Raw genomic sequence first — 114,443 nt, forward strand, 5'->3', positions numbered from 1 at the left:
TATAAAGCTAGATAGACTTCCAGTATATATTCCTATTCATATCCCATTTATTCTCTATTATGGTCAATTGTATTAGCTTCCTAAAAACATGTAGCATTGTTTTTCCTAGTCCTGACTGTAAGTGGGCCCACTGACCTACCATTACCATTCTTCCAACTATGGCCTGGGTTTTTGCACTTACTTTCAAATATAAACAAACACATTCTGACCTCATTGTGACAGCTACAATGACCAAAAAAAAAATGTATTTGGATAATACATGTTAAAAGTGTAAAGGTTGGCTGCTGAATCTGGTGGATTCCAGGACCCAGGGATCTCTCCAGGCTGACTGGTGCAGCCCAGCTGTGGGCACAGAAGGACTCTCCACCCCAGTCTGTTGGACACAGCTCCTGTCCTTGTGTGCAGGTTTGTCCAGCAGCAAAGCTAAGCATCTGTCCAAGAGAAGTGCACAGAGAACAACTGTGCACACGGAGATTACCCAACAGACCACTGCCTTCAGCCACACTCACATAAACACCAACAACCCTCACCCTCTTCCTCTCCACATGACAAGGATTTAAATCCTCTATGAGAACATGTCCTCACTTTCTAGATTCACAAGTGCAGTTACATTCACAGATCCTTGAATATCAGCCCAGCTTGTAAAGCCCTCTAATACCCATGCCTAGGCTCCCTTACCCAGTAAGTGGGTCTCCTCCTACTCTCCAGACAGTCCAGCTTGAAGTTTTCTAGCAAGAAAATGTGTGGACCACACATTTGTGTCACAAACCTCTCCACATTCAAGGATTCCTTGAATATTAGCACAGCTTCTCTGTCCACCCATGCCCAGACCCTGTGCCCCCTTATCCAGCATGACCTCAGACCTTGAGTTCTTCCAGATTCAGACTTCTTCCTGCTCATAAATTAGTCCAGCTTAAAATTTGTCATACAATTACACATACCTGTGCATACAGGATTAAATTAACTGTGGGAAAAATAAGCACATTTTGGTATTTACAGGTGCTAATATTTAGAGCTCTCCCACATAAATATACACCCTGGTCCCTCCAGTTGCTGACAACTTGACCTATCCACTGTCCCTCCAACTGGGACAACCCTTGTGTCTAGCAGAAAATAATTTCATCCCAGATTATGACTGTTCCCTTTTAGAATGATAGAATCATTTCAGATAGAAAAGATCTTTAAGATCATCTAATCTAACCATTAACCCAGCCCTGCCAAGTCCACTACTTAATCACGTCCCTAAGTGTCACATTTAGGCATCTTTTAAATACCTCCAGGGCTGGTGACTCCACCACTCTCTGGGCAGCCTGTTCCAACCCTTTAACCACTTAACAACCCTTTCTGTGAAGAAATGTTTCCTAGTATTCAATCTAAACCTCCCCTGCTGCAACTTAAGGCCACTACCTCATGTCCTATCACCTGTTTCTTGGGAGAAGAGACAGACCCCCACCTGGCTACAACCTCAATTTAGGTAGTTGTAGAGACTGATAAGGTCTGCCCTGACCTTATCATGCTGGTCTCTGGCATATTAATCTCTCTAGTTGCTGTCACCAAGATCTATGGGTCCCATCTGCAGTTGCTAGCACTCAGGCCTTGCAGCACTCACACATGGGATACAAAGTTTTGCCCACTCCCCAAACACCCATGGCACCGAGAGCAGCCTCATTCCCCCTTCCCATCGCTTAGGAAGCCCAGGATGCCCCCCCCGCCGCGGTGCCCGAGGGCCAGCCCTAATGGCCCATCAACCAGTGGCTGAAGAAGTCTGGTCTCTGTCTTCTTGTTTCCTTTACCACCTGCTGATAAGTTTGTTTATCTGCGTGCTTACCCTATCCCTTGTCATGTGTTGCTATTTCTAAACTGAAAAGTTAGAGCCAGGTAACTTAAAGAGGCAGATGCTGCCCCATTCCACACAGCCTCACAATACACACTTTGCGAGCTCTTGGTGCCTGAGGTCGCCTGAGGGGGAAGGGGGATCCATGAGTTGAGGAGCTCACAACTAAAAGGCTTGGTACAAGCAAGAGGGGAAAAGCTGCTGAAAAAACGCCAGGCATCCTAGCAGGACACAGGGCTAGAGCATGTTTGGTTTTGGTTTTTTTTTTAAAGCATGGATTTCACTCTAATTGGTACTTCTATGGTTTTACAATGCGAAATATGGAAGTTGATTCAGAAGTTACAAACAAAAGTTTATTTTGCTGCTATTGTGGGCAGCACAAGCATAGTACTCCATACTGCCGGAGGAGATCACTTGAGTAAGATGTCATTCAAGAAGGTTGGCAACACAAAAAGGCACCTCACTCCTGCAAGCAAACTTCAGGAAATGTGTTTCCCCGCTCTCCCTTTCAGTCCTGTCAAAGGTAAGAAAAAATTCAGTACCATTCCCATTCTCGAAGGTAATCATGCTGCAGCTTCAAATCACTCCTCTCTCATTGCCCAGGAATCCCAGGTAGGACCTGTCTTTCCTGCAAAAGTAGCCACATCAATCACGTTTAATAAAACTGTACAGCAGCTTGGAATTGTGAGTCAGCTACAGCAGCTGCTTGACATGTATTCCCATAATGTTTTGAGTGATGATCCAGAATGAGAAATTAGACTTCTCATCCTGAAAACCTATGCTGCTGGTGTTACTAAACTAATCCTAAAAGACCACCCTAGTGAACTTTCTCTCCTCTGACCAAAAGTAACGTGGAAACAAATGAGACTTAGATAAAACACTAAGGGAAAAGCTTTCCAGAAAATTGAAATTTTCCAGCGCAGTAAGAACAGTGAAGCAACGAAATCAGTCTCCTTGGCAGATTCGGTTTTTTTCAAGACCAAGTCAGGCAAAATATCTCCCAGGAACCGCACGGAGAAGTTAGGACATAGGAGGGAGTTAAGGCATGGAGATCAGGCTAGTAAGGTTTACTGAACATACACTGAATACTGGCTTCTCTAAGAACCTCATCTCCTCCACATATGAAAAGTCTTTTCTTCTCCACAAAGCCCCATGATTGTATTCTTAGAAAACAACACTGAATTTGCACTCCAAGAGGCAGAAGGGTGGGTGATAATTAGAAGCCGAAGAAGAGTTAAACGACCATTAGAAGCCGATCTTTAGCTCCTCAAGTGCCCCATCACAACTTAGCTCTGGGGACCCGACTCAACTACTTCAGTCATTTGGCATCGGCACAGGTATCAGCCACGGCCATGTCCCGGGACAGACCAGCCACGTTCACAGCTTCACTCCTGTAAGTCTTCCCTATCCCCATTGGAATCCCTTGCTGCTATCCTCACAGCTTCTACTGCAGGAAAATCCCCCACAAATACATCTGAGGCTTTTTGAGTCAGCACATTTAAACCCTTGTAGCCAGTGACCGTAGCAAGGATGAAGTTATCACCCCAAAAATTAGGATGAAGAGCAAGGGAATGCATTCACTTCAGTTCCCATGGGCAGGCTTCAGACCTGCAAGCACTTCCCCCAGAGACCCCAATGCAACCCACTACAACTGAACAAGTTTTTGATACTAATGTCAGGTGTTATAAGTACGTGTTCTGTGGTCCTCTTCTCACCTAACACATTCCCGACTTTCCATTTGTATACATTGGTCTAGCACAAGGCATTTGGGAATTACTAAAGCCCTATGCCTTCCTGAAGACAAACAAAAGGTAAGCAGCTTAAACAGCTAATACTGTTGTATGACTTCTCTATTCCACCATTGCTACATGAAAATGTACAAAAATTCTTTATAATGTTTGATTTTGCATCATTTGCCTATCTACATGGGAGGAGATTAAATTCAGAGAAAAATAAAAGATGGCACAGAAAGACAGAGTACTGTGCATAGATGATACACTGCTATACTTTCTGCCCATAAGGTAAAATAAAAATGGAAGAGAAGCAGGAGAAACAATATGTTGCATCTTAAAAAATCTGATCACTAAGAGAATAAGGGGAAAATAATTCTTGTTCTGTTCAGCTTCCCATCCCTCCCTTCCTTCTTCCCTCTCTCTCCCATAAAAAAAACCTAGAAATTTTAATTGCATCAGAATCTTTATTTGTCTGTTAAGCTAATAAATCACCATTTTTCCTCAATAAACACTGATGATTTAACTGACAGTTTATTTTAAAAATAGATCGAGTGTTTGGTCATGCAAGTGCTGTATTTTATCCGTAATGGAAATAATTAAACTTACTTAAATGCATGAAGAAGCAAAGAGGAAATAAAATAGCCATCTATCTTATCCAAAGGTCTACCCAGTGTCTTTACCAGAAAACATAAGGTTTTACACTGTGGCGCTATAAAAGCAGAAAAACAAATGTTCCATTCACCGTTGTCCTTGATCATTAACAAAGGGACAGGCTTTAGGATTTATGATAGTAGCAGGTACTGCAGTGACAATCTGTATGGTTCTCTATCTTCACATTGTCCTTAAGGGTAATCTTAAAAAAAGAAAGCACACACATATAACAAATAATTAGGATTAGCTGCACAGTAAAAACAGCATTGTCAAGTAAAATATGTCTGAAAACTTTTTCTTAACCACAAAGTACACAGGCCCTTTGGGGTACATGTACTAGAATGACCTCAACACCAACCTATGAAGCTGCATCATCGCTCTTTTTGGAGCTGTAAAGTGAAGGTTTTCAGTAGTGACATGCATAGTGACATAATTTGCTGTTCTTTAATTTGGACACTTCTTAAAGTGTCTAATTTTCCAAAAGTGTCAAGCAACCAATCTATGGAAAATCAGAAAGTGTCCTTAAAATACATCACATGGGAATTACAAAAACAAAGGCCACAAACACAATGAGTCACCTTTATACTTAACCTCAACCAAATTCTAGCTGCTGCCTATAGGCAAGTATAGCACTGTCAATGTAGAATAAGATCTATGTTCTCCTCAGGTGAAGAGTCAGGATGGGTTCAGCATAGTTTAAAGGCAGGTATCTGGCTTTCATCACAGCCAATGGAGCCCCAGTGCTCTCTTCAGCTGCACCCACTGAGCTGTCAATTGCCATTCGAGGGGTCATTGGGGATCTCACCAAGCCTCCAGCTGTCACTCTAGAAGCTCTTTCATGGGTTCTGTGTCTGCCAGCCACAGGCATATGACTTCAGTACCCTGAGGTATTTCAAATGCACCAAATCTGTGAGTGGGTAACTCAGCTGAACCTCTAGTTGACACATTTAATAAGCCTGATTCAGGTCACCTTAGGATAGACACCTTAGCTTGTTTCAACTAGTTCAACATTTATAACGTAACACCTGAGGTTTCTTTACTTGGAGCAGAATCATTCCCAAAACAACCAGATTTAGAAGAATCTCTCTTTAAAAGAAACTTCCAGATGAATGTTAAGTTCTCACAGTACTTGCACACTTTTATAGTTCCCTCTTGGTTATACTATTAAAAGTAAAACACAATCCCAATTAATCTAACAAGCACAGATGGTTTTGGTCCCTCATTCCCATATATGTAATTGATAGTATTGACCAGACACCTTCCCAGAGAACTCCTGTCTGTGCAGGAAAGAAACAAGGCAATTTACTTATTAAAATCAAATACACACTGCACAGCACTTAAGGGGAGGGTGCACATCCAGGAGACTGAAAATACTGGGCCAAGTCAACCACCAGAGCTGCAAGTATCATGAGACAAAGTAGTATCATAGAATTCAGTGGCACTGCACCAATTTCCTCATCCCAGCTGAATATCAGACTTGCTACTCATTGATGCTTTAATTTCCTCTTTAGAAAAAAGAAAGAACCAAAGCACAAAGGAAATAAATGCCAAGGATACTTCCCTCAAATTGTTCTCCAGTGTTCTCCAGCAAAACCGTATTCTTTATTATTCACTGCTTCAGCTTAATATTGCATCCTAAATGAAGCTTAAGCAGATCTCATTCTCACCCTCACCTTGGTAAAAGCCTTCGCTACACAGCACGTTGCTTCTGATGTAATGTCTTTTGGAACAAGCATGGTCTTCTTAGACCTCACTGGAGTGGGATAGGCACGGGAGAAACAGCACCCAGTGCACTGGTAAATGGGTGCTCCTGGCTTGGAAAAGAATCTGTTCTCCCCTAGTTTGCACTCTGGACAACCTGCCATAAAAATATAAGGAAGAGAATTTTACTTGGTTTCCAGCTGTATTTTCATTTTCAAAAAGAAAGGGAAAGTACAGGCCATAAGAGGAAGCAAAAGTCACACTCTGCTGCTTGATGTCTGCAGAACAGAAAAGCACAGCCACCAAAGCTCTCCTCTTTAGGTTTTTTCAACTGCAACACGCACCAGCTGTAAAACTAGGCTGTGGCTTTCCATATAAACCACAAGCACTACTGTATCTCTTCTGGTTTTCTTTTCAGTTTTGTTGTTAATTCTGAAGGTTTGTTTCTATGTCTACAGCATTAGCTATCCCTAGAAAACTTCCTACTAGCTGTACATAGTTAAAAGCACCAACAGGATTTGTAGTGATTCTTAAACATTGCCTATTTTCAGGTAAGATGTTATTGAGAGTTTTTTAAATGTTTGATGATACCAAGATTTTTCTAGATCACATTTTTCTATATTTTATTTGAGGCTAAACAAAAACCCCTGCAACCTCCAAAATACCCTTAAAATCTAACATGCTTCTTTTATAGAATGCTACACCACCAGCATCCCATATTTGGGGCTCTACAGAGGAAAAGCCTTCCGCATGTTATGAAGAGAAAGTGTGGTTCTGCTGTTCCTAATGTTACATTGTCATAGATATTGCAGTAGTAGAAGAAACCAAATGTTTCTATTCGATAGTGTTTCAAGGATTAAGGTTACCCACAACAACTTGAGGGCATGGTCATCTGGGACATCCTTGGCTTGGAGAAATTACGTTTAGGGAAGAAATAGGAAGCATGCTCATAGTGAAATTATCTTGATTTATTACACCCTCCTTGTCAATAAATGCAACTGAATGATAAAATTTATGACCACATTTATAAAACTTGGAAATTTAATTAATAGTCTTTATAATAGTTCTATTTCTGAATGCTGAAAGCAGCTTACCCTGCATGAGAAACTCTTCATCTGGGAAAGTATGAAGAAGATGTAGAAATACAGAAAAAATGGTCAATGTGACAGCTGCATACTTCCCATAGCAATCCATGATCTGTCTGGAAACACAAATACACATATTTTTGAAGGCTGAGGCCAAAGCCAGGATGAAAAGAACATGGCCCCTGCCTCACAGCAGTTACTAAAGTGGAAAGAAACAAAGTTTATGAGCAAGACTCATATGCAATGCTTTCCAGTGCAATGAACGAAGGCAATGGAAAAACAAGCATCTTCCTAATTACGACAGAAAAAGAAACAGAGGAAAGAGAATGATCTGAAAGCCAGCTAAGCAGAATGGCTAAGAGGTTGATATGGTGGCAGTTACCAGGTGGTAAGGCTGGGTGCTGGGTACAAGCAACTTCACCTCCTCCCTCCCACCTGTCCAGTGAGTCAGTTCACCCGGGCAGAAAACAGAGGATAAAGGAATTAAAAGTGGCCAATAATGATCAGGAAGAAAAAACAATGGCAACAATTTTGGAAGCACTGGAAATAAGCACTCAGAAGAGGTATCCAAAAGCCAGTTCAATGTATGTATGCAGGTATGCATACAGGCTCTATGCAGCCTGTGGTTATCCGTCTCTGCTTGGACTTTTACTGAAAGCTTCGGAAGCATTGAACATGGCTGTCAGGTTCCTGAGAAGCAGGTGCCAGCCTTCTGTGACCTGTTCCTTCAACAAGAGTAAGCTGTGTCTGCAGGAGAAAGGTGGTCCTTCACACTATTTAGATCCACAACCTCTTGTGGTCCTGCCAAACATTTTGGGAACTGAACTGAGCTCACAGCATCTACGGAGCCACACTGAGTGGATTGGCTGGATCCCTCCCTCCAGAAAATAAAGCGCTCTTTAAAAGATTGTCTTCTGTATATCCTCTTTGCAATCCCTTAGAGGGGGTGTGACTGCTGGCAGACTTTCCTGCACTGAAACAGACTTTTCCAAATGATCTGTTTCTACATCATCCCAAGCCTTTTGGTAGCCTAAATGCTCCAGTGGCTGCAATAAAAGAAGCCAGCCACAGGAATAACACCCAACCCTAGACAGATTGTTTCATGTTTTTTGCTGAAGGCACTGTGGCATCCTTCATCCTAATTCTTCCAAGAAGACATAATGCTATAATTCGGTACACTGCAAGGTCTCAAGGGAATCCCAGAGGGAAGTTTTTTACATTACATTAACAAAAAGGCAAATTGAAATTGCAGTTTTGCACTTCCTCTATTGAGTCAGATTGTCAGGCTCATACCAAAACCACCAAAGAGGCCTGCCAACAAACCGCAGATGTGATCTCTTCTTTTCCAAGGCAACAGCTGTTTTGTCTGATGGTCTTACTTAAATTTTCTGACTGTGGCCATGCTGTTAATCCAGTTAATGTTCTCACCACTCATCTCACCATCAACTCCAAGGAAGCTTCTACTTTGTTCTATTAAATATTATCTTTCTTAAGCTACTGGAACAATATATAATGCCTGAATTTCAGGAGTTCTTTGGAAAGATAGTAATTTTAAATCTTTCTCGTGAAGTAAAATCTCACCTCATTATTTACAATATCTTGTCTTTTTGTGTTAAGGACTCCAAGAGATGTGCTAATACCACAGGTTGTGTAATGTTTGATATTTGACAGCAATTGCCACCATTGAGCAGGAGAAAAACACAAAGTTACGAATTAAGAAGTTTGGGACCCAATCAGAAATCAAAAATTATCAACGTTTAGCTGCAATCTATTTCTAGACCCTCATTTTCTCTTACTTACAAAGTTAGCTTAACCCTAAGCACTGATGTTTTAGTTCCAAAGCAACTTTTAAATTAATGTTCAAAGCAAAAACTTCGACAGAATGGAAGGAGAAGAAAACTTTTTGAAAGAAGGAAAAGAGAACATATGCAATTGTCCCTCTGTAACAGTAATGAAAAAATAAAAATATATTACCTTCCTTGTTCGACAAGAACAAATCAGAGAAACTGCAGGACGATGTTTGAATATGAGCTGTCCTTGATGCTTGGATGTAAGTTCCCAAAACTGATGTATGAAAAAGTTGCATCTTTCTTTTATACCAGTAAAAGCTAGATCATATTCCTCACCCACATCTAAGCCGTTGGATCAACTGTACATTTCCTCTAATGACTGAACATCACTTTATGTAATTACCAGCCCACCATGCTGATCTTATCTTCAACCTGACTTTCATAAGGATTATTTTTTTGTCTTATATAATGAAAGAAAGGTCAGATTGAGAGCACAAAGTCAGTGATGTATGAGTTTCCTGGGGAACTCAAACACTGAACATCCATTTTTTTGCTGCAGTTTTCAGTGAACAGAAGCTCATTTTCAAAAAAGAACAAAATACTAATGTTTTCTAACACTTCTTTTTAAACTGGGGAATATTATTGTGTAAGTTTAACACAACCTGGACTTCTAGTGTGGACGGAGGAAGACACGGAGGCTGCTTCTGACAGAAAAGCTCCCCAAAACTTCTACTGTGTCCAGCAGAGGCACTCCCTGAAACCTATGGCGATGGACATACTGTCTGCCCAATTAGACAAGTGGGTAACCCCTCTGTGATGACATAGCAGAGAAAGGAAAAACCGCGGGAAGTTTCCTTTTTTTTCTCCCAAGGGGTGGTGGGGCGGCTGCCGGGGCCCATCCTGGCAGGGGCTGCCGGGGGGCCGCGCAGCCGGAGCCCTCCCGGGGCCGGGGACCACGTGGCCAGCGACAAAAACACAGCGTCAAACCCCGACAATTAGTTTAAAAACCGTCATAAAACACTACTATAGAAACGGCGTTGTTTTAGCAGAGAATACAAAGTAAAGAGCAACAGTGACACATGCAAACATTTAGAAGAAATGTTAGTTCGTGAATCCTCAACTTGAATTTAATGCCCAGAAAATGAATGCATGGATAAGCATAGAAATATAGAAGAATCACATTTATAAAGTTAAGATTTCTGGGAGGATCTTATCTTGTTTTTAGAATAAAGCTAATGCAATGGAGGTGCTTCTGAAAACTGCATCAGAGCGCAGCTTTCAAGGCATAGAGACTTCTAAGTCCTCAGGTTCAAGTGACAGAGTCTCTGTTGATGCTGGCTAAATAAGACGGGTGTTACTCTGCCTTCTGGCACTGAGGCCAAGCAGTCCAGCAGGGCTTCCCTTCCTCTTCTCAAAGGGGAGGACAACATTCATTCCCACCCTCTTGGGAACAGCCCCTGGAAATGCAGACAGCCTTGGGTTGGTGCTCAAGATCCTGCTCTGTTTCCAAGTGTGGGAGACTTGAGAGAGGTTCACTTCAGATGTCAGAAGTTAACTGCCTAAACCCTAGTCACTCACTCTGGATTGCCCTTACCAACAGTGGAGAGAAATAGCCCTAAACATCTATTTCAGTACAAGATTATGCCACTTTTACCGTGTGCCTATTTTTCATCATTGAGAGCCCGGGGTAGCTACCTTAGACTGTTCACTGTCCTACCCAGAGAGATTTACAAATGTTTTATAGCTTCAAAAAATTCCAAAACATCCAAAGGCTTAAAATTACCTTTTAAGCACCTCCTTTGCGTCACACATCGAAGATGGGATACTGAAAGAGACCCCCTGCAGCTTCTCATGTTCCTATGAAAATGAGGCTTTTATTTGCAAAACAATCGGTCTCTTACAAAATGTTTATTGTATAGTTGGATTTGGTGAATTGCACCTCTGTAGATTTCTGCTGTTTTCTTCTCCTTTGCCCTGACTCTCTTTTTAATAACAGCAACACCCCCAGACTCCATTTGCTATTTCAGACACATTTATCGCAAACCTTTATCACCTCTGCCTTCACTAACAACCTCATCTGCTTCAAGGCGTCAGACACCTTTTTCTCTTCCATTTGTTCAACTCATCACTGTAACAAAGTTAAACTCAAGACAATTGTCCCCAGCCTACACTTGGCTTGAAATTGGCTTTTGTTTTGCAATTGAAGACAGATTTCTGCACCTGTAAGCTTGTCTGGCTTTTTTCAACAATGTGCGCTGGCCTAATAAAAGATAAATAAAAAAAAAAAAGGTCTCTCTCCCTACAATTTTTGCTTCATTTAATAACAAAAGCATACAGCTGAAATTTGAGAGCTATTGGTAAACACAGTTTATTGAGAAGTGCTTCCCTGGAAGACAGAAGCTTAATATTTCTTGTCATTCAAAGCAAATTGATGAAAATTGCTGAAGTTCATAGAATGTCTCTGTCCTGCCCATTTCATACTCACCTCAGCTTGCAGTCCTATGGGAAATCCAGGATGACTTGTAATGCTTCACAAAAGCTAGAAAACTGTCTTCATAATCAGGAAAATAAGTAAACCTCATATTGTATATTTAATACTCACCTATGTATTGTAGCAAATCATCTACTAGTAAAAAGCAAAAGCTACGCAAAATGTTTATTTCATTAGAAGGATTCAAGCACAGTGACAACATTATCCCCACAGTGAAAAAGAAAAATAAAAGTGCCTGCAACCTGGTACTCTTTCCCTATCAGAATGTATTAGGAATAAATCTTGTGAAGTCGATGGAATTACACTGGTATAAAAGATAGTTTAAAAAAAGCTCCTATATTTATTAAGAGGATTTCTTACTTTAGCCGCTCCAAATCTCCAACTAAAAATACTTGGTCAAATCTGTCTTAATGTGTGAGTGAATGAGAAATGAGGGAATGTGGCTCACTGTTTTGGAGGGGGATAGGGCACCCTCTAGTTCATTAAATCACTTGGCGATACTCTGAAGTATTTTTGCCACACTGATATAATGACTTTATGGTCTATACAAGCATATGGATAAAAATAGGGGTAAATATGTACCCCAGACTGGACCATCGAATATGCTTTGCCAAGATCAGTATTTTGCCATTCTGTGTTGGAAAAATGCAACAAATTGCTAAAATTTTCAAGTTTCTTCGAGGCCAGTATGTTCCTAAATTGAACTGAGACTCTATTAAGGAACATATGTGACACTAAATATAGTGCTTGTTAAGGCTGAAATCAGTGTGAGCTCAGAACTTAAATCCTATGGAATTTCAGAACTTCTGGCTCCTTTCTAGGAGCTGGGTCCCTACAGCTCCTCCTCTGGCTTTCTCTGGAAAGGAGAGTTTATGTCTCTTCCCTTGCTCTGCCAGATGCTGTCTCAGGGTATCTGTCCTACTTCCCTACTTAGCGATATCTGCTTATCTGCCGGCTGCTTCCTGATGCTGCCTCTTCCTTGCTAGAGGAAAGCTTTTCTACTTTGCCACTCAGCACTGACACCCAGTACTGTCTGTAAAAGACTGGGGAAGGGCTCCTTTGCTTCAGAAAACAAATGCTTCTATTCAAAAATAAGTCCACTCTATCAATAAACAGAAACACACCCTCCCAGTGTGGTTACATATTAGCACTATTAAACAGAATCTGCCTAATTTTAATAAGGTTAATACAAGGTTTACTATACCATACCCCAGCAGAAAAGACTGTAGAGAGCACACCTAACTTTTGTTTTTTAATTACTGCTGTGTTCATCCCTGCCTTCTTTATTGGTCTTCCTAATCCCTGCAGACAAGCAAACGAGAAGAAAAAACCTTTAAAATGAAGTTTTGATAACATTTTTAGCTTGGATGGACAAGCAGGTTGTGTTTTGGAGGATTTTTTTTCAGTAATAAAATTACATTTCAGAACTTCCTCCAAATGCAGCCAAAATCCACCCTTCATCATTTGTGCAAAATTAGAAAAGAGCAGTCCTTCATCTGAGAGAATGGAATGCTCACCAAATGCCAGAAACTCCTCTTTCCTTCTCCCTTGCAATCTTTAAATACCTCCTTGACATCTTTGTCCAGCCCTGCCCTACAGGCTGACACAGCACCCACAAGTGCAAGCCTGCACCAGACCTTGCACCAGAAGGCATCCTGAAGCACTGGCACTATCTTATGCATTTTGGGTGTCACTTCCTTCATTTCTTATGCTATCTTCCAGATGTTGGGAGAGAGGATCCCACATACCACAAGTCGCTCTGCACTGACCTAAGCAAATTATCAGCGTTGTTGAAGAGAGAGAACAACCAGAAGGAGTGAAAGCATTTCCTGGAGAGAAAAAATTTGCTGGGGATTCAAGGAACAAAAGAAGTAACTTGAGTGTTATTTAAAAAGATGGGCAGTTATTTCAGTATTTCACTGAGTCTCCCTACTCCTCAGTTTGATCCTAATTTTTTCAGCTGCCATCTGTTTATTCCTAGAGACAGTAACATCAGCTCAGTGCATATATATGTGTGTGTAAATACACACACACACACATACACATATATATGTAAAAAAGGCCCCCCAAGGCAACAGAAAATACAGATACATACCATTAGGAGCTCCTCTCTGCTAAAATACTTCATACTGTATTATGCAGGAGTGAAAGTCAAATTTTCTGCTCTTTTACAGATGCTTTCAACTGATTATCTAAAATTATCTCTCAAAGCAATACTTCTTGGCCTCAGCCTCCTTTGTTTAAAATTGATGGGAGTTCTGCCATTATTTCAAATTACACTGGATCGAGACTTTTAAGATTAGCTATTAGTGTTCTCAAGCTTCAGCCAAACATTGATTATTCTGAGATAATAAGTCTTTCAGTACTTATTGCACATAAATAATTGACTGAAAAGCCTCTCCTGTTCTAAAACCGTAGTGTAAAGCAGGTCCACTAATACATATTTTTTTCTGGTTTTTAATGGAATTAATATTACAGACTATGGCACTTCAGAAATATGTGCAATAAACATTACTTCATGCAAGCTAAGTAAAAACTGTGCCACTGAAGAAAATCAGAAAGATTATAAGGAATAGATATATTTTTTTCCCCTTTCTTACTGCAATTTTCAAGGTCAAAATGTTTAATCATTGCTTGTTATTAGGCAACTTACAGTACTAATAGGATGATGACTCCTGTTTCACTCTGTTTTCATGCTTCTTTTATGAATAGGCTTATTTGAAATCCAATTCCTTTGAGCAAATTTAGAATAGATAATATTACAATTCTCACAGCATTGTGGGACAGCAAACAAAATGTCATTAACATGTAGGTTAACTTCAAGGGCTTTAGAGATTGCATTTCAATATTCTTTTTCTCTACTTTTACTAAATAAAAGTAAGTCCACCTCATATGATGACTAACGAGATCACAAGGTCAGGAAGGTCCGCTCCAGTGATGTATAACACTGCTGAGTTGAAGTAACCAGGTTTGTTAGACTCCTGAAACAGTAATTACTAATAATTTATTTATTATCAGAGGTAAACCACTGGACTACATAGACTGCTGATCAAACTGATTATGTCAATGAATATGTTCCTGCACCACAAGGGTAGCCCCATAAGGGTAGCCCATGAGAGATGGGTAATGCTGCCTTACTTTAAACATATTTCAACATTTATGTCTTTTTCTTGAAAAAAACCCACACAAAACACACCCCTACACACCCCAAACCATATGAGTGGATCATTGCATGTGAGGTTTAGACTTGATAAATAGCCATCTAAAAGTGAAATGTATACCTCCAGCGCATCTAAAACAAAGATGCCTGATCAATAATGCAGGATGTCTCATTTATACAACTAGCTATTTCAGCAACTCTCATTATCTTATACAGTAATAATTGTTCAGACAATTAGCTATTATCCTTTTCTAGCTGCAAATCGGAATGCTTTCATATGCTCACTGTATCACCTCTTCTATTAGTAGAGGTTTATATTATTAATTACTTTCACATTTTGCAGAACTGTATTTCTTGCCTTTTACAAATGAAAGCAGAAAAAATGCCCAAATTCCTCAAATTCCAATCAAACTGCAGCAAGCAAGATGTAGCCTACAGTGCTGATAAGAAAAAAAAAAAAGCATTGACATAGAAACTTAGCTGGAAAAAGGTTTCTAAAGAAAACAGGTTATTTCTATCACATTACCAAGAGGATTGTTACCAGGTTGCTGTTACCCTCTCTGCTGTCCCTGCACAGAGAAAACTGGCTGCCAGGTAATCTGGCTGAATAAAAAATTCACCATACTTAGGTTTGATATTGCAGCAGCACCTAAGAAACCCACACAGAGAACAAGCAGGTAATGGTCCCCTGCCCTGGAGATCTCACCATCGCATAGTGGCTTTGGGGGAATAAAGACATTCCCCTAAACTCTTTCTGTTCAGCCCACTTGGGCATTTTGCTTAAGACATCAGATGTCAAACTGATGTTCTGGGCTTCACCAAAATTTTCAGATGAGGCCTTAGGTCTACATAGTGCAGCAGGTCATTTCCCACACTTGCAGTGGTCTCTTCTGATTATGTCTAAGCAATCCCTTCATACCCAGCCACCTGCCCTTTGGAGGAACTGTGGACAGCATTTGTTTCATATTTGCCAGAGATTATCAGAGCAACTAATAAAGGAAATTATACACAGTATTTGGCTATTGGTGTGACTCAGCACATGGAAAATGGGCTAGAGCGTTATAATTAATGCCACATTGGAAAGCAGGCCAGTGTTGCCCACCTCCGTACAGTTGTCTATCAGAAATAAAAAGGGCTTACATTTACATAATAACACTTCAAAATAGAACTTACAGTGCTTTGAAGGCTGGATATTTGGAGTTGCTTTCCCACATTGTTGAAATTTAGCCATTCTCACAAGGCAGAACAGTAGCCATTTGCTGCCAGCAATATTACATGGCTGTCCTCAGGGACCAGCAATCCATTAAATTTACATCTCAAATTTAGGCTAAATGTCTATCTAAGTCTATCTATATCTATATCTATATCTACATCTACATCTATATCTATATCTATCTATAAAGGTCTAAGCTGTAAATTTGGGAGGAGGGAAAAGGCAGGGAAGGCAGTCTGAAAGCGAGTAAAAATTTAAAAGCTGCTATTTTATACTATTTTGTGATCCACACTATTTCTTAAGGTAAGTTTAGAACACAAAATAAAAGAGCTGAGAAATGACTGAACAAAGTCTCCTGTTCAGATGGTGTAGATGGTGTATGTGTCCTCTTTTCAGACATGAGAAATACAGTAGGAAATGCTTCAGGGGATCACTCCCTGCTTCAGCGTTCAGGAGTTACTTTGTTCATGCAACATTCTGTGTGCTCTTCAGTAGTAAGCTGTCAAGAAGCATAGATTATTGATATTTTACCCTTGCATGAGTGCACAGAAGGAGAAAGCTACCACAGTGGGATTCAAATCCCCTCAACTTTAGACATCTGCAGTACATATGGCCAATGTCCATGCTGGTTGCTCTGGCAGTCAGTTGAAGGACACAGGCATTTTCAGGGTGCCATTCAACTATTCTGTCCTAGCTCTCACCTTAGAATAAAATGCCCTACAATTGCTTCTTTCTCTCCACTGGTTATACACAGGTCAAGAAAGCTGGCTTAGATAGTCATATCTGTTTTTTAAGATATTCACAATGGACTAGATGAATCCAGTCCAAAGCATCTGTAATGTTTTGTCTAATACGCTGGAATGGATATAATCACGCTTTTTCTTTTGCAGTTAGACAATCTGAGAGACATGCTGTAAGTAGAAGTTCTCTGTAACTTCCCACAGCATATCCAGGAGGTTAGAAAGGGGAGGAAAGTGAGGATTGATTTTATCTGCTAATTGCCTCCTAGATTCTTTCTCTTTGTCTGTCTCTTTGTAATCTCCTGTTTTTGTGGTATTTAGCTTAAAATTCTCTGAAGCAAAGGCTATCCTTCTATGCAAATTATTTTTATCCATGATGTGGGCTCCTAGACATAGTATAACAACTACAGACAAACACTCTGCTTGCTTGATACTGAGAAGGGAATGCTCTGCATCATTTGAAAGGATGGTGCTGCAAGTGCAGCAGACTTTCAGGAACATAATCACCTTCCCAGGGTTATTCACAGGTAGAAGTAACTTCACCGGGACTTAGAGTCTGATAGGCGTAGAGAAGTCCACAGACTAACACAAAATGCATTTAAACAATATTGGGTTTGAATTCGCAGAAATATGTATTGAGGTCCTTCAGCTTGTAGAGTCTTTGGTAGAGGCAGATACAGACTGGCAAAAAATCATGCTGGCAAGTGCCACACACAATCTTTAAAGCAAACCTTCAGCTCCAGCTTCACGATGTTTATATCTGAGAGTGCACTACATGCTACTCTAAGAAGGCAGTCAGACCTTCTGGCTATCAAGCTAATAAAAACATTTGAATGTCACCACTTGTTAATTGACTGTAATTTTTTTTCCTGCTAATATCCTTTACAGTTGTTTTGGTAGTTTTTTTAAAAACATTTAAAAACGCGTATCTAAATATTAGGGGGGAAATTCAGAGATAGTAGAGCTTTGCTACTTCTACTGGCTAGGACAAAATACTACCAAGCAAAGTATGACTAAGGAACAAATGTTAACATTTGATATGCCTTGTCAAGCTGAAACATACAATTTTAATTTAAACAGAGCTTCACTGCAGCACTGAACCAGGCAGAGTGCACTGGCCAGTGAAACCAGATTTGCTGCTGTTTGATATGCTGCAGAACATGGCAATACAAGTGATTCATTACAGCAGATAAGGTCACAAGTTTACCATTGATTTATTGGTTTAAAGGGTCGTGTGTGTGAAATCAGCTCATTCTGACAGGGAACAGTAAAGCTCAGTGCCAATACCTTTGCGTTTTGACAGCTTCCTGGCGTTTGCTTTAGGTCTTCCACCAGTGCTGCTTTAATGTGCAGTGAAAACAGAGGAAGAAACATTCTTGGGAACTTTTTCAGACTGACATTCTTAGCAGTACGCTTTAAAAAGCTATATTAAGCAAATCATGAATTAGTACTCACAAACATACGATTAGTATTCCTCAGAGCGCAACTTGCAGAATTGCTCGGTGCAAACAGGCAGGACAGGGAATGTAGTGAGTGGTGGGTTCAGTTTCCTGGGGTGTACAAAAGGGTCCTCTGTGATTACCATCAGTTTATGCTGGAGTTACTCATCCTGCTGTCTGTGAACCAGTAGTGGGGTCACAAGCATCTGGGTGGTGGTCTAGCACATGTTTCCAAGAAGAAATATGAATCCCATGCACATGCTTTCCCTCCCACTCAACCAAATCCTACATACAAAGTTGTGATCAGTGCCAGCTACAAACGAGGAATGAGCAAGCGCTAACCATGGAGAAAGTGATTCATCAGTCTAGCAAATTAAAGTCTAACAAAATAAAATTGAATGCAGAGGAAAGAGTGGGGAAGGAAATGAGGGGGGGAAAAAAGCGTGCATGGATATGAACTGATACTTTCATTATTTACCATATTTGGAATGTATCTTTGAAGGTATGGCTACATATAATCTTCAAAGTTTACCTGAATGAGCCTGAGATTTGTCTCATCAGACACAGGCAACTGCAATGTCAGACAGACAGCTGAAATGTCTTTCTAGATTCCCTCAGAATCAAAAGAGGGGAAAAAAGGCACACTTAGACCTATTTTTGACAACTGTCTCAGGCCAAGATAAATTGGCCACTCTCCTTGGTTATAAGGGGAACCTAGATGTTATCTCAGATGTAAACATGTACATCAGCATTTCAGATTCTTACATTTGGCCAAATAAGGCTCAAAACAAGCCCTAAATTACCAAAACCTCACCTTTTAGCAGCTCACCTAAATTTACTCTATTTCCTATTTCAACCACTAGTTTTGTCAGAGCATCACTACAGACACCAAGGTTCTGAAAGCAGGTTTAAAAAGGCTAAGGCAGGTATCAACAGAGGATCTAGAGGCATTCTGCAGGCACCAGACGGCACCGGGATACCCACCGCAGTGATACGGCCCCATATCAACACACCAGTTCAGTCACAAAAGAAGTAGAGACACGGCAGCGTGCTGCCACATCTGAATTACTGTGTTCAGCTGATAAGCAAGGCTTGTCATCAGAGTCACAGCAACATCCCGGTGCCACTGGATTGCTGCTGTACTCAGGATCAGCACATTTTAGGCGCCTCTGCACATGCTTCCCTGCTCGGGGTGGAGCTCACACGACCGATCCGCCGGCGGCCAAGGACAGGACTCGGTGCTTGAGGCAAGGCTGGCACACGCCCTGGGTTCAACACCTCGCCACACCCAGCCGTGACTCCGTTCACCTCTGCGCTCCCGCCCTACCAACACGCCCTTCCCAACCATCCCGGCGTGCAGAAAGAGAGATAATATCCAACAGCCAGTAGATATTCAAACACATTTCAGGGCAGGGGATCGCACTAGATCCCCAAGCGAGCAGTCTGCAGTTGTTTGCAGAGCAGCCGCGGTGTGAAGTCTCATTAACTTGGGTAATGTCGCAAGTCCCAGCGATTTCAGAGGCATTTAATCATGTACTTACACGTTGGCTGAGCGGAGTGTACGTAAGCACACACGCTTTGTTGATTACAACAATTTTTTTGACACTAAGCACACATGTTGCAGAATGGTATTGCTATTGTCAAGTACAAGCTTAACGAGTCCAAACCTTGATCCCACGATACTTAGGGGGGAAAAAAGTTAGAGGTGGTTAAATTAGTGGGCTGTGACAAAATTAACCATGAATGTTCAGAGAACTAACTGAAGTAATGTTTGAATCATTAATGATGATTTTCAAGAAGTTAACAGCAAGCAAGGAAGGTTCAAACCCTAGAAAAGTATAAATGCAATACTTATTTTTAAAAGAGAGAACAGAACATTTAGAGCATTTTATATTGACAACCTTTTATCCCCTGAAATGGAACAAATTATTAAATATAAAATTTGTAAATACCTGGAAGATTATGATAATTACCAAAAAACAGTTGAAATGGGTTAGTCATGAGAAGAATTGTATCAATTAATGCTAATATCATTCTCGGACAGGATAATTGCTTTAACAAATAAGTGCAAATAGCAGATATGATGCATCATGACAATGACAAGCTTCTGACATTGTTCCACACAGCATTTTACTACGTAAGCCACGTCAGTGCATTCCAGAGGTAAGTAGCAATCCTGTAGGTGCACAACATTTGTAAAATTTTTCTCAAAGTGCAGTAATTGATGGTTTGTTGTCATTCTGGGAAGCTTTCTCAAGAGGAGTGCCACACTACATCATCCTGGGAACAGTTTTATACCCCACATCCATTAACAGCCTGGGCGATGGCATGTGAGTGCACTGACATGGTTTGGCAGTGACATCAGCTTGGGTAAAGTGGCAAAGTGCTTTGAAGGATGGAAACAGCACTAAAAATGGGCGTTGAAGAATCAGCCTAAATCAATCAGACAAAATACAAACCAGACAACACTTTGGAAAGAGAAATATAATGAGGGCAGAAAGTTAAATATAGAATAGGAAACGACTGTGTAGGCAGGAAACAATGGGGGAGATCACAAACTAGAGCCAACAATGTAGCAGATGACACAAAGAAAATCATTCCACTTAAGTCAGCTCTGGCAAAGTCCCAGCAAGTGCAGAACTGGGTTGGGCACCGGACACTGTGCTCCAAGAAATAAAAATTGCAGTCCATCGCTGAGGGTGAGGGACACATATGACAGCAAGGAAAGTAGGAAATACCAGCTGTGAGGGAAGCTGAAGGAATGAGGTTTATGTGGCTTAGAAATAGGGCAGTAAATTGAGAAATAAAGAGCTCAAGGAGAGATATTATAGTAGCACTCAAAAATGTAGTAAGCTGCCATAAAAGATTTGGTGGCTATTGTTCCACTGTGACAACTAGAGGAAGAACAAAGATCAGATGAATTTCCAGCAGGGATTTAAGTCGAGTATTATGAATCCAATCAAACAGTTCAGATTGTGAAGCATTTAAATAGGCTATTTTAGAGGCTGTGAAATCTTCCTTCCAGAAGTCCTGAGCCTGCTTCTTTTGAAATGCCGCACAACAAATTTGTTTGTAAGATTAATAAGAATACTAAAGGTGTACATGGTCATCAGAGAGTCTGAAAGTCTATTTGGTCTCTGTAAGCCAGAAGTTAGTAAGTCAGCGTTGCTACATCATTGCAAGTCCACATCACAATGATTCGCTGTGTCTATAAGGATGGGCTTGAACTGCAACGCGATCAGACCTACATTTTTCCTTGCACAATGGTGCCTAAGGAATGGCATGAACGTCTCAGATCTTTTAATGTAACATAATTTAATGCAGGTTTTGTATTTGAATAGTATGCATAAATCACTGCAAAAGAATTATCTCACTATAAGAAAGGAGCTACTAAACTGTGTATCCTAGACAAAGGAAATATTTTTCAAGAGGTTTGCCTGAGGGGGGATTTAACAGAGGAAGTTAATGCATTCCAGCAAGAATCTCCATCACTATACCAGTGGATTAATTGTAAGTAAATCTAAGGCTCTGAGTGAGGAAAACTTGTAGCATAAGGAATGTAGATGAAAAGTGTGGGATGGCTGTTGAAGATAAATACATAGTTTGAAACAAATTTTAAACTGGTTATATTTTTTCAGCATTTTGTTATTCCCATGACTAACTCTCAGCTATAAGAATGAGGTTTTGATTTAATTCCAAAAAATCATTTTTAAATCAAGAATTCATTAAATTTCCATCTTTTCATTTTCACTGCAGTGGTTTCTTCTTTTGTGCAATGATTTTATCATCTGATTGCAATCAATATTACTGTAACAGGCAGTATATGTAGTTCTTCATCAGTCAGAGAATGGTAAGGGATTACAGAACATTTACACTACCCATTCTTAAAGTCCACTCCTCTAACTCCCCCTCCTGCCTTTTGCAGGTTGAACCATTTTTTCCATCTATTGACACAGGGATCTATATTTTACCAAAGGTTTTCAATATTAATTTGCTGAAAAATTCAACAAAACTTTTTTTTTTAAATAAATGTGTTGCTGCAAAACATGTTCTTGAGAAGCAGTTTTACACTTTATCACTGCAAAGAGCTGGGTGTCACTACTAGGTAAGAAACTGGTTCTAAAACAGCTAAATCATGAAGAGTCAGGAATGCAGAATGCAGATCAACATGAAAAACAAAACCTTCTTTTAACTGACCTTACACCTACGTAAGTTCTTCCTTTACCTAATAGCAGGATATTCAGTTTTATTTTAAATATACTCTCTCTTCTCCTTCCCCAACTTGTTCACAAGAACTGCCCTATCCTGATGCCCAATCCCTTTCTTCCACACTCATCAAAAAGATTCAGTTCTTAGACACAAAATTAAAGTAACCACAAAAAAAAAAAAACAACCCCCAAAACCAAACCAAAAACGTTTCAGTGGAATCCTCCTAATTGAAAAGCCAAATCTTGCCCAATGGGGAAGGGAATGAAGAAGAGTTCAATGACAGGAAAATACACCCATCTCCAGAACACCCTTTCTTTCTCTTAATAATTTTTTAAAGTATAGCTAGAACTCTGCTAGATTCTCTCAATGAGAATAAAACCATTGAGGATTCAGGCAGTGCGCACTGGGAAGCGAACAAAGGAAAATGATAAACAGGAAACACAATTGGAAAGGTAGAAAGGCACCATTAATTACAGGTATTAGCACTGTGGTTTGTATTAAATTATGTAAAATGAGAACATATCCACTCCCTTGCTTTTAAGGTAGCTCCAAAAATATTTTGTAAGATTTCCTTCTGAAAAAACAGCTCAAGCCATAACCCAGGCTGTATTTTCAAATGTGCTGTCCTCCCTCATCGTTAATTTGCTCCTTTCTGCAACCTGAAAATAGATATTGCGAAAACTTTCTCCATTTCTCCCCCCAGTCTATGCAAAGACAACCTACAGACCAGGCTCTGCTCAGTTGTTTCTTTTCTTGCTGTCAGACATATAGGTCATGTTGATTACTGAGCAATATACAGACCTACATCAATGATTTTGAATATAGGTGAATGTGGCCCCAGCCTTGACAGAAGCCATCAGTATAATTAAGGAAGATGTGACCACACAAGATTCATTTTCTTGCCTCTTTTGGAGTTTATGTTTTATTTGCAATTAATTTTCATTATCAGATCCCTTTGTGCAAATCTAGTATTTTACCATTTTTATGAAGTTTCTTTTGTAACCTTGTGAAGGAACACTTACGTGCCTCAGAAACAGCACTATTTATTTTCTAACATGGTAGCTATATCTGTTTCAACATACCCAATAATCAGTTAACCCGTTTTTCTTCTCACACTACCATCCTTCAGCTTGAAAAGCTTTTGTCCTAACTAATGTTCACTTTTACTGTTTCCAGACTGAAATGATACTTCTTTTCACCTTTTGTTTCACTAAGCTAAATGAACCATTTTTATTCTCCTCTCACAAAATAGATTCTCCATATTACTGATCCTTCTTTGAGTCCTTCTCTGTACCTCCTGCAGTGCGATTTCATCTTTCCTGAATAATAGTGACCAGAATCGCATAAATTGTTTCAGATGAGATGAGACCAGTGTTTTTATCTGCAATATCTAATGGAAATAGCTGACCTGGCATGACACGTGATTTTAGTAACTTTTTTTGCAGCTGGAATATATTTATGAGTTGGCCATCCTCAACTAACACAATGAGCACTTCCTACCCACTGTTACTTCCAACTAATGAGGTTCTCCCCCAGCAGAAAGTACTGCTGTTAGTCTTCTTGCATGTTGTATTATTAAAATCAATCCAATCTGTTATTAAGGTTCTGAAGGTCGTCTAGTCTTGATCCTTCTTATATGGAAATTGTCTCACTATTTGTATCATCAGCACATCCATTATTATAGCTCATTTTTTTCCCCTACATCATTAATGGAAATTTCTGGATGAATAAAGATCTTCTGATGTTTCAGATGGGTATGTGATAGGTTTTTTGCTTTCATCTCAAATATGGAAACATTCGTTTTCATATCTTCTTTCTCATTAGCCCCTGCTTTAACTTCCTTTGTAAAGGAAGCTGAGCTTCTCAAAATTCTCACTTTATTCTTACCCTTCTTAATATTTTTCAAGTAATCATTTTGTTCCATTCCTTTCAAGCTTTTGATTGTTCCCAACAACCCTTTTGAAGTGGCTATTTATCAAGCTGGGACTGACTGTCACTCTTGTTTGATATTTGAATTACAGATATGTTTTTTCAGAGAGATTTGGCAGCTGCCAAACTTTTTCTAAATGCAAGTCCTCAACCACCTAGATGCATTTGTCATCACCAGCTCATTCCCTTAATTTTTTGAAGTTTGACCTTTGAAATTAAGAACCTTAGTTATCAACCTACTTTTGTTCCAAGTAGTATTCTTCCTACTTAATCTTCCAAAAACTATTTCTCCCCAGACTTGAAGCCAAACATCTCCATCACATCTTCATTCTCTCTAACAGAAGCTCTTTGACACATCTTCCCAACATGGACTCAAACCAGTTCTGCTTTATCTGTCCCGTCGCTGTTTGTTACTTTAATATCTATCACACTGCAAATTCTAATCCTCCATTAATCCCCTTTGCTTCCCAAACACCATGAGTGTTCTAGTATTTGTGTGATTCCATCCTAATTTTTATTCTGTCATATCTTCTGTTATCCCTAAGAGATCTAGTTTTCTTGCCAGGACTCCAATGATATACAAATATCACAGCTGTTTCTTGCTAACATGACATTCTCCCAGGAAGAGTCAGTCCTCCTCCCAATTATCAGCTACATACAGTCTAAGCTACACTGTCATCACTATTCCAACTCTCTCTCTTTGCTGTCATCATCCTAACCTCTGATACTTTTCTTGCTATTTGCTCAACTTCCCTCTTCCAGTACCCAAAACCAAACAGTGGGTGACTAAATTAAATTTTTTCTATTTTCAAAGCTATTTCAAACAACTGATAGGTAAATAACCCACATACAGGGGAGTTTAGGTCACAAAGACTCCTTTCTCTCTTACGCATTTCTAACCAGGTCCTTCATCCCAAAACATACAGAGTATCTGATGTGCCTCCTCTAAATGACAGCTTTATTTGAGACATGAGAATTGAAGCATGGAGCTAGGAAAACACCACACTGTGGAAATAATGAATCAGTCAAGGAAGCAGCAAGAATAAGAGAACAGGGAAGAGGGTAATTGAACCCCAAAGAAATTCCTGATGGTGATGAAACCTTACTGCCACAAGCCCTTATCTTAAATCTTTATTTTGAGCACATCCAAGTAATAAGTCTTTCAGCTTCTCTTAACAAAAAATTCTGTCCTTGAACTGGTGTAAAAGTCAGGTCCTTTCCCTTCCAGTCTTCCATCTTTGTTCCTTGGACTGTTTTGATTGGGTTAATTCTTTTCACCCTTCATGGGATTTATTGTCCTTCCCCATACACACATCTTCCTCATCTGCTTCTTTCTTCTCTGTATTTTCCATTTTAACAGCAAGTGGGTTACTTGACTATATTTACACTGCAATGTAAGCCTCCTCTCTCTTATATTCACATACTTCCACTGCCACATAGTCTGCCCCACATCATGTCCATGAAGAAATCAGGTATCTGAACCTCTTCTGTGCACAATCTCTTTTTCCTGTCACCATCAAGCACCACCTCTTCTCTTCCATGAGCTCTATGTACCACAGTGTATCTTCTGTCAGGAGTCAAATACAGGATGAATAATACAGCCTTGTAGTTACTCTTTATTCTTTTCCTCTCTCTCAGGCCATTGCCATGCTTGACTCAGTTGCTGTCATCATATTCTCACTGTTGTCAAATAAGAAAAATGTAACTCCTTAGTTATTCACCACTGTTTGTGGTCATTCCTTCTATGTAATAATTCCTTCCTTGGTCTCTTAGATATAAGCTTAGCAATTAACTGCCTGTGAGTCATGATTAAAGACAGGATTCCTCCCCTGCACAAGGCCCCTGGAGGCTTAAGTCCAAGTCCTCTTCAGGGTAGCACAACTGAAGGATGGGCTGCTTTCTGCTTGACCCTGAGGAGAACAAAACAAACAACACTTACTCTACCCTCTCCAAGTGCTAACCTTTGGCATGAGCAAGAAACCCATATTCCCTTTCTCCTTCCTTCCTGGCCTGGGCTCAATTCAGAACACTCTCTGGTCAAGGCAGAAACAATACAGCAAGCTAAAACAAGGATGGACCATCAGTTGGGCTATTGTGGTTTACCCTTAAGTGAAAATAATTGGAAACAGCACAGTACAGGACAGAGTTAACCAGAGATAACCAGAGAAGGTATTTTAGTTCCTGCAGATATATTAAGTGATTGAGAAAGAATAAATAGGTCTTCATGCCATTGTTTTTAGCATTTGCAAGACTGATTGGTACTGGTGTTATAGGCAGTTTGGTAGCGACGGATACACGCAAACAAAATAGATTTTCCTGGTACTACATTAAGCCTTAAATGGAAAAGCTGAAAGTTTTCTCTTTTTCTGCTTGCAACAGAATGGATTTCCTGTGCAGTAAGAGTCAAGAAACTGAAAAGGTTTCTGGCTTACAAGTCGCAAATAAGATATCTACTTGGATGCTTGTATGGAAAACTAGAAACACACCACTTTGGGTTCACTGCTATGACCCAAATGTGGTCATTTTTGGACCAGATTCCCAGGCCTGCCTCCAAAATGTTGCATATTCGGTGCTATCACTGTGAACGTCTACACTTGCAGACTAACATTTCTGCAGTCTTGAAGGAACCTCTTTTCTTCCCAGCTCTGATTTAGCGTTCTTTTCACCATATGCCTCAGTTTTCAGCTGTATGCAAGAAGTAAGTAGCATCATTTGCCCTTTGTGACCAAAAAAAAAAAAGAGAACATGAACATCAAATCAATCCAATGGTCAAACAAGATAAGGTCAAGGGTACAGGATATTGAGTTAAACCTGGGTCAGAGCAACACTGAAAGGCATATTTAGGGGCCTGATGGTAGTCTTTTCCATCCAAAAGACTGTTACACTCATTTTAAGTTCATGCAAAGTACCAGTGTTCCTCGTTTTTCAGATTATGTGAAATGCCCAGTTTAAGACAGTGCTGGCTGTCTATGAGAAATGATTCAGTTCAGTTCAGGCAGGGCTCTCGCTGCTGTAACACATTTCCTCCTCACTTCCTCAATGAGCACTGGTAATGTGCAGAGTGTGAAGCCATCAACCCACATCAACCCATGCAGCCTAGAAGACTGCAAAACATGTATCCATGCCAGTTCAGTGTCCATCAGATCCATATTTTTCTTCTCATCAGAATCAATGCCTCAAGCCCATCTCCACTATTTCCAACACCGGTGACAGATGAAAGAGACTCCTCGGCTTTTTTAGTAGATGCAGGGAAGGACAGCGTCCATCACTGGAGCTTTGCACTGTTGTGAGAACATCACCATTGTGTGAGAGGGTGCTTGGCCCAGCAACAGGACTGCAAGGGCAACAAAGCCCTCTAGAACCTCCAGATCTCAACTGCTTCGTTTGAAGAGCCAAGCTGCACTTTCCATCTCCAATTATAATAAAAGCAGGACCATCTAGGTATGAAGAAGACAACTCAGTGGCATCCTTGAGGCTAACACACTTTCTGCAGAGGAAGAAAGGTGAGGTAATCAACACTTCACAAAACTCCAGTGGTGTCATTCCTGGCTGGCCCAGCAGTGGTTCGTGCCACATGGTGCTCTCAGGTGGGAGGTGAGACTGGATGAGGCCCTTAGTGCCATGGTCTAGTTGATGTGGTGGTGTTCGGTCATAGGTTGGACTCGATGATCTGAAAGGTCTTTTCCAACCCAACTGACTCCGTGATTCTGAACTCGAGGGACAGCGGCAAAAACTGACCAGCCCAGCCCGTCCTCACTGCCCCCGAGGCCGCCGCCATTTGCGGCCGTTTTGCCGCCAAAACGCGTCGCCGCGCGGGCGGGGGAGGGCCCCGTCACGTGGCCGCGCGGGGGCGCGCCCCGGCGCGCGTGGCGTCGCGTCACGTGAGGCGTGGAGGCCCCGCCCCCTCCCCGGCCCCAGTCCTTTGCGCCGCGGGGGGACGGCGGGCGGTGCGCGCGCGCGCGCGCCGCGCGCTCTCGCGCGTCTCCATCTCCTCCGCACGTGACCCCCCGTCCCTGGAACGTGGCATTGTGTAATCACGTGACCCGGGAGCGGAGCGGGGGGAGCCGAGGGAGGCAGGGAGGGAGGAAAGGGGGGCGGGGGGGCTGCGTACGCGACGGAGCGGGGTGCGAAGATGGCGGACGAGGAGGCCGAGCGGGAGAGCGGCGGCCCGGGCGGCGACCTCCTGGAGCTGCGGCGCCTACGGGAGCGGCTGCTGGAGCTGGAGACGGGGCTGCGGGAGAGCCGCGAGCCGGCCGTGCAGGCGGCCACCGAGTACTGCAAGCAGCTCTGCCAGGTCAGGCCGCCTCTTCCCTTTTCCCTTCCCTTCCTCCCGTGCCCTGCCCCCGCCCGCTCCCTCCCCTCCCCCGCGGGGTGTGGGGGTGTGTGTGTGTGTGTGTGAGCTCGGCCGGGCCGGAGCGCGGGGGCCGGGCGGGACCAGCGCCGCCCCCGCCGCGGGGAACCCGCAGCCGGCGGCCCGATGCGGCGGCTGGCCCGGGAGGGGGGGAGCGGGGACTCGGTGCTCGGGACCGGGCTGGGCAATCGACGCCGCCGCCGCTCGCTGTGGGCTGAGGTGGAGCGGCCCCCGCGCCCGCTGCCGCTCCGGCCCGGCCCGTAATCCCCATCCCCCGCTTCGCCTCCCCCCGCCTCGGTTCTCGCGGTCTCCAGGCCCCTTTGTTGTGCTCTGCGGCTCGGCTTATCGAAGGGCCCTTTGTTCCTGGCGGTGGCGGACCGGGGGCCCCCCCGTCCCCATCCCTCTGACACCCCTCCTCCCCTGGGGGCGAAGGGAGGGAGGCGGTGGTCCGGGAGGTGGGGGCTCCGCTGCTCCGCCGAGGGGCCGGGCAGGAGCTGGAAGTCCGTCTCTGCTCCCTCGACGCGGGGCTCCTGCTCTATGCCCCCTTCCTCCCCCCGCTCCCTTCCCTATCTCGTACCCTGGAGGGATAGCGGAGTTTCTGCCATCCTGGGAAGGAGAAGGTGGTGAAGGTGGTGGTGGACTATACAAAGTCGCCGCTGGTGGTGGCAGGTCTGTAGGTCAGTGGTGCTGCTCCCCGTTTTCTCGCCCTGTCAAGGGAGTGCAATCCCACCTCGGGAGTGGGCTCCCGAGCCGGCACTGTTTGAAGCACCATTGTGTGTAATTACTGTGCCGTCGGGAAAAGGCCTGCTTCCCGGAGCTTGGGCTGGCCCTAACGCGGGGTTTGTTTGCAGGTGTTTCTTCTGAGCTGGTGACCCTGCTGAGTATCCCTTCCTAAACAAACTTTATGGTGCTAGCTCCACAGACTGCTAAAAAAGCAGATTGCTCCATTTTAGTCATGTCCGTGTCTATACATGGCCCTGATTTCTCTTGGGTATCCTTTCTTGGATGGCATTAGTTGTGTCCCAATGTATAAAACAAATTCTCAAATATTCTAGGCCACAGAAACCACTACTTCTGTAGCTTTATTGTGTTTAATAGTCTGTCTGATAAAAGTGATAGTGTTTGTTTACACATTACTGTCACCCATTCATGGACCGTCAGGCAAATTGTTAAAAGGTGCATTGGATAAGAGTGAATTCACATGGTTGGTTTGAAATGTGTTTTATTTATGATTTTGTATCTGGTTTCTTAAAGAGTTGATTCTTGGTAGCCACTGTAGCATGCTAATTTCACATCTGTCCCTTCTGGATGAAACTGGGCTCTACTTTCTACTAACCAGGAAGATTTGCTACTAAGTATTTTAAGTGTATTTTTATTTTATTTTGTATATACAGGATTCATATGTCAAGTTCTTTTTTCTCTGGTCCAAATTGATCATAATGTTCCTGGTTAGAATGTCCATGTAGATGTACAGAAAGATTGGTTTATATTGGTTCAGATCAGTGTGTTCTCGGTCTATTTTGCCTTTGTGCCTGCTTTCCTAACTTCATACTCTGAGAGGTGTAAATCTGCCTTTCCTGGCTCCGGCTCGACTTGTGAATGAGCTGTTCATTGAACTGAAGTAGTGTTGGGTAGGTGGGAATGAAGGCACCATCCTTGACATGTACAGAGTAGATTACTGATGTCTAAAGCAGATTTATCACTGAAATTATGGTTGCGTGTTCTTAGTGAGTGGCTTCAAGAGCAGATTGATTGATTTAAAGTTTAACAAGTATGAATATTCTTCTTATTACTTTAATGACTGTTACAAAAGTCTGTTGTAAGGCCCAAGTGTACTAGTTTTCTTAACCATGCACCTTTTAAAAACAAGCCTCACTGAACAAATCAGTTGTGTAGAAACTGACTTAGAAGCCGTGCTGGTTTGAAATGAGTTACTGTTGCTTTCATACCAAGATTTATAGTACAGCCGTATCTGTTTTTGCAGGCTGAAGGCTGATGTGTAAAACTGAGAGTTGAGACATGCCATTCAATGTTGAAAGATCCTGCTTTTCAAATTTTGGACAGGGGTCTAAACAGATGCTTAATGTATTAAAAAGTGTTGTTAGGCAAGTATTTTTGTACTGGTTCAGCAGGTATTCTTTAAAATCTGTTCACCTGTGCTTCCAGAATACTTACCCAGCCTCTTCTACAGTTTTAATCCTTCATTTGGGCTAACAAGAAACAGTATTAATGATTCAGAGAGTAGACTGAGCTAGTTAGTTTAGACTGCATGACACAGGTTGTAGAAAAACCATGTAATATAAAAGCCATCTCAGAAATCTCTTTTAAATAACAGTAAATCTCTTTTAAATAACAGTTTAAAGGTATTGGCCATGATTTCTAGAATAAAGTCCTTGAAAATATATGCATGAAAAAATGATTGGTCAAATACACAAAACTCAGAGTTGTTATTATTATTATATTATATATACAAATTGAATATATGTCACTTATTTGTATCTTGGGTCTAGAAGCTCAGTTATGAAGAAATATTTTAGTATTTCAGTATGATTTTGCCTGCTTTTTTTTTTTTTCTTCATGCTTAGTTTCTAGGCATGTAATAACTGCACAGATCTTGGAAGGTCTGGTGCCCTTGTTTTGTTTTGCCAACTAGTCACTCTGAAGCCCAGCAACCACCTAGGTTGTGGCCATAAGTAAACTTTTATCTTTTTTAATGAAGTGGGTAACAGTGTTCAAGAAATAAGCTAAAGAATGTGCAGTAAACCATGGAAAGATCCTTAGGTTCAAAGGCAAATAAAGGATTTAAGTATTCTGTGCTTATTAAATGAAGTGGGAGCTGTACAGCCAAGTCCTTTATCTGGTTTTGAAATACCTCAGTTTGAAATATGTTATTGTTTATAATCCAACAGTGTAGAACAACTATTAAAAACACAGAAAAACAAGATGGACAGAGAATGTTATAGAACTGTTTTCTTCTCTTGTAAGAATAAAGCTTACTTTGATCTATTTTATATGTGGCATTTCATTAGCTATAAATACGTTTGTGTGTTGCTGCTGATCGCTCTGTGAAATGGTGCAATTATTCTTAAATTTTAAGGGGATTATAGACTGGACCTTAATCCTGTACCAGATCTGTGTGATTGTAGTTCAGTTCTCCATTGTCAGCATGCAATAGAGAGCATTATTTTTATTGTTAACAAGTGGAATTCCCATCCAAATGGATATATGTAAAATGATATTTTAATTGTGATTTGTGCTCTTCCATTGCAATTTGATAATGAGCAAATCCTTGACAAATGGTTGTGTTTTCACAAACTATATGTGTACAGGCTGTGGCAGACAAAGCAAGTTATCTTCAGCTTGTAGTGACTAAAAATTGCAAGTGTAAATATTGCAAGAATTCAGAATGGTCCAAAGAAGATTGCTGTTGTTGTCACCATGTGGTGGCTGATTAGACTACTTTCCAACTTGGCTCTTAAAGGTGACGAGTTGTTTATATTCATTTGTAGAAGACCAAAATGTATGTTTGGGTTTTTTTGCTTGAAGGCTAGGTGAATGTGCTGCTGGTGGTTATATCAGAGCTCCTCACTATGGGCTGTGTACCCTTCCAGTTGTCATTACCCAGTATACCCCTTTTTTTTTTTCCTACACCAGATTGCAGGCTTGTAACAAATTTTCTTTTGTCACTTGCTAGTTGTGAAATCTTTGTGGTGCTTCTACCTCTTCTGACTGTTTTTCTGTAGTTGACGTGTTTTATCTTTTAGTCTTCCCTCCTTTGTTATTTTGACACTTCATCTCTTTCCTGAATCTGCTTCTAAGGGTTGGGTTTTTTTCTCTCCTGCTGTAGTTTGTGGTACAAATTCTCCAAAACTGTGAGGTGGTTAGGTTTGTTCTACTAATGTACAAGTTGTCAACATGAAGTGGCCTATATTATAAGCATAAGATACTATGTGGATTGTTGTGTAGCCTTTCCTCAATAACTTTGCCTGCGCTTTTTGTTCATTTCTTGGTTGTCTTGTCATGCCTGCCTGTTAGGAGAAAGATTGTGTTAAAATGTGTTAAAAGCGCGCTTGGCTGTTAGTAGACACATTAATATCCTTCTAATGTAGGCAGTTTACCCAGCAGTAACCTAGAATCTGCTTAATACTAGCAGAAAAGGTATAATGATGATAGAAAAATTTGGTGGGGGGGGTGGGTAATGAAAATTTTTGGGCATTTCAAAAGAAACCCCAAAATTTCTTTCAAAGAAACCTTGTTTTTAACTGCTCTGGTTGCATAGTTTGTTCCTACTGTTTTAAGCTGGTTTTTGCTGTGTGTTGAGGTTCTAGTGAAGTATTAGGACTTTAAGGTCCTACCCTATTTTTTTGGGGTGTGCTGTCATGCTAGAGTAGATCTTGATAATATTGGGGGATACATAATCTAAGAGGTCCCTCGTAAAAGCAGGCCTGCATATCTCTACATAAAAACCTCTATTATTATTATTATTATTATTATTATTATTATTACATATTTGTAAGCACTGTATAGTACAAGTTTTCGCTAGTTACTTGTTTCTATTGGAGGTTAGTCTTATGTTTTCTCTTATAAATTCCCCTATTAATCTTACTATAATTGGCATTCAGTTTTTATATCTTACAGACTTGACAACTTTCTGGTGCTGTCATCCTCTTCAGCTGTCATTGCCTTCTTCACTTTTAGTCTCAACTTCCTCTTCAGACCCAAGATTACAGAAATGATCTTCAGTTCGATCCATAAAATTTGAAATAAAGCCTTTCTTAAACCTTTTACTTATATTTTCTGGATTTATCCAAACACAGAGTCTGTCTTAATCTAATGACAAGGAAGTGTTTCAGTAGGCTGCTTTATTTTTTCCTGCAGGAGTTAGAGTATGATCCCTTGCCAGGAGTAATTCTGTTTATAAAGACCTCAATAACCTTTGAAGGATGTTTTTTTGCTATTTTGTTGAACACCTGCAGTTGTGATGTGACCATAAGATTAGTGTTCACTGATGATGAGAAACACCACCAGGGAAACATCAGGTGTCCTTTTAATACAAGTAGAAGATGTTTCCTCTTTTTCTTAATATCACATCTGATTTCTTACTCCAGACAACTTTCATCAAACTCCTTGCTGAGTGTACAGGTAGATGTCCGCCTTAGATTTTGTTTGGCTCAACAGCGATGTTACATAATATAGGCACAAACTGGTGGAATGTAACTGTTGGTAAGGTGGATACTTTTTGAGCTTTCAGTTCAATTATTCCCTGTCTAACAAAGACTTTGTCTCTTCTTTTGAGTATGCGTGAATTCCATGGCTTCTACTTCTTTAAGTAAAAGGTGTTTTCTCTTGAGTCCAGTGAGTGATTTTTACACTGAGGTAACACTTAATAGTTTCTGTTAGCTGTTTCTGTCTTTACACATTTGCCTCTACCATTCTGTGTTGCTTCTGGTCTCACAGTTCCTCTTTCTTTCGAAATACATTACCATGAGTGCAAGATTCCCATCATAACTTCTAATACTTCTAATTTTGCTTTCATATCGGTGACCTCCAGATGTTCTGCTGTTCAGGGAGATGTACAGCTGCCAGAAATCGCAAGGAATCTGCTAAAATAGAGTACACCTCACAGATTCCCAAGTGCATGGCATGAAGAGAAACACCTGTCACCACTGTGTCAAGTCATGCAGACTTTCAGCTGCCTCAGGCATTTTTGTGCTACTTCATCACTGTAAGACCTGCCATGTCAAACGTTATCCCTTTGACTGGGGAGGGGGATAGAAGCGAAACCCCCTGTTTTGTTTTGGGTTTTTTTTAAGCTAAACTATATGGAGTTAGGGAAATTGTCTTGCTTTCAAATGAAACAGTGGACGTGTACATATCCGGATAAAATGTGTATGAAAAACATTTCAAAGAAAACACCATCCCTGTTTTGGGTAAATCTAATCAATGAGCATAAATGTTCTAATCCTTGTCCTCAATAATAGCATCAAGCCCAGCATTATGCTAGATTGGAGCTGGTCTTTGTTAGAACTTCTGAGATCTGTACTATAGGGTTTTATTAATAAATTTCCTGTATTGAAATAAGCCAGGTAGACCAGGGTTCCAGACCAACACTGATTATTGGTAAGCCATAGCTACGAGTGTTTGTTTAATCTGTCCTTAAAAATACCCATTAAAAAAGATGCAAAAGAAGTCCCTGCATAATACATTTCAGTTCCATGTTCTTTGCCTTCAATAACTTCTTCCCCCCACCCTTGCAGTATAACTTAATATCTTGTTGGAGCTTAAGACTACTGTGATTTATTATATCCCATGTAGATATGAAAAGTAGCATATTCCCTTTCTGTTGGAAGCACCTCTTATATTTTCAGTGCTATTTTCAGTTCTTTTCTGCTTTTTCCTTTTGAGAACAGTTTTTGCACTTCTTGATGTTAAATTTTTCTTATTTTGCCCTTTCCTTTTGCTTTGTTGCTATATCCTTGGAATGTATGGGATTTTTGAAGTCCTTATCTGCCGGGCAGGTAGCAATCTACTAAGAATTTGGTAGGGAGGTGACAGTCTATCTAAGTATTAAGTTAAAACATTTCTCTTTTCAAGTACAAATATTCAAGAGAAGAGTGATAGTTTTCTGAAGCATAAGAAATTAAGGTAGTTAAGAAGATAAAAATGTAGATGGAGGGATAAAAATTAACAAAACTTCAGCATGTTGACAAAACCTCATCTTTCCATGTGAGTTCAGCAAATAGATACTTAGTTTCATAGTTACCCTGATGCACGTTTTGCTGAGTTAAAGTTACTTGACGCTTTTACCGAACTTAGGGAGAAAAGCCCTTCTACCAGCAAACCACCATTTCTCTAAGAAACACTTCTAGTGAAAAGTTAATACTTACAGGTTATGACATGTGGATACAGTTCTGCATAATATCCTTGAGTCTTGTTGCCCATTCAAAGATTAAGAGGCATTCTGCTTTACATAGTCCTTCATCCCTTTAAAAAACCCTCTAAAGACCTCCCTGTAGATTCCTGTTTACTTGGAGTAGTTGGCTGTAAGCAGTAGCTGCACATCTATGCTGGCATAACTAAATGTATTGGGTACTTTCTGTACTGACACATACGTTCCTGCCTTTACCTTTTCCCACAAATCCAAACTTTATTCCCCACTTTTGAACACTGTATATAAATAAAGTTCAGGTTGCTTTCTAAAACTGCAATTATTGAAGAGTCACTGTTTAAAAAGCATGGCATATTGACTATAGAAAGCATTGTGCAGGGCTGTACAAGGAGTGTATGTATGTTAACATTAACGTCCAGTAAGGCATCTCATTCTATCAAAATATCTACATTGTATGTCTCACTTTCATAATAATGACCTTAGATATCTATCTAAATGTTCAGTCCATTTTCTATATATTTTAAATTTTTTAAAATTATTATTTTGATAGAGAAGGAATGCTTCATAAACCGCAGGTCTTGAGGGAAGGAAGCAAAAAAAAGAAAAAGTGCTCTTCTGGGGGATCTTTGAATGACTTAAGAATTAGGGAGTTTCATTGAGCCTTTTCCATTTACTCTGCCATTTAAATATCATCATTTTCTTGTACTCTAGGCTTATTGCAGACATACTTTGTTGTACGTTGTTTCCACATAAGACTTCTTTAAGTTATGGATCAAACTAGAACAGTTACGAGACATCAGCCTGTTGTTTCTTCTGTGTGGTACATTACCTAAACTGACATACAAGGCAAAGAAGCTATTTAAAATTCACGTATGTTGGGAGCATATCTTCAAGAAATAGTGCTCCAGGCATTGATTTATACCTATCAAAAATTTTTCATTAGTGTTTTTTAAAGGCCTCCATGAGCAGTTGTAATATAGTGTGTATAGTTACATAGTTTTCATGAAGGAAACTAGCATGACATTCTTAGGCCACCAGATTCTTTACAATGATGGTGTACAACAGTTTGCAAATTTAACAGGTAAACAGTATGGCTTGAAACTATCTTTTGAGATAGCATTTCCCATTTTATTAGGCCTGTGCTTTTGCATAGGTTAAGAACTTAATGTCTCGTGTTTTAGGGAGTATGCAAGTCTTTTTTTTTTGAGGTATGAAATATTTTTTTCTGTTTATCTTTTCAAATATGTGTTAAAGACAACTCCATGGTATTATTTCTCAGATCTTTCATCTCTAAGGATGAACAGCACTGCTTTCATTTGTGAAGAGTTAATCTAATAACACCTAGTACTTGACAGAACAAAGACTTTCAGAAAGAAGGTATATGTAACATCAAAAAGACAGTGGAGCTTTATAAAATTGTTCTCTGAAAATAGACCTGATCCAGTAGGAAGTTGGACTAAACTTGCAAAAACATGTGCCTTTTTTTGGTAAAAATAGTTTGATCAAATGTCTTCTCCCTGTAACTGTTATACAGTCTTCTGGCATACAGTATTTCTAGCTTTATGATTTCCTGTATGAAGGTAAAGTAAATTGATGTTTCATCAGAGAAACAGGAAAATCCTGTGCTAACTAATGTAGCTCTCACTTGATTGCTACTCATTCTGACCTAGTCATACAGTTCTTTGTCCTTATAGGAACTCATGTACCGTGGACAACTACCAAAGCTCCATCCATCTTCAAACACTGACTCCTAGTGTTCATTCTCTCCTAACTGCTGTATGCGTGCATTTGTTGCTTTGAGAACCTTAACTCCATGAAGTAAAATTCTTTAGGATAAAGACCAGTCTTTATTTTGTAACTCTCTGCTGTCTTTTGGGGTGAATAGAACAGATTTCGTTTGACCTGGTAGTGAGTATGGTGTAGCATTTTCAGTGTCCTGTATATCAAAAAACACAGAATTTAGAAGGATTTCTCTTCTGTTTTTCAGAATGATTGAGAGAATGGGTTCTGTTGCATAGACAAATCCTGTTTGGTATTCGTGTATCTAACAGACCAAATATTGTTTTGGTGTATTGGTAAAGTATTTTCAGTGATCAGGCATTAAATCAAATAATGAATAAGGAGTTCCTCAGTATTGTGATTCATAGAATCATAGAATGTTAAGGGGTTAGAATGAAACTTAAAGTTTATCTAGTCCTAAGCCTCCTTGCTGTGGACAGGGACACCTCCTACTATACCAGGTTGCTCACGGCCTTATTCAACTTGGCTTTGAACACTGCCAGGTTTGGGGTGTCCTGCCTGGGCAACCTGTTCCAGTGTCTCATCACCCTCACAGTAAAGAATTTCTTCCTAATATTTAACCTAAACTTCCCCTCTTTCAACTTGTACCCATTACTCCTTGTGCTATCACAACTGTTCCTGATGATGAGTCTCTCTGGCTTCCCTGTAGGCCCCCTTCAGATACTGGGAGTTTGCTGTGAGGTCTCCACACAACCTTGTCTTCTCCAGGCTGAACAGCCCCAACTTTCTCAGCCTGTCATCATAGAGAACGTGCTCCAGTCCTCTTGTCTTCATGGCCATGCTCTGAACTTGCAGAGAACCCAGAACTGGATGAAGCACTGTAGATAGGGTCCCACAAGAACAGAGTAAAGGGGAAGAATCACCTCCGTCGACCTGCTGGCCATGCTTCTTTTGATGCAGCCCAGGATTCCATCTGGCTTTCTGGGCTGCGAGCACACACTGCCGGCTCATGTTGAGTTTTATTTCAACCCTCACTCCCAAGTCTTTCTCTGCAGGGCTGCTCGCAGTCACTTCTCTGCCCAGCCTGTAGGTGTGTGTGGGATTGCCCCGACCCAGGCGTGGAACCTTGCACCTCTTTGTTGAACTCCATGAGGTTTGCACAGTCCACATCTCCAGCCTGTCAGGGTCCATTTGGGTGGCGTCCCTTCCCTCCAGCATGTTGGCTGCACCACACAGCTTGGTGTGGTCAGCAAATTTGCTGAGGGTGCGCTTGGTCCCACTCTCCATGTCACCAGCAGAGATGTTGAAGCAGCCCCCGTACTGACCGCTGAGGGGCACCACTGGTCATTGTGGACAATGAGCTGTCGACCACAACTCTTTGCATGCAGCCATCCAGCCCGTTCTTTATCCGCAGCGTGGTCCGTCCTTCAAATCCATGCCTCTCCAATTTGGAGACAAGCATGTCAGTGCAGGATCTTGTCAAACACTACGTAAGTCCAGGTTGCTCTGCCCCTATCCACCAATGCTGTAGTCCTGTCTTAGAGTGCTTGTTTCAGAAGCCTGTGATAATACACTGTTTTATAACACAATGAACGCAAGCAAGGATGGGTACAAGAAGAGATTAATGTTCAGAATCACAAAAGACACAATCTGAACTTCATTTTTTCTTTAATCATTGGAGGGTTGCTCTTATGAAGAGACTTGCAGGGATAAAAGGTAACTTCTGTTTATGAATCTGTAATAGTGAAGATGGTAAAACTTCATTATTCCCATTCTACAGACTGGGAACTTGCATAATGTTTTCGTTGAAACTTGTGTAGCGACTGAACCTGCTTTTGGGTACCCAGCCAGACTTGGTCACCATGTCAGTGTGATTGTAGGAACTCAAGAGTTCTGCTCAGGTTTGCCAACATATTCAGGAGAAGGTATGGCCTCGGCTCCTCTCCTTTCCCACATGTGGACACAGTGGCATTACTTTGACAGTGGTAAAAGGACACCAGTGGTTATTAGACACAGTGTGGTAGATGTTGCCTTGTTTTCACCGGAAATACCGATCAGAGGGAAGGCATCCTTTGGGATGCCAATTTGACTGCACTGAGTAGACAAGTTTAAAATGGCAATTGAGTAACCTTTCTACTGAGGATGAAGATTATCAATTAAGTTATCATCAGAATTAAAAAGCTTTGAAGTTACAGTGGGAGAAGTTACATTCACCTGATAAAGACAGCTAATACAAAAATGTAATGCAGTTGAACTATAGAAATACTGTAATGTCTCATTTCACTTGATGAGAGAGCAGGTTCAAGTCACCAATGCTGCAGGAAATGTACACATTTCCAGATTAGACATAGTTATTTCTGGCTGTCTTCCTATTTTTAATCTGCCCATGTGCCAGTCTGATAATTAAAAGAATAGGTAAATTAGATTTCCTGGCAGTGGATGAAAGTTTACTGTAATGAACATCCCGCCACATTCATGAAATGGTTGTTTAATAGCCAACTGCTGAATGCTGTTTTTAACTAAACAGATGAAAATATGAATGTTGGGATGACAACATTGAATTGAGACATTATTGAAAATCTGAATAGAGAGAAATGTAGCCTAGAACTATAGCAAGTTCACTTCTTATATTAGGATGCAAGAGAGAAGTTAGATACTAATGACCTGATCAGAAAGAGCCTGTTAAATGCAAAATGTTGAAAGATTAAAGGCAATCCTAAAGAAAGGTAATTTCTATTACTGTATGTGACAAAGCATGAGACTTAATGAAGTTATTTACTGGTGTTTTAAGTAACTTATTTGTTCTGAAAAAGTTCATGGATGTAACCAGAGGCTCTCCATTAATTTTCTGGGTTTTTCTAGGTCTTTTTCTAAAACTAGCTGGGTTTTGAATTCTAAGCAAAATAGTGCCTAAAAAATAATGGGACGAATAGCGCCAAGGTAATTTCTCTTTTGTTTTGCCTCTTTCAGTTTAATAATTAGCAAACTGAGCTCTTCAGTACGTTCAGCATGCCCAGATGAAAAACATGCAAATTGCTTGTGCCTTTTAACTTACATTTGGGGAGAGAAACATCTCTCTATCAATTAAGAGAAGATTCTGTGTTTGGTAATTAACTTTCAGTAGTCTCCTCTTCCTGTGGGTTTTTTTAAAAAACTTTCTGGTGATGGTAGATGACATAATTACTATGAGAGTTGTAGTGGAGCCCCACAAGCTATTCTTCTATTTCTGCTTCTGCATCTGCTGAGGTGCTTTTTTTCAAACCTTCCTCCAACATAGACTTTGCCTTAAAAATAGAAATACATTTTCCAACAGCATAGTTATGTCTCTTGGTTTCATATCTGTAAATTGTGGGCAGTTGTACTTCCCTGCTACTCAGTTATATGCATTAGAGAACAAACTTGAGATGTAGTTGTTGTTACTTTATCTGCCTAGTGAAGTAGAAATAGTTAGATTAGAGGCATGGTTAACTTTTTATGTTTGTGTGCCAAAGAGTCAGGGTGCCAATTTTCTTAAAAATTGAATTGTAACAGTAGTTTAAAAAAATCCTCAAAAAGTTGATAAAGAAACTCACCCGTAAGATTATCACATGGATTCTTCCCACAATTAGTCTTAATTCTGCTAGAGATGTACAACCATGAGAGTCACAGCAAGTAGTTGTAAGAAGTCATCAAGGTCATTAACGCCTTAGGTGGTGTAAATGTATGTAGGGAGAGGAGGGGGGAGTTCAAATACTCAGTGCCCTCTTGAATTTTCAGAATCATTGAAATCTGTTTAGTAATTGCATATTAATGATAACTAGAGCTGCAATGAGTTTTATTAAAAAAAAAAATCCACAACAGAGATCTGAATAGATGTGGTTATTTGAGGAGAATCTTTTTAGGCAAGAGTTAAAAAGTAATGGTAATTCTTACTAACTTTCTATCTTTGTTCAAGTTTAATATTTTCTAATTTTTGTGGAATGATATTCAACTTATTTTGCATAATAAACTACATAATATGTAGTTAGGATATAAGCTACTGAATGTGTAGTGGTTGAACAGACTGAGAAGATGAATCATTCATTGCAGGGTAGTTGGTTATGTTTACTGGATTGCAAAAGTATTCTCATTCTTTCTAACAAATCAAAATTAGTCAGCAAGTAGTATCAGTTCTTTAACAATTACCTTTTCTCTCTGTGTGTTCTGAACTTAACTGTTGTCTCTACAAAGTCTCCAGGGAGGATAGCTTTCCTTAAATATGAACAGAGGCATGACTTACTGCATATCTTGATTTTTGCTGTTTCTATGCAGCTCCTTTTCCTTTTCTGGTGGAGCTTGAGCATAAAACCTAGATGTGTATGGTTAATTTTTCCAGTTTTGCCACCAAAAAAAAAAAAAAAAAGTGCAGTTATAGATCAGTTATTCCCTTGTATTCTGGTCTGATAAGCAATATTTTAGATTTACGTGGTTGTTCTGAGAATAAAAAATATAAAGAGGATGGTGAGGGGAGAATGTTTATTAAAAAAAGGCTTGTAGGTGGAGAGACTTTTGCAGCATTTTTGTGGATTTCCTTTAAAACTGTTCAGAAAACTAGTACTTGAAGGTATTTGAGCTCATGGGTTTTTTTGTTTAGATAACACCAAAAAACATCAGTTCTTATTAAGTGATGGTTGTGTATATCATGGAGGGCATACCTGTGTATCTGGGTACTGAAGGTACCAGTAATAAAAATCAGTGCTACCTTGTAGGTGGTACTTCAAATACATGGGTGAGCAGAACATGGGTGGGCTTTTTTTGCCCGTGGAAGGAGAAACACTGTAATACAGACAGGAGTATGAAAACATACCTGCTCATACAGTCTACCAAAACTTGCTTTAGTGTTCTGGAATTTTCTTTTCAGTAGATGAATGAGACAGTGTTTGAAAGAAGAGTTTTTGAAGATACATGTGAACTAAAAGAGTGAGTTCCTATATGCTAATACTCTGGGTCAGACATGGGTTTGCTTTGAAAGTGATCTGATCATCCCTGTTACCACACTTCTTTTTACATTGTAGAAATTTTAATGTCTTTTGGATGTAAACCAGAAGCTGTGCTCCAGAAGCTGTTGCAGACAGTCTATTTCAGCTGCTAATGGGTATCCAGTTAATGGAACCAGCTAAATGCCAGTCTGAAATATGACCACCTGTGATGGGTTCTCTAGAGACTTGGGTTCTCAGAACCTCCTTTTTTGCTGTGTTACCCACTCCCTGTTGCACTGGCGTGGTATAGTCATCGTGAGCTTTTTGTAGACCAGAACCTAACTGGCAAATTCGAATTCTGGTTTTGAACTTCATCTCTGAATGAGTCTCTTGACTCACTGATTCAGTGCTCGCTGATCTTGACATGACTTTCCCTTACTTTCAGCTGCAGGGTAGAGAAGCCAGTGATGTTAGGATGGCCTTGCAAAGTGTGAAAGCAACTGGAGTTTTCTGTTTGAAGGGAGAGGAAAAAAACAGCAAAGACTGAAACTGCAGCCTGTCAGTGGAGGAGTAGTAATGGGGAAAAAAAATTGGATAGCTCTGCACCATGCCTGCAGAAATTGAGAATGAAAACAATTGCTTAAATACAATCTTGTACTAAGTGATGGAATTAAGAGTCTGGCTTGAGTCCTCTCTTCTGGGCACAAGTCAATATCTCCATTAGAATTCCAGCGTCATCATCTGATTCTTCAGCCAAGGGCGTCTTGGCTTTCTAGAGCTATACTTTGCTTAACAACTTTATTGTGAAACAATTCAGAAGACACATTCAAGTAAAAATAGGATATCAACAACTTAAAATCTTGATAGGTTTTAAAAGTGAAAATTGAGATTGATGTTCTTTGATCATAACCATAATTTAAATAGTACTTGTCCTGTAGAAAATACAATTGCATTAGATTATCATCCACAGTTTTGTATATGCAGTCTGATACTATGTACCTGCTGGAGTTTTGCTGTTTGGATTGTTTTGTATTGTAATTACAAACATGTAAGAGCTAATATTCTTGCAGCGCTTGTGTAGCTACAAAATCAAGGTAACAGTGCTAAGCCTTGGTGAACAAATACTGAATCAGCTAAGTAGTGCCAGTTTTAATTTGCATCATTAAACTGCTTTGGAAATTATTTGGAAGTACAGTGCTGTGTTGTTTTGATGTAAAATTACCTCTCTGTGTACAGTTCTAAATAAATAAAACCTGATTTTGTTGATTTTATTATGGCAAATCTGTGATAACAGCAGTATTTCAGATGGGTGCTGTTCTCTCTGATCCTTGTGGACAAGTTCGAAATATCTGTGTTTTTCTGTGTAAGTTTTGTCCTAACCTAAAAATCTGTAAAATTGCCTGTAGGGTATCCCAGTTGAAAAACAAAACGGAAACAGGTCATTTGTGTTTGAGTTTTTCTGTTGGGGACAAAGGTGAAAGGAAAATAAAGATGAATTATGATCATGGTGATGTGGGAGAATGTCTTGATCAGAAGGTTGTCTTACCTCAGTGAAAGCAGTAGATACTCATATTTTTTCCTTCCCTCCTTTTCCCCTGTACTTTTTTAAATGGGCAAGAGATGAGGTTTCTATTGAAAAAGGTTCTGTTTACTCTTAAATGCTTTAAAAATCCTCTGTTACAGTATTTGTTTCTAATGCCTTAAGTGGTAAAGTCTCATGGGCAATCTGAGGTAGATTGGTTTAAATTAGACATAGTAGAAGTAAGGAGTTTTTGACATGCAGAACTAGTTCAAGAACTGTTCAAGTTTTTACTTGAATATTCTGTTCGTTTGACATCTTAGTTGGGTAGTTTGTCCTTGTACAAAGTGAACATAAATGCTGGTTGCATCCGAGCAATTCCTTAGCTGCCTCTAGTTTCCTCAAATTAAGGTGGGAACCTTTCATGGGAACCTTAACCTCAGAGTTTTTAAAAAAAAAAAGTTGCTGCAGTTGGCTTTTTATGTGATGAAAGGCTTGTTCTCCATCTTCTGGTAAAACACTGAACAACAAGGAGGAGAGAAAGCAAGGAGAGAAATCACAAAAGTAAAAGATAGTTTTCGTCTCTAGAAGCTGTAGATCATCAAGGCTGAGAATAATTGTAGATTAACACTGTAAAGATTTTTTTTTTTTGTGTCCCTTTAGGATGTAACTTTGCTGAGGGACTTCTCAAAGATATCATGTGGTACTAATGCATTGGTATGAAAGCTTTTTGACTGCAGATATGTCTAAATTTGGATTTCTAATATATTTTTAGTATTTCAAATACTTAGGTAAAAAGAACACTTGCTATTAAGGTATTCTGAACCACTCTCTTCATTTTCCTTACAGGATAGAGGCATCACAGGCAATGTTGCTGTGTTTACTTAAGTTCTGGTGGTCTGGAAATGCTTCCTGAACCAACTCCTTTTTAGATGCTTTGAGGACATGACTGCCCAGTGCATTGGTCATGTGTGCTATCCTCCTAGTCATATTCTAATTGAGTTCTTTTGCATCGAGTTGTTGGGGCAGGGATGATTTTACAATTGCAAACCAGGACTACTGTTCTATGTGGGAGTGTTCACTTACTTGCAGGTTTATTTCTATTTTACCCGTTCAGTTAGTGACTTTTCGTTTGATTCGGTAATGATATTGGCACAGGGCTGGAATTGCACAAAAACCTCAAGGCCAGAGGCCCAACTTAGTTTCTAAACTAACATAAATTGACCTTGAAAGTAGACTATTATCAGCTTTCCAGGAATTTGAACAATGCTACCTTTATCACGTACTCAGTTCTCTAATGGCTGTAGTAGTTAGTGAGATTATGCTTCAGGCTCACAGTTTTACTCTGAAAAATACAGCTTTCAAAAATGAACTTGTCTTGAATGAGATGGATGTTTAGCCCCAGCCAGAAACAGCATAAAAGGTGTGTTTCCCAGAAAAAAACACCAAACAAACCAACACTTTTTATTCTGCTGTTGTTGAATCAGAAGATAGCATCAACATCGTGACTATACCCAGCTACTTGATTGAGAATCCGCATCAAGTCATCATATTCCTTGTGTTTCATCTCTTACGATTCCGGCTCTTTGCAGGAACTAAGCTGACCTGCAATTTCTAGCACTTGCTCTCTCTCCAGTACCCATGCTCTGTTGCCATTCAAGGGCTTGTCACCTCTGCATGCAATTGGAGAGATTTCTTCCTGGCTATCCTAAAAATACTAGAGGGCATTTCATTCTGTTGTCTTTATTCCTGGAAAGCAGTGTCTGAGTGGCCATTCAGCACTTTTTGACTCCTTTTTATAAAGGTGTTTTATTTCTCACTCTATTGTTCTGTTCTTGATCTGAGGAATTTATGCATGTACAATAAATTTATTTAGAACAGCTTTATTTTTACATTGCAGTTAGAATATAATTCACAGACTTTTTAAAAAAACCTTTTTGTTCATATGTATCTCATGTAAGTATTTCAGCAGTGAATTAATTGATATTAAAAAGCACCAGTGTATTCATTTTTTAAAGAAACGTGTTCATCTCAGATATCTCAAAGCAACTGCATAAACCTATATATGAAATATTTTTAGAAGTTTCTGTATCTGATGGCCTAGCTGCCAAAATTTTAGAGAGATCTCAAAATACTTGGTTTCCCTAGGATAAGGATGTGTGCGCACCCTTAGTGTGATACCATCTGGGAACTGTGCTTGTGCACAGTTGCTGTGCGTGCTTCTGCGATGGAGTGCTGCACATACGCGATTCCTCAATATTTTCCCTAAGATACTGGTCCCAGATGCAGGAGTTGTCAGCGAGCTTACCTACTGGCAAGATGTAACTGGTGGAGATTTCTCAAGTTCAAGCAGAGAGTGGTGTCTGTGTGCATGTTCCAGTACTGAACAGCAGTCCTTGTGGAACCATGAATACTGCAAGAACTTTGCTGAATATTTCATGGTGCTCTTAACTCCCCTGGTAAAGGAAAGCTTAACCAGCAGTTTCAAATCTTGTTCTGTTTTCTTTTGAGTAATACTTAAATGTAAGCAGTTAGTTGTAGCTCGTGACTACCATACCTAAAAGGTCAACAGTGTGAAGTGTATGCATGGAAAATACTATTTCAGGGAGAAGCAGTTCCAGTTTTGGAAGTGAAAACTGATTTAGGATTATAGACCCTTGGAATTAGTATGGGGGTGGGGTGTCTTAAACCTTACGAATATGGTTATTTTGGTAATTGAATAGTAGACAGCTCCTTTGTTGGAGAAGGAATACAGCAGAGAGAAATTATCTGGGCCTACTAGTCAGACTTCTAAGTCCATGTCTTCATTCAGTGATTATCTGCAAGGTGTGGAGATCAGTGCAAAAGGCGACAAAAACAGAGTCCAGAATCATGACGGGGAAAACATTTTTTACGAGAGATATAGTAAATCTCACTTGTCTAAGCTTCAGTAAAATTACTTTTAAAGTGTCAAAAGCAGAAAGATGGCAGTTCAGAAACGAGTAATTGTGTAGGGTACAGGATATTGGGATACATTTCCATTTTAATTTCAGTTTAAGTTTAAATGGTTAGAGTCTTATAGCTTACCTTCAGGGCTACACTTCAGTTTTGTAATACAAAGAGAGGATTGTGCTGGTAATACAAAACCAGGAGGCATCTGTTCTGTTTTCTTCACGGGTCAGCCTGACTGCATTGTCAGTGTGCTTCACATTCAGCAGCAGTCAGATAGCCCAGGAAGACTTTCAATAGACATGATCAGTATTTTCATACCCTTACTGCTGCAGTGTCTGGCTTTGCCTACTTCTCATGGCTCATCATTGCATGTGTTAGTAACTTGGGCATTGACAAGCAGGAGTGAGACTGTTATTGTGCATTACACTCTTAAAATACAACTGTGTGTATTTGAAAGGTAGTTCTTGCTCATCTGAAGTATTACACAAGAAATTTGAGGAAGCAAGGGTTGAAATAATTGCAAGCAGATAGTAACGTGGAGCTTTTAAAGGTCAATATTAGAATTACCATTCTCTTTTTGTGCTGTTCTTTAGCTGACCACAGACAATATATTTCATAACCTGAGGGAAATACCTACTGCCTTGTTTTTCCTCAGTTTGCCTGGAAAAATAAAACGTCTTATAGATGATGAGTAGTACTTGAGCAGTACATATGTGGGAGAAACAGTAGGTGGTAGTACAAAATGCTTCCTTTCACTTTTGTTGTATGTTTTTAAAAGGCAATGTCTGGCACTAGATCTGAGTTTCTAACATGATCTAATGTAGAAGACAACTGTTCACAAAAAACATCTGTTTAAATCATATCTCGGTCCCCATGTCTTATTGTCAGATAATAGTATTGCCATGGCAAAGTGATTTATTCCTTCAAAAAGTGTAGGTCCCTGTCTTTCAGGTTGTGGACTGACCATTGACTTAATTCATTGTGATGTGTGGATCTCTGTTGTTACAAGCTAAATTAAGAGAATTGTCTGCTTTTCAAAGTGTCTGAAAAATGATGTATGATTTTGACAAGAAACACTTTTTTGTGTACTTTTTGGAAAAGGGAAACAAAAGGTTTTGGCAGTTAAATGTTTTTGAACTAACTTTGGCAAGAATAATTGTTTGAGATTTTTCCTTAATAGTCTAGTAAACTTGCAGGCTTAAATAGACAAACTTCAGATATTCAAATACTGAAAGAAGTCATGGTTATATCTCTTCCCCTGCTTTTTAATTTTTCTAGGTTATAATCTTGTAGGGAGGAAGAAGATACCACAGATCATTTTCATGTATTGTCTCACCATAAGACAGGTATGGGGAGATCAAAATCGTTCTTAAGTGAAAATCAGGTTCATGACACCTGAGGAACCTGATTGTACATAAGTCATTGAATAAGTCATAGAATGGTTTGGTTTGGAAGGGACCTTAAAGATCTTTTAGTTTCAGGCTATGGACAGGAATGCCATTCACTAGATCAGGCTGCCCACGATCCATCCAGCCCACCCTTGAGCAGTACTTGGGATGAGACATCTCTCTTCACCACCTTCTGAGTAAAGAATTTCTTTCTAACATCTAATCTAAACTTGCCTACTTTCAGTTAAAACCATTGCCCCTTGTCCTGTCACTATCTGCCCATATGAAATTTCCCACCCCCTCCTTTTAATGAGGCCCCTAAAGATACTGGGAAGGCCACTGTGAGGTCTCTCCAAAGTCTTTTTTTCTCTATGCTGATCAACCTGAGCTCTCTCAGCCTTTATTCGTAGCAGTGGTGCTCCATTCCTCTGATCATCTATGTGGCCTCCTCTGGACCTGCTCAAACAGGTCCATGTCTCTCTTGTGCTGAGGACTCCAGAGCTGGATGCAGAACTCCAGCTTGGGTCTCATGAAGACAGAGTAGAGGGGGAGAATCCCTTCCCTTGACCGGCTGGCCACCCATCTTTTGATGCAGCCCATGATGCAGACAGCTCTCTGGGCTGTGAGCACACCTTACTGTCTTATGTTCGGCTTTTTATCCATGAGAACAACCAAGTCTTTTCCTCAGTGCTGCTCTCAGTGAGTTCTCCCAGTTTGTTCTCACATCTGGGGTTACCCTGATCCAGGTGCAGCACCTTGCACTTGGACTTGTTGGACTTCATGATGTTCTTGTAGACAAGTTCTCAAGCTTGTCCAAGTCCCTCTGGATAGTATCCTTTCCTTCTGTTGTGTTAACTACACCGTTCAGCTTTGTATCGTCTGCGAACTTATGGAGGGTGCACTTGATCTCAGTGTCTGGGTCACTGATGAAGATACTGGAAAGCACTGGTCCCAAGATAAAATCCTGAGGGACGCTTATTCTGGATCAAATTATGGTACATGTCTTCATCCTTTCAGTTCCGTTAATCCTAAGCATCCAATTCTAAACCAGTCCAGAGTAGTCAGTGGAACTTGATCTGAATCAAGTGGTTATGTTTGCCGGGTTCATTAGGGTGTATGGCATCTCTCTGCATCTTCCTCTGTATGATGGTACCAAACTCAGGATCTCCAATTCATTTTAATTTCTTTATGATCCATCTAATGATACGATTTGTTGAGTGGCTCTGGTTATTAGAACATGCCTGTTGCCTTTACAGGAGAGAATCTTAAGCCAAGAAAAATGTTTTTAAATCATGTGTGTGGTTCATATGGGAGACTTGCTTCACTGATTTTCTTCAGTTACCCTCTTTCTTGACTGGAACCCTCACTTTCCTTTGAAACTTCTGTTGGTGATAGCAGAGCTGTAGCCATTCTTTACCAGCTTTGAAAAAAGCTTGACCTGTTTGCTTGAATCAGACCATTGATGGTTCCTCTGAAAGCAGTTGCTCTTTTGTATCAGTTGTTGACAGGTACTGGAGGAATGAAGGGCGTTGTTGTGTCAAGGGAAGCCCTGCCTCTGTGGGAATGCTCCATGTGAACAGCAAGTGGCAGAGGGATCTCACTGAGAAGTGCTACCTGCCTGGGTGCGTGGAGCTCGGTCATTGCTTTGCTACCTCTGCACTGTGGAGTTTATTTCATGGAGGGAGCTCCTTCCACCACTCTTTGTGTGCAGCTCCCTAAGGCTCATCTCCAGATAATATGATTGTATCAAGCTTGTTGTTTGGACTTTTCTCCTGTGTGGATGTGCTCCAAAGAAAGTCACTGAAATAAAGGTTTTGCTACTTACTGGAGTAGTTTGAGAGGTGCAGCTTACTTATGTGACCACTGTCTGTCACTTTTCCAGCCTCTTAGTCCCTTGGGTGTGGCAGGGAATGAAAATGACAGTCCCAGGCATGTCCTTACATAAATTTAAGTAAGCTTACCCTTATTCAGGTGTGTTCAGGGTAGGAATCTGTTCTTCAGAGCTGAAGAAACATGTAGGTGTGGACCATACATGTGTAACTCCTATTAACAGTAAATAATGGTGCCTTTTAATATAAAACATATTTTAGCATTGCTTTGTTGTTGTAGGGCTAGTTTTAGCAAAGGAAATTGTTCAGTAAAGCATCCTCTGGTGGGTGGGTTGCTACAGCAACATTCTTGTAAGGGTTCTGATAAAGATTGAAAATTATCTGAATGTTACTTGTGGCTATACATTTTCCAGAGTTTAAATCACAGATATAATATTTATTTTTATTGTACAGATCAAGATTATTCCACTTTTGGAGGATTCTTGATTGTATAAGCTGCTGCTAAAATAAAATGCCCATTTCAGTCTCACAGAGGAACAAAACTCGCGGCTGTGCTCTGAATACAGTACTTGGCTTGATTAACAAGCATGTCCCAACTAGGGAGATAAATAACTTAATGAGGCCCAGGGCTGGGGGTAAAATTCTTTCTTTTTATGGTTGTAAGCAGAGCACAACACTGTTTCATTAAGCAAAGCAGAATGAATTTAATTTTCTTTGTATAATGGCAGTGCCGTATAGTCTAGAGACATCCAGACAAGGAAATGTGTCGTTCTAACAAATATTTTTGAAGGGTTTGGTGGGTGTAAATGCTTAATATAGTTCATGTAATGGCTTGGAAGTGGCTGATCTATATATATGAGATAAAAATAGTACTATTTAATGCTGAAATTAGTGCCGGTATGTTATAGTGCAAACTTCTCTTCTTGCTTTATACAGTGTGTTTGCTGCTTTTAAAAGATCGTAGTAACAGGTCACCAACACACCAAATACTTTTTGTTAGATGGTGTATTCTGAGAATTTGCCAATCTGCTGATTATTTTGACTAACTGCTACTAAACTTCATATCTTAAAAATGAGATTTTATTTGATTCAGTTTATTCTTAATAATCTGAATGTGGATCATAGTGGTCTTCATATGACTGTCATAGTTTCTGCCAGAGCTTTTATAATTCTCTCATCAAATTTTCTGTTAGTAATGACTACATGGTATTTCTGCAAAGTTCCTGTTTATCTGGGAGAATTCCGGCTGGGTTCTGTCATAATGGGTCAGCAGTCTTCAGTATCCTCCCATGTGCAGATTGGATGGTGGTACTGCCTAGCTGGAGGTTCTTTAGCATGCTGACCACCTACCATGAAACTTGAGATCTGCTAATCTGGTTGTGACAGGTCTCAGTGGTCACTTGTCATGTTATGAAGCAGTGTCTCTTAAGATCTTGAGGCTGTCCGTTTCTTCTTTAGGTTCTCATCTTTGCAATGACAGGTGAGAATATTCTTGATACTCTTCAGTCAGGCTTTTCAGATGACCAATTGTTTAGTTATATCTTCCTGCCTCCTTCTCTTTTCTTACCCCTTCTTCTTCCTTCTTGTCCTCAACACTTTGAGACACTTCCAGGATATGTTGTCCTGGCTTGGTAGCTAAGTTTGAAATGTCCTTCATTTGCCAAAGCTTGCATTAATCTTGTTTGCTGTGGTGCTTTGAAGAGGAGATGAGTAAAAGTAGGTGGGCTGTATTGAAAATGAAATTTACGTCAAGTAACCTGGTGTTTCAAATATTAAACAGGATTCATGACTTCACAGATCAACTTCCTAAATATCAGCTTACCTTACTGACAGAAGTTACTTGGCCAGATTTAGCTGTTTGGCTTCCAGGCCAGTTGTAGCAAGTCTGGACAATCTGGATAAAAGCTGGGTAAAACTGTCTTGGTCTGATACGTTAGCTACCACTTGGGAGGTTGGTTATTGTTGTGGTTTGGTTTGGGGTTTTTTTTAAAATATATTCAGTCTAAACAGAGAAGTATGGTTTTTCAAATTAATCAGAAAGGAAAGTAATTCTGGGTGACAGTGTTAGTTTTAACTATTTATCTCCAATTACAAAGCTGACTGTGTGAACTAGGTAGCATTCCAAACTAATGCAAAGAATTTTCCCAGTATATCTATGAATCAATATGAACAGTAAGCTATGCTGAATTTCAGATTACCATGTTTGTCCCTCTTTTATTCAGTCTCACCAGCAACTTGTTTTCACATTTTCCCTTTACAGGGAAATTGTCTTTTAAGCAAGTGTGAAATTGGTTAAGCTGTAATACTCTTTTAACAAAAAGCAGTTGAGTGGTGTTTTCTCCAGTACAAAAATGCAAGTCATTCCAAAGCACTTAAAAGAAGAAAAAGTTTATTCCATAAGGAAAAAGGATTATATCACCATGCTTTTTATTTTAAATTTTCTGCAGTACTATACTGTGGAAGGTGCAGTATTGATTGCTCTAGTGAATTCTTAACAAGAAACAAGATCAGTTTGAGGAGAGCGTCTCTTCTGCAAGTCTGTGGCATTCACATAAAGGGAAGCTTATGCTATTCACTCTTTTAATGTGAGTACTTATATAGCTAGACAAAGGGAAGAAGTTACTAGGTTTTCCATCCAAAACATTGCTTCAAGACCCAAAGAGTGAAGAATATAAAGTATACTTTCCTGGGCTGTTTTTTGTTCAATTTTACTGTTTTGCCACTAGCATCCTTAAACTTGTCACGTGTGACAAGTCAGTAATGGAAATCATAGTACTTCTGGTTATGAGAGTATTAGGACAAAGGGAGGCTTTTCAGTGGAGTTTCTTTCAAGATTCTTTGAAGGTTAGTGCTTTGTTCTGATCTCATTGTTCTAGTGCGTTGAGCAAAATTGCCAAGTGGTATTGAAACAGTGTTTGCTAATATGGTTACCTTGTTTATCCAGTCCTCCTCTGTTGCTTCTTTCATGCTTCAGCTCTGTTTCACTCTTCCTTGATTTCTCTGCCATGATCTGTGGTGCTTTTTTGCTGCTCTTAGGAGGGCATCAAATTGGGTGTTACAGTAAAACAGACAATATTCCACTCAGGCTCAAGGTTCCAGTGGAAAGCACTAGATGGCTCAGAAGCATCTTCTGCTGCAGGAGAGAGATAGAGTATGTAACTTCTTTTAAGGTGCATTTAAAACCAAACCAGGCTTTAATGCAGCAGTTTGACAAAACCTGCATGTTTCTTACCTGTTGTGTCCTTGAATGAGATACCTTTTGGTTTGTGTTTTGTGTGAACAATGTATAGCCTGGTGATGGTATTGTAACTGCAAATGACCACACAAAACAGATTTCTGATTCAGTTTAGTATAGTTGACATTTTTTATTGAGAGGGTTTATTTGGACATTGCCAAATATAAGAATTTTAAGTATATTCTTAATACTACCACTGGCTAACTCAGTACAGACAGCTAACATAGATAGACTGCTGAATTTAACTTAAGCTTAGCTTAGCAGATTTGAAGGCAGGCGTGAACCCAGTTTTGTTTTGTCTTGTTGCTTTGTAATATGATTGACTTGCCTTTCCAGAACAGCTAACATTTGGTTTTCCTACTTTATAATACATAAACTTGCACCAAGTCCCATTTTATCATTTGAGTTGCATTGTATCCCAGACATAGCAAGTTCTTTTAGATAGTTGTACTTACATATTAAAAATAAAATTTCAACATTTGATGTTAGTTGAGAACCACTTTGTTCTGTTTCTTATTCTCCAGGTATGTGAGGGACTCTGTAGCAGAAGAGCTTTGTTGCTCAGAGGGCTCTGATTTGCCTTACCAGAACAAACCTTGTCAGAATTGAGCCAATGTTGTCAAAATTGGTTTAATTACAGCTGACCTTAATAAAAAGGAGAACTGTGACTTTTGCTAAATGTCCTTGATGGTATGAGCTCTGTAGCATGCTTTCACACTGACAAACTTGATTTTCTTCTGTGATGAAGTAGGTGGTTCTGCAGACAAGGGGGATAGCAGCAGATATTTTTCTGCCAGACATCAGCAGGTCCTAGTATTTCATTTCCCATCATATTCTTATAAACAAATCTCTGAAGTAGTCCACTGGCTGAAGTATGGGTCCCAAAGACTTAGTAGTACAAAGTCCAGATGGCAGCCAGCTACTTGTGGCCTCCTATCAAAGCTCAATACTGGAGCAAATATTCTCTTAACTTCTTTATTAGTAACTGAATGAGGGGACAGAGCACATTTTCAGCACTTTAGCGAATCATAGTGATTTGATGGGAGCAAGCAAGGTAAGGGAGGTCAGAGAGACTGTTGGGAGGGTGCTCAGCATCCAGGGGGAATGCACTGATACGTAGTTCAGCTAAGGTGAGCACAAAGCTGGGGGGTGGGAGGGAGTAGCCCCATGCACCAGTAGAGTCTTGGGGCCAACCCAGCTGTCCTGAGCAGCCTCCAGTGTGCCCTGGCTGAGCATCTGCTATGCCCTCAGCTGTGCTAGCACCGGTTTGAGAGGGGTTAATCCCTCTATTGAGGGAAGTGAACCTGTGGGACTGCTTCTAGGTACTGGTGGAGGAAAATCATAATAAATGAGAGTCTGAACACTTTCTTTTTGGGCAAGAAACAGGTTGCCCAAAAAGGCTGTAAAGTCTCTGTTCTTCAGGATACTCACAGCTCCATCAACATACTCCTCCAAACAATATATTCTAATGGCCCTGCTTTTAGCAGGGTGTCAGGCAACCAAAATTGCTCTTTTTTACTCTCAGCTTTCAGTGTGTTGTGCCCCTCAGGAGGCAAACAGCAAAATTGATTGCTGTAATATGATAGACTCCATGCAACCTGCCATAGTATAGGAATTGTTTGCAATCCATCAAGCTACCTACCCTAGGCATGATAGGAGAGATCCAAGGGGGATATGGTTTGGATGTTAACTGGAGAACCTTGCTATCTACTCTGCCTAAATGTGTGTCTGAGTCCCCTGGCCTTGACTGAAATGAACAGAAGTCTTTTGTACTTTGGTTGGTGGTGTTCGTCACTCTCATGAGTTTTATTTTGAAATCGCTGTTGGTATTAATGCAGCAAGTAGGAAAACAATTTTTTGACTAATGAGCTTTTGGTGTGTCAGTGGTGTCTTTAAAATGTAGAGAATATATTCCTTTCAGAGCCATGTAAAAAGCAATGTCCTGAAGATACCTTTATCTTCAAGGTGGCAATGCAGGGGAAATGTTAAACTGTTCCTGAAAGGAGAGAAGTTAAAATAAAGACACATGCTTTCAAATTTACTTGCTTTAGAAGCTGAACTGTAGAAGTGAATGTCTAAAAATGAGTTTTCAGTCCCTTAACTATGATATGCTCTTCAGGCTTCTGTATTTGGAAAATAGGAATGTAAAATGAATCAAATGATGTTACCACAGGGAGGAAGTGTCAGTCATAACATTTTTATAAGATTAAGGAATGATTGTGTGTGGAGTCTAAGTGTCAGTTGTTAATGAAACAGTAAGTTTTAAGGAAAAAAGCATGCTTTGAGAATACTTAATTTATATTGAGAAGATCTACTAGTGAGAAATACAAAATTTTAAGCTTACATTTGTTCCTGATTTTTGGGTTGTTTTTTCCTTTTCTTAAATAGACTTTGTTGGAATATGCAGAAAAGTGGAAAACATCAGAAGATCCCCTGCCTCTGTTGGAGGTGTACACGGTGGCTATCCGAAGTTATGTTAAAGCACGACCTTACCTTACCTCTGAGTGTGAAAACGTAGCCTTTGTGCTTGAACGTTTAGCACTGTGAGTATGTTTTTTTGGTTACTAAAACCAGTCTGTATGTTATTAACTTTTCATTGCCTAAATGGTTTCTGAGTCCAGGTCTCAGCACCTACCTTCCTCACAGTGGATGTTGTATGTAAGGAGAATATCTGGTTGTTGGAATTGAGGCAAGAAGGATTCCTGACCTAGGACAAGCCAACATTCCTGGCTTGAAGCACTTTGCTACTATTGATCTGCATGCAATCTGAAAGTGCATCAATTTGCACAGGTTTTTACAGGGTTGGATTCAATGATAATTTTTTTTTATGGTGTCTTTTAGAGAATTTGCTTTTACAGTATCTCCAAGAGTGTTCATGACCTCTTTTTCTTTATGTGTTCAAGGAAGCAAACTGTTTTATGGCTGATGTTTCAAACAACTATTTTGATATTAGAATAAAGAATTGTTGATTATATAATTTAGAAGTCAAAAATTGCCTCAAATAATACTCCTTTTTGACTTCCAGAAGCTGTATTGAACTTCTACTGTGTCTGCCTCTGGATTTACCTGAAGATAAATGGGAAGAATTTCAGACTTTTGTACAGGTGAGTTTGATTCATGAAATGAAGACTTAATAAGTTTTCAGAATGTTTTGGAAACCTAGGGATATTGAGTATGTAGCATGTCTGTAAGGAGCAAGGCCTTCAGCTGGGAATCCTATGTACTCTGCAGTAATTGCTGAAGGTAATATCATTTTTCTGCATGCAGCAGCTGTGGAGAAAAAAAATTTACAGATTATTGAAAGAAAATTCATGTTTTAAAATACAGTTGACTATTAACACTCTTAGAAATGAAATATTATCATATAAGTCATTCTTTACTATATATGGCTGTATGTTTGAAAGTTATGAATGAAAGGCCAGTTGATACTGAAGGTTTGTTAGATCTCTCAGGGCACTAGCTGGTTAAGGTTAGAGCTCTGCTTTAAAGGAGGGTGTTGGAACAAGTTCTGCTCCTCAGTATTTATCAGAAATATGTAGTGGGAGGTCCCATCTACAGTTTTAAAAAAAGAAAGGAGGGGGGAGGAGAAAAGAATAATAATGAAAAAGACCAGATACAGTTACCTCAGGATTCTCAGCCTAAATAATGTAGGCAGATGAAAGGCTGATTATCTTAGAATGGATTTTGACTAGCAATTGTCTTATAGAAATCAATTCTGAAGAGATGTGTTTGATGCTGAGAGATTCCACAGCCTTGAGAGCAGGTGGAAAAGTAAAAGAAAAATGAGCCATTTCTTGATTTTTTTTTTTTTAAGGACCAGTGTAAGTTGTGTATTGCTACTTAATCCAGAGATTTTTGTAGGTATTGAGTTTGCTCCCAAGTGTACATCTGCTCACAGAATTTATTCTAGCATATAAATGTAGTGGAAGATACTTCAATGGATTTTAAGACTCCAGCCTGTTTCATCGTATTTGCATAGAACCGTGCAGTGAGATCTTAACAGCTAAAATCTTTCGACATTATAAAAGTATTTTTTTCCGTGTCTCCAGTACATAGAAATTGAGCTGCTGAAGAGCTTGAGAAGATAAAGTTTAGGCACCTGATACCAGGCCAATATGTGGACCAGAGAAATTACTCATCCATTTTTAAAAGAGAGGCCTATTTCAAAATTTAGTTTCAGAAATTTCAGAAGTAGCCTGTTAATAAATCTCAAGGTGAGTTTGAGGCACTCAGTTGTTTTGGTTTTTCATCTTAAATCTTAGGCAACAGAGGCAGAAGTAAAACCTATATAGGCTGAATTTTAAGATTGTTTTGTTATACATTTAACTCTCTATCTGATCAGGTGTTATTTTGACAACATAAGGTATAAAGGAGTATGAAAGACACATTACTTATGTCTTGTTTAAACAATACTTTGTTTTGTAAAATATATTGTTCAGGTGGCTCATAAAAACTTGATGGAAAATGGCAGCCAGGAACTGCACATTTTAACAACACTTACACAAGAGAAGGGAGTGTGGAAGAACCCAGTATTGTGTGCTATTCTTTCCCAGGAGCAGTTGGACCCAGATAAAGGTAAAATTTAACATTATGGTTGGGATAATATATACTTCATTTTTATCATACACTGAAATAGTGTTATGATATATGGAAGTTTTTTGTTCAATATAGTTTGTGATAATTTATGAAGTATATAAATAAATATGCTTGTGGCATTTTCTGAATTAATGAGACAGTATGTTCATGGGAACATAAAAATAATTTAATGTTGGTATTTTACATAAATTGCAATAATGCCTTGAATTCTCTTGCCATTTTCTTTATAAGCCATGTGAAGGGAGTTTACATACAGGCTAATTTACAATGGGGCAAGTTCAATACTAATATACAAAATGTATTTGACATAAAAAAAATTAAAGCTGCATATTTTTTTTAAATGAGAATATCATTTACTCAGTTACAAAATGCAAATGGTAAGAGGGCCTTTACTGAAGTTTCATTTAGACCTGAGTTCTGAGAATGGCTAACAGTAGTTGCATAGGGAAGAATATATGATCAGCAGAGGCTTACAAGGATAGTGCCCTGATATGTTATTTTCGTTTTGGTGATTGCAATTCACCAAAGAAGTAGTATCCTTGTGTGAATAAATTTTAGTTGTTTTTTTGATTCTTTGCCTAAATGGTTTTAGAATCTGTATAAAGCATTACATGTAAGCATCTGTGGCAGTTGCACAGTTCTTACATCAAGTGAAGTAGTTCCTCTTACTGTCTGCCTCCTTTTCCTGCTTATTTCATATGATATTTTCTATCTATTGACAAGTTAACTATTCAAGTGTCTTTTAATGAATGCATCACAAGACCTGATTCGATAGACTGCTATCATGTCTATACTAGTTTGAAAACAAACCAGCAGGAGGCACCAAGTCAGAATAACAATTTAATAAGGAAATTTAAAAAAAAATAAAGGCAGAAAACACTGGTTTAAACTGACAGAGTCAGGATACAACCTGACACCCTGTTAGGGTGTCAGTAGCAGTCTGATAAGATGGTGGCTGCAGTCCTCCTGAAGTGGTGGATGTGGTTCTGTCAAAGTGGTGATCCTGTAGAAGGGTCTGCTCTTCCTTGGAGGTCCAGTGGTGGCTATGTAGCTGCTGTCCTCTGGGAATCCAGTGGAAGGGGTGTCTGTGGTGTTCGGAATCTCAGATTATATCCACGATGGGATGCTTGGTTCCTCATTCTGGGTGGAGCATCTCACAATGGGGTAATGAGGCATGAGGCCAGGCATTGATGGGCTCATTAACAGAAGATAGTCCGGAGGGAGGAGGCAAGGAAACACTGCCCCACCTGGTTTCAGCAGCTCATGAGGATGGTAATAGAATACACTGCAACCCAGGAAAATGTCTCATCTTCACTCTTCTATAGTGTCTTACATATGTCTTCAAGCTTTACTACCCCATTCTTTGTATGGGGAACCAAAGGTTTATTCAGCAGTCAATATGATTTTCTGCTTCTTTCTGCATTCCTTTCACAGTATTTCCTAACATTAGCCTTGCTTCTTGACTGCACATTGAACTAGTGTTTTCTTAAATCAGGACTAAGCAAGACATTTTCTTGAAGACTAGTACCTATTTCAGTGTTAGGATTTCCCCCTACCACACCTGCATGTTAGGCTTGCATTTTTTTCCCCCCATGAAAATAATTTTGGGGGGGTTAATCAACATTTTAATTTTATCTGTTATGCTGTGTTGTGGACTGTTGGCATGGTTTTACTACCCTGCTTTTGTCAGCATATTTTGTCATGGTTCTCTGCTCTTTTCCAAATGTTTATAAAAGTCCTGGACGTAGGCTGTCCCTGGTACAGATCCTAAAGAAACCCACTGAGAGTTTGTTTGGGGTTTTTTGTTCTTTTTCTATTAACTGATAATTTATCTGTACAAGGATCTTCTTTTTACTGCCAAGAGAGTTTGGCATCTTTAGGGATTTGATGGACTTCTTTAGAAAATAAATTGGATCTCCTTTTTTCAAATTACCACAGCTCCCTTGGATAAGTCCAGTAAATGTATAATGTGATTGATTTCCCCCTCCCCCCCCAAAAGTTATGCTTACTCTTCCACAAGATTTGCATTTCATTCCTTCTTTTAATTACTTATTATGCACCTAATACAGACTTTGGATTTGTATGTAGTCCTTAGAGTCCCACAGAGTACTCCTTTACTAGTTTACTCTCAACTACCCTGCAGCCATTGTAACAGTAAGGTACTTGTAAGAGAGAGGTTTAATTAATATTTATTTGCATTATATTTGAGTCTTTTAAGAACTTGCTCATGAGTTCAGTATTGGATGGGGGGACACAGGGCAATAAGTAAGATTGTGACCATGGACTTCAGGAGAGCTAACTTTAGCATCCTTAAGGAACTTCTTGTAAGAATCCTATGGGAACAGGTCCTGCAGGGAGGAGGGGTCCAGTAGAACTGGTTGATACTCAAGGATCACTTCTTCCAGGCTCAAAAATGATACATCCTGATGAGCAAGAAATCAGGCAGAGGGGGCAAGAAACATGCATGGATGAATAAAGAACTCTGGTCACTACTCAAGCATAAGCAGGAAATACACAGGAGATGGAAGCAGGGTTTGGCCACTTGAAGTGAATGTAGGGAGGTTGTCAGAGTAAATCGAAAGGAGACAAGGAAGGCCAAGGCCCATCTGGAATTAAATCTGGCCAAGGATGTCAAGAACAACAAGAAGGGGTTTTTCAGATACATAATTACAAAAAGTAAACAAAGGGTAATGTGGGCCTGTTACTAAATAGAGGGAGGACCCTGGTAACAGGTGATGCAGAGAAGGCAGAATTACTGAATGCCTTCTTTGCATCAGTCTTCACTGAAAAGACCAGCCCTCAGGAATCTCTGATCCAAGAGCCAGTAGAGTGCCTCCCCAGCAAGTTTGCTGGTGACACAAAGCTGGAGGAGTGGCCAGTACCCCAGAGGGCTGTGCAGCCCTTCAGAAGGACCTTGACAGGTTGAAGAGAGGGGCAGAGAAGAACCTTCTGAAATTCAACAGAGGCAAATGCAGGGTCCTGCACTTGGGGAAGAATAGCCTTTTGAATTCCTTTATTTTCAAACTGTACAAGCTTCAGACATAGTGTGAGAAAAGTTTGTGTTTTCTGACCACACAGCGCAGCTGTTTGCTTCTGATTACAGACAAGGAAATGCAGGCTTGTCTGAACTGGGTTATTCTCTTGCTCTCCTAGTTTTGAGAATGGTCTGTTGCATGGGTTCCACCTAAATATGAGCAGGAAGTACTCACTACGTAAGATGTTAGGGAGACTATTCTCTTGAGTGCCACGTCATTAAAGTAATTGCCTTACTTCTGACTGCTTTGGACACAGCTCAGTTTTCTGATGAATTTAATGTAAGGATTCGGTAAGGATTCATGCACTAAGAAGTGCAAAAAAAGTAGGGGGTGGATATACAGTTCTTTGAAGCAGTGTTAAGAACAGCATACCTGTTATGGATTTCCTTGCTGATGAGTATTGCTGCATTACTACAAGATGTTCATACAGTACTATGATATAGAACAGCAAAATTTGTCTTGAACTGTACTGCAGAAACTACATGCATGCAGTAGATACAAATTTGAGCTGGTGTGCACATACAAGATCTTTTCATGTTGGAAATATTCTCCGTCCCCTTGATTTGTCACCAGCTTGGGTGACAAACATTGGCATTGCGATATCTGATCATAAAAGTTGGGAAGCCTGGCTTAAGTTACCAAATTCTGTGCAGAAAATAAAAGAGAATCTTCTCTTGGGAACTATTTAATGCTGAAACCTACAACTTGAGTTGTTTCTGAAGACAATGTATCTCTCTTCCTCTGCTAGTGAAACATAAGCGTTGTCGTTTGTGACTGTGCTTGTTCCCACAGTGCTAGTCTGTATGGAAGAATAGCCTGGAAATGAGTATTTGGATTCCTAATTAGCTGAGGAATGTGGTTTTTTCTTGTTCTTGACTGGCGACTCCAAAGATAATTTATTTGCTGCAACTGGATCATCTTTGGTTGTCATTTTTGGGCCTCCTCAGTGAACATCTGAATTTGATAGCATTATATATGACTCCCATCTGAGAGGTTTCTTGAGGAACTCCTTTTGAGTTTCCTGGGTCTGGATCAATCTACATTAATTTAAGAGCACTCCGGCAATCTTCCACTCAAGCAGTTCAGTGCTGAAAGGACAGATCATTCCCCCAGCTCCTCGTGTCTTGTTGTTTCTTGCCTCTGTCCCTTGTCTTTACTCAGCAGGACACACAACAATTATGTGACTAGGTCTGGAACTTCCAGATTCTAATTCTGGTTCCTCAGCAGTATTCCTCTTACAAGTGTGCTCAGGAGCTGTAAACTACTTGCTTGTTCACATCAATTTTCTTCTTTTTCCACCTAAACCTGTTTCCTGTGTCTTTAAAGAATGTCTTATCAAATTTGGAGTTTTGTCTGTGTATCATTGTGGACATTTTAGACTTGAAAGATCACCCAAAATTACGTAATCTTATTGAGTCATGAGGATAGCAAAGTACCAGTGTTCTCAAATAGTATTTCAGAGATACACTGGTGTCATTCTTTGCTGTGGAGCACAGCTCTACCAGTTTCCATCACCTCAAATACTGGGGACAACTAGTCAGTACGAAAGCAGAAAGAAGTCTGGAAAGGTATTATATGAAAATAAGGTCTCCTATCCACACCATTAAAATCAAGAAGACACTATTAGCTGTAATTGCTGACTAGGCTGGAAGTAAATGGTTCACCTGCTGTAGCACTCATCAGCTGTTTCCATACTGCTATTGGACACTGCATTGCATTGCATTTTTATGGTGACCTGCATGACTTCTTTTTCCTCAAGATTGCATATGATAGACAAGAAGCACTTGTATTTGGAGAGAGGAATTTTCCACATTTCTCCACTTCATTAATTGGTTACAGAAGGAAACCTTAGTAAGGTTGTCTTAATTTTCTCACATCATAGTGGGTCTTCTGTCTTACTGGCCTCCTCCTGAACTACCAGATAGCTTAATGTGAGATCAGCACTGATACTAATCTAGAATTGAAGCTGATCTGAATTAATGACAACTGAAAATTAAGTTTCCTGAAAGTTGAAGTGTTTGGGGTTATGCAATAGCCTATACAGTCTTAAAACACTGCACTTCCATCCTCAGTTTCTGTCAATGTGGCTTGTGCTCTTCAGCATGATCCTGCTTTTCCATCCTCGAGGTTATTATTTTCTTGTAGTGATGGTATAATCCTTCAAATGGTCACTGGTATCTCCTCAGTTGGTACTGAGGGTGAGTGGAGGAACTGTCTAGAGGAAAAGGATAACCGTACGAAAAGCCAGGCTGCTGCTGCTTTTTTGGTATCTAATTCTAATTATCCTTAGAGATTTAAACCTGGATGCCAAGAGTTAGGTTCTTGCATTTTTCATAAGTTTAAATGTAGTAGGGAGGCATCTAAAGAATATGTCACTGAAAAGAGGATCCAGATACAGCCATCATTATCCAGAGATTGTCGAGGTGGATAACAGGCAGAATTTAACAGCCAACGTGGAACTATTTTCAGTAATTAGAGCACCTGTCACCAGAAGCTGAGTGATACCAGCAGCCTCAGTTTTGAGAGGAGAAAAAAAAATAGTGTTTTCCTCCTGGGTATATTCAAAGCAGCCATCTGGAACTTCTTTTACCCTTTCTCCAGACACTATGCCACTACAGAAGCATCCAGGATTGATGCTGCATTCAGCAGAATTGTGCTGAGACGTTGTTTGCATGAAGGATTCTGAGTCCCAGCTCCTGGTAGATATGGAAAGCATCGAGTCAGTTCAGAGTCACCCATAGTGTGAATGCTTATGTAGACTAACACTTGAAGATGACTAAAGAGATGTCATGGTTCAACCCCAGCCAGCAGCCAAGCGCCACTCAGCCACTCACTCACTCCCCCACCTGCAGCATCAAGGAGAGAATAGGAAGGGTAAAGGTAGAAAACTCAAAAGTTGAGATAGAGACAGTTCCATAGGGAAAGCAGAAGCCAGGCACACAAGCAAAGCAAGGAATGAATTCAGTGCTTCCCCTGGGCAGGCGGGTGTTCAGCCATCTCCAGGAGAGCAGGGCCCCATCACACCTGACGGTGGCTTGGGAAGACAAACGCCATCACTGCAAACGTTGGCCCCATTCCTCCTTCTTCCCCTGCCTTCTATACTGAGCATGATGCCACATGGTCTGGAATGTCCCTTTGGTCAGTCTGGGTCACCTGTTCTGGCTGTGTCTCCTCCCAACCTCCCAAGCACGCCCAGGCTCCTCCCCAGCATGGCTGCACAAAAATCAGAGCAGGCCTTGGCTCTGTGTAAGCCCTGCTCAGCAATAACAAAAACATCTCCACATTATCATCACTGCGTTCAGCACAAATCCAAAACACAGCCCCCTACCAGCCACTGCGAAGAAAATTAACCCTACCCCAGCCAGACCCAGTACAGTAGTTTCCTGACTAGCAACTGAAGTTCTTTGAGATGGTTTGTCCGTGTGTATATTCACCTCCTGGCTTCATCCTCCTTGGCGGCCAAAGCAAGGTTGATAAGATGTAAAGGTCTGTGGTAGATAAATCTGTGCCTACCCTACATCTGATGAAGGGTCTGGTAGTAGGATTATGAGTGCTTTGTAAGGCAAATACTCTTTGTGCTCTTCAAGTCTTCTAGTCAGCTAAAACGTGGCATTAATGTGGACTGTCTTCCACAGAGAACCTGTTACTGCTTGGAGCTTATTCCTGCACTTGTGTGCTGCTAATCTATGGACTATGTTTTCTCTGGTTTAATCCATGTATGGTATGAGCAATACCTGTAATAAAAGTTCATAGTCCTTCTTGTGAACTTGGCATGGAATTACTTGGTGGTAGGACCTGACATGCCAGCTGTTGGACTCAAGGGGATAACAGGGAAACTGTCTGAAAAGGTTAGATCCCAGTCTGTCCAAGTTAATTTGCTAGCCTTAGTAGATTGTAGTACCACCTGTCAGATGTTATCTGCACATCTTTATTTTCTCTCATATTCTGTAATTTCATATGAATTTTGCACATGCCTTGCACAAACATGTTTATGAATTTTAATGGCTGAGGGAGCATTGCACAAAAATGACATTTAGTAATTTTTCCAAGAGTCATTCCCATTAAATATGTCAAGTTTTATGCTCATAGGGGTTAAGTGACTTGTTCTAGATGAGCACTTGTGTCTCAAAGCATTTTTATGAATTACAATTGTTATGGTAAACTAACAATTTGTCCACAATAACTTTTGAAATGGGTATTGCATGATAAAATATATTTATAAAATATTTAAAAACAAACAAAATCTCCCTCAATAACCTCAGAATCTTATCCTTAAGACTGTTCCCCACCATAAACTTAGTCCTGTAACTTCAGTGCTGGGTTTTGTCTTAAAATGTCAGCTATAGTTCAGTTACAAAATAAATGTAATTTAAATTCATGTTTTGCATGAGCTTTCAGATGCTAAATGTAATGGTTATTATCACTGGGATTAGAATAAAGGCTTAAGAGCTAATATGTAGCTCTAACCCTGAGGTCTTCCTGTGTCTTGTTGAGAAGATAACAGAAAATGTGCTGATGCTTATGCAAGGTAGGCTGGCTGAAGCAGTAAACACCAAAGGAAGGGGATTACTGAGAACTAGCAGATAGAACATAGTGTTTACAGTATTAAATGCAGCAATTACAGTAATAAATCAGAGTGAAACATCTTGGGTTACCAATATATCTTAAAGTCTAAAGTCTTCCTGTATCTTGTTACAGAAATAAGGTAAAATGTTCCGATGTTATTCCACGCAGACTATCCAGGACTAAATGTGAGCGAAGGATTATTGGTACCTGGTGGAGGAAGAGCAAGGCTAGACTATTGAATGTGGTTAGTCACAGGGTCATTTGTGGGTTGGCAGGAGTAGGAACGTTTTTTATAATGCATGGGTAATGACATTAAAGGAACATTTATGTGCTGCTAAGAATGTCCCCTAATAAATACAAAAAATGTTTACTGTCTACCAATTGTCGGTTAGTGTGCTCTGGTTTTCCTTTGTTCCTACATAAATACAAATCTGGTCATAGCTTCATCATCACGAGGAGAGGAAGAAGGAGCTCATTTGATTTGAATATTCTTACACATCAGTTAGCCATTGCTGATCATGTGTAACAAGGTACAAGGATATGTATGAATAAACAACTGAGAAGTTGGTTGAAATGATAATTCAACCATAAATCTGAAAATGCGTGAAAGATAATGATGGGGTCTAACAGTCCCAGTTTCTGGAAAAGGCAGTATTTTTTGCCCTAAAGTCTTGTGCACTCAAGTGGTAAAGAAAATGGTTGACCTGATTGATTTCAAGATGGACTTTTAGTAATGTTCCGTATAAGCAGCTAGAAGAAGGAGAAATCATGAAATAAAGACAGTAGTGAATCAAACTAAATGGGATAGGAAGACACAAAAAATAAAATGAGATGAGCTTTTTTCTTCCATCAAACCTCATGTTTCATATTCTAATAGTTCAGATATTAGAGAGAGAATTCATTTTTTACATGTTGAAAGTACTTACTTCATCAAGACGAATCAGGACTTGAAAAGTCAAGAAAATATAAATTAAGTGAATGGGCAGCATGATTCAGGTGAAATTCAGGACAAGTAAATTGAAAGGAATATAATGAAAGTTCCTACCAGGATGTGTCAGAAAGTGAGCACTGCAGATGACCACAAGGTTTTGGGAAGGGGTGATGAAAATACTCAAAACTGGAAAAAATCACATTTAGAAAGGATCAAGATTTTACTCTTAACACTGAAAGCATATAATGTATCTGCTGGTTTTCACAAAAGAAACAAAAAACAGTAGAAAAAGTCTGCTGTTTTTCAAAGATGTGAGAATGTATTATTAAAGTGAGGGTAATTGAAAACCAAATTATTTTTTAATGCAGTATATATCTATCTTGTGGAAACAGGGAGGTGTTAATGTCAAAAGGATTAAACAAAATTGATTGTCTATGTGTCTAGTTTTTATAACTGACTTTAAATATTCTGTGGGTAGTACTAAACCTCATGCTTCAAAGCTGAAACAATTTTGATCTTGAAGATCTGGATGAGACCTGAGATATATATTTAAGAATCGGAACATTAATCCATGTTCCTCCTTTTTGTAGGATTCTTATGCCTTCCAATGAGGCACCTAGAGTTGGGTGCTTAGTGTAGACTACACAGTTTAACTCTAGTGGGAGCATATCTGAAAAATACAGTTCAATACCCATCTCTTTTGAGTTTTAGACTATGCACAGTCAAATGTATACAAGATAAGCCTCTTTTTTCAAATAAGGAAACTTATTTGTTTGAAGAACTTTAAAGTGTTTGACTGTATACTATGTGTGTATAATATGAAACATTTCACACCAATAAAAACAGGTTCAGAAACTTCTGTACTTGTCACATAAATCTTTTAATAGCAAGATCTTTAAAAGGCAACTGTTAGCGAAGGCATAGCGCAAATGTTCAAAGGATGTGAGAGCAGTGGCTTTGTGTTGTCTTTCTGTAGAACTATAATTAAATGGTATCTAAATATTTTAATATTTATATGGTCTCTCAGTCTGTTTCGTGTGCAGCTGTTTTGCCAAGAAATTAGAATTAATTAAAACCTGCAAGTACATAAAAGGTCTGTGACAGGGAGCTTTTATGATAAAGAAGTACAGTTCACCAAGAAGCTTTTCCTCATCTTTGCTTCGTATCTTTTGTATCTATTTTGATTTGTGTAAATTTTAGGAGTCAACCATGACTGAGTAAATGCCATCTGTTAGCTCTGTAACATGCATATAATGTTTTGGCTTTTTTTTTTTTGAAGTGAATGAATTTTTAGTATCAGAAGGCCCTGTCCTGCTGGATATGCGTATTAAGCACCTAATGAAAGCAAAGGAATTAACACAAGCTACTGCCCTGGCAAAACTCTGCTCTGACCATCCAGAAATCAGTGCAAAAGGCAATTTCAAACAAACCTACCTGGTCTGTCTTTGTTCAGGATCACCAAATGAAAAGCTAATGGAAGAAGTAAGTAAATAATGAAGAATTTTTTTTCTTAGACTTTTTTCTTTAATGATAGTAAAGTCACTAATCATAAGCTGGTGTTCTGTAAAAGAGGTTTTTCTTTTAAAATATGATCTAAAATATTTTTGGTATTCTTTTTTTTCTTTTCATTCAAGTTACTTTTAAGCTGAGTAGTAATGACTCAAAACACTGATGAAAGTGTCTTACTAGGTCATTAGTGGGCATTTTCTGGCTGTGCCACAACTTTGTGTTTGATTTTGTGTGAAGTATTTTAAAACTCTGCCTCAGATCTCATTAGTAAAGTGAAGTTAATTATTTTCCCATTCTTATTACTTTAACTATATTGCTTTTCATGCATACCTAGTATATAGAACGGGGCCCTTTAGATGCCACTTGCAGTTCAAAGAATAAATGTAACTTAACCCAAATGCCTGGGTGCAACTGAAGGTGAAATCAGGTATTTGATCTGGTTTGTAATATAAAATCCTTCTAATTTAAATACAGAAGTCAGAGAGGAGATGGCAGCTTTGCTCTTTTGTATTCTTTCAGGTGGCATCTTAATTTCTCATCCCACTCCAGAGTTTTAGCTGAGCTTTTTTCCTTCTTGAAGGAAAACTAACTGCAAATGTCACTTCTCTTGTCTGCCTGTGTCTCTCTGCTGTCTTTTTGTTGCTGTCATCTTTTTATGTTAAATATTAAGCCTATTGCAATTGAACCTAAAGGGTAAGAGCTGTGCACTGGTTAGAGCTGGAAAAGTTTCCTACCCTAGGTGTAGACTAAATTCTAAGATGACAGCTTCTCACCAAGGATGTTCTTCAGATACTCAGTAGAATTGGATCAGTCTTGGTTTCCCAGCTCTGGCTGCTGCAGACCCTGTCAGAACAGGCTCAGGAGGGGCTGACAGGGCTGTGCAATCTTATCTTTGTTTGCTGGAGACATACAATGGAACTTGGAATTTATGACCCTGCAAATAGGCTTCCTTCATTACTCAGCCCCCACACAGAATGGGCTCATTCAATGAATGAACCGTGAATCCCCTGGACAAAAGGAATGGGTTAGGCTTGTTTCTTTGGATGCCATAACGTACAGGTAAGTTCAGACTGGGTTATCAGAGAGAACCTAATTCAGGTATTTCTGAGCTTCAGATTGCTTAGATTTGCAGCTTCAGCTGCAGCACTCTTTGCAGTATTGCTAACCATTTTGGAAAGATGATGTATTACCAAGAGAAGGCAGGTAAGTTTTAGCATGTCAAGGTGGACTTAGGAACTGAGGAGGACAGTCATTTTGTAGTGTGAGAACAGTAAGAAAATAGAGGAAAAAAAGAAGTATATTATTGGCGTGGAAATTTTTATATCCATTCAGAATAGGCAGGAAAGTAACATTTGAGCTCATTTTCAGCTTGGATTAGTCTAATAGTTTCCTTCAATAATATGAAGAATTCAGACCTGCAGTATGTGAAATGCTAGACTGACAAACTTGATGGCTGGACTTACACAAACCTTTGCTGGAAACAGGGTCCATTAGGAAGTGGGAGAGGCTGGAAAAGCTTTTTATGGAAAAAAAGTTCCCTTTAAGCTTTTAATTGATAGTCCTTGTCTGAGATGGGGCACTGAGCAAAGGAGAACTTCAGTCTAAATTGCTATTACAGTTACACTGTTCTACGTTTGAGAAGTATAGTTTTCTTTAGAAGATGACTTTGAGGCTATTAAACCTCAAATGACATTCAGTGAAAGGCTGTTGGTATATTTACAAAGTGTCAATTTAGAGGTGTAAAAATAAGTAGTTGTGCTATTCAGAATTGTAGTTTGATCGCTGGAGACCGTGGTGCCCAACCCAGCTGTGCTGCCGCCTCACCCGGAGTGCCAGACCAGCTGGGTGTTTGGGTGAGCACTTCTGTCTCTTGCTTTGGGTGGTCTTGTGATTCTTCAAGAGAGACTTCCAACAGTGCTGTTGTCATAGTCAAGCTATTCTTCAACTGCTGGTGTCAAAGAATAAGTACCAGCATGTCCTGCCAGATGCACTAATTGATGTAATCAAACCAGTCTGCTGAGAATCAAAGTAGACAGTAGTAGTTACAGCAAGTGCAGTGATTCAGTACAGCTGTCTAGGAGTACTGGGCAACTGATTTTTCCTTTGATTTGCCACAAAACTAAGTACTTCCATTGGTACTTGAACAAATAAATTCTGTTGTACAGACTGTAGTGTTCTTCTAGAACAGCATTCAGGTGACCTGTTTCTTACTGTACAGCTTTCCTTTTCTTCATATCTTCCATTTTTTAAAAAGTACTAGAACATTCATGTTAAGCCTCAGATTCATTAAGCACCCAGCTTGTTGTATTAAAGCAGTAGTAACGTCAGTGACAAGAAAACTGAATTAAAATTCCAGGTAATTTTCTTTTTTGTGTTAAGCTGTAATTTAAAGTTGTAAGTCTGCATATCACTATTATCATATGTATGTGATATATATGAATAATTAATGTACTATAAAATTCTTAGGTGACTGGGACACTAGATACAAGTAAGTCATATGTCGAAGAAACAAGTTTATATTCACTTTAATAAAACAGTCTGGTGGCATAATGAGTTTTGATGCTGCCTAGAAATGTACTGATTTGCTTTCAAGCTCATCTCTATCCAACTGTTAAATTAAAGTTCTGAATTGTTGTCTTCTTGCAAAGGCTAATGTGACTGTATGTCTGAAAATGAAACCACTTTCTTAGTCTGGTTCTGCTTCTCTTTCTTCCCTTCTAGATTGCAGAAGTAGATTGCAAAGATGCTCTAGAAATGATCTGTAACCTTGAATCTGATGGAGATGAAAAAAGTGCTCTGATCCTGTGTGCAGCATTTCTGTCTCGCCAGCTGCAGCAAGGGGAGATGTACTGTGCCTGGTGAGTTTGAATCTCATCTGAGAACAAAAACTTAGTCTGGGGAAGATACATAAGCCGTAAGTTAACTTTCTTTAGCTGATAAAATCTGTGAGCTAAACAGAAAGGAGATAAGACTCTTGGAAAGCTAAAAATGAAAAGAAGTGAATTTTGCAAGATAAGCATCCATTACATGAATTTGAAGGTTGTTTGTATGATGAGGTAAATACCAATAGCTGGTCAATAATTTTTCTGTAGAAATAAGAAATTTAATATCTGCAGGCAACTGGTCAGCATTATGTCAGCATTTAATGTGTAAGTACTGTTCCTTCTGTCCTGGAATAACACAGTGTTTCTTTTTCTAACAAACTTATAAAGGAAGCAGCTCTTTACTACTACTACTATAACCACAGTAATAAGGTAGATGAAGATACTGTTTAGGGCTTGCTTTCATTAATGTGGGAACAAATAACTGGTCTTTGTTGGCAGATATTTGAGCTGTTAGGGTTTGAATTTCCTTCTGCTAACTAGCAAACCTGTACAATTCCTGAAGAATTTGCTTTGTGCATCTCTGTTTTATGTGCAGCAGCAGGAGAAAACTGGTAATGCAGGATTTTGCTTTAAGAGATTCTGCTAAAGTTTTGGGGGTTACAGCATTCCACAAGGTACTAGTACTCTTGGTTATTCTCACCTAAGGACGAATGAACAAGTGAGATAATGTAGATACTGTGATACTGTTTGGCTTTGGGGGTTAATTTCTCACTAAATAACAGTCATATTCAGCTCTTAAAGCAGAGCAGCTTTAGAAAAAGTGGTATCTACCACAGAGAAAAGCCAATTTTCTATAGCTGTTAGTAATTACTAAGAGTTCAGAAGTGTACAGTTCCAGTCTGTGAATAGTAAACTACTGTGCAAGACTTTCTTTTCTCCAAGACCGCATTGTGAGTAAATATGTAGCATAAATTGTGATAATACTGGTTTTATTCTGAACTGTCCTTCTGGAATTGAGTCATTGTCATAATTTTGAAATTTAGATACTTAATAGTGTGGGTATTTTAATAAAAGCTTTTCTCTCTAAGATAAGGTGTGAATAAATTTCAGATTTTTTCCTCTCCCAAAGACAAAATGGAAACTGTTCTTAGCCTTGCATTTCTTATGATCAGATTAGTGGTTGCATTGATGGCCCTGAAATATTGTTCTCTTGTTCTAGGGAACTGACTCTTTTCTGGAGTAAACTGCAGCAAAGGGTAGAGCCTTCTATTCAAGTGTATCTAGAGAGATGTCGTCAACTTTCTGTGTTAACTAAGACTGTTTATCACATTTTCTTCTTGATTAAAGTTATTAATTCAGAGGTAAGGATACTCCTGAAAGAATATTTTTGGCACTTTTAATGGAAATGTAATCAGGAAAATTTATGAAAGCTTCTTCGACATCCTGTCTTTCTGTGTAGCATCAGTTTTGGGGCAATCCTGACTGGTTTTAGGAAAGGCGATAGCAACTTCCTTCTTGCAGGTACATTATTAGTTGATTCATTTTGAATCATTAAAACTTTGGTTCCTTTGGAAAAAAAGAGTGGGGTTAAACAGAAAAGCTGGATGCCACAACTGAGATGAAGAAAACACTAAAGGTGAGGTTATAACCTCTAGGTTTGCCCATGTCCTCTAAATGTGGTATTTTCTGTAAGCAGGCCCTAACATTCCTCGCCATTATTTTCCATATTTCAAAAATTACAGAAAATTGAGAGGATAGGCTTATGAAGAAAGGAAATGAAAGGTGTATATTGATATAAAAGAAAAGGAAAATTACAGAAAGTTTAGAAAATAAAAAAGAAACTATACCAAAAAAAAACCAAAATAACAACCCAAAACCTTTTGAATTGCCACTTAGGAATGCAGTTTATTTTGATAAATGAAATACTTGTCATTTGTGGGCTTAGATCCAATGTTGTTTAAAACCCTGCTCATCTCTCCCAGCTAACCTTGTCATCTAGTTTTCTTAGTTTCTTTAGTAGTTGCAATATTTAATACTGATAGCTAAATTGAGCTCTTACAAAGATTTCTGTAAGTTGGGATATTCATTCTAAGCATAAAAATTCCTGTTTTCCTTTTTCAATGTTCTTGTATGGCTCATCATGGGCTTCTAAATTTAAAGATTCTTCCCCACTCCAATCCCCCCCGAAAGACCTGAAATAGGATTGGAATTAAGAGAGGGGGAGGAAAATAACTTTCACAGAGTCTTGTGACATTAAGATCTCTGCCTGCTCCATGCCATATTGATTTTTCTCCAGTGAGCATTTGATCATGTAATTGTTGGCAGAAATTGGAGACCATGCAGGTAGTAGACTTGTACATTCATAAATTTGCTGGACTTTATTCTCATGTATGCCGCAGCGTCTCTTGTGCATCCCTGGCAGCACAAAGAGCTTGTAAGGTGGATGTAAATGTAAATGGTGTTGCCTTAGGGTATGAATGAGTAAAGACCACATGACCGTTAGAACATTCAAATGATGGAACATTTAACGAAACTTAACTATACTTACTGCTTTCAGTTGGACTGAAGCCGTGTGTTCAGTTGACGTCAGTTGACTTTGAGGTGACATGTTTTTAAATAATAACCTTTTACCTTAACTGATCTCCGAATTACAGATCTTTCTGAAGATCACGTTTTTCTTTAACTGCAGCAATTTTTACTGTTTGAAATCTACCCAGTGTTAAGCTGATGTTTCATAGGAGCTCATCTCAAATACCTGTGGCACAACTGACAGGCTTTATTCCAAGGAAAAGGCTCAATATTGCTCTAATATAAACCAAACATCTCTAACATACAGTCCCACAGTCCTCAAACTAGACAGAACAGACAATTAATTTGTCTTTTTAGTTGTATGTAAACTTCCACATTTTTTTAGTAGCATGAAGACAAATTATGCAACTTAAGCAATAGCATCTGAAGAAAATCCATTATGTTTCTTAAGGTAAAAAGTATTACTGTGAACCCCAGGTGTATTTTTTCTGACAGTGAGGATTGAATAATGACATATTTTACTTAAAAGTATAGAAAGAGTTAGATAAGCTGACTTACTAAAATTAGTCTTGCTTTACAGATTGATGGTGCTGGACTTGCAACCTGCATTGAACTGTGTGTGAAAGCACTGCGCTTGGAATCCAGTGAAAATGCGGATGTCAAGATATCTATTTGCAAGACTATCTCCTGCTTGCTCCCAGATGATTTGGAGGTCAAACGTGCTTGTCAGCTGAGCGAATTTCTTCTGGAACCCACTGTGGATGCATATTATGCTGTTGAAATGCTATATAATCAGCCTGACCAGAAGTATGATGAAGAAAATCTTCCAATACCAAATTCTTTGCGCTGTGAGCTCTTACTTGTACTGAAAACTCAGTGGCCTTTTGATCCAGAGTTCTGGGACTGGAAAACTCTAAAGCGTCAGTGTCTGGCACTTATGGGAGAGGAGGCATCCATCGTGTCATCCATAGATGAACTAAACGATAGTGAAGTTTATGAGAAGGTTGAGGATGGCCAAGAAGATAGTAAAGACACTTCTCTGAATGGGCTCGCTGGCATCGATGAGGCTACGAGCCTTCTTAGGGGTATCAGAGATGAAAAGCAGAAAAAGAGAGAAATCAAAAAACTCAGAGAGAGGGGGTTCATATCAGCTAGATTTAGGAACTGGCAAGCTTACATGCAGTATTGTGTGTTATGCGACAAAGAATTCCTAGGTCATAGAATAGTTAGACATGCACAAAAACATTATAAAGATGGAATTTACAGTTGCCCTATTTGTGCCCAAAATTTTAATTCTAAAGAAAACTTTGTTCCCCATGTAACTTTGCATGTGAAAAAATCTAGCAAAGAGAGATTGGCTGCTATGAAACCACTGAGGAGACTGGGAAGACCTCCTAAAATAGCAACTGCCAATGAGAATCAGAAAACTAATTCTGTATCCAAACAGGAGCAGCGACCCATCAAGAAGAACAGTCTCTATTCAACAGACTTCATTGTGTTTAATGATAACGATGGCTCAGATGATGAAAACGATGACAAAGATAAACCTTACATACCTGAGATAGTGCCAGTTCAAAAGCCACCTCCTGTTAATGAATTCACCTGCCCTGTAACACTTTGTCAAAAAGGCTTTAAATATTTTAAAAATCTAATAGCACATGCAAAGGGCCATAAAGATAATGAAGAAGCTAAACGTTTTCTTGAAATGCAGAGCAAAAAAGTGATTTGCCAGTACTGTAGACGACATTTTGTAAGTGTTACTCACCTGAATGATCATTTGCAAATGCACTGTGGCAGCAAGCCTTATATCTGCATACAGATGAAATGTAAGGCTGGCTTTAACAGTTATGCTGAACTGCTGACCCATAGGAGAGAGCATCAAGTCTTCAGAGCTAAGTGTATGTTTCCCAAATGTGGCAGAGTGTTTTCTGAAGCCTATTTACTCTATGATCACGAAGCACAACACTATAATACCTATACCTGCAGAGTCACGGGCTGTGGGAAGGTGTACCGCTCACAGAATGAACTGGAAAAGCATGTTGAGGACCACAACAAGCAGCCTGAAAAAGAAGAGCAGCCTGAAAACCAAACTAATCAGCCTGATCTTAGTCTGCCTTCTAAAACTAATGAAAGTACTGATGGAGTTGCAGTTAAAGAGGAATTGACATCTCCAGCTGAAAACCGAAGTAGTTTCATTGAAGGAGAAAATGTCTGGACCCAAATCAAAGCAGAACCAGTTGGGAATGAAAGTGTAAATGCATCAGTGAGTGTACTGCAGCAAAGCAATTCCCTGTCTAATGCTGGTTCAGAGCAGTCTCCTATGGGTTCAGTGAAGACAGAAGAGACAGTTCCAGCAGGCAGCATTAAGCTGTCTGTTGTTAACCAGAAGATCCGAGATAACTTTGTAAAAAGAGGTAAATTGGCTGCTACTGCCAGTAAAGTAGATACTACTAAACCTGGGGTCCAGCAGTTGTGCCCATCAGTTGACTCTTGTCCTCCAGTTTTCCAAGAGAGAAAGGAAGAAGACTGTCTCAGTCAGACTCAGAATATTCAAACTGTTTCTGTGACCTCAGACACATTAAAACCAGAAGCCCTTGAATCAAAAAACTTAGAAAGACAAGTGAGCATTGTAAATCCATTCAGCATGCAGAATCAGACAGGGTATCGAAATGGTGTACCCATTTCCAAACTTGAAATTGAAGACAGTATTAAAGCTGCAGCTAATCTATATAACCTGCCTTTAAAAACTTTAGAAAGTATTACGTTTATTCCATCACAGCCTAACATAAATAGCTCTTTAGTTCCAGCTGTGTCACCAGCAGCCCCAATTCAGAAATTTAATTGTCAGGTTGAGGGGTGTACTCGAACATACAATTCATCACAGAGCATTGGCAAACACATGAAGGCAGCACACCCTGATGAATATGCTGCTTTTAAAATGCAGCGTAAAAATAAGAAACCACGAAAATCCAGCAATCTGCAAAATGTGCCGAATGATGGGAAGATTGTATATCTTATGCCATCACAAGTGGGCAATCCCAGTGGTGCTGCTTTTACTGCACAGAACAAATCAAATTTGAATCCCACCTGTTCCAGTCAAGTGCAACATGTCTCAAGTACTCTTTTCCCAACCCACGTAGAAAATATGGCGAATCCTATGTTGCCTATAGTGGAAAGTGTCATAAATCCAAATTTGTCTACTCGTATTAAAAGTGAGCCTGAGAGTGTTTTATGTTCACAAATGGAAAATTTGTCTGCTGCAACCTTACCTTCCCAGTTGGATGATCTGGCAAAAACAGTTATGCCTCTGAATATTGATGGTGGTTCAGATCCTTTTCTTCCTTTGCCTGCAGAAAATGGTCCGATGTCTCTCTTTCCTTCATCAGCAGAGAATCCTCCAAATTCAGTCTTCTCACAACTGGAAAATAACACAAATAGCTTTTCTTTGCAACTAGAAGGAAACACTAGTTCTGCTTTCCCAAAAGAGGAAAGTGTTGATCAAATGTTTCCCTCACGATTGAGTAATGAAAGTAACTTCAGTGAAACTAGTTCTCAACATCCAGCTTCAGAAAAGGTGAAAAAAGATCGTGGCAGGGGCTCAAATGGGAAAGAAAGGAAGCCAAAACATAACAAGCGGGCAAAGTGGCCAGCAATAATTAGAGATGGCAAATTTATCTGTAGTAGGTGTTTCAGAGTTTTTACTAATCCTAGATCACTTGGTGGTCACTTATCAAAGAGGTCTTATTGTAAGCCTCTTGAAGGATCAGAAATTTCTCCAGAAGCTCTGCAGGCTAATGGACAATCTTTGCTTGCCAGTATGATTCTTTCTTCAAATTCATTGAACTTGCAGCAACCCCAGGAGTCTGCCTTCAATCCAGAGACGTGTTTTAAAGATCCATCGTTCCTCCAGATACTTGCAGCTGAAAATCGTTCCACACTGCAGACTATGTTTCCACGGGCAAATGTGACTAACTTTAATACCAGTGGGAATGAGGAAGGTAATCAAATTATAAAACAAGCCTTGGAAACTGCAGGCATCCCGAGTACCTTTGATAACACAGAAGTACTTCCACGTGTGGTTACAACAAGTTGTGTCTCTGGTACAACTCAGATAAACACAGCTGTTCTCCCCAACTCGGCTGCGCCCCCTCTGCTGCAGACAGTCTGTAACCCCAGTGCCCTGCTGACAGACCAAAACAGGACCCTCAATGCCAAAATTCCTCCACTAAACGAATGCAAGAGTTTGCCTGTTTTTGCAACAGAGGACTTAATGCTAAAGACCATTGAAAATGGCTTGTGTCCTAGCTCATATTCTAACACTGTTGCAGCAGCACAAAACTTTGCAGGGAACAGTTCACGAGCTTCAGTTATAAGTAGTCCCAAGAATTCGGGATCAAGCAACTTGAATAAGAAGGGAACCAGCTCTTCAAAGAGGAAGAGAAAAACACCTACACCCCTGGTTGTGCCCAATACATCACAGAAAGTAGCAGTAAATAATGCAGCAGTGATGGGACTTGTAACCAAAAGCACTGAAGGAAACATGCAAATACAGGGAGAAAGTTTTCAGTCCAACTTGCTGGCAAATTGTGGCTCTCAAACGGTGGTGGAAAACCTTGCGCAGAAACTCAGTAATGTTGACAATCAGTTATTCATGGCCAGTATCAAAGAGAATTTTAAAACAAATCTTGAGGCTCATACAGTTCTGCCCCCTTTAACAGTAAAAACTGAAAATGGGGATTCCCAAATGATGGCTGTAAATTCTTGTGTGCAGGCAAATTCAGAAGAACAGATTTCACAAGACAGTGTTATGCAGAACTTTGAAAAAACCCTGGAAATAATTAAAACTGCTATGAATTCACAGATGCTTGAGGTGAAAACTGAAATTCAGGATACTGTTGCTGCTTCAGGACTGAACCTGCAAGTAACTAACGCACAGGCTTCTTCAGAAAGTTCTGCACACAGTGTAAAACTACCCACTACTACACAGTTTGCTGTGCACGCAGGGAATGTTACTGCTGCAAAGGGTAGCTCTGCTCAGTCTGAGACGTCTCAAAAGGATGATACTCAAATATCAGAAATTTTGGAAGGCTTGCAAAAACTGAAGCTAGAAGATGATTCTCTTGTTCCCATCTCTGAGACTGTTTCTCAGTGTCCTCCAGCAGATAAGCCAGCGCCAGCTGTTCCTGTTTTATCAGTTGAAAACAAACCCCTCATCCAGATATCTCCAGAGGCAAGTAACATTCAATTTAGTGATAGAGTTAATAAGCCTTTTGTATGTCAGAATCCCGGCTGCAATTACAGTGCTATGACAAAAGATGCATTATTTAAACACTATGGCAAGATCCATCAGTACACTGCAGAAATGATACTAGAAATAAAGAAACATCAACTAAAGTATGCCCCATTCAAATGTGTTGTAGCTACCTGTCCAAAAACATTCACAAGAAACTCTAATCTCCGAGCACACTGTCAGCTTGTACATCATTTTACAACAGAGGAGATGGTAAAATTAAAAATTAAGAGGCCTTATGGCAGAAGATCTCAAAATGAAACTGTAAACACAGTCCCACAGCCTGTTGAAATAAAAACTGTGCAGACACTAGTAATAGAAAACAAAACTGTAGCTCCATTGGTCAAAGAAACTCAGATAAAGGAAGTTGCAGAGCCTGTAAAGGTATTGGAAAAACTTCTACCAGAAAATAATATTCCTGAAATACTGGAAAAACCTCCCCAGGTGGTTTCTGTTCCACTGGAGCAGCATAATGCAGCATCTTTTGATAGTACGCAGGAGCAAGCCAAAGTACGCAAGGCTAGGAAGCACAGGAAGGAAAAAGAGGAGAGGAATGGTAGGAAGCCCGTAACAAAATCTTTGGAGTTTCCCACTAGATACAGCCCATACAGACCTTACCGGTGTGTCCATCAGGGCTGCTTTGCAGCTTTCACAATACAACAAAACCTAATTCTTCATTACCAAGCTGTGCACAAATCAGACCTCCCTGCCTTCTCTGCTGAAGTGGAGGAGGAAAATGAGCAAGGCAAAGAGGAACGTGAGGAGGTAGAAACCAAACCTGCTGTCAGAGAGTTCAGGTGTGAGGTGAGTGACTGCTCTCGTATCTTCCAGGAAGTTACCAGCTTGATACAGCATTATATGAAGCTTCATGACATGACCCCAGAGCAAATTGGAAACATGAAATCAGCCCCAGAGGTGGGAAGGTTTTTTTGTGACCAGTCTCAGTGTAAGTGTTCGTTTACAGCATATCTAAACTATGTTGTGCATCTTGAGACAGATCACAGTGTTAAGATAAAGCCAAACAAAGTAGAAGATGATGGCATGTTCAAGTGTGATTGTGAAGGCTGTGACCGTATTTATGCTACCAGGTCTAACCTCTTGAGGCATATTTTTAACAAACATAATGACAGGCATAAAGATCATCTAATAAGACCCAGGAGACTGACACCAGGCCAGGAAAACATTTCAAGCAAAGCAAATCAGGAGAAACCATTGAAGTCTAAACAGAGAGGACTCAAAAACAGATCAGGAAAAGAAGGCAACAGGCTGTCAGTGAAAACAAAACGAAAGAAAAACTTGAACTTGGAAAACAAAAACTCAAAAGGAATAGAGGTTCAGGAAAATAAGGCTTATTCACTAAAACGCGGCAAGTATGTATATTTAATAAAGACCAGAAACGATGCCTTATCAGAATGTACGAGCAGGTTCATAACTCAGTATCCATGTATGATAAAGGGATGTTCTTCCGTAGTCACAAGTGAAAGCAACATAATAAGGCATTATAAATGTCACAAGCTGTCCAAAGCATTTACTTCCCAGCACAGGAATCTTCTTATTGTATCTAAAAAACACTCTGTCTCCCAAGTAAAGGAAGCCTCTTCTGAGCAAGAGGAAACTGATAAAAAGACTGATGTGAAAGAGCCTGAACCGAGTTTGATAGCGAGCAATAATGATTCAAGCACAACTACCTTACCACAAAAGGAAACTGAAAAAGGTGAGAAGGATGAAGTGGATGAACTGACAGAACTATTCATTACTAAACTAATTAATGAGGATTGTTCAACTGCTGAAAATCAAGCAAAAATCTCTTCCAGTGTAAATAGTGATTTGCAGGAGACTAGCTCCTGCCCCTCAGAGAAGCAAAAATCAAACAACCTGAAAAGAGCAAATAAAGAGAAAAATGTATCTCAGAGTAAGAGAAAGAGAGCCGAGAAAACAGAGGAAGCACTGCCCAGTGACGTGAGTAGCCTGCACAAGGAGGAAGAGACTGCTGTCGCCATTCAAACGGCCGAAGAGCAACCTGCCACTTTTGACTGGAGCTCGTTCAAGCCAATGGGTTTTGAAGTGTCGTTCCTCAAGTTTCTTGAAGAATCTGCTGTGAAGCAAAAGAAAAACTCTGAAAGAGACTACCATAGCAGCGGAACCAAAAAAGGATCCCATTCGAACTCACGGAAAGCCAGTGAGAAGGCCCCTGTAGCAAGTGATAACGTCACTTGGTCATGTTCTGAAACTGAAACCCTTGTACCGTTTGCCAACCCATCACGGCTTCCATGTGGTGATAATGTAAAGATCGTGTTAGACAAGACTCTTAAAGACTGCACTGAGTGTATGCTGAAGCAGCTTCAGGAAATGAAACCTGTTGTCAGTTTGAGAAAGCTTGAAGGACGTTGGGAGGATAATCCAGAGGTTATAGCTGCAAAAGTAATTGTTTTGGGTACTGAGGAAGGGGAATCAAAATACTGAAAACCTAATGTGTTTAACCGTGACCTGTAATAGAATTTATTTTGAATAGGAAGCCATCAAGCATGCTAGTAACTGTGGAGCTCTTTTATTTTGAAGTGATTTAATCTAGCAAAAAACATGACATGAGTCATGTAAATGTTTTATTTGTTTTTTATCCCTATGGGACTTGAAGAACAGAGTAATTGCTTCAGTTTTGTAAATACTTGATCAAGACCTCAACTTTCTATCAGATTGTCCTTTCCATAAACTAAATCTTTGTGAGTTGTCTGTGATTGGTATCTTTCACTCATGTATAACAGTTTTCTTTATTTGTAGATACATTTTTTTTGTATATATTTATTATTGTAAATCATTTGCTGCCACCAGCAGTCTGTAAGTCTAAACTATTAAATGACACATTTATATTCGGAATTTTAATTTGTAACTAAGTGAGCAAGTTTTTAAAACTGTCCTTTAATCATTTTAAATTAAGAACTTTTGAACTAAAGCTAGCTAAGTCTGCCATATCCAGTTTATTTTGCATAAGACATTTATTTACAGAAGAAAAGCTGGATAAGATCACATTTCATAGGTTAAACATACTGACACACTCTCATTTTTGTAAATTTTAACATCCAGTATCTATGGATGATATTCATATGTAGTTAACACATAAATATAATAGTTTTCTTATAGCTACATTTTTCATTGCTTTTAATTGGATACAAAGCATTTATGATTCCATAATAAAAATGGAAATGTGAATAAAAATAGTTTGCTACATCGAAGATTTAAAACAATATTTGGTATTAAAGAATCCGTTGTGAATGTGATAGAAAATTAGTAGTGTGGAGCAGTGTATATATTTGAGGTGGTGATTTGTGAAGTAGCCCAGTATTGCCTTAAATAAAAACACATTTCATTTCTTGTTTTATACATGTGATCTTATAAAGGTTATTTTTGTTTCTGTAACTTAGATTGGTGTATAGTTTAATTTTTGTTAAAAAAACAAAACAAAACAAAAAAACTTCAGAAACCGTTTTTGTAAATAGTGGGTTTATAAAACAGATGGTTTATTTTGATAATACCAGTTTGGTATCTATCTATAAAATACACGAGTCCTTATGCCATACCATTAAAAACTAAATAAACAAGGCACTTTCTGAAAGGGAAGTGAGATTGTGATCTTACAGCTAAACTCGGTGGTTGTGCTCTGTTGGTGGCATAGGCTCCCTTTGCGCTCCTCTGCCTCTTGCTGACTGTACGTGGCACCACTCTCACAACCTCTCTTTTCCACACTGGAACGAGCCTCAGAAGCGGTGCTGCTTGTAGTGCCCGGGATCGGAGCAATTCCTCTGTATGCTGCTAACTGAAATGACAGGTATCCCGTTTGTTGAGTAACCAAAAGTGTGAATGCATTGGTGGGAGCTGTCAGTACCCAGGAATCTTCAGTGTTGGTTTTCATGCGTGGTTATGTTTGACTCAGCCAGCTGGATTGTGTGGTACCAAAAACTTTTCTTGGATTATTCTCATTACTGGATGTGACCTACCTTCAGTAATATAAAACAGTCTTTATCTTGGGTGAGATTGGCTTGATTTTTTTTTTTTTCTATAAACTTGTCTTGCTGTGTAAAGCTTTGCATTAAATGCTACACTTGATTGCTCGTAAGCTATTCACCTGGAATCTCTGACAGTTTTCCTGAATATCAGTGCAGAGGGCACCTTCCTACAACCAAATGAAGTGACTTGTTGCAAGAGTGAGGATTATGTGTGAAACAGCGGAAAGGCAACAGCATTTCACCTCGGGCACAGCCCTTGGTTTGCTACATGGTGCTAAATTGCTTACCTTCGCAGAAAGCCTGTGCTTCCATTTGAACAGAGCCCGTCGGCTTCTCTCGCTTTCCATCTCTCCCAAGTGACTAAACTCATAATTATGCCACGTTAGTAAATGAAAGGTGCAGTCTGAGAATGATAAAACCAAAACAAACCCTTGCATTTTGACTCTAGGAGTGATCATTTTAATCATTACAAGTACACAGTGCCATGTTGTACCTGCCAGAGGCCGCTGGTCCCCCTCGATGGAGCTGCTGTTGGATACCAGCCATGGTGCTTGTAGAGGGAACTTCTGCAGGGGAGAAGAGGGCAGAGATCCTCTGGAGAGGATCCACAGAGCTCGCCTGAATTCTCTTGTTTTCAGCTGTACCTAACCACTGCAGTCCCTGTCAACAGACCTCGCAACTGTTAGTCTTTAGAAGAGTATTTGTGTTGTGTAAGTTGAATAGTTTCAACATTCCCAATGATTGATACTGTATCATTTGCAGTTCTTGGACTGAGAATAGCATACAACTATTTAAGCTACGCAGTGCTATACTAGAATGCTATTTTTAAAAAGAGAAAAGGATTAAAAAATCCAATGTCCTAAATACCCAGGAAGTAATTTCTGATTTGGATCTGAATTTCTGAGAATAAAATATTTAATGCTGTCTCATTCCAATCAATCCAATTAAAGCACGTGCTGTACCCATATAGTTAGTACTTCACGGTACACTTCCTTTTAGGTGGTTACGGACAGCCTGTCCAACAGGTAAGCTTGTATGGTGTTTATTTCCTTTTTAAAAACAAACAAAAGTATTTTGAACTTAAAATGGGGAACCAAAGACAGGGTCTGATTTAAAATGTCACAGACTGCAGAGGGCAGTCTGCTTTGTGAAGCCACCTACAAAAACTCCCGAGGAAACGAGTCTGGTATTTGCATTTAGGTGTTTTACCTTGGGTAATACAGAAGGCCTCCCACCCTAGCAGCCGTAGCATGCCTGGATAGGCAGCTTCTCTGGGGCCTGAAGCCACCCCCCTGCCCTGGGGGCTGCGGGGATGGGGCTCCGATGTGGCCGGGCCCAGCTGCACCAGCAGCACTTGAGCCTGGGGGGTGCCCCAAGGGGCTGTCGGCCCCACTGCCCAGTCCTTCTCTGTTTTCTGCCTTTTCTTTCTCCTTCCTCTGGGTCTCTGCCTTCTAGAATTGTCACCCATTAACTGTGGAGCTTTCAAGCAAAGGCGCTTTCTTTTAAGCCCCTTGTTGCCATCAGGAATGTGCTGACTAAAGCAGCAGTTCTTGCTGATGGGGAAGCAACCAAATTGAAGAGTCTATCTGGGTGCAGAGTTATGGGCGGTTTTGTGATTGAAAGACGCCTTTAAATTGACAGTCAGCCTCTCTGGTGCTCAGCTATGTTTATAAAGAAATCTGCTATTTTCTGAGCCCTAATTCATTGTAAATAAGGGTAGTAGGTTTGTCCCCACATGTTTCAGGGTGGTCCTTCTCAGCACGATGGGGGGACTGTGGGTTCTAGAGCATTACACTGGGACATTTGGTCTATGGCTGTTGGATAGAAAGTGAGCAATGCTTGTACAAATAACACTGGAAGCAGTTGTTGTGAGGGGAAAGTAGTTGGCTAATTGTTGCAATTAGTTTCTGTGCCAAAGAATTAGGTGGTTGGGGCTCCCACCTGTGTGCAGAGGAGGGAGGGACAGGGGCAGGGACAGGCTATGCTGGGGTTTAGGCTCCCGAGCTGGAGAAGCTCCTGCTCATGGCTTTCTCAGCCCTGCCTGGAGCCTTGGTATGGAGATGATACAATTAAAGGGCTGGGAAATGGGGCCACTGCTACTGGAGAAGGGAGTATAGGGAAGAAACTATCAGCAAAGAGGGAAATATTTTATCTGTGTCTTTTTTTTCAAACCTCTTCTGTCCCAAGGCAAGAAGCTTACTTGGGTTTTAAAGAAAATGAGAGTCTATGTAAGACACAGATCTTTCGATGTTTGCAGGGATGTTTTGGAATAGGAATGAGGTAAATATTTTTGTACTAATGTCCATGTGTGATCATGCTATTTCTCCATTACAGTATGGGCTCAGATCAGCTTCCTATCAATTGCTTAAATCCTTGTGGAACATAGCACTTGAGTTCAATTTTTTTAAATGTTGTCTGAGTGACTCAGAAGTTTAGGGACCAAACCTGTAAACTCATTTGAACCAAAAATGTAACGGCAAATGCCATCAGGGGTGCATGGATGAGTGAAACTTAAACTGGAGAACAAAGGCATATAAAAGCGGGGAAAGGGAAGGAGGCAGTAAAAGATGAAACGGTTGCCAAGAGCAAGGGATCAGAAAGCAGATGAATTTGTTTCTGTTCTCTCAGGTTAAGTGATGCTCATTTCCTTTTCATAGTAGCCCTGTCAAACACTCAAATTTTGCAGGACATGATGTGAAGGCTACTTGGTGATTTGCTGCGAGTGAGTTGGGTTACGTGGAGTTGGTCCATAATAATTTTTCAGAATATTTCTCGTGTAAGGTACTCACTTTGTTAAAACTGAAGTATCCTCCAAGACTCAAAATGTTGATTTTGGAATTTATTTATCATTTCTTGGCTGTTGGAAGATAGAATTAAAAATAAAACTCTGAATATACATTCCAAAGAATTAGAGTTCTTGTTTGATGGGAAAATTTTTGGTCTAAGTGGTAATCTCTGACCAGCCACAGAGCTTTAGGGGGTGCTCTAAAACCGTTCAAGCTCTGACTTAATATACTTTTTTATTAGAGAGCAGCTAATGCACTAGTTTTATCAGAAACCTGTGTTGGCTAAACTGTGTTTGCTTCTCTTCATTTTCTCTCAAATAAACCTTACTTTAAAAACAATGAATAAATATTTTTTCATTTATGTGCTCTTAAAAAATCTGTCCTCAGTTATTAAACCCCAGATATTTCAGAAGCATTTTTTTTCTTTGATTGTGTCGCCCTCGTCTTAATAAAATGATGCATGAAGGTCCAGACGGGCCAAGATAATTTTGGGGTTTGTTCTCAGTTACTTAAGCTGTGGCAGTCGCAGTTTCACAGGGTTCATGGGCAGTGGTTTTGCTTCATGCACCCTTTGGTGGGTTTTGTCCAGTAGCTGCAAAAGACTTTCAAACTGCATTCCTGTCATGAGCCACATTCTGTGTATGTAGAGGTTTAACAGAAAATGTTCTGACTTGTATAAAGCGCCTTGTCTCTATATATAAAGCACTGACTCGGCATCACTCAAGATTTAAAACTAACTGGCCGCAAGCTGGTATCTGAGGGACTGCTGTTGCTGCTAAATTCAGCAGCAGCAAATGTCTTTCCATATTTTATAAAAGTAGGGTTATTTTAGGGGGAAAAAAACCCCCCAAACAACAAACCCCACCTTGAAAACCACCATCAAAGTTCACAGCTTGTTCATTAGTTGCTAAAGTTCGCTCTGTACCTGCTGCTCATAAAGGTAATGCTTTGTAATCAAAGCTGAGGGGCCGGAGGGGGCCTGAGTGAAAAAAAATAGTTAACCTGCTTTTGCTACTGTTTCTTCCTCCTTATCCTGGCATGAACAATAAAATTAGTTCAGCATTCAGGCAGCTCCACTTTAGTTGTATTTCTCTAAATAGTGCATTTTGATAAGGCTCAGTACCAGATGTATGTCCAAAGGTCTTTCATTCCAGCAACAGAAAGAGAACACTACCCTAAGGGGTTTTTTAACGCACTACTTCCATTATCTTAGAAGCCTAGGTTCAACAGAATACATGTCTTAGCTAATTTCTGTCCCTTTCATGTTAGCCCAGACAACATAACAAAGAGCAGAGGTGTGTTGTGTTTAAGACACAATTTGAAATTCAGGAGGAAGGAATAGATGATTCCTTTTTACTTTGTTTCTACTGGAGGCTCCTCATATTTTTAGATTTCCTGTGTTCATCTACAGCAGAGAAATCTATTGAAGGAGTAGCATATTTTCAGCCTTTACTATAGGGACCAGATTCTAGGCTATTTAATACTAGGGACTACTGGCTACTGTTCCGTCATATTATGCAGTCTGCATTCCTCTACTCAGATCCTAGGGAAGTGGGAATGATCTGTTAATTAAACGCACTTAAGTGCCACTACCACAGAGCAGAAGACAAGTCTAATGACACGGGAGCTGCTTGGTGCAGGTGACAAGGAGTTAACTCTATACCCTGGTACATGCTGCTTGCACAAGTTTGAGCAAGTGCCTTTCTTAAAGGATGCGTTTTGATGATTAATACTCTAACAACTGTAAGGGCTCAAATAATTCCAGAAGGAGGTGCTCCACAAACAGCTAAATAACCAAATCTGTCTTTATCACATGGGCTAAAGTAGATGTGTCCTCTTTTTTCCTTTTATGAGATGTTTTATGGTACTCCAGTGGAATGGACTCATGACTATCCAGCTCACTTCAAGGCGCCTTTCCCATTACCATTTCAGCAGTTACCAGATCTGATCCACCCACCTGACAAATGCTGTACACCCCCTTGCTGTTCGCCTTAATCAATCCCAGGTTCTTATCTCTGCATATAAAAAGCCTATTTTTGCTTGTACCAAAGCAATTCTGTGTAATACTCAGTACACAACTGTTTGAGCAATTGTTTCTGCATGATTTATCATAAACATCTGTCTTTATATTAAAGCTTCATGGAATTCTCAAGACTTCTACATCTCTTGTTTCAACATGAAAAGGTCTTGATGATTCTGCGTAGGACATACATAATGTAACCGATTGTATCAGCTCAATTAATGGGGAACTAATAGAGAAACAGCATTTCCTATGTAACTATCCTTGCAGTTCTGCAAAGCACTGATTGGAAAAGCAATTTGTCAAAAACAGCTTGTGTAATGGGAGGGTGGTCTCCAGCCTTCTTTCAAGTCAGCGGGGAATGTTTTTCATGTTCATCTTGCATATTCAGAGGCAAAGATGATGAGCTGTTGTGGCATAGTCCTGTAGCTGCTGCTCTGTTGTACCTGATGAGTTCTGATTCGCAGCAATCGCTTTTTGAGCCTTGCTGTTTCTTCATCTGTCTCTTCAGGTAACATTTTATGGAGTATTTGAAAATCAGATAACTCAGTTCACTTAGATTTAACACTATGCACAGGCATGAAGTTGCCACCAGAAAATAGAGGAAAATCATCTTCTCTGTGGGCTTGGAAATATAACAGTCTACAGTATTGGGACATGGTTTTATGTCACATTTCACAAGACGTGGTATTTTGAATCCATTGTACAACTTATAAAACAGAAGAAGAAAAACTATTTCAAGTCCTGTTTTTAAAATGAGGCTGATTAGGTAAGTGCACAGCAATCCACCATCTATCTTTCCTGGATTTCTGTAAAGTTTCTGGTTGTGGTGTTTCTCTCTGTTCTCTCTGTAAGCAACATGAAAGACAACCAAGAGTGAAGGGGTGGAGACCATGATTAATTGCAAAGCCCAAAGTCTGATCTGGGAGACAGGGAAGAAATGGTCAAAGCAGACATTTTCACAACCAGGCTGCTTGATATTGCACTCAAATTCATCATGTTCATGTTTCCAGATGTTTTCTGCGGCAGCAACATAAACCAGTAAGCGGAACATGAACACAACAGCTACCCAAATTCTTCCAATTCCTGTTGAGTATTTATTCACTCCGCTCAGCAGATCACGTAGGAATGCCCAGCTCATTTTTCTCTTCAAGGAAAGAAGGAAATGCTGTATCAAAGAAACACAAGATCAGAGAGATGCTTCCTCTTGGGTGAAGAAAAATGAGACATTCATTCAACATGAAATATAACCAGTAGCTGAAACAATTTAAAATTATTAAGCATTTAGAAGCAATTTAATATTATTAAGCATTTAAATAAGAACAACAAGCTGTTCTTATTTCTGATAATTTAATGATTCTGATACATTCTGAGGCTATTGAACAAAATTTATTTGCTGTTTAAATACATTTTGTCAATTAGGCTGAAGTCTAATCATTCTGTTGAGCTGTGCTCTGTGAGAAATGTGCCTGTTCTTCCCGAGGGTCTCCTGCCTGTCAGGTAGAGCTTTCTCTCACAAGTTCAGGCTGACACTACCACTGAAGTACACTCAGCTTAGCCCTGTCAGTTATGCAAATACTACACACAGTCAAGCCAGATTTCACTTTCAAGTTTATGTATAGGAGCCAAGTGTCCCATAATAAGTTGACTACAAAAATGCAAATTAATTTCTTTTTGTCTGTGGTCTAACTTTTGGGTAAACTTGTGCAGTACTTTAAATCTTTTTCTGCTTCATTGGATTTTATTTGTTGTATTTCTTACCATTACTCCAAAATATGTGTGTGTGTGTGTGTGTGTGTGTGTGTGTTACAGTTTCTTATCCGCATAAGTCTTCCCCTGTCCTAACTCTGGAACACTTCTTTTGGAAGCGGTACCTAAGGAGCCACTGGCAGTGACCTGAGGTAAAAAGACCTGAGGTATCCACCAAGAGCGTACACCTTTGCACTTGGCCCCATCTCCAGGTCTGAGTGGGTCTTTTAGGGTATCAAGCTGCTTTGTTCTGTAAGAGCAAAAAGTGGATGTATTCCCAGAACACAGAGTGGCTGGGAGACGAGGTGAGGAGGAAAATCAGAAGTTTCCAGATCTTTGTGGTCTGTCATTTAATGTCCTCATCCCATATTCTGCTTCTGCAAGCTCTGCCTAGCAGGAGAGAAAATGTACCCCTCTGTGGCTGCAGTGGGACATGCAAATCCCACTGACACTGCTGTAGCTGTGAGTACTGCTAATGTAATGAACAAGTTCATCTACTGGCAAGTTGGAGTAGTAATCAGGCCACAGCATCACAAAGCTTCATGGAAAATGTTTTCAGGCATTGGAATAGGCTGCCCAGGGAGATGGTGGAGTCACCATCCCTTAAGGTGTTCAAGAAACAACTGGATGGGGCACTTAGTGCCATGGTCTAGTTGACAAGGTGGACATTGGTCAAAGGCTGGACTCAATCTTGGAGGTCTTTTTCGACCTAAATGATTCTGTGATTCTGTCAAGCTCAACACAGATGGAAAGCTCAGTACTTCTTTTGCTGTCCCTCAGTTCTGCAGCCCTTCATGACCTCAGCCTATGGCCAGACTTCTGCTGGGAAGCAAGGTTATTTGGATATTCCTGCACTGCTACTATTAGAGTTGAGCACTAGCTTGAGGAGCTGAGGGACAGCTGCAGAAATTAATATATTCCTGATTTATACTGCAAAGAATGGTTACCAAGCTACTTCTTTATGCTGCAGATAAAAAAGATAACAGGGAAATACCAGCTTATATCCTTTCAGACATATGCTGCTATGCTTTTAAATATGTTTGGCAGGGTGGTTACTTTTTCATTAAAGAGCTATTCCTGTCTTCCATGTCTGCAAACAGAGTTCAAGCAGAAGTTTAAATCAAACTTTTGAAGACATGAGCTTCAGGGCTTTAATGCTTTCTAAATAAGTAACACACAGTCACAACAGTCTCAAAGGAGCTGAACAGCAAGCATGAAGACACCACTATGTAATAAATCACAGTCAAGAAAAGAAAGCATTCACTGAGCAAGAGTGAATGTTAGCACGAGTGTGTGCATCTTTTGGATGAGCTGTCCTCTGGAGATTTGAAGGAAAACCTCAAGAGGCCTCTCCTAAGGCTTTAAGATGTGCACAAGGACTATTGGAGGGAATTTTGAATTTTGTCGTTCCATGGAAAGCAAATACAGCTGCAAGGGGGCTTTTGCTGATGGCCACTATAACTGCACCGTTCCTTTCTAATGTAAAAAGCCTGATGTCACCTATCAATCAATGGTTGGAGTTACACCAGTTCTGAGCCTCCACGTGAATTTCAGAAATGAAATATATGCTGGGTCACCAGCAAGGCACAAAAATCAGTGGGAACCAACACTGGTGGAAATCAGGCCATGGTTATACCTAAATATAGATTCAGCAATTTACCTCAAGGTCTCTTTTTCCCAAAGCTGAGCTGCTATTTCCTTAACTGAGCAGCAAGAGGGATTAGAAAAGAACAACTTTACACTTTCTTTGCCAATCCCACATTGAGAAGAACAGTATGAAGGAGGAAAACAAGTCCTGACCAAAGAAAATAGGGATCAAGAATTGGACTAAAATCTCCAACAGATCCTGCGCAAGGGGCAAATTCTAACCAGACAGAAGACTGGATGGATGAAATTCCTTCAAAGCTGATTTGAAAGAGAGCAACACATTCTGCTGCCTAGATGTTTAGTAATGAGGCATCAGGGATTCCACAGAACTGAAAATGGTTCCTGGTCTATGTGCTCTGTTGAAGAGAAACTGAAATTTATCAAAGGACTGCAGGGCAGGTCTTACAGCCAGCAGTGCTTCTGCAGCCAGAGGTCTGCAGAACTTTGGTTATATTTTTTATACTTGCAGCCTTTACTTGATAATGAGAAATGGCTGTAGAGAACAACCTTCACCTTCAAGCCTAAAGGGCTACAGAGCCTGTTTTGTAGTATTGTTTGGGTTGTAACCAGCACAGCTCCCCTGCTCAAAGGAGCTGCAAATGTGCTTTGGAAAGGTTATGTTTGCTTTATGCACCACTGTTGCTATAGATGTGGATGTGATGCTTTTGTATCCTTTGAATATACAATTAATTCACTGAAGCATTGCAAAGAACATATGGAATGGAAAAAATAAAATGGACTTCAAAGATGAGGAGTTACTCAACAGGTAAACAAGAGAAAATTGACCTCATGTGACAGCACAGGCACAGACTGATGAGTCAAGTTAGCTGAGGCTAGAGAAGACATATATTAAGTGGGCTGTATGAAATTCAGAGCAAGGTGAGGATTCAGGCTACAAAAAAAAGAGAAATCATCTAGTGAGCAGACAGCTGGGCAGTAGGAAAAATATGGCAGTGGTATGAGGTTTTGTAACACTTCAAGAAATGGCAGTACACATGGCAGCAGAGGCTGAGTGGTGTCAGGGCATGATGCTTTAGCAAAATTATATTCTGGCTAATCTAAGGACAAGAGAGGAAAAGTGTGATCCAAATCCCCATAGCCAAGGAGAGATTTCAGCCTTAGCATCTGGAGGAGGTTCATTCTGTGCAGAAAGAAACAGAGGGAGTCAAGAAGGGAAGCTGGCTAAAGAAATTGAGTAGATTGTGGGAAATGTAGATGACATCAATTTGCATCAGGGTAATGTCCACTGTTGAGGCTAAAAATGAAATCACTCAAAATTTTAAAAAAGTTACAAAAGTGTTAAAGGGGGATCTCTTTGGCACTGTGGACATAAAGACCACAAAAGAGACTTGGCCTCTACTGGAAATTACAAAGAAGGCATTTGAGTCTTTAACAGTAGAAGATGGATTATTTGCACCAAGTGCTCAAGGAAACACTGAATTGAGCAAGAAGTGAAAAGCAGGGATTTGAGGTTAGACTTACTTCAGCCCTCTGCTCAATACACACATACACAGCCCAGTCTGAACAAAAGCTGAAGATGAGAAATATGTTGATTTGTTTTTCTCATTTCTAGCTGAAGTACAAGTGATAAGCATGAAAACAAAATCTGCCAGTCAGGAAGTAGAGCAAGTAATCTCTCTTCCTCATCACATACATCATTTATTCCCTAGTGGGATTTAGACACCCCCCACCAGCACACACATACACTTTGTCCTGCTCATGAGGGGCACAAAGAGAGACAGGAGAGACTTCCCACCCCCTGTTTCCCTCACATGTATCAGTGACTTGGTTTTTCCTCTTGGGGTTGGGCACATGTTCTGCTGAGCAAACAGAGTAACCTGATTGCACCATTAGCTTCTGAGTGTGCTGAATGTACTTTATTGAGTAAAGTGTTTGAATAATGCTATTGTTGTTGAATACATTCATCAAATATTCATTTCTGTCATTCACTGAGGCCTACAGGAGGCTGGCTAATGTGCATTGAGTAATGCATCCATTGAAAAACACAGTGCTCAGGGAATTACTTCACCTAGATTTCAATCAGCTCTGCTAATTTAATTACATTAAAAGCAGAAAAGGTATTTTTGTGTGGAAGAAAAGGGTGGGGGGAAAGGCAGTGGCAGGGAAGTAAGAAAATGCAAGAACAAATGGAATAACTGGAGAGGAAGTGGAGAAGCATCCTAAGTATTAGAGGCACAAGGAGGGCAGGCAACCTGGAGCTCAAAAAGCTGGCAAGTTACAGGAAGAAGGCACAGTATTTTAGGAAATTGAGATGGAATAGTGAGAAATAAGAGAAAGAACACAAGCCTCTGAACAGTGGCTCTATCAATTCTGCATAAGCAAGCTAAATTATCCTCACAGTTTGAGAGATGGAAGAGCTCCTTTCTCTGATCTAAACATTGCTGCAGAGTATTTGCTGCAACTTATCCTCTTTTTTTTTTTTTTTTTATGACAGGAAGAAAGAGAACCGTAAGTAGTGGCAAAAATGACAAAGAAGAGAACAGAAGTAGAAATCACAGAGGATACAGGATCATAAAAAAGCAGAGCTGGTAACAATCTTTAGAGTCCTTTCTCTCCTTTTATTTTTTTTTACACTTTAATCAAAACATCATCTCAGCACTTTTTTTTCCCAAACACCAAGGATCCTCCCAGTGTTATGAGGAAAAGAAAAAACAAGTACGGGTACAATGGTTTCCACAAACAACCAAACAAATAATGAAGCTTAACTTCAGGTGTTCATTTAGTAAGTGCTTTTTCCCCTTATCTTTTCTGTTTGTTGATATAAGGAGGTGTGAATCCACTTTATGGTTGCTGAGTCTGTTTCATGGACTCCCTACTGTTTCCTTACTGACTACCAGAACTGTGAGGTCCACAGGCTGAGAAACACTGATTTGCTTTGTTCTTTGGCCCTAAAAAAGGCTTAGTTGTGCAGAAACTGTTCCTGGCAGTTCAGTCTGTTCTTAAGTTGATGGAAGCTCCACTAGTCCCCTCAGCATGCTGCATCTATTCCAGTGCTCCGCTAGAGGAGGGATAAGGAAGCCTCTTGGGAAGACCAAGGAACAGTATCACTTGATTCAAAGCCACATTACCAAGCTGCACATGCACCAGCTGTTCAAACTGTTGCACATCTGCAAAGGGAGCTGAAAAACTATTGCTACAAGTCACTAACCTTGCAATGACTTGCTTCTTGTTCAATGGTGAGAGTGTCAAGGTGATCTCCAGGTCCTTATGAGAGAGTCAGCAAGAGACAACAGAGGACATAAAAATTAACTTTGCCTTCTTCAGACAACTGACCTCTTTTAATAAAATAAATAACATATAGCTATAACATTAATATAGTATTGACACTCGTCTTTTAAGGCTCTTCAAAAACAAGCCAGGTAGAGCCTGACAGCCCATGAGCAAACACAGCCCTCTTGGGTCTGTGTCCTGGCCAAGTTGTTCACTTCTGCCATGACCACTGCTAGTTGTTGGTACTACAGCAGAGTCCATGGTTCTCAGGCTGATGTGAGCCAAAATTTTCCCACCTATTTCATCCTTCAGATGCTTCCAGGAGAAGTGGAGGCCCCCAAAAGGCAGAGGTAAACATACTGGCAAAATCTTGTTCTTCTCTTATGGGCAGACAAAAAGTAGACACTGTAGACACTCTAGAATTAAATTCATTGATATGAACCCTTCATTAACATGTAACGGGAAGGGGCATCCTCTCCTACAAACATTGTCAATCTAGACAAACATGTGCTGTCAAGGGGCAGATGTGGTTTATCCAGCATCACTCAGCACATCAAAGGCAGAGCTAAGAAAAGAACCATGGTCTGTCTTAGCCCAGTCCCTTGCTTTCACCTACCTTAGCTTACTGATTCTAACCTCTCACTGTTATTAACTATTATCAACTTTTAACTCCCTGGAGCAAGAAATAAGCCCTTTTGTCTATTGATAGACAAACCTCTAATTACTGTGATATTAAAAGCAGAAATAAATAGTGCTTAAAATATACATGCAGTGTGTAAAAACATTAGCCTAGGTATTTATTTGTGAACCAGCTACAGGAAGGAAAAGAAAACACTAGATGGAAGAGGGCTCAGCTGGTCATTTAGCACAATACTGGAGTTGGTTGATTTGGCTTTTACATCTGACTTTCATATGTGCTGCTGCAGTGGCTTAGGACAAACCTCCCTTCTCTCTGGGCTTCAGGATCTTAGTTGCCAAACATTCACTTCCCTGAAAATACAACTTCTAAACTATGGCAAAACCCCTTCTTGTTTTGTATTCAGGGAAACCACAAACACCACTTAAAAAACCAGCAGCTGCTGAGTGTGATGCTTTGCCAGCTGCTAATTGCTGTGGTCTCTTCTCTGCAGCAATGAATGGGTTTTGAGAGGGCAGAAACAGTTCACTGTTTTCTTTGTTACTTGGTAAACTGTGTAATTAAAAAAAATAAGCTCAGAAGTAGCCAAAATTACTTAATTTGTTTAAAGTCATGATATCCATATCTCACCTACATGACTACAACTGCATTTCTCATCACCTTCATGCCAAAGAGATAACCCATCTCTCCCATGCTCTCCTGATGTAAACAAAAAAACTCCCTCTGCAGCAAATGATCTTCAACATTAATAAGTATTGTTGCTCCATTCAGGCTACTGTTACTGTTGTAATGCTTTAGTCTACTAGTAAAATAAGAAAGAATTGACAAAGTCAAAAGATTTCCATTTGGGCAAGCAATTGTCACTTGCCACATCACAGCTTTTAACTCTGCAATATTATTAAGTGCTGCAATAGTGCAACAAAAAGAGGATTATATCCATGGCTTATGTTGGCTAATGGGACACTTACATGAGGCTACTATCAAGCCTATTTAATATTAGAAAATCAACTTCTCATTCAGTAAAACTGTATTTTATAACAAGAAAATCTAACTTACCTGTGTCTCAGTGAATGATTACAGCTGGATCCCAGCTTTCTAATGGAATTAACAATCAACAGTTCATTTCTGAGAAAGCGAGTTACTGCTTTAAGCCTGGAAAATGGGAACCACTTATCTCCTAGGTAATATAAACTGAATGAGTGAAACCTGATCCTCTCTGCTAGCACACCGTTCAAACCAGAACCATAAAGCCTCTTGTATCATCAGAAGGATATGAGGAGACTTTGGCATTTATTTGAAGTCATAGGATTTATCTGCGTCTTTTGAGCACGCATCAGCTCAGATGCTGTACTCTGTGTTTTCACAGTACCACAGCCTGAGGACACGTGTGTTGTGAGCCTTAACTCACACCCTGTTTGCTCCTTGCCATTTTACATCAGATTTGCATTTTGCGTTCTCCTGGGCAAGTCAGCTGTCCACAAAACACGCATATTCTTTTAGGCATACATGACTCCTATCAATGCATTACACAAAGGCTCAGAAAAGCCTTTCTCTCAGAATTTTAAAATACAGTGGTTTTCCCGAGCAAGTGAAGCCTGGGTTTTTGTTATTGAAATGTATTTTGTTTACTGTACATGCTAATCAGTTCCCATATTGGCCTAGGCAGCTGAACTACTCCCTACCAGGAAGCCTATAACTTTACTTTTAATAACTAAGCAATGGAATAAGTGTTTATGTCCTGCCTTATACATCTCATATCAGTGCTTTGGTGGCCATTGTTACCTGTGGCTGTCCTGCTGAGTAACATTACAAAATAAGCAGAAAGACTGAACTCCTTGACTCTTAAATGAATTCTTCACACCATAATTTATTCAGAGTATAATTTAATTAGCTCAAACTTACTGTGGTCTTTATCTAGGAATTACATGTGAATGTTTGGTAGTTTTACAGAGAGGCAGCTATCATATAGCCTTACACATGTGCCTGGATCTGCACCTTGGTACAGTCCCCAGAGAAGCTGATGCCTTCAGAGGGTGACCGAAGGTGCCAGAGCTTGGAGCTGGACTCCAGTTAATGCAAAGCTTCCCAGATATCTGCTGGCAGCTCATCACAGCAGAGAGCAGGCAGCCTAGGAAATTTCTGGAGTGTGTGGAAGGTAACTCCCTGACACAGCTGGTAAGGGAGCCTGCCAGGGGTGGTGCCCTGCTAGACCAGCTGTTTGCAGATGGAGAAGTGCTGCTGGGAGGTGTGGTGGTCGGTGGCCCTCCTGGGCATAGCAACCACAAAATGATTATTTCTGATCCTTGGTAAAGTAAGGAAGGGGGATCAGCAGAGCCTCTACCCTGAACTTCCAGAGGGTGGACTTCGATCTGTTCAGGACACTGGTTCACAGAGTCCCTTGGGAAACAGCCCTTAAAAACAGTGGGATCCATGCATGTTGGACATACTTTAAGACAGAAATCTTAAAGGTACAGGAGCAGGCCACACCCATGTGCTGGAAGATGAGATGGTGTGGAAGAAAATCAGCCTGACTGAATAGGGAGCTTTTACTGAAACTCAAGGAAAAGGGGCAGGCAACTCAGGAATTGTACAAGGATGTCATTAGGTCATGAAGAGAGAAAATAAGAAAGGCAAAAGCTCATCTAGAACTTGATCTGGCCACTTCTGTGAAAGATAATAAGTGTTTTTATAAATACATTAACTTAAAAAGGACCAAGGAAAACATCCATCTTTTATTGGTTGGGCAGGGGAATATTGTAACCAAGGATGAGGAGAAGGCTGTAGTACTTGATGCCTTCTTTGCTTCAGTCTTCAACAGAAAGATCAATGATCCTCAGGGCAACCAGCCCGCTGAGCTGGTAGACAGGGACAGGGAGCAGAGTAGATCCCCTGCACTCCAAGAGGTAGTTGGTGGACTGCTGAGCCATTTAGGCCCTCATAAGTCTGTGGGACCAGATGGAATTCATCCAAGGGTAGTGAGGGAGCTGAAGAGCTTGCCACTCTCCAACATTTATCAGGAGCCCTGGCTAACCAGGGAGGTCCCAGTGGGATGGAGGTTCACCAGTGTGACACTCATCTACAACAAGGGTTGGAAGGGGGATCCAGGAAACTACAGGCCAGTCTGCCTAATCTCGGTGCTGGAGAAGGTTATGGAACAGAACATCTTGAGTGCCATCATGCAGCACATACAGGACAACCAGGGGATCAGAGCCAGCCAGCCTTGGCTTAGGAAAGACAGGTCCTACCTGACCAACCTGATCTCCTTTTACGACCAGGTGACCCACCCAGTGGATGAGGGAAAGGCTGTGCAGGTTGTCTACCTGCCTTCAGCAAAGCCTTTGACACCATTTCCGAGGGAATTCTCCAGGAAAAGCTGGCTTGGACAGGCACACTCCTCTACAGGTTTAAAACTGGCTGAGTGGCCAAGTCCAGACAGTGGTGGTGAATGGTACTGCATCCAGTTGGCATCCAGTCACTAGTGGTGTCTCCCAGGGATCAGTATTGGGACCAGCCCTGTTTAATATCTTTATTAATGATTTGAACAAGGGGATAGAATGCACCTTCACTAAGGTTGCAGATGACACTAAGTTGAGTGGGAGTGTTGATCTGCTTGAGGGTAGGAAGGATCTGCAGAGGGATCTGGACAAGCTGGATCAACAGGCTGAGGCCAATTTTACAAGGTTCAACAATCAACACTTCCATCCCTGGAAGTCTTCAAGAAATGACTGGACATGGCACTTAGTGCTATAGTTTAATTGCATGGTGGTGTTCAGCCAAAGGTTGGATTCACAGATCACGGAAACCAGAAGGGACCCACAAGGATCATCAAGTCCAGCCCTTAAGCAGATGGCCCATACAGGGATTGAAGCCGCAACCTCAATGTTATCAGCACCATGCTCTAACCAACTGAGCTCATCTCAGGGTCAGTGATCTGGAGGTCTTTTCTAACCTTAATGATTCTATTATTCTGTGTGGTGGTATTTGTATATTAAAAGGCAACTGTAAGGTGCAGAAAATCTGAAGAGTTCCAGATTACTATGTGTCCGAGTCCCTTGTTACAGAGTTTGTTCTGTTGAAACTGAAATTTCTACCCTCTGTAGTCTCCTTAGGAGCTGTGTTCCCTGCCTGAGATTAGAAAGGGTGCCTACATTAGAAAGGATTTTAAATTCTCACAGCTTAAACTGATTGGGAGTCCTGGTGTCAGAGGCAGGAGTTAGTCCCAGTCTGTACCTCCACTTCCAGCTGCCTTCCCAGCTGCATTGCCCTGCTTACATTAGACTGTTTTGCCTATCCCACTGAAAAATAAACTTCATTCTTTTTTCTTTTCTGGTAATGGACCAGGGAGCAAAACTGGCATACTCTAAGGGTGAGCAATTATGACATTGCATGCAAGGAAGTCCAGAATGATTACAAGTGAAAAGAGGTCTCCCCTTGCCCTTCCTTTTTGGAAATGTAGTCTTAGCTCAAATTGTCTCTAGACTCCACTTTAAGGTATCTGGCTGTGTATTGTTGTAGCAAGAAAATTCAGGGCTGCACATGTTTCTCTGCTCTTCCTTTGTAGTAGAAACCACCTTTTTCTTTCCAGAGGGGACGCTTTGAGTTTTGATATTCTGTTCCCAGTCAGAACCAATTTGCCCACTCAAAAATGAAAGTAGAACCAAAAAAAGTGCCTTTTTCCTTCCATACTGAATTCAGTTGAAAAAGATTTATAAGCTTGATCAGTGTTTGAAGAATAACAATTGCTTTAATCTTTGCTGGAAAGCACAGCTGGGTGATTTGTTTGTCTCACAGAGACACGGCTGGCTAACAAGTATTATAGAAGATATACACAAAATGTTGTGAAACAAAGAAAATTCGCACTAAGAGATTTTTGTTTTAAAAATGTATATTGCCTTAGAACTGTTTTGGATTGTCAGTGGTAGGGTCCCGAACAGTGCATGCTGCTGTCTGAAAACAGCTTTCTTTCAATGGGAACAACACAAAAGAGCAAAAGCTGCTGAAAATCACCATAAGGACTCTTGATACTGACATGAGAAGAGCAACAATCACACAGAAAACCCTCAATACCCTCAATGGCACCCTTGTCTAGCTGGTCTGTTTGTTTCTTATGCATTTATGTCCTTAATATGGCCATACTGTTTCACATCCCTCAGTGCAACAATGGTTACGCTCATAATTAGCTTTCAGCAAGGAGGAAAAAAGTACTTCTAATTACTAATTTTTGCTTTCTCTTCTCCCCCAGACTTGTTCAGCACAAAAGAAAAAAAAGTCCCAGTTGTCAACTCTAATTAAAATATTGTGAAACTCATGATGTCTAAAACATTTTAAAAATAATTTTAAAATGTGAACTTCACATTCACATATCAAAACATTAACAAACATGTGATGGTAGTTGCCCCTCTCACTACAAGTCATACCAGTGCTGGAATCCCAGTGTAGATGCAAAAAGAATTGTTTCTGCCCACAACAGCTCTGTTACTGTGTCTCTAAAGCAAGGATAAGCTTATCAGTAGCTTGAGGCACCCTATCTTTATTCTGAAGACAATGTGAAGCTCTGTTCTTGTGCAGTACTTGAAAGAAGCAGGAGCTCTGAGGTCAATCGGCAAAGGCAGGAGGCACAGCGCTGCTCCCCGGACTGCACCAGGCTGGCTGTCGCACGCTAACCATGTCTGCGGGGCACAGCACCGGCTTTGCTCTGTTCTCTACAGAGGCTCTTCTGCAGCTCAAATGATAAGGACATGTGAGTCTCAAGAAAAGCAGAAATTGCTGTTAGGTTGTGAATGGCTATGGCACAAAGCACAATATTGAATGCAGAAATCCAAAGGAATTTATTTAAAAAGAAAATAAATCTCAGTAACAGCCTCAGGTTTAGAAAATGAAGGGGTTTTGTGTGATTTCTTTTCAGGAGAGATACTCAGATATTAAGAGATGGGTGACTCAGAGATACCACAGATGTTTACTATTCTACACTTTATAGAGTCTCTCCTATAAAATATGCCAAACAACTTCATAAGCCTTAATGGATTGAGTGTTTCAACATCCTGTTGGGTCAGATTATAGCAACATAATACTCACATTAAAGATAAAATACAACACTTTCCCACAGTCATAAAGCAAAACTAGGAACAGTAAGCAGTCCAAGCTTTTCATCACTGCACAGTTAATCCAGTCAGTTGGCACATGCTTACCACATGCCAAGTACCAGCACTCACATCAAAGCCCAAGCCCATTTCTACACCCCCCTCTGCTTCTCTTTTTACTCACAAAGCCTTATTCCACAGCTCTTCATATGGAGAATATTTCCTCTTCAGCCAGTGGTGTTCTTTGTACAGTGCGGGATCTTCCCCTGTCAGTGATGCCTGGGACTTACCTGTCCTTTACAAGAAAGATGAGAAGTGCTAGAGAACTAGCAGCAACCTAACAATCCTTGCCATCCATACATTGCAAATGTGTTCTGGCCACAATCTGGAAAATACTATCATGACCCTGGCTGACTTTGGATCAGAAGTTTTATTTGCATGGATGGTATAACTGCTGGGAGGGGGTGCATGTGCCAGTAAGCGAGCGCACTTTCTCTGTGTGGTGACGTAATTGTTTTGCCTTCCCATATTCCCTTCCTAGGAGTTGCCTAGGAGCTGTATGCAGAACATCTCCTATAGCATGGTAAAAAGTCCCCCTTCCCCTCAAGAAAACCAAGCCACCTTCCCAAAAACAAAGCTCATGCAAAAACCTCACATTGGCTTCTTTCAGTTAGACAAACATGAAAACAAACGAAAGCAGCTTCACTCAGATGTTCTACTCAATAGTTTTCAAACAAAATCAGCTGTGTGACATATGCCACCAAAACAATAGCTACCAGACTAGCAGATGGTATGTTGTGAATTAATTGTTGACACAAACCCCAGATATACCACCCCATCCTCTCTTGACACCTAAACTTATTTCCCTACTATTTTTCTCACCTCATTATATTTGCTCACAACAAGAAAAAAAAAATTTAGATATTCCTCCTGGATTTAGACATGAAAAGTCAACCTGCAATTTATTATTACTCTGCCATCTTTAAAAAAAACAAAAGGCAGTTTGATTACTGCAGAAAAAAAAACATGGAACAAGAAGCTCTGAGAGCCTGGATACCTCTACATTTCATAGAATTATAGAATCACTAAGGCTGGAAATGACCTCTAAGATTATCAAGTCCCACTGTACACCTGGGGTCACTGTTTTTACCACTAAACCATAAGCTTTTGAGCCATTCCTGGGCAGCCTGTTCCAATGACAGACTACCCTTTCAGTGAAGAAATTTTTCCTAATGTGGAATCTAAATCTTCCTGGTGCAACTTGAGACCATTTCTTCTTGTCTTGTCAATTGTTACTTAGGAGAAGAGATCAACCCCCACCTCACTACAACTTCCTTCCGGGTAGTTGAACAGAGCAATAAGGTCCCCCCAAGCCACCTCTTCTCCAGGCTGAAAAACCCCAGCTCACTCAGTGTCTCCTCACAGGACTTGTGCTCCAGACCCTCCAGCAGCTTTGCTGTCCTTCTCTGGACATGCACCAGCACCTCAGTGTCTTTCTTGTAGTGACCATGCCCAGGTGCTAGGAGTGGCTCAGTGGTGAAGGGCCCATCTGATAGAGCCTGCTCCTTCCCCCGTCTCCCACTTTTTGAGTACTGCATTCTGTTCTGTGCCCTTCACTTTAAAAAGCACATTGATGTGCTGGAGTGTGGCCAACAAAGGGCTACAAGGCTCTTGAAAGGTCTAGAAAACATGTCTTATGAGGAACAGCTGAGGGACCTGAGGTTGTTTATTCTCACGAAGAGGAGGCTGAGGGGGCCTTTATCCCTCTCTACAACTCCCTGAAAGGAGGTTTTGGGGTTGGTCTCCTCTGCCGTGTCTGCAGTGACCGGACTAGAGGGAATGGCCTTGAACTGAGAGAGGGGACGTTTAGATTAGACATTAGAAAAATATTTTTCACTTAGGGTGGTCAGGCATTGAAATATTTCCCAGGGAATTAGGTGGTGGAGCCACCATCCCTGCAGGGGCTCAAGAGGCGTCTGGATCCAGCTTGGGTGATTTATGGTTATGGGTTACAGTGGTAGGGCCGCGTGGACGGTTGTACGGGACGATCTCAAAGTCCTCTTCCAGCCGGGACGGCTCTATGACTTGGGAAGCAGCTCCGCAGCCCCGCCAGAGGCGGACGCGCTCCGCCCGCTGCACGCCCCGCCGCCCCACGGCTGAGGGGAGGGGCGAGACCCGGGCGCCGCCCCGCGCCCCCGCCCGGGAGGGGGCGCCGGCGCGCAGGCGCAGCCCCGCCCCGCGGGGAGGTGCCGCAGGCTGCGCGCGGTGAGTAGCGGGGGCGGGGGGTGCTGTGAGCGGCGTTAATCGCCCCCGCCGCCCCGGTCCGTGAGGCCGCGGTGCCGAGTGCCCCCTGTGCCGGGAGTCCCCGCTGGGCTTTTCCAAACTGGGGCTAAACTGCCCTCTTCGTCCCGGTGGCGGCTCCAGGAGCCCCTCGCCGCCCGGTGTGAGGTTGTGCGACTGCGCTTGGCCTGCCCTTCCCGGGGGATCCCCTGCACCGTGTCTCCTCTGCCCCTCAGTAATCAGGGTTAGCCAAGGGCGTGTTTTTGCACCTTTGCTCAGGTGCTCGTAGGATGGTTTGGGTTGGAAGGGACCTTGAAAATCATCTCGTTCCAGCCCCGCTGCTAGGGGCAGGGACAAGACTTCCACAAGACCAGGTTGCTCACAAGCTCTATCCAGCCTGGCATTGAACACTTCGAAGGATGGGGCATCCAGAGCTTCTCTGGGCAACCTGCTCCAGTGCCTCACCACCCCCACAGTAAAGAATTTTTTGCGTATTTTAACTAGCTTAAATTCTTTCAGTTTGAACCAAATGTATTTGTGACATGCCCAGTGTGTGCAAAAGTGAGACCTGAGTGCTGGGCCTGCTGAGGTGGGTGGTTAAAGTGACTGCACAACAGCGGTGCTTGGGCTGTCCTGTCATGTAGAAGAGTTTCAAAAAAATAAAATTTTTCCTAGCATTGTCTTTTTAGCCAGTGGTCTAAAGACTGATTGTGCTTGGTCCACAGGTAGATAAAGCATTAGCCAAAGGCAAGTGAAAAATCCCAAGCCCGTTATGAGGAGACTTAGATATGCTGTATGAAGATGTGACTCTCCAAAAGTTAATTTTAGGATGTACAAAATAAACAGAATTGAAAATTGGTGTGCTTAAGCTAGGAGTGTTAGATAACACCAGAGGCGATCAGTAATATTTACACTAGCTAAAATTCATGCTGTAAGAAGACAAACTGAGTGTGAATTTGCATTCAGTGAATGCAGCTCTTCCAGTTTTTTTACAGAAATTACACTTGCTTTTCATTCTACTTCTAGGAAGTATTCAACGTTAAGTAACATGTCTTCCACCAAACCTCCAAATGAAAATGAAACACCCAAAGAGAGAAAACCAGGACTGAGGAGCGTTCAGACAACTATGCTTTTCCGAGCTGTGAACCCAGAGCTTTTCATTAAACCTGTAAGACAGTCGTTCTGAGTGAAACTAAATATGCTTGAAGAGATAACAGTTGCTTTAAAGTAATCATTACAATTCTCTGTGCATTATGTAACCATCTCTTGTTATGCAAACCACTCAGAAATGTAACTAAAAATATTTTTACTCTTTTCCATTTAGATTGTTGAGAGCGCAGAACATTACATTGTTTATTGCAGCTTTTATTTCACTGCTATATTGTCTGATTCTTTTGTACCTAGCCAAGTTGCTTTCAGACAGACTGTTTAGAGGCATATTACCCATCTAATTTGACAGGTTAAGTAATATTATTACTTATTATTATGCAATAAAAACAACAGGAGTTGTTTTTAATATTTAAATGGGAACAAATCATAGAATGCAAACTTTTTTGGTATGAAATGAGGCGATTTTTGGTAGCTTTTCAATATTTTTGATTTTTCTTTTTCTTTTATAATTAAGTTGATGATACTCAGGTTTTGTTAGCATTTTCAGAACCCAGGAATGAGTGAAATTTTTGCATATAATAAATACAGATTTAGTATAACAAAAGTAGGTTTTGTGATAAGAATACAAAATCTGGTTTAGAGGATTGTAATCAAGGTTGCTTGGCAGGAGCAGAGTGCATTGTCCCAGTAGTATATCCAGATGAACTCTGTTAAAAGTTTGTAGTAGAGACCTTTAGTAATTGGGTTTGGCTTGTTCATTCATGCTCAAGCAGCATTTCCAAACAGCAAAATACAGAGTACTGGGCAATGTGCTGCTCTGTCTCCAGAAAGAATCTTCTTTTCCAAAGGGCATTCTTTTTGCTGTCAGAAAATTCAGTCTGCAGGAAGGCAGTGATGATTTTTGCAGATGTCACAATAGTTTACTGCTCCGTTTCTAAGCTGAGATAGAAGAATGTAATGTTTGAGTTTAATTTAAAGTGTTTTGACTAAAAACATGTACCAAATTTTTTTCTTGTCAGAACAAACCTGTGATGGCATTTGGACTGATAGCAATTAGCCTCTGTGTGGCCTACCTTGGTTATTTGCATGCAACAGCAGAGAACAAAAAGGACCTCTACGAAGCAATCGACAGTGAGGGGTCCAAGTATATGAGGAGGAAAACTTCCAAGTGGGACTGAGAATGTAAGAAAGGAAATCAGTAAATCACTCACAGAACTTTTCAAGGCAACTACTGCTATTTTCTCTTTCCCTTGAAATAATGTATTAATGTCTCTCTTGCTGTTTAATTCAATTCAAGTTCCTTTATAAAATGCTGTGCCTGTACAAATAAACTGCAGTAAAGATACATAAAAGTGATTTTAAGAATTGCTCTCTGCGATCTCCACAGAGATCATTGTCAGAAGACATGAAATCGCCTCGGACCTGCAATCAGTACTGGTAAATGCCTTAGAAACTGACATGAGAGTTCAGCTTTCTCTTTGCTTTGATTAAATGAAGTCAGGGGGTTATCTTTTTTTTTTTTTTTAACAGAAAGAATAATGTATTATCTATGAAAAGAAAAGTTGATATCTTGATCTGTTGATAACAGTGGTCCAAGTAAACTAATTTTAAGGCAAGGAAGATCTGATAAAGCAATTGGTAAAGGGTTTTATTTCATCAAGGAAACTGTAAAATAGTGGCCAAAATAATCCTTGGATGCTTAATATACTCTTCCTTCCAAATAAAAAAAAGGAAATCAGTAGCCAGGTAGAGGAGAAAAAGTGAAACAAGTGCTTCTCTTAAGAGAAAGGTAGGAAGAACTCAACCATTACCTTTTCTGTTTGGCATCATACAACAGATCAGTGAGCATGCTGGCATCAGCCTGCCAGTTGATAGCTTTAGCTCCAGGTTGGCCAGAGTTTGTGTAATATTCTTCACTAGTCAGCAGGACTAGTTTTATTTCAGCTGCATTCAAAAATTAAATTTCTCTATATTGCAAAGTACATTATATGACATTAATTCATTGCAGGTTACTGAACTCAAAGTAAGGAATGAAAGTCTGAAATCCCCAGGTACTGCTGTGAGTGTGGCAGGAGGGTGGGTGGGCATTGTGGTGTTTCCCTAGCACACTTGGTGGTCTCTTGTGAGCCTTTGAGCAAACTGTACAGGCAGGTGTCTTCCTGTTCCAGCACTGAGTCCTTCTCCTATGAACCTCCCAGCTGCTTCTGAGTGCCTGACATTTCCTAGACAGTGTCCCATTAACCAAACTCCAAAACATGTGGTGGGAGGGCACAAACCAGGCTATGACCTGTTTCCACCATGGACCCTTACTGATGTTCTGTTGCAGTTTTCCATTCAGTTTTCTTGTATTTACAGCCCCAACAAGGGCTCCCAGGAAGCTGAGAGACCTCTTTATTAACTCTCTTCTGACCAAGGTGGCTTCTGTCAGGCCAGTGAAGGAACATGCAGGAACTCCTGCTTTGCCACTCTGGGAACTGCTTTGGGTTTTATCCAAAGATTTTGGTACTGAAGATAAAAAAGGTGACTGACTGCCTTAAGGGACAGCAGTTGCACCATGGGATTTCTCTGTATCTCCCTTTAAGTCCTTCACTTTGAATCTGTGAGCTTACTCCTATTCTTGTTTTATAGTTAACTGTATCTTAAATTCAGCTGGGCTTTGGTTTAGCTACCTCCTTCCTGAGAAGGGAAGTGAGCTCTACCTGTAATAAAGCTTTTTTTTAAAAAAGGGCATTTTTGCAGCCTATAAAAGCAGACTCCCCTCTGTGAGCCTGCTGCCCTACAACAGCAAGGTTCCCGAGCAAATCTGAGTTTGCAGGTGAGGAAACTACTTGCCTTTTGATTGGTGAAAGGAATTTCCAGGTGAAATTATAAAATATTCAGAACTCTCATATGCTGTGCATATCCTGCAGAATATATTTTGTTTGGTGTTTGTGAAGGATCTTTAGAATAAATCTGTTCTTTTAAAAATGGTCGCACAGGATTTTAGCTCTTTTCAGTTCATTGAAATGCACAGGTCTCGTATGTTTGCATGAATTTAACTAAATTATTCCCAAATCAGTGCTACAAGTAAGTATTTTTCCCTGTTTTTCTGCAGGCTTTTAAAATACACACTTTGTTCCTCTGCAGATGTCTGCAGATGAATTGAAAGCCCATTCTCTTATTTTCACATATTTGAGAATAATGCAGGATTTGGGTTCTCAAGATTTTCAGTTACATTTTGTGAAGTGAATAGGGATCTGGCAGTTACTGGGGAAAAGGAAGTGGGGCTGGGAGGCATGAAAGATACAAGACTGACCTGGACAGGGTGTAGGCATGTGCAGGCCAGTGACACTTCTTGCAAAAGCTGTCTGAGGTGGGGCCTCTTGAATGTTGGCTGGAGTCAAGTCCTGTTAACCAGGTTACTTTAGAACTTTGAGGTTGAAAGAAGAATGAGTATTTAAATTTGTCCTATTATTTTTTTGGCAGCTGCTGTACAGATAACTCCTAATGATACAAAATTTATATATAAAAAAGAGAGAAAGCAGTGCAAATACAGAGAGGTATGTGGTAGGTTAATGGATGTTACAGTATCAACACAGACATTTGCTGTTTTAAGTACCTGATTTTTATCATAAGAACAATGTGTGTATAGAGATTAAAGGGAAAAAAACCCCACCCAAACAAAACTCCTTGGATAACAAAATTTGTTTGCTCAGCTTTGAAAGCATGGCACCCCTTATGCATCTGGAGAACGAGCGCACAGCACCAGTATAGTTTCTTTTGTTCTGTGTTTCTCAGTTTCAGTCTTCAATATAGTGATAATTATCTATAATGGATGATAACTGGCTTGACAAAAACTGTGAGTCAAAATGATTTCCTGGGCAGAGGCACTTTCAGATTTTTGCCAGTTCCTTACTGTCTGTGCTGACTTTCACATCTTTTTCCAAGAACAGCAACAAAATGCTGATTAAAATATCCAAAACTATAGCTGTTGTACTGCTCCTAAGATCTCCTTAAACTACGTGGTGTGAATGGGAGTTGTTGGCATTCAACAGCAAAAAACAATTGAACAATTAAAAGGCCAAAGCATACTGTGATGCTACTTAGCTATTACCTGGGAAAGTTAGTCCTCTGTGGGCGAAACCAGCCCTGGCCAGTAACGGTTGCTACGTAGGAAGCTGCATTTGGGCTGGAAAGGGGCACTTCATGAAACCCTCCCTTATCATCTGACTCCTGCGTGTTACTGAATTGTCAGCATGTGTAAATCCTAATTGGAAGGCAAAAAAGCTAACTTGGTAAAAAGTAATTGCCAATGATTTTTCTCCTTTCACTGGCTTGCTGTTTGCTGTAGCAACAGTAAGAGTTTTGCCTGCAAGTGAGATCTGTCAGGAATAGAGTTCTGATACTTTAGTAACTATTACAGAACAATACTGGAACATCACAATGATTCAAGTCCTGATATGGATTCCTTTGTTGTGCTGTGTGTTCAAAAAGGGTACCACCACCACCACCTCCCAGTGCTACTTTTGATCAGATTCAGGAGTATAAGCCTTCCAGAACATGGTATTAAACTCCTCATAAGATAATGGGAAAGTTCATTTCTGAAATTCCTTTCGTTGCAATCTGAGATTTAGGAAAACCCCAAGACCTCTTGACTCTATGTGTTCTGGCCAGTCGTGAATGCATTCACATCGAACTGCTGCACATTAGTAACTCCAGTATATTTGAGAGGGAACAGGGTCAGCTGTTCTGCGGTGCATGAAGCACTTGGAGTTGGGCATATGTAATGAAGTGTGAAAGGCTTTTAGCAAAGGAGTTACAGGACCATTAGCAAGTGTTTTCTAAAGCTCAAGTACTTTGGTAAGTACTATGTTTGATTTGACATCTGTGCAGATCAAACCCATCATCCTTCAACAAGACACAGCTGGGATATTTTATCCTGAATCTCACCATCTTACACCTGATTCCGGCACCTGACCTAAGACTGAAGCTCTGTACAGTCTCTTGAGGTTTGATTCTTTCATGGCATGCCACAATGATAACCGCAGTGATGAAGGGCACATGGTAGCATTCATATGTTTGAGGATCTAGGAAGAATCTGAAGTATATGCTATGCCTAATTGTCATAGAAGTTTTGTTCAGCAAAAGTGTAAAGTTATGTAGAAATCATGTTGTGCATGGTTTTTTAATGTGTGTTGTGAAGAGGATTGTTTGGTTTCTATTATAAACAATATCAGGAGTTTATTAGTGTCCTGAGAGCCCTGGCAGCAGGGTGAGTGCCATGCATGCCTGGGAACATGAGGCTTCAGCTTTGCATTGACACACATAGTGTGTCACACATGCAGAAAGCCAGAGGCCTTCTCTTTTTCAATTATTTTCTCTTCACTGCTTGATAAAATGGACAGGCAAGAGCTGTGCAATCAAAGCACAACATGCTTTCATTACTGTGCAAATAGGCAGCATGACAGAACTGAGTGTTTGACAACCACGATTGTAATTCTGAATTTAAAAAAAAAAAAAGTTTGGGCTGGTTTTTTTTTTTAATGCTTGGCATAATCAGGACCTGAGATTTGAACTCTAGTGCCAGAAGAACTAGTTGGCCAGAAAAATGACTGGCTTTGTCTTTGTGCTTGACAAGATGTGAGCTTGAGCTGGCTGGATTTTTAATTCACTTTCAGAACATTTCGCTATTTTTCTTTTCTTGAATGAAGTTTATGGACTTCATTTTAAGTTCATTGTTAGGCCTTGTTTCAGCCAGCAACAGAACCTGATTAGGTACATTTCCTGAGAGCAGTAAAATACAGAGTTAACTTTAAATCTGTCCTGAAGGTTCATGTCCATCGAAGCTAGGAAAGTGTTTAACAGATTTGCTGAACCTGGGCCCTAAGGGGGATGGAGGAGAAGGAAAACTGCCAGCATACTTCCTAAATGAAGCACACCAGCTGTAGCTTTATGTTCCTCTATATGCTTGGCTCATGCTTTATATGGCTTTTTTGGATATCTGAGAAAAGACTGAAATACACAAAGAGATCCTTCTGGATCTGACCCTTCCTGCTTTCTGCACCACTTCACGGGGCTTTTCACTGCCGGAGCATCCAAGCGCTCCTCAGCCAGGCATTACTCAGCATGTCTAACACCTGTCATCCTTAGTCTTGAAGCCTCCCACCAGATGACAAAGGGCTCACAGAGAATTGCTGGAGTGTTTTGCTTTGGAATTTTATTTTATACAAGTTTCTAAATAGCTCTCTGTTTATACTGCAGGCAGTCAGAGCAACGCACTTGGCATCTCAAGAGGAAAGGCAGGGATGTTTACAGTGGTCTTAAGTTTTCAACAGAGTTCATTCCATTTTATGGAGCTGTTTTCCAACGGAATTGTGTCTCTTGCTGTCATAGTATCTGCTGACAATAGCTGGCAGAAGCTTAGTTCCTCCTCGTGTTCAACCATTCAATTACTTGCCATAAGACTGTTACATATTTTCATAGACCTGAGTGCTCTGGATTTGAACATGTACCATTTGCCCTGATAATACTGGCTCCAGGGACTAAGGGCTGGGGAGCAGGTGCAGAATTCTACAGCTGAGACAAAATAAGAGATGGATATAACTGAAGTAATTGCAAGATGTTTTATATTTGTTGGGGTTTGTTTCTTGCAGTTCATTTTGAGAACTCTTAGCTTAGCTCTTAGTGAGCTAAGTGTTAACTAACAGTGAGCTTGGACAGCTGGTAGTGGAAAATGTATTCATCATCTGTCTAAGCGAACACATCACTGCATGAGTGATTGAAGTGGGGTTTTAAGTGTAGGATAGATCAAAGTTCATCACTCTACCAAACTGGAAAGTGAAGACAAGTGAAGTCACTGATTTCTTGTGGAAGAGTTTAATTCATATAAAATACTTTGAACAGGTATTTGGCACACTCTGGCACTATTTCTGACTGAAAAGCCTTACCTCACTGCACTGTGGAAGCTCTGTGGATAGCTGACATTCCCTGTTCATTTTCCTCTTACATCTACAATGAAAAAATCCTAACTGCATGTTCACAGTTGTCTAATTAAATGCATAAACTGCACAGAACACACTGTTTGCATGTGTGTGTCTGTGTGTAAGGCAACACGAGGGGCAGTTCTGCAAGCTGCATGTTAGAAAACCAAGATGAGGTTGAAGAGTTTCAACTCTCCTTGAACAAACAGTTCAAGTTCTCTTACACTGGTAGATAAGTAGATCTGTTAGTTCTTCTCTACTAGGGAGGACATAATATAATCATCATTTGCAATGCCTTACTGATCACATGGAAGGAAGAAGTCACCCTGTCTTACAAGGTTAGCCCACTTTTTGTCTGGGATACAGTGGTAGGGATTGATACAGACCATGGCTGTCTACAGGGGTAGGTGTTCTCTGTGCTGGACCTTACTCCTGGGCACCTCATTCATCCAGACAAGACCAAGGGCCCTGGTGAGTGCACATCCCAGGCCCTTCTTGATCTACAGCCTTTGGAGGCATGTTTGGAGACAGGCAGCAAGGGCTTCAGATCTGGCCAGCTGTGTCTGTACGTATCAGTGCTGCCATCCATGCTCTGGGATGGCATTGCTCGGCAGTGTATGCACAGCACATACAGCTCATAACAGTCAGACACTGGCATTGCTTCTCATTGCCTCTTGGGAAAGGAAAAACATTTTGTTTTACTGCTTTCAAATGTTAAGTTGAAGGTGTGTTTGTTCTTCTTAAAAATAGACTGTCATCCTAAGTCTGTGTACTTGGTTTTGTAGAGATGAAAGGAGCCACAGCTTGGCCTAAGTGAGTAGCTTGGTAATATAGAGGAATAGACAAGATAGCAAGTAGTAGGATCACTGTGGGATCTGGAGAGCTGTTCACCATGGACACTATTTGGTATTTCAAGGAAATATTTTAGCAAGTAAAGTAACTAAGCCTGATTTAAGAGATTTTTTTCCCCTTGTAGTTGTACTCACTGCACAATATTAATTATGGTTGACTGGCAAGCTAAAATAAAAGGGCATTTCATATTCTGTAAATTTCTGCATATCAGGTACTGTGAGTACATGAGCTACTGGTAGCTAAGAAAAATCATGGGTTCAGACATACAAGCAAGCCTTCCACTGCATGAAGCAGAGACAGCACATATTTGTTGGCTTGATTTTGTTCCTGTTTGAGAAGTATTGCAGCATAAGAAGTAACACTACCCATTTTACTTGCAACTCTGATTCTGAGGGAGTGTGAATACATTCTTTATGACTGTTATGTCTGAATGATGCAAATAAAGAATCTTTCAGATAACATCTGGACCCTCGAATGCCAATGATGGCACATATTGACAGCAGAGTGCATGAGACAAAGCCTAGAATGGGAAGCTGTAATGCTGCAGTGAATAATACAGAAAGCAGGATTTCTCTATTAGTCATTCAGGAGATGTCTAATAATTGCCAGAAAGTACCACAGTCTCAGGAACAGTCAAACTTTCTCTCTAAGGCAGTGCAGTAGAAGACTGAAAAGTGGGTTGTCTAATTACTGTAGCTGAGCAGCTGAACTAGTAGAGAGCTGTGGAGTATGGCTGAGAAGCAGCTAATTAATAAAATAGAGACATCTTGCTCGTTAGTCCCTCAAAGGTCTGCAGAAGAGCTCTGTGACGTCTTAAAAGGAAGATATGCAGATTGTGAAACCTCTGAATGCCTCGCATGGAGAAATGAAGTGTGAAAGGAACTAATGAGGCTGGTAGCATTTGGAGTGGGAGCGCGCGCTGTGTGTGCGTGAGGCAATTAAGGAGCCGCAGCTCCTGACGGGCACCGGAGCACAGAACAAATGCACTGTGTCTGTGCGTGGGTGGAGGGTACCCACACTGAGAGAAACCCCGCCATTGGGACTGGGGTTACTGGTGTAATTTCCTTTGCTGGGCTTAAGTAACAGAAGTGCAGCGTTACATTTGCTGCTACTTAAAATACAGACAGAGAAAAGCAATGTCAGTGACTAATAGCAGAATGCAGCAAGTGTCAGGTGGGAGATGCAGATGCTGGAACAACTGGCATTAATATTGCCTAGTAAGTACAGGACATGGGTGTTTTGGGGATATCTAGGCAGGGTTCTGCCTGGGCATGTGTTGGCAGTGACCAGAGAGAAAGACAAATCCTGGAAGGAAGACTGAGCCAATAACAAGAATGGAAATATCCTCAGGAGTGAGAAAACCTGTGCTCCCTTCATTGCAGTTTACTGAGACAAGCAGTCAACTAGCTGTCTTTGGGTCTGTGAGCAAACCAAGAGTAAGGTAAACAGCTTGACTAACAATAGGTAGTAATCTAACTCCAAGCCTCATTCTTATTGCTGGGTCTTGCCTTTCTTTTGTATATTTGGACTTTTCCACTGCACAGCTGCAGTCTGCTGTTGCTTTTCCTAAAACTTGAGTGATTAGCAAAAAATCCTACTCATCAAGGTGTCTGAGCACCATATTTTTCCCATTATTTTTCTTATAAGATTACATTCTTCCTTCCTCAAGTCAACTTTCTTAAAGCCACAGGCACTTCCAGTTTGTTTATTCAAAAATTTAATCCACAGTATAAACGGAATATTGCTGGCTATTCCACTTTATTCTGTTTTCCTTCACTGCTCCTTGGCAACTTAAACTGCTGATGCCAGATTAGTTGCAGGGCTCTGGGTGCTATTGCTGCTAGTCACAATAGCTGCAGTCCCTTTCCTGTGTTGCCTGTGGTATCCCACAATGATTCCTGGGGTTTGGGGAGTTTTGGATTTTTTTACCACACATTGCCACATGTGCCACACATTGCAAGAGCTGGATTTCAGAAAAAGAGTAATTGAACTTTGAGTCTAGCCAAGTACTGCAAGTACTAGGTTTTGTAAAAGAGTAGTTTAACTCTGAGGCTAGCATCTGACCTACTTTGACTCTACACCTAAGGTGTTAACCATCTTTGAGATGTTTCTGATAGTCCCTCTTTAGTATGAGGTTTATAATCCTGATTTATACCCAGTTCTGATTTTCAATGTGGATTTAAAAGTCAGTGACCTGGACCTTCAGCCTTAAACTTCACCTTGAACAATCTTATAATTTCATTATATTGGTAGGAATTTGATGCTGGACACTTAGCTATTCTACTGAGTACCTTAAGTCCTTCTATTACATTCCCTTTAGAATACTAAGTATGTCTGTCTGCCATATATGCTTATTTCTGGGTCAACTGACTAGGTGATTCCCTCTCATCCTGTTTTCTGCTCTCCTGCTTCTACCTGGACAGCATCACCATTCATACTGAGTGACCTTTCAGGAGTTGCATCTAATTTCTCAGTTACAAAGGACATTTCTATTATCAATAATGATCTCAACTTGAATGTATCTTTCCTATATTTTGAGGAAAGTGGTTTTCTGCATACTGTTGTATTATAAACACATTCTTTGTATATAGGAATAAAATTTCGGGACTTTTGAAATAAAGGTCATTGTAATAAAAGGAGATTAATTCTTAGGTTACCTGAACTAGAATATTTAAATGCATTAAACCTTCAGAGCTGACTGTCATGAGAAAATGACTGAGGAACTCACTCTCAAAATACTGTTCAAGGGGATACACATTCTCTTACATTTCCAGTCTGACTTGATAACTGACCTACATAAGCTGTTCTTTACAGACATAGCTTTAAATAACCTTGGAAAGTGTCTCTTGGAGCTCCCAACCTCCTCCTCTAAGGCCTAACATCTTCCTTCTGAACACCAAATGCTTGCATTTTTTGGCTTGTGATTTTCACTGGCTGCAGGTTGGAGGACTCAAGATGCCAGCACCTTTTAAGTAAGCTAGCTAGAAGGTTTCCCTAACCATATTTTCCACATTCA

General features: G+C 40.3%; 4 protein-coding genes across 5 annotated transcripts; 2 read left to right on the top strand and 2 right to left on the bottom strand.

Moving 5' to 3' along the window:
- Positions 1-4,011: 4,011 nt before the first annotated feature.
- On the bottom strand, positions 4,012-9,083 carry CGA (glycoprotein hormones, alpha polypeptide). Its single transcript, XM_042017239.1, has 4 exons — positions 8,979-9,083; positions 7,014-7,120; positions 5,892-6,076; positions 4,012-4,420 (listed from the first exon to the last, which is right to left on the bottom strand). Exons 2-4 carry the CDS (start codon positions 7,111-7,113, stop codon positions 4,343-4,345), a joined length of 363 nt encoding a protein of 120 aa, XP_041873173.1. The 5' UTR covers positions 7,114-7,120; positions 8,979-9,083; the 3' UTR covers positions 4,012-4,342.
- An 18,987-nt stretch (positions 9,084-28,070) lies between these two features.
- On the top strand, positions 28,071-81,360 carry ZNF292 (zinc finger protein 292). The gene is made up of 8 exons (XM_042016149.1): positions 28,071-28,269; positions 55,183-55,337; positions 55,820-55,898; positions 57,234-57,369; positions 67,202-67,404; positions 70,153-70,289; positions 71,476-71,617; positions 73,366-81,360. Exons 1-8 carry the CDS (start codon positions 28,108-28,110, stop codon positions 80,536-80,538), a joined length of 8,187 nt encoding a protein of 2,728 aa, XP_041872083.1. The 5' UTR covers positions 28,071-28,107; the 3' UTR covers positions 80,539-81,360.
- Positions 81,325-93,558, bottom strand: GJB7 (gap junction protein beta 7). Of its 2 annotated transcripts, none has more exons than XM_042016151.1 (2): positions 87,329-88,462; positions 81,325-81,772 (listed from the first exon to the last, which is right to left on the bottom strand). In XM_042016151.1, exons 1-2 carry the CDS (start codon positions 88,021-88,023, stop codon positions 81,640-81,642), a joined length of 828 nt encoding a protein of 275 aa, XP_041872085.1. In that variant the 5' UTR covers positions 88,024-88,462; the 3' UTR covers positions 81,325-81,639. The 2 variants fall into 2 exon arrangements, with proteins under 2 accessions (XP_041872085.1, XP_041872084.1); XM_042016150.1 differs by lacking the exon at positions 81,325-81,772 and adding an exon at positions 93,448-93,558 and having other exon boundaries at positions 83,487-88,050.
- An 8,866-nt stretch (positions 93,559-102,424) lies between these two features.
- On the top strand, positions 102,425-104,972 carry SMIM8 (small integral membrane protein 8). Its single transcript, XM_042017123.1, has 3 exons — positions 102,425-102,491; positions 103,533-103,674; positions 104,636-104,972. Exons 2-3 carry the CDS (start codon positions 103,555-103,557, stop codon positions 104,792-104,794), a joined length of 279 nt encoding a protein of 92 aa, XP_041873057.1. The 5' UTR covers positions 102,425-102,491; positions 103,533-103,554; the 3' UTR covers positions 104,795-104,972.
- Positions 104,973-114,443: the final 9,471 nt, after the last annotated feature.

This window comes from Corvus kubaryi, unplaced genomic scaffold (assembly GCF_017639235.1).
Source record: "Corvus kubaryi isolate FWS band 111438036 unplaced genomic scaffold, C.kubaryi_AGA036_p1.0 split3-73, whole genome shotgun sequence".
NCBI classification, from domain to species: Eukaryota; Metazoa; Chordata; class Aves; order Passeriformes; family Corvidae; genus Corvus; species Corvus kubaryi.

Excerpts from the sequence above, each read along its gene's own strand:
- CGA (XM_042017239.1), bottom strand. The coding sequence starts at position 7,113 with ATGGATTGCTATGGGAAGTATGCAGCTGTCACATTGACCATTTTTTCT. Across the intron at positions 6,077-7,013 it reads TGAAGAGTTTCTCATGCAGG|GTTGTCCAGAGTGCAAACTA; the intron begins GTAAGCTGCTTT and ends TTTTTATGGCAG. Across the intron at positions 4,421-5,891 it reads TAGCGAAGGCTTTTACCAAG|ATTACCCTTAAGGACAATGT; the intron begins GTGAGGGTGAGA and ends TCTTTTTTTAAG.
- SMIM8 (XM_042017123.1), top strand. The coding sequence starts at position 103,555 with ATGTCTTCCACCAAACCTCCAAATGAAAATGAAACACCCAAAGAGAGA. Across the intron at positions 103,675-104,635 it reads CAGAGCTTTTCATTAAACCT|AACAAACCTGTGATGGCATT; the intron begins GTAAGACAGTCG and ends TTTTCTTGTCAG.
- GJB7 (XM_042016151.1), bottom strand. The coding sequence starts at position 88,023 with ATGAGCTGGGCATTCCTACGTGATCTGCTGAGCGGAGTGAATAAATAC. Across the intron at positions 81,773-87,328 it reads TGCGAATCAGAACTCATCAG|CAAGAGGCAGAGGAGCGCAA; the intron begins GTACAACAGAGC and ends ACGTACAGTCAG.
- ZNF292 (XM_042016149.1), top strand. The coding sequence starts at position 28,108 with ATGGCGGACGAGGAGGCCGAGCGGGAGAGCGGCGGCCCGGGCGGCGAC. Across the intron at positions 70,290-71,475 it reads GGGGAGATGTACTGTGCCTG|GGAACTGACTCTTTTCTGGA; the intron begins GTGAGTTTGAAT and ends CTCTTGTTCTAG. Across the intron at positions 71,618-73,365 it reads TTAAAGTTATTAATTCAGAG|ATTGATGGTGCTGGACTTGC; the intron begins GTAAGGATACTC and ends CTTGCTTTACAG.